General features: G+C 60.2%; 11 protein-coding genes and 1 pseudogene across 28 annotated transcripts in view; 5 read left to right on the plus strand and 7 right to left on the minus strand.

Moving 5' to 3' along the window:
• The window catches only part of LOC129082596 (patr class I histocompatibility antigen, A-126 alpha chain-like), a 2,085-nt gene extending 895 nt beyond the window's left edge, over nucleotides 1-1,190 (plus strand). The window contains exons 3-5 of the mRNA XM_054588306.1: nucleotides 1-92; nucleotides 639-914; nucleotides 1,012-1,190. The exon at nucleotides 1-92 is cut by the window's left edge and continues 184 nt beyond it. Of these exons, the coding sequence (XP_054444281.1) occupies nucleotides 1-92; nucleotides 639-914; nucleotides 1,012-1,190 (547 nt within the window). The remainder of the gene's footprint in view (nucleotides 93-638; nucleotides 915-1,011) is intronic.
• Nucleotides 1,191-26,393: 25,203 nt separating this feature from the next.
• Nucleotides 26,394-28,999, plus strand: LOC129082595 (patr class I histocompatibility antigen, A-126 alpha chain-like; annotated as a pseudogene).
• Nucleotides 29,000-33,940: 4,941 nt separating this feature from the next.
• Nucleotides 33,941-36,459, plus strand: LOC129082598 (patr class I histocompatibility antigen, A-2 alpha chain-like). 2 transcript variants are annotated; one of them, XM_054588309.1, is made up of 6 exons: nucleotides 33,941-34,004; nucleotides 34,211-34,495; nucleotides 34,635-34,910; nucleotides 35,448-35,723; nucleotides 35,782-35,928; nucleotides 36,365-36,459. In XM_054588309.1, exons 1-6 carry the CDS (start codon nucleotides 33,941-33,943, stop codon nucleotides 36,457-36,459), a joined length of 1,143 nt encoding a protein of 380 aa, XP_054444284.1. The 2 variants fall into 2 exon arrangements, with proteins under 2 accessions (XP_054444284.1, XP_054444285.1); XM_054588310.1 differs by having other exon boundaries at nucleotides 35,821-35,928.
• Nucleotides 36,460-44,013: 7,554 nt separating this feature from the next.
• EPN1 (epsin 1) lies at nucleotides 44,014-57,178 on the minus strand. 2 transcript variants are annotated; one of them, XM_054588311.1, is made up of 11 exons: nucleotides 56,925-57,178; nucleotides 53,992-54,318; nucleotides 50,261-50,510; nucleotides 48,522-48,646; nucleotides 48,062-48,136; nucleotides 47,509-47,592; nucleotides 46,471-46,774; nucleotides 46,043-46,153; nucleotides 45,818-45,904; nucleotides 44,665-44,922; nucleotides 44,014-44,564 (listed from the first exon to the last, which is right to left on the minus strand). In XM_054588311.1, exons 2-11 carry the CDS (start codon nucleotides 54,217-54,219, stop codon nucleotides 44,356-44,358), a joined length of 1,731 nt encoding a protein of 576 aa, XP_054444286.1. In that variant the 5' UTR covers nucleotides 54,220-54,318; nucleotides 56,925-57,178; the 3' UTR covers nucleotides 44,014-44,355. The 2 variants fall into 2 exon arrangements, with proteins under 2 accessions (XP_054444286.1, XP_054444287.1); XM_054588312.1 differs by lacking the exon at nucleotides 48,062-48,136.
• A 450-nt stretch (nucleotides 57,179-57,628) lies between these two features.
• U2AF2 (U2 small nuclear RNA auxiliary factor 2) lies at nucleotides 57,629-73,078 on the minus strand. 2 transcript variants are annotated; one of them, XM_054588313.1, is made up of 12 exons: nucleotides 72,907-73,078; nucleotides 69,067-69,202; nucleotides 68,297-68,341; nucleotides 67,934-68,037; nucleotides 67,529-67,680; nucleotides 66,235-66,351; nucleotides 65,941-66,079; nucleotides 60,997-61,076; nucleotides 60,783-60,905; nucleotides 60,425-60,523; nucleotides 59,994-60,242; nucleotides 57,629-58,303 (listed from the first exon to the last, which is right to left on the minus strand). In XM_054588313.1, the coding sequence occupies exons 1-12, from the start codon at nucleotides 72,953-72,955 to the stop codon at nucleotides 58,169-58,171; spliced, it is 1,428 nt and encodes a 475-aa protein (XP_054444288.1). In that variant the 5' UTR covers nucleotides 72,956-73,078; the 3' UTR covers nucleotides 57,629-58,168. The 2 variants fall into 2 exon arrangements, with proteins under 2 accessions (XP_054444288.1, XP_054444289.1); XM_054588314.1 differs by having other exon boundaries at nucleotides 57,632-58,303; nucleotides 60,437-60,523.
• Nucleotides 73,079-74,560: 1,482 nt separating this feature from the next.
• Nucleotides 74,561-79,621, minus strand: CCDC106 (coiled-coil domain containing 106). 6 transcript variants are annotated; one of them, XM_054588319.1, is made up of 6 exons: nucleotides 79,602-79,621; nucleotides 77,449-77,524; nucleotides 77,200-77,307; nucleotides 76,928-77,104; nucleotides 75,906-76,118; nucleotides 74,561-75,379 (listed from the first exon to the last, which is right to left on the minus strand). In XM_054588319.1, the coding sequence occupies exons 2-6, from the start codon at nucleotides 77,477-77,479 to the stop codon at nucleotides 75,063-75,065; spliced, it is 846 nt and encodes a 281-aa protein (XP_054444294.1). In that variant the 5' UTR covers nucleotides 77,480-77,524; nucleotides 79,602-79,621; the 3' UTR covers nucleotides 74,561-75,062. The 6 variants fall into 6 exon arrangements, with proteins under 6 accessions (XP_054444294.1, XP_054444293.1, XP_054444290.1 ...); XM_054588318.1 differs by lacking the exon at nucleotides 79,602-79,621 and adding an exon at nucleotides 78,216-78,362; XM_054588315.1 differs by lacking the exon at nucleotides 79,602-79,621 and adding an exon at nucleotides 78,108-78,362.
• A 247-nt stretch (nucleotides 79,622-79,868) lies between these two features.
• Nucleotides 79,869-81,176, minus strand: ZNF581 (zinc finger protein 581). Of its 3 annotated transcripts, none has more exons than XM_054588187.1 (2): nucleotides 81,173-81,176; nucleotides 79,869-80,487 (listed from the first exon to the last, which is right to left on the minus strand). In XM_054588187.1, the coding sequence occupies exon 2, from the start codon at nucleotides 80,467-80,469 to the stop codon at nucleotides 79,876-79,878; it is 594 nt and encodes a 197-aa protein (XP_054444162.1). In that variant the 5' UTR covers nucleotides 80,470-80,487; nucleotides 81,173-81,176; the 3' UTR covers nucleotides 79,869-79,875. The 3 variants fall into 3 exon arrangements, with proteins under 3 accessions (XP_054444162.1, XP_054444163.1, XP_054444164.1); XM_054588188.1 differs by lacking the exon at nucleotides 81,173-81,176 and adding an exon at nucleotides 81,024-81,067; XM_054588189.1 differs by lacking the exon at nucleotides 81,173-81,176 and adding an exon at nucleotides 80,956-81,014.
• A 316-nt stretch (nucleotides 81,177-81,492) lies between these two features.
• ZNF580 (zinc finger protein 580) lies at nucleotides 81,493-89,004 on the minus strand. Of its 2 annotated transcripts, XM_054588323.1 has the most exons (3): nucleotides 88,916-89,004; nucleotides 85,236-86,306; nucleotides 81,493-82,432 (listed from the first exon to the last, which is right to left on the minus strand). In XM_054588323.1, exon 3 carries the CDS (start codon nucleotides 82,418-82,420, stop codon nucleotides 81,899-81,901), a length of 522 nt encoding a protein of 173 aa, XP_054444298.1. In that variant the 5' UTR covers nucleotides 82,421-82,432; nucleotides 85,236-86,306; nucleotides 88,916-89,004; the 3' UTR covers nucleotides 81,493-81,898. The 2 variants fall into 2 exon arrangements, with proteins under 2 accessions (XP_054444298.1, XP_054444297.1); XM_054588322.1 differs by lacking the exons at nucleotides 85,236-86,306; nucleotides 88,916-89,004 and adding an exon at nucleotides 83,509-83,677.
• A 5,350-nt stretch (nucleotides 89,005-94,354) lies between these two features.
• ZNF784 (zinc finger protein 784) lies at nucleotides 94,355-96,534 on the plus strand. The gene is made up of 2 exons (XM_054588190.1): nucleotides 94,355-94,435; nucleotides 95,644-96,534. The coding sequence occupies exons 1-2, from the start codon at nucleotides 94,358-94,360 to the stop codon at nucleotides 96,532-96,534; spliced, it is 969 nt and encodes a 322-aa protein (XP_054444165.1). The 5' UTR covers nucleotides 94,355-94,357.
• A 2,979-nt stretch (nucleotides 96,535-99,513) lies between these two features.
• Nucleotides 99,514-109,525, minus strand: ZNF865 (zinc finger protein 865). Of its 2 annotated transcripts, none has more exons than XM_054588325.1 (2): nucleotides 109,425-109,525; nucleotides 99,514-103,165 (listed from the first exon to the last, which is right to left on the minus strand). In XM_054588325.1, exon 2 carries the CDS (start codon nucleotides 103,139-103,141, stop codon nucleotides 99,974-99,976), a length of 3,168 nt encoding a protein of 1,055 aa, XP_054444300.1. In that variant the 5' UTR covers nucleotides 103,142-103,165; nucleotides 109,425-109,525; the 3' UTR covers nucleotides 99,514-99,973. The 2 variants fall into 2 exon arrangements, with proteins under 2 accessions (XP_054444300.1, XP_054444299.1); XM_054588324.1 differs by lacking the exon at nucleotides 109,425-109,525 and adding an exon at nucleotides 109,186-109,321.
• Nucleotides 109,526-111,180: 1,655 nt separating this feature from the next.
• On the minus strand, nucleotides 111,181-115,060 carry ZNF524 (zinc finger protein 524). 5 transcript variants are annotated; one of them, XM_054588333.1, is made up of 2 exons: nucleotides 115,001-115,060; nucleotides 111,181-112,431 (listed from the first exon to the last, which is right to left on the minus strand). In XM_054588333.1, exon 2 carries the CDS (start codon nucleotides 112,390-112,392, stop codon nucleotides 111,610-111,612), a length of 783 nt encoding a protein of 260 aa, XP_054444308.1. In that variant the 5' UTR covers nucleotides 112,393-112,431; nucleotides 115,001-115,060; the 3' UTR covers nucleotides 111,181-111,609. The 5 variants fall into 5 exon arrangements, with proteins under 5 accessions (XP_054444308.1, XP_054444307.1, XP_054444304.1 ...); XM_054588332.1 differs by lacking the exon at nucleotides 115,001-115,060 and adding an exon at nucleotides 114,643-114,757; XM_054588329.1 differs by lacking the exon at nucleotides 115,001-115,060 and adding an exon at nucleotides 113,952-114,050.
• FIZ1 (FLT3 interacting zinc finger 1) lies at nucleotides 114,720-120,973 on the plus strand. Of its 2 annotated transcripts, XM_054588327.1 has the most exons (3): nucleotides 114,720-114,850; nucleotides 116,156-116,517; nucleotides 118,714-120,973. In XM_054588327.1, exons 2-3 carry the CDS (start codon nucleotides 116,194-116,196, stop codon nucleotides 119,902-119,904), a joined length of 1,515 nt encoding a protein of 504 aa, XP_054444302.1. In that variant the 5' UTR covers nucleotides 114,720-114,850; nucleotides 116,156-116,193; the 3' UTR covers nucleotides 119,905-120,973. The 2 variants fall into 2 exon arrangements, with proteins under 2 accessions (XP_054444302.1, XP_054444301.1); XM_054588326.1 differs by lacking the exon at nucleotides 114,720-114,850 and having other exon boundaries at nucleotides 115,145-116,517.
• Nucleotides 120,974-121,896: the final 923 nt, after the last annotated feature.

Consider the following 121,896-nt stretch of genomic DNA (forward strand, 5'->3'; position numbering starts at 1 on the left):
TGCGGACGTCAGGAGGGTCTTCCTGGCAGACACGTGCGTGCAGCGGCTCCGCCTGCTCCTGGAAAAGGGGAGGGAGGCGCTGCTCCGAGCAGGTACCCGACCCGGGCCTCCCCGGGGAGGGGTCTGCGGGCTGGGGCGGCTCCTACAGGGAGAGGAGGGAAGTGGTCAGTGTCGGAATCCACCTCCAGCTCCGGAGAGGGAAGGGCCCCCAGGTTTCCTTCTTCTGTGACTCCCCGCGGGCCCAGCTGTCTCTAAAGGACAATAAGAAACCCAGCCTCTCCCTGAACAGCGGCTCCCTCACACCCTGCAGCCACCTGGTGCCCAGGACGTGCTCCCTGGTTCCCGGGCTGAGCCCGTCTCTGGAGGCCTGACTGAGGCTTTTCTGAGTCATCAGCCTCCACCTGAGTGTGTGTCTCCCATTAGAGACCTGAATATTCCTCCTCTAGGTTCTTCCCCTGATTCCAGAATTTTCCAGGAAATAGGCGATTGTCCCAATGCCTCTGCCCAGGCTGGTGTCTGGCCGGTGCTCCCTGTCCCCCACATGACCTGTCCCCTCCATTCTCAGGGTGTCACATGAGCGCTGCTGGAGTGTCCCCTGAGCATTCAAAGTTCCTGAATGTTCTCACCCCTCCCCTCAGACCCTCCAAAGACACACGTCACCCGCCACCCCACCTCTGACCGTGAGGTGACCCTGAGGTGCTGGGCCCGGGGCTTCTACCCCGCGGACATCACCCTGACCTGGCAGCGTGACGGGGAGGACCTGCCCCAGGACACGGAGACTGTGGAGACCAGGCCTGCGGGGGACGGGACCTTCCAGACGTGGGCGGCCGTGGCCGTGCCCCCTGGACAGGAGCAGAGCTACACGTGCCGCGTGGGGCACGCGGGGCTGCCCGAGCCCCTGACCCTGCGATGGGGTGAGGGGGGGGCGTGGGCACAGAGCCTCTCCTCAGGGCGTCCCTGAGCGGGGTCAGGACTCGGGCCTGAGGGTGGCCTCTCACCTCCCCCTCGCAGACCCCCCTCCTTGGACCACCGTCCCCATCGAGTACATCACTGCTGCCCTGGGTCTCCTTGGTGCTGCGGTCGCTGTGGCTGTGACGTGGAGGAGGAAGCGCTCAGGTGGGCAGGGGTGGGGCCGAGGTCCCTGTCCCCCTGGGGGTCAGGCCCAGGTGGCCGTGTGCTCCGCCTCGTGAGTGGGCATCGTACCCACACGGGTGCTGCCCATCGGGGGCCTGTTTGCCAACACTGACCCTTCAGTGAGGCCCGTGGGAAAGTGAAGGACAAATTCATCACTTGATGACTCTAGCGATGGGGACGGATTCCCAGCTGTCACAGGCCAGAGGGGAAGGTCCCTGCTGAGGACAACTGTCCAGACAGCCGGTTGGCTCCATCCCCTACACATGTACTTTCCCTGTGTTTGCTGATTGTATGGGTGTTCAGTCACTCTTCTGGAACCTTCCCTGGGCTTCAGGAGTGTGGGGTTCCTTTAGGGTCACGGGACCCAGCTTCCCTCCTGACTCCTCACAGAGTGTTTTCTTCCCACAGGCAGAGGCGGGGAGACCTACGCTCAGGCTGCCTGTCAGTCTGGGTGTTGGGAGGGGACGTCTGGGAGCCTTGGGAGCGTGTGGGCTGGTGTCTTCGATCCCACACCCCATGACTGTGCTACTGTGTCCTTCCCCGGGAAGGGCCGGTGCCCAGGGCTCTGATGTGTCTCTCGCAGCTGCTAAGGTTGAGACCCTGAGGGCAGGACGCGGGGGCACTGGGACCGAGGGGCACCGCTGGGTTTGGGGGATCCTCAGAGTGGGACGTGCTGAGCAAGCGGTGGCTGTGGGGGAATGTGACACTTCTGAGCCTGAGCTGATTTTTTCATAACAACTTTCTTTCCAGGGTAACAGAGCTGCTTTCTATGAGATTTGGTGCTAGAATTGTCACTGCAGCCTCCCCTTGGGACCTAAGGACCCCCGACGGCTGTTTCTGCAACTGATCTCAGAACATGTCAGCATCCTCATCGGCCACACGTGAGGAGCTGGTCCCCAGGCCACCCTCCCCACGGCGACCTGCGTCCTCTCCCCTGGGGACTGTCCTGTCCTCTCAGCGTTGGGGTGAGCCTGTCCCCGTCACGATGCTCACTTCCTGTCCCATTGAGTTTTCATGGCCTGTTATCCAGCTGGGAGTCAGACCTGGGTGTGAATCAGTTCTTCACATTCTGGCTGCGAAGGGTCAGCGGGTTGAAGGAGGAGGAGATCCCTGCAGGTCCTACGCGAGCCCCGGCGGGACCCTGAGTGCTGAGTGTTTCGGGTGGGGGGGGCGGGGCTCCGTGCCTTGTGGGCTTGGCACGGTCATTCCTCATTGGGTCACCTCCGTTGCTCCTTTGTCCTTGCTGCTTCAGGAGGACCTTGTCCCACAAGGACGTGGGTTGCCAGGGACTTGAGCGTCACCTGGGCCTTGTCGTGGCTCCAGGACTGTGTTCAGTGAGGACTACACGTGGCCACGTCACCCTGGGCTCGGGCCTCGGTCTGCCCCGTGACCCCTATCTTTTGGGTGTTGGTTGTTTCTTTTTTCTCTCTTTCTTTTCTTTTCTTTTTTTTTTTTTTTTTTTTTTTTTTTTGTAGATGTTGTACCTCTCCTTGGTGGTTTGGTTTTTTTTAATTAAACTATTAGAATGTTTTTAAGTAACTTATTACGATGTGTTTCTTTTTTATTGTTCAATCGCTGTTTCCCATACTTTTGCCCATGGCTCCCCCTGCCCCGTCTAGCACCCTCCTAAATTATTACCGTGTGGTTTTTGTTAAGTTTATTGTGGTTGGAGCATCATCCCCATATGCGAAGGCTGCAGTACTGATCCAGCGTCAGGGGCCCTACAAGGGTCAACCGATGACCATAGAATCAGTGGGACGGCAGAGCGATGTCGCTCCCCTCCCCTCCCCCATCTCCCTCTGTCTCTACAATCAATCAGTAAATTGCTTTTTAGAAAAGAAATTGTACCTCCACTCAGATGGTGGTAGGAGGTGGGGCCATGACAGGTGCTCAGACCAGGAGGGTGGGACTCGGGGGAGGCTGCCGCCCCTGCCCTGGCTGCGGCCTTCTGTCCAGGGCCCCTGCCCCACCCGCGCGACCTCCCCTCCCCCGCACAGGACGAGCCCAGCTGCGGGGACCACCTCGGCCTCCGGGGAGCGGGGAGACCAGCCGGGCAGCTGCGCTCACCCGGGCAGAGTTACCCTGTGCGCCTTGGCCTCGGGGTCCGTCCCTGCTGTCCCCTCATCCTGCGTGTCACGCCGAGTCACAGGGCCGGCAAGTCCGAGGCGGGACGCGGAGGCTCACGGGGCACAAGGGCCCAGACGCGAGGGACGGGCCCTCTGGCTGTGTGGGACGGTGGGGCTGCGGGTCCCGGTGTCCCCTTTTCCCCGGGAACCGTGGACACCGGCGTGTCCCAGTCGCGGGGAGCGGCCTGCCCGGCGGTCTCCGCGCTGCGGGTGGGGGCGGGGCTGGGAGGCGCGGTCCGGGACAGCCCCGGGCCGTCTGCGGGCGGTTCCGACTCGGGCTGTGGCGCTGTCCCCGAGTGGGACCGCGCGAGCCGGGCGGGTGTTCGGGAGGCCCCTCCCCTGCGAGTCGCCCTCCGCGCCCACAGAAGGTGCCGCAGCCGCTGTGGCCGCCCGGTCCGCCGCCCGGACTCTGCGCCCCCCGGGGAGGCGCCTGGGCCGCGCGTGGGGGAGGGGCAGCGAAGGGGCTGCGGGACCGGCGCGCGGGCGTCCCCGGGGCGTGGGATGGAGCGCGCGGGGGCCGTGGAAGGGGGGGCGCGGGCTGCGGGGTTCACGGGGCCACGGGCCAGCCTCCCACACGGAGCCGCGCGGGTCACTTCCCCTGGAAGGGGAAATGGAATGACGGACGTGTAACTGACATTTGCAGTTGGAGGCGGGGACAGGCCAGGTGACGGCGGGGCGTCGGCGGGGGGCCGCGGGCGTGGGTGGGGGGAGACCTAGGTTTCTGGGACGCGAAAGCAGAAGTGAGTCACTGTAACCGGTTCTCAGTAGAGGACATGGGTGATGGGGGAGCAGGGGGCCACGGGACTCATTTCATTCTGTAGATTCTTGAGAGTGTTTTGAATTCTCCTGTATGTGCATGAATGTGTCTTCAGAGAAGAAGTTACACTGAAATCCCTTCGCCAGCCCCGGCGGGTGCGGCTCAGTGGATGAGCGCCGGCCTGTGACCTGAAAGCGCGCCGGTCCCGTGCCCAGTCAGGGCCTGTGCCCGGGTGTGGGCCAGGTCCGCAGCGGGAGGCGTGCGAGAGGCCACCTATCCATGTGTCTCTCGCAAACATGGATGTTTCTCTCCCTCTCTTCCTCCCTCCCTTCCCCTCTTTCTAAAGATAAATAAATAACACCCCGAAAATCCCTACACTTAAAAAACTCTCATGAGTCCATGTGTGAACACATCAGACATTCCACCCCGTTCACCTCTGCAGACGCCCGTCCGCAGCCCCCGGCCCCGCCCCAGGTGGCCCGGCTCCCTGCGCACCTGGGCCTGGCGGACACCTGGGGTCCTTCGCCTCGTCCCGGGCAGCCCCGGGCCCCTCCTGTCCTGGTCCCCTGTCACCTGGATCCCACGTGTTCCTCTTTTTTTGGTTTTCTCCCTGGTTTCTCCCACTTTGCCCGGTAGTGTTTTACAAGAGAGAATGTGAAAATGAACTATAAAACTCTAACCACAAGAAGAACCTGCAGGCTCTCCTAGCCCTTATATGCATCTTGACTTGATATAGAACTCTCTGTTGAAATTTTCTTTTCTTCAGAAAAAACTTTGCTTCAACATCTTGTGGTTTCCAGACCCCTGTTTGCTGCCTCTGGGACGTTCCCAGGTCTCCCCTACCCTCCTTCTGAAGTTCCATTGTGACGTCGCCGTGTGGGTCTGCTTTTATCTGCTGCACTAAGCATTTGATTAGGTCCCTCAAAATAAAAGGTTTTATCTGTATATTTGAGTGAGAGTCTTGGAAACTTTTAAAATCATTTCCTATTCATCGTTATTTTTTTGTTTTTATTTTTCATACTGCTTTTAGACCGGCTTTGTCCCCTTGTTGGCTCCCTTGGCTGACAGGCTCACAGGCCCTTCTCCAGCTCGCCCGCAGGTCTCCGCTCATACGGCTCAGCAGGAGGGCAGCGGGGGTCTTGCAGGTCACCTACGGAATTACTCATTTCTGTGATGAGAGTTTTAATTTCCAAGAGACCTTTCCTGTTCTGTGATTGCGAATAATTGTTGTCTTTCAGATGCCACTGTCTTCCGTGTCTTTCAGAGAATATGGAGAACAGTGGAAGGGGACCCCTAGGCCCCCTGGTTACCTGCTCCGTGACATCAGGATCCTTTCCGTCACAGCAGTTGGCCATGATCACATTTCTCTCTGTCATTCCTGCTGACGGCCCGTCGCCCCCAGGACAGTGCCAGAGTCACAGAGCCGGGGGCCTGCTCTTGCTCTGCGTTCTGTCCCCAGACCCTAACTAACCCTGACACAGCGGAGGCCTTGACATCCACGCGGGACGGTGAACTCGACTGTGGTTTGGAGCTACGTCCTGCTGCCGCTGGGGGTCCTCCTGAGCTGAGCCGAGCAGCCCCCTGTCACAGAACATTCTGGAACATTGCAAAAGTTCGCTTGCATGAAGTGCAGAGTCATAGAGTAAGGAGAGTCAGACGCTAGGAATGTTCCTAGGCAAGTGGAATGGGGAAATGGAGGCAAGAAAGTTAGAGAAGGCCAAACAGTCTGAACCACTTCTACCAGCTAGTGACCTGCAAGACCCGATCCCCCCTAACCGAGGACACTGGAGAGCACATGGTTTGCACCTCCCCTCCCTGATCAGAGAACACAGAGCTTAAATCACCCTGGTTGGGGGGGAAATAAACAACAGAGACCCAGTTAATGCCATTTGTGCCATATGCTCCCAAGGACAGAAGACGTCAGGAGAACAAATACGAAAAAAATAACCCAAACATTAGGGCCCAACAGACCAACGACAGAAGTGACACAGTGGCGCCGACCGGGGTGACCCGCAGCCCCCAACCTGCCATTTTGATGCAGTCGCGTATTAACGCCGCCCCCCACCCCCCGGCGGGGAGCAGGTGGGTATTCAGACAACGGCCTCCCTGAAGATTCGCACCCACGGAAGAGACACAAAAGCCCCCAGACGGAGACCCGGGGCGGCTCGCTCTAGGGCGCACCCCTGGCCCCGATCGGAGGTGAGGTGTTTGCTCCGTAAGGGTCCGCTCAGGTTACCAGCCAGCGGGGCGGCAGGTCCCCGCAGCCCTCAGGCGCGGCCCCCAACCTGTCTGCAAGGCCGCCTTTTCCTCGGACTCCCCGGTGAGCTGCCAGCAGCCTCGTCCTCGGCTCCCCCCACCCACGTGCTGGGACTTCCACTCCCCGCCTCGCTGACCTTGCAGCTTCAGCCATGGGTGACGCATTTCCTGTAACTCGATTAGAGCAGCCTGGCTTACACTCTTTCCAGTTACTTCTTTTACCCAAAGTCTTTTCTTACGTCACTGTCCCCAGCTTTAATACACATAATTCAAAATCCCTTGAACTCTGGGTGTGAATTGCCAGAGGAAGTCACGCACCCCCGCCCCGAAGGCCACGCCCCACAGTCCGGCCAGACGCAGACCCGCTCAGGCCCAGGCCCGTCCCGAGACACCAGCTGCTGTGGACCCCGTGAGACTCAGTCATCAGGGCTCTGCGAGAAAACGCCCTGCGTGCACCGCAGCCGCACCCGAGCCTCCTCTCCCCTGCCCCACAAGGACCCCATACCGACGGCCCAGTGCGTTTGCTCTGAAGGTCACCCCTGACCCTCTATGTGGACCCCATGGCAATACGGCCTGAGACACGGGACGCGGTCCTGTGTCCCTGGTCACCATCAGTGCGTTGATTACAGCATTTAGACACGTTCCATCTTTCCGCTTTGATAAACCATAATACAAGAAACATCCATCCATCCATACATACATGCATGTGTATGTAGGTCTATATATACACGTATATATGTATGTATATATAAAAACAAGTGTGATTATCTTCTTAGGATAAATTCCTGAAAGGAATTTCAGTGTCTAATTGTAAGCACATTTAATTTGTGAGACCTTCTGTAAAGCGTCCTTCAGGGATTTTGTCCGGGTTTTCCAGCCTTCCATCTTGACAACAGCGCGTGTTCCCCACCCCCTGGCTGATGCGCTCACCGTGGTCTTTCCTCTTTGCCAAACACTCAGATTTTCATGTTAATTCCTGCTTATCTTATTCCACGTTCTCATTTTCGTCTACAGGTATTTGTTACTAAAGTAATTGTTTAACGTTTGCATTTCTTCTTTTCCAAGTGTTTTTTAATACTATGTTTTCCCTGGCTTGTAACTATTGTTAAATATTAAATCTAAGAAGGAAGGAAAAGCAGCGCCCACATCGGACCGGGTCTGGCGCTGAGAGCGAGGCCCGTGTCGCCAGGAGCCGGCCTGGCGCTCAGTGCGAGGCCACGTCCCTCTCCGGTTGGACACACGAGGTCTCACAGGACACCGGCGTCAGACGAGGACACCCGAGACTAAGGCGATGACAGACGAAACAGCACCACGTGCCCTGCGTCTCCTCCGCACGGAGGGAAACGGGCGCGGGGCCGCCCGCGCACCGCAGCGCCCCCGGCGGCCGGCGGCGGGGAGGCAGCGTCTGTCCTGTGCCACCGCCTCCGCGCCCCCGGCCGCCGGTCCCCGGGCACATCCTGAGATGCCCAGTCACTGACTTGCCCCCACGTCCTAATGACGCCAATCGAGAGGGGCCCTGCGCGCACAGACCCTCCTGCGCACGCACCCGGCCCCTGTCCCCCTCGAAGGCTTGCGCACGGAGAGGGGAAGGGAGGGAGAAACAGAGGGAGAGAAACATCGCTGCGCGGATGCCTCGGGCTCTCCGCGTCCTGGAGACCTGGCCGGAGCCCAGGAGTGTGCCCTGACTGGCCCTACGCCGCACACAGTCCCCTGAGCCACGCCAGCCACGGCTCTCCGGCAGCACATTGTGCGTCTTGGAGTTTGGTTATGGGCACGAGTTTGCATCCCCGGAGTGTATGGTTGACATAGAGGAGTTTCCTGTTTGCCTTTATCATTTTTCATCTTTGAGTCTTGCTTAGGGGATTTTCATTCCAGAATTGTAAAACCTTCATATATTTTCATCTAGGGGAGAGGGGTCCAAGGGTGAAGGGAAACAGAATTGTTTGGGGGAAATTTGGGGGGAAGGTGAATAGGTGAGGAATTCTAAGGTGAAACTCCAAAGTGTACCTCTTCCCGTTTGCAGTTTTATGTGTATGTATGGGGCCTACACGTATTTGCTACATGTTGCCTTCAGCACGGATGTTCTGTTGAAGTAAAGACTTACGTGCCTCCTCATGTTCACAACAAAACACCAAGGGTCCCGCAGTGACGAGCACAAGGACTAGCTCCAGGGACGAGGGCTTTTGATCGTTTACAACCTTAGGCGTTACATCATCTTTTGGTTAATGTCTCCACACTCCCGTGGTTAAGTGCACATTAAGCACACTTTCTTGGATATGCTGTATCTTGAGGACGTATCCAAGACCCTCACAGACAAAGGAAGACCCCTAGCTTCCAAATGAAGACAATTCCCATGCACATCAATCTATGAGTCACACAGTGTCTTTGGGGGGAGAGTTTAGGCGGAGACTGCAAACTCAATACTTTCTCAACACGCACTGCCTCGTTTGGTAGCTACAAGATACATATGGGTTTTGAATTAAAAGTAAATAAAATTAAAAGTTCAACAGCTCCACACACAGGTCGCCCTTCAAGTGCTCAACAGCCACCTGCAGCCACTGGCTGCTGACTTCGATGTGCGGGGACAGGACAATCCTGCCGGGGTCCAGCCTCGGCGGGTCTCAGGGTCCCGGAAGGAGAGACGGCGTCGGCGAAGAAACGGAGGGAGACACTAGCGGGAGACGCGGGAGGACGGCCAGGCCTGGGAGTCTGGACTGACAGCCTTTCAGCTCAGAAACTTTACTTTTACAGGGATAGAATGAGGCACTGATACAAGGTGTGATTACTTCAAAGGTTATTACAAAAAATACCACAGCATAGTACCGGGAAACTTAAAAACAACCGTTTTTAGTAAATGTTATTGTGATTGGAAAAGTACCATTGTTTGCAGATATAATAGTACTGAGCAAAGGGTATGCTGACCAGGAGGGCTAGTCAGACATTCAAATAGAGCGAGAAGTACAGACTATTACCTCCTACAAAATGTCTATCAATAATTCTCAAACATTAACAAAGGTTAAGAAAAATTCAATAGACAGAGCAGTTATTCTATAAAGGTTATTTTGAAGCCTTCAGGGGCTACCTGTCTGGGGAGGCGATCGACGTCCCATCTGTTTTGTGCAGGTGCAGCCCCAGTGTCACGTGCCGTCCTTAGAGACACCCAAGGTCACACAGGGCTCAGCAGCCCGCGCGGCTGTCCCGTGGGGGGTTAGCTGGAAGCCAGGCACAGAGAGGAGGACTTCTATGTATTCGTTCCCAAGTACTTAACTCGTAACACCTAACTAGCTTCCCTGGCCTTCCCACCCGCCTGTCTCCCTCCCTCCAGGCTCCCGCCCAGGGTGTGGGAGGGGACGGCCTCCATAATTCTGGGAGGGGGCATCCCACCCGAGGGAAGTCTCGATAGAACTTTCCTCCACGTCTCTGGCAGCTGGTCTGCCCAAAGTCTAATATTAACTTTCTCGACAGGGGAAGTGAGAAGCAGTGGGGTGTGTCCTGGGCTTTTGCTCTGCCAGTAATAATTCTTTCTGGGCAGTATCCGAGGAACTGTGCGGGCCTTTAGCAGTAGGGTACGAGCGCCGTAAAACCGCACCACCAACCACCAATAGTAGCAGGCACGCAAGGAGGGGCGACCGCGAGACCCAGCTGTGGCTGCTTCTGCCGTGCAGCCGGCCTCATTCGTGCCGACTGTGTCAAGGGTCGGCTGTGCTGTGGGTCGGCTCTGCTGTTGGTCGGCTCCCGACACAATCCCTTGGTCCGGAATGTTCTGTTGGATGGAACTGCTTTTCATGTTCTCTGGGCCTCGAGTCGCAGCACTAGAGCCATAAAAAAATGAAGGAGACGATATTACTTCTCTGACACGCGACATCAGGTTTCTGTCTGGGACATGGGTACATATTGCGCTGCTGTACAGCAAACAAAACCAGGCCTCAGGCACCCACTGTATTTAGTTCAAACAGGAAACACCTGTCCCCCCGCCTCCCTCCCCAGACCGAGGGCACTCTCTGAAATCTCATTTCCAGGGGGTGACCGTTCTCCTAGAAGAACCCAGGGCAACGCTCTCAGCAGAGTGTGGGAGGCAGGGCCCCCTCGGGGAGAGGGATCCTAGGGAGGGAGGGGGCGCAAAGGTAGGGGGGAGGCTCCCCCGGCTTCTCCAGAGCAGCCGTTCTCACAGTGCGGTCTGTGGAGCCCTGGAAGCTTCTAAGACCCTTTCATGGATCTATGAGGTCAAAACTATTTTTATAGGATCAAGGGCATCATTTGCCTTTTCACGGTGCCCACGTTTGCTCTGAGGAAACGTAGCAGCAACGGGGGCTGGGACACCCGACGGCAGTAGCAGACGCTCCTCTCCACGGCCCAGTCACAGACGGGAAAACTAACCAGTGTCACTGTAGAAAGACACGGATGAAGGATTGAACATTATCACCTTTACTAAGCCATCATCCTTAAATCAACAGTTTTAAATATCGTGCCTTCCAGTCAACGTGGCTGTGCAGGGAAATGTGGTATTCTCATTGCCCGACGACCACATCAACATTACAACTGCTAACACTTACAAACAACCGTCCTTCAGAACCGCCGGAAATCTGGCTGCACAGAAGCCCCACAAACCCGGGGTTAAGAAGCCACAAGGAGAGGCTCGGGGAGGCGGAGTCGCAGAGCGCGCCTGTCCCACAGCCACGTGTGGCCGGTGAAAATCTAAAGAGAGATCTCGGCTGCGAAGGTTCCCGCAAAGAACAGGGGTCCCAGACACGCGCAGGGCCCCCCCAGCCCAGGGCTCCGTGCCCGGAACACAGGGCCCCGCAAACGCTCGTTGTGAAAGGCGGCGCTGACGGTGGCTGAGTGAACGGAGGCCCCGGCAGCGCCTCTTAAAGGGCCGCGCGCACGGACTTGCTCGGAGCTCAAGGGCGCGGACAGCAGCTCCAAAGGCCCCAGGAGCGGACGGGGAGCAACGGAATCGTCCGGCATCAGGGCGCGAGCTGAGGGCAGCGGTGTCCCAGACCCACGTGCCGGCGGGGACAGTGTCCTTTCCTGGGCCCTCCCCTCAGAGCCGGGGGCAGACACCAGGTCGGAGCCTCCACTAACCTGCCTCCCACTATTTCTCCCACCCTGGTGATTCCCTGGAACCGCACCTCCTGCCCCCCCCCACCCCCAAACTGCCGGGCCCCCCGCGGCCCTTTCCGGTGATCCTTCCATACAGGCAGCCTGTCTTGGCTCCTGCTGAAGCCATTCACGCTGGGCTTCCCGGAAACGTCCCAAACAAGCAGCGCCCGGCCTGGGCCTGTCCTGTGTCTCCACCTGGTGGAAGGTTCAGGCCTCAGCAAAGCACCGCCCACCGACTCCCCGGGGGTCGCGGCCCGTCCTCGCAGCCGGTCAGCCTGCGGGTAAATCCCCGCCCCCCCCCGCCCCCCCTCCCGGCAGTAATCACGACGCAGCTGCGGCGGGAGCGCGCGCCCTGCCGGCAGGGGGCGCCCCGGGAGGGTGACCGGGAGGCTGCGCCGCGGGGCCCTCCGGGACACCCGCTGCGTGGGGACGCTCTCGCAGGACCAGGAGGCGGCGCGGCGCCACCTCACACAGAGAGACACACGCAGGAAGCCTGCCGCAGCGCGGAGACAAGGAATCACGTCCCAACTGAAAGAAGAGAACAGAACTCCAGGAAAAAACGAAACGAAACGGAGACGAGCCATCTACCAGACGCAGAGCTCAAAACGCGGGTTGTCAGCGCGCTCAGAGTACTTAGGGGAGAGGAGACGGAGTCCGCGTGAACTTCAGCGAAGAGATAGGACACCTAAAAATAAACTAGGCAATATAAAGAACACATTATAAATGAAAAGCTCCATTACTGAAATGAGGGATACACTACAGGGAATCAGCAGTGGAGTAGCTAAGGCAGAAGACGAAATAAGAGACTGAGAAGAAGCAGGAAACACCCAATCAGAAGAGCAAAAATGAAAAAAACTACACACACAAACAATGAGGATAGCGAAAGGAGGCTCAGGGACAAGTTCAGGTCGATCCACCTTCACATCACGATGGTGCCTCACAGAGAAGAGAGGGAGCAAGGAATTGAAACCCTAGTTTAAAAGAAATGATGGAAAACTCTCCTAATCTGATGAAGGCAGTTGACACAAGTCCAGAAAGCGGAGAGTCCCCAACACGATGAACCGAAAAAGCTCCACCAAGACACGTCATGGCTAAAATACCAAAAGTTAAAGACAAGAAGAGAGTTTTAAAAGCACCAAGATGAAAGCAGCTAGTTACCTAGAAGGCAGCGCCCATACACTGTCAGCTGATTCCTCAGAAGAAACATTTGGGGTCAAAAGAGATGGGCAGAGCTGCCCTGGCTGGTGTGGCTCAGTGGACTGAGTGCCAGTCTGCCAACCAAAGGGTTGCTGGTTCAATTCCAAGTCAAGGCACAGGCCCGAGTAGCAGGCGAGGTCCCCGGGTGGAGGCACGTGAGAGACCACCAAACACTGATGTTTCTCATCCTCTCTTTCTGCCTCCCTTCCCCTCTCTCTAAAACGAAAAGGATCAAATCTTTAAAAAGAAAGAGATTGGGAAAGCTATCATTTTTCATTGAAGGACACAGAAAGAGCTTCCCAGACAAGAAGAGGCTAAACGAGTTTATCTCCACCAACCCAGTCTACAAGAAATGCTAAAGGGTGTTCTTCCAGAAGAAGAGGAAGAAAAATATCAATAATAAAATGGCTATAAATACACATCAAGAATTACTTTAAGTTAAAATAAATTGATCGCTCTAATCAAGACATATGGTGCCTGAATGAATAACAAAACAAGACCCTTATATATGCTGTGCACGAGAGACTCCATTCACTTTGAAAGATAAGCACAGACTGAAAGTAAAGGAGCGGAAAAAGGTATCTCATGAAAAGGGAAGCGAGCAAACCAAAACAAGCTGGGCTATCAATACTTACACCAGACAAAATAGACTTTAAAGAAAAGGCTATATGACAAGGGACAAAGAAGGACCCAGCCATTCCACCTCCTGATACTTATCTGGAGAAACTCAAAACACTAAATCAAAAAGGCGTACACACCCATCCGTTCTGGGCAGCAGTATTTACAAAAGTCGAGCTATGGAAGGAACCTGGCGTCCCTCAACAGATGGACGGATAAAATAGAGGCGGTGCACCCATCCAACAAGATATGACTAAGCCCCACGAAAAGATTGAAATCTTGCCCTCGGCAACAACATGGATGGAAGGGGTTGCGCTGTGTGAAGTAAGTCAGACAGAGAAAGAAAAATGCCAGATGATTGCACTTATATGTGGAATATAAAGCACAAAATTAATGCGCAAGTTGAACAGAAACAGATTCATAGATACAGGGAACAGGCCGAAGGCCGCCAGGTGGGAGGCGGGTAGGGGGCTGGGTGGAAAAGGAGAAGGGGCTGAGAAGGGCAGGTGGGTCGTTACAGAACCGTCACGGGGATGTGAGGTGCAGCGTGGGAATGTAGTCGGGGATACTGTTAACTGCGTGCGGTGTCACACGGGCACTGGGTTTATGGGGGGATGGGTCTGTAATTTATACAAGTGTCTACTCACATGTCCTACACCTGAAACTACTATGATATTGCACATCGACTGTAATTGAGAAATAAAACATGTTTAAAATGGGTCTTGAATTCATTATACAAATGGATTGATTTCTTAACTGTCCTTAATGAAAATAGGGAACAACAAATAAAAGATCTCCCATGAACACGGGGAAGGTGCACAAACCCACTTCTGCCACATTTGCAAGGGTGATGAGCCCAGGAAAACGGCCCGTGTGGGCTGAGCCAGCCTCTGTTTCATGGAGCAGCGTGTCCACTTAAGAGAGTGAGTGACGCAGGAACTGTGGTGACTGAGGGTGGGTGGCCTGGCGAACACTGTCTCAGAAATGAACGTGCGCCTCTCCCTCAAGGAAGGCCGCCGGCCAGCGGGCACCTGACAGCACTTGTCTGGGTAGAAGGGAAGCTCTCAGGGGAAAACCAGGATTTTGGCAAACTTGGGTCTCACCACGGAAGGCAGACATCTTCCCCGAGCTGACAGACGTTTCCCATGGGATCTGCAGTAACGTCAACAAATGTGATTATTTGATGATGTGTAACTAAAGGCATCAACACTGGGAGAGCTGTATCATTTCGTAAGACAATGCATTACTTTCGAATGATTCTGCGTCAGTTCAAGAGCCATCAGGAAACATAAGAGAGCAGGAAATACTCCGTGGTGTTTCAGGTTCCACTTTGCAAAGTGCTTTCCAGGAGCTGCCGCTTGCAAAGCTTTAGTGTGCGATCACAGAGGAATAGCCACGCTTACCTGAAAGCTTATATAAAATGCTGCTCCTACAGATTTCTGTGAGGCTGTATACTTCTCCATCTACTTCAGCCAAAATAACAGATTAAACACAGAAGCACATATGAAAAGCCAGTGGTGGGCTAATGCTACAGACAAGAACTGAGACCTGCAAAGACGTAAAATGTGAGTAGATCCACTCTTATCGCTACCTTGTTAATTTTCAATAGTTATTTTTTCATTTAAAAAACCATTATTTCTGTGAACATGGGACAGGTATTAATATTATTCTGAATGAATTAATATTTTTCCAACTGTTTTATTCCTCGTGTGGTAAATATTCATGGCTGTGACCCCCACAAACGAAATTATTTGGGGATCCGCCCTGTATTGTAAGACTGTGTAGATGTTCTGAATCCAAAAAGTTTGAGAGCCGCTGAATAAAGCAGCCCGTGGGCCGGGCTCAGGGAGACACCGGGACAGCGAGCTCTCCGCGCAGGAGGGGGGCTCCGGGCGGGGTCCCGGGTCCCCGGGCCTGGCTCAGGGTTTCAGGCTCAGCATCGAGTCTGGGGCGGGGTCTCTCCGTGTTGGAGTCTTTCCATTCCCCGGGTTTCACTTTCCTTTTCACAACCTGGGTCAGGTTGTCTCGCCTGGATACTCGTGACGCTCTGCCACTTCTCACGCCCATTGGGTGTCCGGACACGAGACCAGCCAATTAGCGTCACCGTGGTCCCCAGCCTAACGTGCTCAGCGGCTACCGGCACCTGTGCTCCCCGGGCTCAGGTTAGGGCTCTTGGTAACCTGGACGCTGCTCCCGCTGCCCCCGGGCCCAGGCCCTGCCCCAGAGCTGGGCAGGTGCGTGCGGGGTCAGGAGGGAACGGCCTCTGCGGAGCAGGAACGAGGGGACCCGGGGGGCGCACCCGGGGATGTGGCGAGTGGCGAATATCAATAAATGGTCTCATGTCTACGCATCTTCGGTGCATATAGTGCAAGTGTTTCCGAGGATACGGGGTTTGTTCCAATACAAATATGAATTATGCTACTGGAACCACGTGAATCTGCTAGCTCATGAAGTGCTTTTTACCGCCAAATGCAGAAACATAGGAAAATAATGTTAGGGTGTCGCTTAACAATTTTGAATGGAACTGCATTAATATAAGAGTGTTTGATCAAAAGGGGATGTAACCTAGACCCCTTTGACGATGCTCCTGCACAGGCCCGGGCTCCGCGGGGCGCCTCCCGCGGCACAGACAGGGGGCCTCGGGCCCTCGGCGACACCGCAGGCCACTCCTGAGCCGTCCCCGCCCCGAAGCGGCTTTTAGGGTACATAACCCTACATGAAGAAGACACCCTTTGGGCAATACGTTTCCTTATCATTTGATCAATGAACAAGTCCTTAGAAACCCGAATTTACAAGACCACACATTAAGGGCCTGGAGGTGGAGCCCCAGAATTTCACCTGCGCCGCACGGGATGCATAGAAATCACGTGAAGGGAAGCTCGCGGTGCACAGTCTGCGGAGGTGACGCGTTTGTTGCCTGTGCCCCCGGGCGCAGCGCAGGATGCCCCGTAGCATAACCCGTGTTTCTGTTTGTGGTGTAAATGGGCCTCTCCACTGCGCCCGGGCAGTAAACGAGAATTCTGGTTGGTCATTTAATTGATCATTTGAACAGGTTCAACTTGTGCTCAGCCGTCCTGGCCTGAGCCGGAGCCTGCACCCCGGGCATCTCTGAGGCAGGTGGCGCTGCCGCCAAGCGTCGCCTTTTTCAGGCCCAGCGCCACTGGCCCCGGGGAAGGCGGAGTGATTCCTGCCCCGTCATAGGCCGGGGGCAAGGCTGCCAGTTTTCTGCGGAGGGCCCTCGCCTGGTTCCCATCTGCCCTGTCCTACGACCTCCTCTGTTGCCTCGCCAACGGTAGGGGGCGCTGCTCTCCGTGCCCCTGCTGCCCGGGCCCACAGCGGCCGGCGGCGTGGGGTCCTCTCCGCCTGAGCTCCGGCAGCGCTGCACTGACTGCGCTCTGTCCTGGGGGCCCTGAAATGGGGCTCCTTCCCCTTCCTGGGAGCCCTGCGGCGTCAGCTGCTCTATCCCAGGCCACGGCAGCCCGTCCCCGTAGGTCGCGTCCTGTTGTTGGGAATCTGCTCTGGCACCTTGCGATTCCTGCCTGGTGTGTTCTCTTCCTCCCTCTGAGTGCTGTGGGGTCTGCGGCCCGGGCCGAGGACCTACCACTTGCCTTCCTAGCCCTGCTGGGCCCGCGACACCCACATGTCCCCGTGGGTCTTACAGGTGACACCGGCACCAGGAAATAACGGGGAGCCAATGCAGGGGACCGTGCTGTTCCCTCGGCTTGAGGAATGCAGGTTCCCTCCACATCCATACTCACCTGGTAACAATAATACTAGCCTAACGACAACAGCAATGACCCCTGAGATGCATTCAGGGACAGCGTCACCCAAGACGCCTGGGGGATAACGAGCCCGAGTCCCCGAGTCGCCATCTGCAGTCGGGGGACAGCGCCGTGGTCGCCGGGCTGCTCTGGGCGCCCTGCAGGGCAGGCTCTCTGACCAGGGCAGCTGCGGGGCACACAGGGGCCTCGGTCCCACGGGGCAGAGCCTCGGGCAGCACAGCCGTCGGGCCGCGGCCTGGCGCGGGGCAGCCCCTGACTGTGCACCTCAGCGGTCTCCGTGGGGGCTCCGCCGTCCGCCCCAACTCGGCCCCAAGTCTTGGCACCTGACTGAGCCGTGGCTCTGGGCCAAGAGCCCCCAGCGCCAGCTCAGTCGCTGTGCGCCCTCTGCAGACACGGCCTTCATCCGACCTTCATCCGGTCAACAGGGTGACGGGTGCAGGGGGAAGGTGACCGCCCCCAGGGAGAGGGACAGGCGGAGCAGGGAGCAGGAGAGTTCCTAGGAAGCCAATCGAGGGACAGAGACGGGGTGAGTGGGATGAGAGGTCAGGAAAGAGTCCCCGGAGTGAGGAACGTGAGTAGTAAAACGGGAGCCCTGACCTCTCTCTCCTGCCCGTTGGCACAGCCGCCCAGGGCACAGCGCCCACCCGCGCGCGGAGCGCCAGAGTCCTCGGAGCCGGACGAGGACTCGGCGCGGAACCCAGGTCCCCAGGCCTGGATCTTCCTGACGCTTCCCCAGGTCTCCCTCCCATTGCGCCCCAACTCTGGAGCCGCAGGTCGGCGTCCCCTGGGTTCCGGGTCTAAAGCTGCCCCAGAGAAACGATCTCTGTCTCCCAGGCCTTCAAGGTCTGGGCCACGGGACCCGGGGCCCCGAACCCCACTGCTGCTCTCGGCGGCCCTGGCTCTGACCGAGACCTGCGCCGCTGAGTGCGGCGTCGGGAAGGAACGGCTCCTGCGAGGCGAGTGACAGGGGGTCCGGCGTGGGCCCGTACGCGGGGAAGGGGCGTCGGCAGCGCCGCCGGGCCAGACGCCGGACCCTCGATGCCCGCCTCGGCGCCGCCCCTCCGCCCTCCCCGCCCACAACTGTCAGCCTCCGACCCCTTTTCTGTCCCCGGTGCCCCTGCCCCTACCGGCCCCACCTCGGCCGCAGGACGCACGTCCTCCCCGCCCCCAAGACCCCGCGCGCTGAGACACTCCCGCACCGCCGTGTACGGCCCGGGCCGCGGGAAGAACCCCCGCATCGGCGTCGCCTACGTGCACGACGCCGCGATCGTGCGGCTCGACCGCGACGCCCCGAGGCCGAGGCTGGAGCCGCGGGTACTGCGGCTGGAGCAGCCCTGGGAGGAGCAGGAGGGTCCAGGTTTGGGGAGGAGCGAGCGCGGGAAATCGAGCACAGAGAGCAGACTTCCGAGCGACCCTGGGGAAGCTGCGCGCCCGCTCCCGCCAGAGCGAGGACAGACAGCCCCGCGCGCCGGGGTCCGGGCACGGCCCCCATCGCCACGGATGGGCGGAGGAGCCGGGGTCTCCCCGAGTCTCCCTGTGTCGAAGCCTCACCCTCAGCTTCACCAGGAGGCTGAGGTCGGGTGGGGGCGGGGCTTACCTCGGGGCGGGGTCAATGTCGAGCAACCTGAGGGGAAGGACTGGCGCGTTCCTGGGGTCCGCCAGGAGCTTCCTCCGCGGGTACAGTCTCCTTCTCTAACGGTACCGGCTACATCGCCCTGAACGGGGACGTGCGCTCCTGGATCGCGCCACGCACGAATGCCCAGGTCACCTGGCGCCAGTTGGTGCAGGTCCCCGATGCGGACGTCTGGAGGATCTTCCTGGAGGACACGTGCGTGCGCCGGCTCCGCCTGCTCCTGAAGAAGGGGAAGGAGACGCCGCTCCGAGCAGGTACCGGGGCGCGGGCCTCCCCGAAGGGGTCTGCGGGCTGGGGCGGCTCCTACAGGGAGAGGAGGGACGTGGTCAGAGTCGGACTCCGCCTCCTGCTCGGGAGAGGGAAGGGCCCCCAGGTTTCCTTCCTCTGTGACTCCCCGCGGGCCCAGCTGTCTCTAAAAGACAGTAAGGGACCCAGCCTCTCCCTGAGTTTGTACGGAACGTTTGATTCCCACAGGCAGGGGCAGGGAGACCTACCCTCAGGCTGCCTGTCAGTCTGGGTGTTGGTAGGGGACATAAGGGGCCCTTGGGAGCACGTGGGCAGGAGTCTAGGAGGGGGCTCCCCACCCCGCGACTCTGCTGCTGTGTCCTTCCCCAGGCGGCGACAGGTCCCAGGGCTCTGAGGTGTCTCTCGCAGCTGCTGACGGTGAGACCCTCAGGGCAGGAAGTGGCGGCACTGGCACCGGGGGGCGCCGCTGGGTTTGGGGGATTCTCACAGTGGGACATGCTGAGCCTGCGGTGGCTGTGGGGGAATGTGACACTTTTGAGTCGGACCCGAATTTGCTCTGGACCATTTTCTTTCCCAGAGCGACAGGGCTGCCTTGTAGGGGACTTTGTGCTAAAGCGGTCACTGCAGCCTCCCCCTGGGACTTCAGAAATCCCTGCCTGCTGCTGCTGCACCCGGCGTCGGAAGGTGTCTGCACGGTATTAAAATTAGCTATTTATTTCTATATAAAATTCAACAGAAGGGACTGAGATTAAAAGCTCCAAGGGATATGGTTTCCGGAAGGCGTGATTCTAGCTACACTTCACCCCATTTGTTAAGCGGGTCCAAGTCACTTGAAGTTCATAAAGTTACAATGAGGTGTGGAGCCAACCCGGGTGGGACAGAACGTGCGCCATGTGACAAAGGGACCCCATGGCTTCTCAGTGACGTTCCCCGGGGACCACCTGAGCTCCCTGCACAATTCAGGTTTCTTCCGCACATCAAAATGTGACCTTTCGGAGCCTCTGGCCGTGGCTGGGTTTGTCCCCTGATGCCAATCAGGTGCTGCTTGGTGGCCCAGGAGTCCCCTGAGCGTCCAGGCCGCCCTCCTGCAGCCCTCAGGGGTGTCCCTGTGGGGCCCAGAGCGCCGACCCCTCTGAGGGTGGGGACACCTGCCTACAGCAGGAGCTGCTCCGGCGCCCACTGTCCTCCACCCCCCGCAGACCCGGTCCTCAGTCTGCGGGTGCCTGCCTCGTCCGGCGCCGATGTCCTTAGCGGCTTCCCCTGAGGGGCCCTCCCCAAGAAAGAGCCCTCGGGCCACAGGGCCAGCCTGGCTGCTGGGCTGAGCCCAGAATCAGGAGACAAGGGACCCGCGAGGCGGGAGGGTAGAAGCGGGAAGCCTCCCTGCGTTCCCGGCTGCAGCCGCTGGGGGCGCTGCCGGGCTGTGGGCGGTGGGAACAGCGGGAGGGACTGGGTGCTGAAGGCCTGTGGATGAGGCATTTCACAGCGTTTCCTAACGATTAAACCTGGGGGGAGGGAAAGGAGACAAGGAGGGCGCCCCACATGTGTGCTGTGGCCGCAGAAAGATGGGGTTCTCTCGGCAGAGATGGGGGAGACGCTGGCAGGAGCCTGTGTCGCGGAGGGGCGGGCACGTCGTGTTGAACTATAGAGAAGGTCAAGATGAGATGTTTGTTAGAAACCACAGGGAGGTGTCAGGTTGGCGGTTTGACAGATGAGACTGGGGACCTTCAGGAGAAATGTCAGGGCTGAGACACAGATTGGGAGGTGGTGCTACAAAAACGACATGTAAACCCGTGAGTGCGGATGCGGCCCCCAAGGGAGCCGGGGCTGTGGAAGAGGAAAGAACTAGGGCTGGTCACTACACCTCCCTGTCCCGACAGCGGGGACGTTCATCCTGGTGACTCACCAGGTTGGTGGTGGTCAGGTCTCCCCATGACACACTCACCATTTGGTGTCTGTCAATCATTAGTAATTTAAGGGGAGACGTTCTGAGGTTGCCCTACTGTGCGCTTCATCACGTCTGCACTACCCCTCCTCAGCCCCTCTGACACCGTCCACGCAGGTCAGAAATGCATGTATCAGCAGGATGCAATTTACAACTAGAGAATATAATCAATAATATTGTTATGACTATGTATTGTGTGAGATAGGAACCAGGTTTATTGGGGAGATTAAGTTACACAAATGTCTACTTACAGGATTGTACAGCTAAAACTAATATATCAACTGTGATTAAAAAATAAAAAAATTAACCCTGGCTGGATGGATTGCATGACAGACTGTGAACCAAAGGGTCACGGGTTCAGTTCCCAGCCAGGGCACATGCCTGGGTTGTGGGCCAGGTCCCCGGTGGTGGATGCTCTGTGCTTACAGGGTGGCCGGGTACAGGGGGGCATACATGCTGATGGAAAAAATAAACAAATAAGACGAAGAAAGAAAGAATTCTAAGCTGAAAAATAGGTAACTGGGGTGTCATGCCCCAAAATAATCCAGCAGTTTTGGGGAGGAATTTGCCCCTTGTGTAACAAGCCCACAAGCAATCCGAGCGTCAGCCCGGTTCGGACCCACACACACAATTCCGTGAGGTAGGCCCCGGGCTGGGGGAAGGACGTAAGTCCACATTTCAATGTGGTTTCTTTAATCTGGGCAAGAAGTGTAGTTTAAATATTGTCATATGAGAGTGAAAGTGAAGTGCCGTTTTCTCTACCATGTGGTAAACTCAAGCGGAAGATGTAGAAAGTGGCTCTCAGTTCAGCAGAAGGAAAATCTCCAGATGCTCGCTCTCTGCAATCATCCCCCCTGAGTGATTCCTGGAGCGAATAATGGAGCCGACATTTCTCCTTTACCCAGAAAGGGATTTCTGGGGGGGATGTGGAGGGCTCACTCCATGAAAAGCCACAGAAGGGACCTGAGGGGGGGAGCAGCGAGAGCTGTGGGTGGGAACCCACAGCGAGACCAGCCCGGGTCACATGATATGACAGTGTGGCTGCTGTTGGCCTCTGAGGGTGCACGCTGCCACGCAGGCCTCCCCTGAGCTTGTCAGCTTAATAAGCGGCCCGTTGCTTTTCAAACATCCCAGTCGGTCGTAAATCAGTCACAGGAAGCACTGCTGACCGCCCCTTTGCTTGGAGGGCTAGGCCCCGCGGCGCTGGGAGGCCTCAGTCCTCGGAGGCAGCGGCAGCAGCAGCGTCTGTCTTGCTGAGCTGGGCCGAGCGGGGACCGCGGCAGGACCCTAACCCCAGATGGCCTTCGGGGCCAATTGCGGTTACTCGGAACAGGCAGGTGCAGGGGAGGCATCAGACCCAAACCGTCCCTGTTGAAAACATTCTGGGTCATGTCTAACTTTGGAGCTGCCATGGCCCGGGTTTCCCTGCGTGCCGTAACTTTTGTTTTTCTGCATCGAGTGTCGCATTCACACTCAGGGGCAGGAGCAACAGCAGGGAACCCGGACCTCCGAGGAGGGACAGAGAGCATCTGACAGTCAACACAGAGGTGTCTGAGGGGAACGCGCGTCCCAGCCAAACGCGGACCCTCCGCCTGCAGCATCGTGAGCTGTTTTCAGGCTGATGGTAGTTTTCGTCCTTTGTATCTTGTGTTATGTTTGGCCACGTAAGTTTTGATGTTCTACTCTTTCATTGTCCAGAAGCTCTTGCTTTTTCTTCCGGCCACTGAGTTCCCATAGAAATGACCTCATGGAGAGGATGAAGTTCGGCTTCCCAAGATGTTGGACTTTCAGTATCGATATTGCCATAGGTTATTGCCCTCAGACAAACTTATTTTGTGTATAATTTCACTATTGCACCAATTCCAGTGGTATTTAACGTAAACTTGTGTTTCTTAATATAAAAATGATTTAGTTTAACAGAATTTTTCTCTACTCCAACAGGCCCGGATTGGGTGAGTGCAGAATCCCATAGGGACGGGGGCGTGACCATTCACGTTTTCCATTTTCAAATTAGACAGCGAGAGGGTCCCCGCTGTTTCTATTTCACGCAGGGCCCGTCTCCTTTCCATTGGAAGCGTCCAGTGAGGCTGCGGACGCCCCTGTGCCAGCCAGTGGCACTGCTGAGGGTTCGAGCTCAGGACTCACCCACCTGCCTGCGCTGTTAACACTCAGCCTTGTAGCCTGCATTTCCCATCGAAAATTTTCCAAAACCCAGGACTCCCACAAACATCTGGCCTGGGCTTCTGTCCCCGTTCTGGTGGCCACGGTGTCACAGCGGCTTCAGCCTCCATCGGCACCGGCACAGACACTGGGCCCTGCAGAGTCGGGGAAAGGAGGTCCCCGCTGCTGGGCTCGTGCGCGCGTTCCCGTCGTCTGCCGAGCCTGTTCCGCCCACGGAGCTGCGGCCTCATCGCCTTTCCGGGCTGCTTCCCGCCCCCTTCCCGCTTCCTGGGACAGCGTTCCCTCTGGGTGACCGTTTCAGATACAGAGTCTGTGTTTAATGAACGATATTCTTTGTTAACTGTAAGTTCCGCTTGTCCCAGAACACCAGGGCCAGCCCCTAATCCTCCAAGTATTTCTTTTTTTGTTTTCTTTGAAGATTTTATTATTTCTTTTTAGAGAGCAGAACAGATGGAGAAAGAGAGAGAAATATCACTTTGTGGTTGTATTTCGCTCGCCTCCTGCTGGGGACATGGTCGGCAACCCAGGCAAGTGCCCTGCACTGGGAATCGAAACATAGACCCTTGGACCACAGGCCAACGCTCAATCCACTGAGCTACACCAGCCAGGGCCCCTGTTTATTTATTTTACAGGCCCATGTGGTGGGACCCCCCCCCCAAGGGACGGTGTGGCCATTGGGTGGCCATGGCCAGGGAGCAGTTGGGGAGACTGAACGGACCCAGGAATGTTCACTTTCCCATCCGTAGGTGAATGGGTGAGGTCACCCCCGATGGGCTGGGGTCTGAGTGTCCATAGACCTTCCCACCAGCGTCAAGGACGCAAGAGTGGGGGAGTCACAGACATGTCTGCCCACTGAGTAAGAAGTTTTGACATGGGGACCCACTGATTTTTTTCTCATGTGCCACAGACATCCAGCCACAGGCTCATGGATGGTGCGTCCGAGGACTGGACTCGCTGTGACAGACAGGGCAGGTCGCTGCAGGCCTGTCCCCACCACATGCGGGTGTTTTCTTAGCCCTTCATCATCCGTGGCTGCAGCTCCACAGACGCACCTAAGGGTCTACAGAGGTATCTGGCAGGGGATCCTCAGGGACCTGTTCTTGGAGGCATTTCCCCAGGGTGGGTCCTTGATCATAGATATACCATAAATGTGTACCAAAGTGCGTATCGATAGAGGTAGAAGCCCATTGTACATCCAACAAGGAACTGACATCATTATCATAACTGATCATTAGGATATCAGTGTCTAGTAGGTGGGAGAGATTAGCAAGGGCCCACGTAAGCTTTTCTTCTCTAATATAGGAACGTGCCTGGGAGGCAGGTCCTGTTTCCATTGGGAAGCCATGAGGAGGAAATAACAACATAAAAATCACCTTCTGCGCATTCCGTCCGCAGCAGCCTCAGTGTGGGAGCCCGCAGGCCCTGCCGCTGTCCTGGGACGGCCGTCTGCCCTCGCCATCGTCGGCTACTCGTCCCTGAAAAGGCCTTCGTCTCCACTGTAGAGGGAGGTGAGTGTCAGGGACGGGGCAGGTGTCCCTGCACAGTCAGCGCCTCTTCAAAATGAGAACCATGAGCCCAGGAGTTACCTCTTTGAGTTTGGCTACACGTGGGATAGTCAGTCGCACCTGGAGAGGTCCCTCTACTGAGGCTGGAGAGAGTCCTATGTGATGGCTCTTCCAACAGAACAAACCTCCCGGCTGTGAGCCATGACCTTTGGAACCTGCGTCTCCCGGGAGCCCGGTGTCCTGTACCAGTTACTAATGTATCAGTTTGTTTAAGCTGGTTAATGAGCCCCCGACAGTGATGTCGAATGTCCCCTTTCAGCAGGACGGGTTCCCAGGCCCCTTCGCCCACATGCCCGGGGCGGCCAGGGCCTGTTCCTGGAGGAGAGAGTCCGTGGTGCCCACAGGGAGCGGCGCTCGGGCTGCGCTGCAGGGACAGCGCTTGTCCAGGGCAGAGCAAAGGCCCCTGAAGCGTTGCCCAGTTGGCTTTCATTGTCCCCTTGGTGCGTCCCCCTGTCCAGAGGATGGGGGTGAGGGGCACAGTGACGGTGCTGCAGAGGAGGCCCAGGGTTACAGACGGATTTATGACTCGACCCGTGAAATGAGTCCCTCAGTCCCCGACTCAGCGGGAGTTCCCCGTTGGGGAATATCCTCTCTAACAAGAGTTGCCCCCATGAAGGCTGTCGCCCTCCTGCAAGGCAACGCCTCAGCCCAGGGAGGAAACGTGCACATCATCACTGTGTGTGTTTGTGTCCCTGCCGAGGTGGCATTTGGAGGAAATAGACTGGGGGAGCGGGAACTGTCCTTGAGATCCACGGAGCGGTTCCCTGGGCTGTGTTTTGGACAGAGAGGACGTGCGCTGTACACCTCTTGGTCCGAGCCCCATCTGTCTGGGTCAAAGGTTCCCCCTGTTTGTTGCCTTGTTCTCTTTTGTTTCTGCACAGCTGTCTGTTGAAACTGAAAAGATAATCTTTTATTGATTTACTAGGAAGCGGGGAACGTTATCAGGCCTGGATAACCTGCTCATTCCCAACCGCATAGCACACAGTCCGCTAAATGACTTCCTTTCACCTACTTGCAAGCAGCCTTGGAATGCCCTGGAAGCTGGTTAATCACCCGTTGCTTGGGTTCCTGCGTGGCATCTAATCATCCGCCTCCAGTTTCCGTGTCTTCGTGGGTGCCCCGAGGGAGGTAAGAGCCCTCCCTCCCCCGCTTCCATACGTTGCACAGCCCTGAGCTCCACCAGGTGCACAGCGACTCTCAGCAAACATTGGCCGCGCGATCTCGGTCTGACACGTCGACAAGCCCGAGTGAGAGCAGTTCGTTCCGCTGGCCGGGCAGACTTTATTCCCGTGGGCGACAGCTTTCCATTACGTCCACCGTGGAAGTGACTGCACATCCAGCTCGGTCACCTCCCCGTTCGTGGCTCAGATAAGGTCCCTCTGGGAACCCAGTTCAATCCGCATCATCATCGATAGGAGTTTCCTCCAAATCATTCCTAGGAACCAGCAGGTGGTCCGTGAGCAACGCACAGCTGCGGGCGTCCCCGTCCTGTGCGGAGGGAGACAGTGCGGGCTTAAGGCAGCCGCCCCGTGAAAGGACCGTCATGCGGAGAGCAGGCTGCTTCTTACGGAGGCAGCGGACAGACAGAGGCCTGCTGAGCGGGATGCGCGCGCAGCGAAGAGTCACCGGCAGACGGACCAGAAAGAGTGACATGAGCGGCCTCACCTCTCTCTTCAGTCCGCTCCCTGAGCCCGGCTGCCGCCGAAGCCACCGGGGGGCCAGCCTTCCCCGCGCAGGCGCAGGCGGAGCGTCTGGACCTGCTTCCCATCTTAACCCCCCTTCACTCTCGAGAGAAGCCAATCAGCGCCCTCCGGGGTCCCGGGACCGGATCTCCGCCTCCATAGACTCCGAGGTGGAGCATGGCTCCCCAGACTGCGCTCCTGCTGCTCTCGGGGGTCCTGGCGCTGAACGTGACCGGGGCCGGTGAGTGCGGGATCCAGAGGGAACGGCGTCTGCGGGGCACCGGCAAGGGGACCCCCGGACCCCCCACAACACCGCCCAGACCGCAGACCCGCGACTCCCGCCTCCGCCCTGCCCCTTCCCCTCCCCCCGCCTCGCAGCCACCGCCCCGTCCTCCGTCACCCGGGCCCCGCCCCACCCGGCCCTCCGCGGACCCAGGGTGCCCGTCCTCCCCGCCCTCAGGAACCCACACCCTGAGATACTTGAGCGCCGCCCTGTGCGGGCCGGGCCGCGGGAAGTACCGGTACATCAGCGTCCTTTCTGTGGACGACACGGAGATCCTGCGGTTCCAGAGCGACGCCGCAGGTCGGAGGCTGGAGCCGCGGGTGCCGTGGCTGGAGCGCCCGTGGGTGGGGCCGGAGGGTACAGACTTTTGGGAGGAGCAGGCGCGGGAAATGAGGCACGACGAGCAGAGCTCCCGGGCGAACCTGAACACGCTGCTCGCCATCTACAACCAGAGCGAGGACGGTGAGCCGCGCGCCCCCGGGGCTCGGGCACGACCCCCACCCCCACGGACGAGCCTGGGTCGCCCTGAGTCTCGGGGTCTCAGTGTTACCCCGAGGCTGCGACCCAGCTGAGTGCGCGGGGCTGACCCCCGGGGTGGGGGCAGGGTCTCACACCTTCCAGGAATTGACCGGCTGCGTCGTGGGGCCCGTGGGAGACTTCCTTGGCGGATTCAGTCAGTTCGCCTACGACGGCACCGACCTCCTCTTCCTGAACGAGGACCTGCGCTCCTGGACCGGGGTCCATGGCACCTGGCGCAAGATGCTGCTTGTCCCCGATGAGGACGTCAGGAGGTTCTTCCTGGAGGACACGTGCGTGCAGCGGCTCCACCGGCTCCTAGAGAAAGGGAAGGAGACCCTGCTCCGAGCGGGTACCGGGGCGCGGGCCTCCCCGGGGAGGGGTCTGCGGGCTGGGGCGGCTCCTACAGGGAGAGGAAGGAAGTGGTCAGTGTCGGAATCCCCCTCCCGCTCCGAGGTGGAATCAGTCCCCCAGGTTCCCTTCTGTGACTCCCCAGGGACCCAGCTGTCTCTAAGGAGTATAAGGGACCCAGCCTCTCCCTGAAACACCCACAGAGGTTCCCTCACACCCTGAAGACACCTGGTGCTCCAACATGCTCCCTGGTTCCCGGGCTGAGACCTTCTCTGGAGGCCTGACTGCGGCTTTACTGAGAAAAACAGCTTCCACCTGAGTCTGTGTCTCCCCTTAAATCCTGGAGATTCCTCTTCTAGGGTCTCCCCCTGAATCGGGAACTTTCCAAGAAATGGAAGCATATTCCAGACGGCTCTGTCCAGGCTGGAGTCTGGCTTGTACGCTGCTGAGTGTCCCATGAGGAGGCAAAGTTCCTGCATTTTCTCACCCTCCCCTCAGACCCTCCAAAGACACAGGTGACCCGCCACCCCATCTCTGACCGTGAGGTGACCCTGAGGTGCTGGGCCCGGGGCTTCTACCCCGCGGACATCACCCTGACCTGGCAGCGTGACGGGGAGGACCTGTCCCAGGACACGGAGACTGTGGAGACCAGGCCTGCGGGGGACGGGACCTTCCAGACGTGGGCGGCCGTGGCCGTGCCCCCTGGACAGGAGCAGAGCTACACGTGCCGCGTGGGGCACGCGGGGCTGCCTGAGCCCCTGACCCTGCGATGGGGTGAGGGGGGGGGCGTGGGCACAGAGCCTCTCCTCAGGGCGTCCCTGCGCAGGGTCAGGACTCGGGCCTGAGGGTGGCCTCTCACCTCCCCTCGCAGACCTCCCTCCTCGGACCACCGTCCCCATCGTGGGCACCATTGTTGCCCTGGGTCTCCTTGTGGCTGCGGTCGCTGTGGCTGTGATGTGGAGGAGGAAGCGCTCAGGTGGGCAGGGGTGGGGCCGAGGTCCCTGTCCCCCTGGGGGTGAGGCCCAGGTGGCCGTGTGCTCCGCCTCGTGAGTGGGCATCGTACCCACACGGGTGCTGCCCGTCGGGGGCCTGTTTGCCAACACTGACCCTTCAGTGAGGCCCATGGGAAAGTGAGGGACAAATTTCTCACCTGGTGACTCTAGCGATGGGGACAGATTCCCAGCCGTCACAGGTCAGGGTGGAAGGTCCCTGCTCAGGACAAATGTCCAGACGGACAGGTGGTCCAGTTACCACACAATGACTCTCCCCTTATTTCCTGATCCCACCCTGGGTGTTGAGTCACAGTTCTGGAACCTTCCCTGTGTTTCAAGTATGAGCCTCCATTAGGGTCACGGGACCCAGCCTCCCCCCCGACCCCTCACAGAGCGTTTGCTTCCCACAGGCAGAGGCAGGGAGAGCCGCGCTCAGGCTGCCTGTAAGTCTGGGTGTTGGGAGGGGACGCCTGGGACCCTGGGGAGCGTGTGGGCTGGAGTCTAGGAGGGGGCTCCCCACCCCGTGACTCTGCTGCTGTGTCCTTCCCCAGGCGGCGACAGTGCCCAGACGTCTGAGGTGCCTCTCACAGCTGCTCATGGCGAGACCGGGAGGGCAGGTTGGGGGCACTCCGACCGAGGGGCACAGGTAGGTTTTCGTGCATCTCACCGTGGGATGTTCTGAGCGTGCGGTGGCTGTAGGAGAATGCCACTTGTTTTGAGACTGACCTGAATTTGTTCGTGACAACTTTCTTTTCCAGTGTGACACAGCTGCTTTGTAGGGGACTTGCTCCTAAAACGGTCACTGCAGCCTCCCCTTGGGCCTTTAAGGGTCCATTACTGCTGTTTCTGGAATACATTGGAATATCCCTGTGTTCGTAACAGCATCAGTGCGGAGCTGGCCCCCAGGGCACCCTCCCCACCGCGACCTGCGTCCTCTCCCCTGGGGACTGGCCTGTCCTCTCAGTGTTGGGGTGAGCCCGTCTCCACGACGGTGCTCACTTCCTGTTCCATTGAGGCTTCATGTCCTGTATTCCAGTTGGAAACCAGACCTGGGAATGAATGAGTTTTTGCAGTTCTGGCTGCGAAGGGTCAGTGGGTTGAAGGAAGGAGGAGATCCCTGCACTTCCCACGCGAGGTCCTGCCCGAATGCGCGGGCGGGGGGCCGTGCGGGGGGCGCAGAGGGGCAGTGGCATCGCCGGGCTCCCGCCCCGTCAGGCTCCGTGCGTTGTGGGCTTGGACGCGGCCGTTCCTCGGCGGGGTCCCTTGTGTTGCTCCTTGGTCCCTTGTCCTTGCCACTGCAGGAGAACCCTGTCCCACCAGGACCTGGGATCCCAGGGACTTGAGTGACACCCTGGACCTTGTCGTGGGTCCAGGGCTGTGCTCGGTGAGGGCTCTAAGGGTCCCGGACTGCAGCTGGAGCATCGTTTAACTTTTTATTCGTATATATATATTTATATTTATGTACATTGTAATATAGTTATATATATATATAAATAAAACAAACAGGATTTCTATTAAAGGCCCGAAGGTCTATGGTTTCCTATAGGTGTAACTCTACACCGTCACTCCATCTATCAAGCCATTCTAAGAAACTTTAGGTTCCCAAACCTACAAAGAGATGTGGAGCCACCTGAGTGGGATGGAATGTGTGCCATGTGACAAGGGGTCCACATGGCTCCACAGGGATGTCCCCTGTGCCCGCATGTGCTCCTGCGCAGCTCAGGGTTTCTTCCCGCACATCCAAATGCAACGCTTAGGAACCTGTGGCCGTGACTGGTTTAGTCCCGTGATTCTAAACAGTTGCCATTTTGTTCCCCCGGAGTTTCCCCAAGCATTAGGCCCCCCGCCTGCAGCCCTCAGGGGTGTCCCTGTGGGGCTCAGAGCGCCGACCCCTCAGAGGGTGGGGACACCTGCCTACAGCAGGAGCTGCTCCGGCGCCCACTGTCCTCAACCCCCCCCCCCCCGCAGACCCTGTCCTCAGTCTGCGGGTGCCGAGCCCTGGAAGGTCCTGTTCAAGGCGCCGATGTCCTTTAGCAGTTTCCCTTGAGGGGTCCTCCCCAGGAGAGAGCCCTCGGGCCACAGGGCCAGCCTGGCTGCTGGGCTGAGACCAGAATCAGGAGACAAGGGATCCGCGAGGCGGGAGGGTAGAAGCGGGAAGCCTCCCTGCGTTCCCGGCTGCGGCCGCTGGGGGCGCTGCCGGGCTGTGGGCGGTGGGAACAGCGGGAAGGGACTGGGTGCTGAACGCGTGCGGAGGATGGATTTCACAGCGTTTCCTAACGATTAAACCTGGGGTGTGGGAAAGGAGTCAAGGGGGACGCCCCACATATGTGCTGTGGCAGCAGGAAGGTGAGGTTCTCAGCAGAGAGGGGGAGACGCTGGCAGAAGCTAGCGGGGCGGTGGGGCTGGTGAAGCATCCAGCTCAGAAGGTCAAGGTGGGATGTCCGTGAGGTGTCAGATTGAACTGATGAGACTGGAGACCTTCAGAAGAAATGTCTGGGCTGGAGACATAGATTTGGAGGTGATGGCAAGAAAATGACATTTAAAGCCTGGGTCGGGGACCTGGCTGATGTGTCAGTTAATTGAGTGCAGGCCGGTGAGCCAAAGGGTTGCAGTGTTTACCAGTCAGGGCACGAGCCTAGGTTGCAGGCCAGGTTCCCAGTAGGGGGCGCTCGAGAAAACACATTGCTCTTTCTCTTTCTCCCTCCCTTCCCTTCTCTAAAAGTAAAATAAACATTTTTTTTAATGACACAATGCTGTAGCCTGCATTTCCCCTGCATAATTTTCCAAAACCCAGGGGCACCCTGTGAGTCCCACAAACGTCTGGCCTGGGCTTCTGTCCCCGTTCTGGTGACCACCGTGTCACGGCGGCCTCAGGCTCCATCTGCCCCGGCACAGACACTGGGCCCTGCGGAGTCGGGTCCAGGAGGTCCCTGCTGCTGGGCTCGTGCGCGCGTTCCCATCGTCTGCCGAGCCTGTTCCGTCCACGGAGCTGCGGCCTCATCGCCTTTCCGGGCTGCTTCCCACCCCCTTCCCGCTTCCTGGGACAGCGTTCCCTCTGGGTGACCGTTTCAGATACAGAGTCTGTGTCTAATGAACAATGTTCTTCCTTAACTGCAAGCCCAGCTTGTCCCACAACACCAAAGCACCTAGTCCCTCAAATGTCCCCATTTTCTTTCTTACTGAGGCCTGGGTGCTCGGACCCTCCAGGGACGGTGTGGCCATTGCGTGGCTATGGCCAGGGAGCAGTTGGGGCGTACTCAACAGACCCAGGAATGTTCACTTTCCCACCCGCAGGTGAATGGGTGAGGTTACTCCTGATGAGCTAGAGTTTGAGTGTCCCTAGTGCTTCCCACCAGTGTCCACGACGCAAGAGTGGGATAGTCACAGACATATCTGCCCTCCAAGTAATAATTTTTAAATGGAGACCCACTGATTTTTTTCTCATGTGCCACAGACACCCAGCCACAGGCTCGTGGATGGTGCGTCCGAGGACTGGACATGCTGTGACAGACAGGGCAGGTCGCTGCAGGCCTGTCCCCACCACATCCGGGTGTTTCCTTAGCCCTTCATCATCTGTGGCTGCAGCTCCACATACGTACCTAGGGGGGTCCACAGAGGCGTCTGGCAGGGGATCCTCAGGGACCTGTTCTTGGAGGCATTTCCCCAGGGTGGGTCCTGTATAATAGATACCTCCTGATAGAAATGCACCAACGCGTTTAGAGAGAAGGAGAAGCCCATTGAATATCCAACAAAGCACTGACTTCATTATCATAACTGATCATTAAAATAGCATTGTCTAGCAGGTGGGAGAGATTAGCAAGTACCCGTGTAAGCTTTTCTTCTCTAATATAGGAACGGGCCTGGGAGACAGGCAGCGTTTCCAATGGGAAGCCATGAGGAGGAAATAACAATATAAAAGTCACCTTATGCACATTCAGTAGTTCCACATGCACCCCTTGGGGATCCACAGAGGCGTCTGCCAGGGGAATCCTCAGGGACCTGTTCTTGGAGCCATTTCCCCACGAGTGGGTCCTTGATCATAGATATACCATCAAAATGTACCAAAGCGCGTATCGATAGTAGGCGAAGACCAATGTGTAGCCAGCAAAGAATTAATTTTATTATCGAAACTGAGCACTAGAATAACATTGTCTGCTAGATGGGAGAGATTAGCAAGGACCCATGTTAAGTCCTTCTTATCGAATAAGGGAGGGGTCAGGGGAGACAGGTCCCGTTTCCATGGGAAGCCATGAGGAGGAAAGAACAATATAAAAGTCACCCTCTGCGCATTCCGTCCGCAGCAGCCTCAGTGTGGGAGCCCGCAGGCCCTGCCGCTGTCCTGGGACGGCCGTCTGCCCTCGCGGTCGGCGGCTCCTCGTCCCTGAAAAGGCCTTCGTCTCCACTGCAGAGGCAGGCGAGTGTCAGGGACGGGGCAGGTGTCCCTGCACAGTCAGGCGCCTTTTTAAATGAGAAATGCGGTGCCGTGAGTTAAGTTCTTCGAGTTTGGAAGCAGGTGGGTTAGTTAGTCGTACCTGGTGAGGTCCCTCCAACGAGGCTGGAGAGAGTCCTTATTTGATGTCCCTTCCAACGGACCTAATCTCCTGGGTGTGAGCCATGATCTTAAATCTGCATCTCCCTGGAGCTCAGGGTGAAATGAATCGCTTACTAATTCATCCGTGTCTTTAAGCTGTTAATGAGCCCGCGACAGTGATGTCAAATGTCCGCTTTCAGCAAAACGGGTTCCCAGGCCCTTCGCCCACATGCCTGGGGCCGCCAGGGCCTGTTCCCGGAGGAGAGAGTCCGTGGTGCCCACAGGGAGCGGCGCTCGGGCTGCGCTGCAGGGACAGCGCTTGTCCAGGGCAGAGCAAAGGCTCCTGAAGCTTTGCCCAGTTGGCTTTCATTGTCCCCTTGGTGCGTCCCGGTGTCCAGAGGACGGGGGTGAGGGGCCTGATGACAATGCTGCAGAGGAGGCCAAAGGTTACAGACGGTTTATGCCTTGTCCCGAGAAACGAGTCCCTCAGTCACCAACTCAGAGGGAGTTCCCCAATGAGAGGTGTTCTTTCTAATAAGAATTGCCGGCTGTTACGCCTGCCACTCTCCCGCCGGGCAATGCCTCAGCCCAGGGAGAAAACATACACATCATCACTCAGGTACATTTGTGTCCCTGACATGGTGGCATTTGGGTGGAATTCAATGCCATACCTCTCACGTGGACTCGCCGGGAGCAGGAAATGTCCTTGGGATCCACGGAGCGGTATGTTGAGTGGAATGGGAAGCCAGGCAAGAGTCGGAGGAACGAGAAACCCGGGTAGTGAAAGGGGAGCCCGTAGGTGTCCCTCCTGCCCGTTCGCAGAGCCTGGCTGCCGCCGCCTCGGCGCACGGGACGCGGCGGACAGTTCCCCGAGCAGGAGGCGGCGGACAGCAGAGTCCCGGGTCCCCAGGCCCGGATCTTCCTGACGCTCCGCCCACTCCCACTCCCATTGGGTGTCCGCGCTCGAGAGCAGCCAATCAGCGTCTCCGCGGGTAGATTTGAAAAACACTGGGTAATTCATTCTCTGCAAACGCTCTGTGTCTGGGTCATGGGACCCGGACCGCTGCTCCTGCTGCTCTCGGGGGCCCTGGCGGTGACCGCGACCTGGGCCGGTGAGTGCGCGGTCGGGAGGAAACGGCCTCTGCAGGGCAAGATTTTGGGGATGGGGCGGAGGCGCAGGACCCGGTGACGGCGGGAGTGCAGCGCAGGCGCAGACCCCAGACACGCGACTCCTGTCCTCGCCCCCGCCCCCTTTTAGGTCTCCCTGCGCCTACCGGTGCACCTGGGGACCCAGGACCTGCGTCCTCCCCACCCCCAGCCCTTCACACCCTGAGATATTTCACCACCTTCGAGTCCCGACCGGGGCGCAGGAAACCCCGGTACATCGTCGTCATCTACGTGGACGACACGGAAATCTTGGGGTTCGACAGTGACTCTCCGAACCCGAGGCTGGAGCCGCGGGTGCCGTGGCTGGAGCGCCCGTGGGTGGGGCCGGAGGGTACAGACTTTTGGGAGGAGCAGGCGCGGGAAATCAAGCACAACGAGCGGACTTGCCGAGCGAACCTGAACAGGCTGCGCGCCCACTACAACCAGAGCGAGGACGGTGAGCCACGCGCGCCCGGGTCTGGTCATGACCCCCATTGCCACCCACTGGCCCTGGTCCTCCTGCGCTTCGGGGCTTCTGACGGCGCGGGGGCAGGAAAGGGCTAGGGAGGCCGTGCTGACCGCGGGAGGGGGGTCAGTGTCGCACACCTTCCAGGAAATGACGGGCTGCGTCGTGGGGTCCGACGGGCGCTTCCTCCGCGGATACACTCGGTTCGCCGACAACGGCACCGCCTACATCGCCCTGAACGAGGACCTTCGCTCCTGGAGCACGGCCGACACGGCGACACAGGTCACCGGGCACCACTTCGTGCAGGTCCCTGATGCGGACGTCAGGAGGGTCTTCCTCAAGGACACGTGCGTGCTGCGGCTCCGCCTGCTCCTGGAGAAGGGGAGGGAGGCGCTGCTCCGAGCAGGTGCCGGGCGCGGGCCCCCCGAGGAGGGGTCTGCGGGCTGGGGCGGCTCCTACAGGGAGAGGAGGGAGGTGGTCAGTGTCAGACTCCGCCTCCTGCTCTGGAGAGGGAAGAGTCCCCAAGTGTCCTTCTTCTGTGACTCCCCGCGGGCCCCTTTCTCTCAGGACAATAAGGGACCCAGCCTCTCCCTGAAATAGCCACAGCGGCTCCCTCACACCCGGCAGCCACCTGGTGCCCAGGGCGCGCTCCCTGGTTCCCGGGCTGAGCCCGTCTCCAGAGGCCTGACTGTGGCTTTTCTGAGTCATCAGCCTCCGACTGAGTCTGTGTCTCCACTTAGAGACCTGGACACTCCTACCCTTGATTCTCAGCCTAATTCTAGAACTTTACACAAAACAGAAGATTACCCCAGGTGCCTCTGTCCAGGCTGGTGCCTGGGTGGTGCACCCCCTTCCCCACCCCCCCTGTCCTGTCCACTCTCAGGATGGTCACATGAGCCCAGTGACCATGCAAAGTTCCTGAATGTTCTCACCCTCCCCTCAGACCCTCCAAAGACACATGTGACCCGCCACCCCGTCTCTGACCACGAGGTCACCCTGAGGTGCTGGGCCCTGGGCTTCTACCCCGCGGACATCACCCTGACCTGGCAGCGTGACGGGGAGGACCTGCCCCAGGACACGGAGACTGTGGAGACCAGGCCTGCGGGGGACGGGACCTTCCAGACGTGGGCGGCCGTGGCCATGCCCCCTGGACAGGAGCAGAGCTACACGTGCCGCGTGGGGCACGCGGGGCTGCCCGAGCCCCTGACCCTGCGATGGGGTGAGCGGGGGGGCGTGGGCACAGAGCCTCTCCTCAGGGCGTCCCTGAGTGGGGTCAGGACTCAGGCCTGAGGGTGGCCTCTCACCTCCCCTCGTAGACCCCCCTCCTCGGACCACCGTCCCCATCGTGAGCATCGCTGCTGCCGCCCTGTGTCTCCTTGTTGCTGCCGTCACTGTGGCTGTGACGTGGAGGAGGAAGCGCTCAGGTGGGCAGGGGTGGGGACGAGGTCCCTGTCCCCCTGGGGGTCAGGCCCAGGTGGCCGTGTGCTCCGCCTCGTGAGTGGGCATCGTACCCACACGGGTGCTGCCCATCGGGGGCCTGTTTGCCAACACTGACCCTTCAGTGAGGCCCATGAGAAGATAAAGGACAAATTCATCACCTGATGATTCTCGCAATGGGGACGGATTCCCAGCTGTCACGGGTCAGGGGGCAAGTTCCTGTTGAGGACAGATGTCCAGAGTGCAATTAGCCCTTTCCCGGCGTATGTCCTTTCCCCATGTTTCCCGATCCCACCCTGGGCGTTCAGTCACAGTTCTGGAAACTTCCCTGTCCTTCAGGAGTATGGGGCTCCTTTAGGGTCACGGGACCCAGCCTCCCGCCCCCCCCACCCCAACTCCTCACAGAACATTTGCTTCCCACAGGCAGAGGCGGGGAGAGCCACGCTCAGGCTGCCTGTAAGTCTGGGTGTTGGGAGGGGACGTCTGGGACCCTGGGGAGCGTGTGGGCTGGAGTCTAGGAGGGGGCTCCCCACCCCGTGACTCCTCTGCTGTGTCCTTCCCCAGGCGGTGACCGTGCCCAGGGCTCTGAGGTCCCTCTCGCAGCTGCTGACGGTGAGACCCTGAGGGCAGGATGTGTGGGCACTGGGCCCGAGGGGCACCGCTGGGTTTTGGGGAGTCTCAGAGTGGGACGTTCTGCGCATGCGGTGGCTGTGGGAGAATGTGACACTTCTGAGACTGAGCTGACTTTCTTCATGACAACTTTCTTTCCCAGCGTGACAGAGCTGCTTTCTCCGGGACGTGGTCCGAAAATAGTCACTGCAGCCTCCCCGTGGGCTTTTAAGGATCCCTGGCGGATGTGTCTGCACCCGGCACCTGAATGTGTCTGCGTCCGCATCAGCGACAGTGAGGAGCTGGTCACCAGGCTCCCTTCCTACAGGGACCTGTGTCCTCTCCCCTGGGGACTGTCCTTAGAAGAGTTGGGGTTTGCCCATTCCCATCACAGCGCTCACTTCCTGCTGTGCTCAGTCACTTTTTAAAGCTTTTATTTGTTCCTTTTTAGAGAGGGGAAGGGAGAAAAAGGGAAGCGAAACGTCAGTGTGCGGTTGCCTCTCATGCCCCCACCCCTGACCGGGGTCCTGGCGACAGCCCAGGCCTGTGCCCTGACCAGGAATCAAACCAGCGACCCTTTGGTTCTCAGGCCACACACTCAATCCACTGAGCCAGGCCTGTTCTGTTGCGTTTTAATGTCCTGCTTCTCAGTTGGAAATCAGAATCTGGGAATGAATTAGTTTTCCAATTCTGACTCTGCAGGGCTAGTGGGTAGAAGAAAGGAGGAGATTCCTACAGTTCCCGCCCGAGAACCTGCCGGAACCTGCGAGCTGAGTGTGTTGCAGGACAGACAGGGCGGTTGTGAGGGGTGTGGCCGAGCTCACACCCGTCAGGGTCCGTGCGTTGTGGGCTTCAGCGTGGTCGTTCCTCAGCTGGGTCACCTCCGTTGTTCCTTTGTCCTTGCTGCTTCAGGAGAACCTTGTCCCACGAGAACGTGGGATTCCAGAGACTTGAGTGTCACCCAGGATTTGCTGTGGCTCCAGGGCTGTGCTCAGTGGGGACTTCATGTGGCCGCGTCAGCCTGGGCTCAGGCCTGGGTCTGGCCCACAGCCCCTCTTTTGGGGGGTTGGTGTTTGTTTTTGTAGACTTTGTACCTATCCTTGGTCATTTTTATTAAATTATTGGGGTGATTTTAATTAAATTATTAGTGTGTTTTTTTATTACTGTTGTCCCACAATTTTCCCTGTTGCTCTCTCCGGCACCCCCAGCCCTCCTAAATTATTACAGTGCGACTATTTATTAAGTTTATAACGCTTGGAGGGTCATCCCAATAAGCCATATAACAGGTTTGATCTTGGGTTCTGGGCCGTACCAAAGTCAACCAATGGAAGGTACGAATCTGTGGACCACAAATCAATGCCTCTCTCTCTTCCCCTGCCACTGTCTCCCTCTGTCTCTCTCCCTAAAATTAATCAATAAGTTGCTCTTTAAAAAAGAAACGGTAACCCCACACAGGACGGTGGTAGGAGGCGGGCCCTGGCAGGTGCCCTGACCGGGGGCGGGGCTTGGGGAGCAGGCTGAGCATCTCACAGGAGCGGCTGCGGAGAGCGCCCTGGTCCTTCTCCCAGGGAGGTCCCCGTCCCCCACCCGGTGCCCTCCCTGACTGTGTCCCTCTGGCCAGGGCCCCATCCCACCCCCATGTCCCTCCGCACAGGATGAGTTCAGCTGGAGGGACCATCTTGTCGTCGCCCCCGCCCCCGGGAGCTGTGATCGGAGCCCACGGGGGCTGTGGAAGGGGGTGCGCGGTCTGCAGGGTTCACGGGGCCAGAGGCCGATGTCCCACGGGGAGCCGCGCAGGTCGCTGCCCGGCAGGAGAGATGGAGTAAGCGACGTGTGCGGTTAGAGTGTCGGACGGGGCGGGTCCGTGCGGGGCGCCAGAGGGGCCCGCCGCGAGGGACGGCTATGGATCCATCCGGGTGGAGGGGGGACACGTATATACACAAACGCCCATCGCTAAAATGAAGAGAAGTATTTCCACTCTCACTCGCTCCTTTTTCTGCTGTGTTTTCTTGAATCTTCACCTGAGGATTGTTTTCCTTCCCTTGACTTTAGAGGCAGAGGGAGGGAGGGAGAAACGCCGAGGGGAGAGACCGGCGCCTCCTGCGCGGGCCCAGCCAGGGCCCGGCCGCGACCTGGGTGCCTCGGGATGGAGCGCCAACCGGCGGGGCTGCTGGCCGGCGCCGCACTCCCACGGGGGCCGCGGCGCGGACCCCACGCGCGCTGGGGGCGGCCCGCGGCGCTCTCTTCCGTGTCCCTGTCACCCAGTCAGAGGCTCTGTCCCTGGTTTATAGCCCCCACTGTGGGTCAAGCACGTTGTTGCCCACGACAGACGTGGTCCTGATTTCAAGGCCCTGACCCTCGGGTGGGGAGTCAGAATATAAAATAGATAAACACACAATAACAATGGGGAGGGTGTACCTGGTCAATGGCGTGTTCTCCAGGTAAAGCTGTTGCCGTGGAGCACGGCAGTGTTTCCTTTCCCAGCAGAAGAGCGGGCCCCGTCCCCAGTGGGCCACGTGGGAAGCCTGCTGACCTCACCGCATGGCCTCCTCTTGGCTCTGGGTCACTGAGAGACCCTGTCCATGGCTCTCAGGACAGTGTTCTTCCCAGAGCCCTGGGCAGGTGGCTCTGAAAACCCCCTTCCTTTGCACATGGGGGCTGGGGCTGCGGCCACCGTCACTCTCTTCTTCCGCACCGTCTGCCACTCCCGCGTGGACGCAGGCAGAGGCCGACACCCGGTCCGCACCCACGCGGCCACGGCCCGTCTCCTGGTCCTTCTCCCCCCGGGGTTCCCCCCACGACGGCAGCCTTGGTTCTGAGGCGCCCCCACCCCGTCCAGTGTAGGGGTGTCTGTTATGTACGGAGAGCGGCCCCCAGCACCACCCTGGGCGCCACCCGCGTCCCGGGCGCCCGCGGTTCTGCACACGCAGCCCCGGGAGAGCGGAGAGGACGGTGCTCGGGGGAGCGGCCCCAAGCCTGTGGGTTCTTTCTGTTGCATTTTTTAAATTTCTTTTTCTTTTTAGAGAGGGAAGGGAAGGAGAGAGGGAAAGAAACATCATTGTCTGGTTGTCTCGCGCGCGCCCCCTACTGGGGACCTGGCCCACAACCCAGGCGTGTGCCCCAGAACTGGACATCTAACCGCGCGACCCTTTGGTTCACAGTCCAGCATTCAGTCCTCTGAGCCACTCCAGTCAGGGCACATGTTCAGTTTCTTACCGAATATCTGCGTACCTGTGACAGTCACGGCCCCACAGAACAGGAAAAATGACATAGCAATAGGAACTGTTTCATATCACTGTCTAAATTTAGTGCAGGCATGCCATCTTGTGGCCGTGTCCTGATGTCACATCCCTTGGTCTGGTCCAGGTACGTCTCCTGGGCAGACACCACCTGAGGCTGCGGCACATCCACGGTGCACCACGTATAACATTTCACTCCTTTTGGGGGCTGGAATCTCTTCCATTCTACATATATACGACATCTTGTGTATTCTTTCATCTGTTGACGGACGCTTGGGTCATTTCCACCTTGTGGCTTTTGTGAATAATGCTGCCGGGACCACGGGTATGCAAGTATCGGTCGCCTGCTCCCCATTCTTTGGGACATAGACCCAAAACTGCTGCGCTGGGGAGGTCCCGCGTTGGGCCCTTTGAGCTACCGCCACGGTCCCCACGGCGGCTGCACCGTTGTCCACGCCCAGCGGCCCTGGCCAAGGGGCCCAGTCTCGTCACGTGTGCTCTGACGCCGCTGATTTTCCTTTTTGTGCATCATGCTCCTCGTAGCCGCGTGACGTGGCATCTCACGGTGGTTTGGATTTGCATTTCCCCAGTGACACACACGGTTGAGCGTCTTCTCACAAGCAAATTGACAGTTTGTATACTTTGGAGAAATGCTACTAGAGTCCTTTGCTGCGTTCTGTATTGGATTGCTTTTTTTTGGTTAATTTTAGCAGTACTTTATAGACGCAGGATATTGACCTCTTATCAGTATAACGCCCACAAACATTTTCTCCCACCCCGCAGTGCGCCCCATGCAGCGGGCGGCGGGCGGCGGCTCTTGAGACGAGTGAGTCCGCCCCGGCAGGGGAGGCTGCGTGCCCTGCTGGTACAAGGGACCGCAGGGGAAATCCGACCCGTTCCCCCGCAGCGCCACTTTTAACATCGGTTTCAATTTGAGCATGTGCTGCGCAAATAATCATCATTTTCTAACAACTTTTTAAATCGATTTTAAGGGGGAGAGACAGGGAGAAAAATATCGGTGCTGTTCCTCTGACTGATGCACTCATTGGTTGATTCTTGTCCATGCCCTGACTGGGGATGGAACCGGCCACCGTGGCACATCGCGATGATGCTCTAAGCGGCTGAGCCACCCGGCCAGGGCAAGCACGATTTTCGTTATGACACTTGGAATGAATGACAGCTCATTAGGGTTAGCTGTGCGATCGCGGGGAGGAACTGGTCCACTGGGGCCGTGCCCAGGGCAGCGCGGAAGTGACGTGTGATACTCACTCCCCTCTGAACGCAGGGGTCGGGCGGCAGGGCTTCCTCCAGGCACGCGCGCGCCACGCTGGCTGTCTCCACAGGGACGGCCTCCCCCGTGCGAGGGCCCGCAAGGCGGACCCAGAACCCGGAGTGGCTCCCCATAAATGACGGTTGTTAAGTAGACCAGGCTGTCCCCAAGGTGTGGGTGGGTAATGATCCTGCCCGTAATTTTCTGTGCTTGAAATTAAGAGCACATTAAAATTTCTATTTTAAGGTCCCAATGTTCAATGGTGCTCTTTGAAATTAGGAATATTTAGCCCTGGCTGGTGTGTCTCAGTGAACTGAGTGCCAGCCTATGAATGGAAGGGTCAACCAGTTCAATTCCCAGTCAGGGCGCGTGCCTGGGTTGTGGGCTGTGCCCTGTTCGGGACGTGCGGAAGGCAACGGATCAATGTTTCTCACACATCAATGTTTCTCTCCCTCTTCCTCCCTCTCTTCCCCTCTCTCTAAAAGTAAATAAATCTTTTAAAAAATGAAACTACAAATATTTAAATTCATATCATGAAATAGTGTGGCTCTGGCCGGTGGCTCAGTTGGCTGCAGCCTCACCCCGTGCACCAAAGGTTGCAGGTTTGATCCCTGGTCAGGGCGCATATGGAAGACAACCGATCAATGTTTCTCTGTCTCTCCTCTCTAAAAATCAATAAACATACCCTTGGGTGAGGACTTAAAAATGACAACATAAAAAAAATCATGTGGATGAAATATAGAGCTAAAGAATTAGCACTGCAAGTAGGATAAAAACGCGCAGACACACCCTCTAGGAAACGAGAGCAGAAAGAACAATTCCGAGTGCAAAGCGCATTGGAAACGCCCAGGGCGCGTGCGTGGTGGTCTTGGGGGTCGGGGTACACGGGGCTATCAAGTGAGTGGGCACTGGGCAGAGTTCCTGTTCAGGGAGCAAACTTTGCCTTTTTTTCTTTTTCTTTTTTTAAACCCTCACCCATACTTACTGATGTGAGAGAAACATCCACCAGTTGCTTCCGGTCCGGGGATTGACCCCGCCAACTTTTGGTGCAGGGGACAGGTCTCCAATCAACGGAGATGCCCAGTCAAGGCCAAACTGTCTTAAAAAGCCACACAGTCAACATGTCAGGTGCTCGGGGCCACATCGTCTGTGCCACCTGCTCAGCGCTGCCTCTGTAGCCACGGGTGTGGATGAGTCCCAAGCTGCTTTATTCAGAAAACCCAGCAGCCTGCCCACAGGCCAGCACGCGGCCCCAGGTGGGGACGTCTGTTCCGCGACCTGCCGTGGCTTGTCCTCAGCACCAGGAAGGGCGAGTTGCAGACTGGAAGCATGAAAGGGGTGCCCGTCCCACGTGGTGGGAAGGAGGGTGACACTAAGGGACCAACCAGATACAGACAGCCCTCTGCAGAGCGCAGCGGGCCTGCAGAGAGGCCGAGAGGGGCGTCGTGCGTCTGAGTGTTTTTGCGGCAAGAGCCTGCGGCCGTGCGCAGCCCGGCGTCATTGCCACAACGCACGCCACGCGGGCTGGCGCGGGCCCCGTCCGATGCCGGCCTGGCCCCTGCTGCAGCGCCCCAGCCAGGGCCGGGGCCTCTGGTGCCCCCGGCTGGCGCAGACCGCACCCGCCTCCCCGCTGGGGACCCGGCGCCCGCAGCCGGGCCCACTGGCAGCGCAGCCCTGGGGGGTGCCCGTCCGCTCCAGCCCTCCCGACGCACAGCGCCTGGTCAGAATCGCACCCGCACACCCCTCCCTGGCACCCGCAAAGGGCCCAGGCCCGACCTCTGACCCGTGGGGACACGAAGGCTACTTGGAAGAACACAAGGCACATATAATGGGAGTCGACCAAGGTGACAATGGCCCTTCCGTCAACATCCAGTGACATCCAATGGCCCCTGCCCCCCAGGTGCTCAGGCCTCAGGGGTCGGAGGGACTATTAAACAGCAGCTCCCGGTGAGAAGGGGTAGCTCGTAGCTCGAACATTCAGCCAAGACTGCAGGGGACAGGAGACCTTTGGAGCGGAGGAGCCCAGGACAGAATGCAAGTCAAGCCCTACACGAGCCCCCTGCCGCTGGGGTCCTGCTCGTCCCTTCTCCACCGTGACAAACGCAGAGATTGAGAGAAGTCTCTGACCTTGAACCTTGCACTAGAGTAAACCAACATGTATTTTATTTTACTGCCTTCACTGCCTAATTTTTTTAAATTGATTTTGGAGGCAGAGACATTGACTTGTTGGTCCACTTACGCCTGCACTGGGTGACCCCTGTATGTGCTGTGACTGGGGACTGAACCGCCACCGTGGGGTATGGCGGTGACGCTCCAACCAAGGTGGGCTGGAGGCACGAACAAGGAGCAAGCACGGCCGGTACAGGGCCCCCCGCCCCCCACCACCGTCTCTTGCCCATGCTGAGCCCTCCCCCGACCTCCCCCACTCGCACCCTGGTTCCCGGATTTCCCCGGGGACCTCACCCTCCAGGCAGGCCAGGAGCGCTGTCCCAGCCCCCGAGGCCTGGACCAGCCGGCCCCCCACTGGCCCACCCCGTCGAGCCAGCCCGAACCACCTTCCAACCACCCTGGTCTGCCGTGGGGGGTCCACCTCCCTCACCCGCGGCCGCGACCCCACAGCTGTCCTGAGGGTGACACGCCACCCCCTCGTGTTGGCCAGCACGGCCCCCCCAGGGCACGATGGCTGCCCACGCCCCCGACTGCGACTCGCTGGTCTGCACCTGCCCGCCGCCTCGCCTGCGCCTAGAGTGTCTTCTGGGCAAGGACAGCCACTGGCTGACCACGCGGCACCGGCCACCACCCTGCCCGCGTTGGGGCGGCCTCCGCCCTGCACGGCTCGCCCTACGGCTCCAGAGGGCCAGGACACCAGGGCCTCTGAGAAGGGGGTGCTGCCCCCGTGCCCCAGGGTGAAGGGCCACACGCCTCGCGGAGGGGAACTCCGGGAACCTCGCCCATGAGAATTGCCATTTATTCCCGAAGTTGCCAAAATCATCACCAAGGACTCACCGAGGGAGTGAGGGGAGGAGGCTCAAACACTGATTGAGGGCCAGTCGGGAGAGGGAGGGGGCGGGGCGCAGCTGTCCCTCCCTTTCTAATGCCACGGGAAGAGGCCCTCCTCTGGCCGGCACCCTCCCCGCCCCGCGTCCAGTTTCTCAGGGAGGCGGGGGCGGCGGGAAGAGGTGTAGTGTGAGTGGCCCCGGGAGGGCGGGCGCGGGGGCCGCTTCACATGCGCTCACAACACTGGTGTCCCAGGCGGCAGCGGGGGCCGCGCGGGCCAAGCCCCCTCCCGCCCTGGCTTATAGGAGGAAGGGGTTAGTGTTGGGGGCCGGGGGTCCCGGGGGCATCATCGGGGGCAGGCCCGGGCCCCCACCCAGGGGAGAGATGTATGTCGGTGGTGCCCCCGGGACCGGGGGCCCGGGGCTGAGCCGGAGCTGGTTCAGGGTGAGCGTCGCAGGGGGCGCTGGCTGGAAGGGGTTGGTGACGGAGGGGCCGGTGGCCGGGGCTCCTGCAAGGAAGAGGACAGAGGCGCAGAGTCAAGGGTCTGTCCAGCGGGGGGGCCAGTGGTGGGACCAGCGTCCCCGTTCTGCTCGGAAGGCTGCACTCACCGCTCGGCAGGAAGGGGTTGGAGGCCTTGGCTCCCGGCAGCGTGGGGCCCGGCCGGGTCACCAGTGAGTCCAGGTCAACGAGGGCCGCGTTGGGCCCCAGGAATGACTCCGGCGTCTTCCGTGTGGGCGGCGTGGGGGTCGGGGTGGCCGCGGGCGGGGGGCTCCCCACAGCCTCAGCCAGAGAGCCCCCGACCCCGCTCATGTCGAAGGCCCCAGGGCTGCGGGCAGGCACCTCCCCAGCCAGCAGCTGCAGCTCCCCTGGAAGGAGCAAAGGGGCCCAGGGTGGAGGGGCGGAGCCCGAGGGGCGACGGTGGAAGGACACCAGGTGACCCCCTCCACAGCGGTGACTGCTGGGCCCCAGCCTCCCCGCCCACAGACCACACAGAAGCACACAGTGGGGAGATCAGCAGAGGACGTCAGTTTGAGCTGAGTTCTTTTTTTTAAAGCTGATTTCAGAATCCTACCTAGCCCTGGCTCGTGGGGCTCAGTGGACTGAGCGCCAGCCTGTGAACCAAAGGGTGGCCAGTTCGATTCCCAGTCAGAGCACAGGCCTGGGTTGCAGGCCAGGTCCCCGGTTGGGAATGTATGAGAGGCAACCAATCCATGTTTCTCTCCCTCTATGAAAATAAATAAAAATCTTTAAAAAAAAAATTCCTATCTAATGCTGAAAAACCGCACACACGGGCATGAACAAAGGGCCCAGAAGCAGGCTGGCTGCAAACGGGCAGACCCGAGGGCTTCCCAGAGGAGGGCGCCACCCCCGCCCGGGAGGGGCAGTCGACCCCAGGGGACGTCTCAAGCAGACAAACCCCTGAGCCTCCTGGTTTAGAGGCTCCGATGAGAGCCTGACACGGCACATCAGCAGCTGACTCCTCATGGAGCCTCGGGGGCGTCCAGGGGCCGGGGAAGTCAGAGGTCAGCGTCTGGGAGAGCTCCAGGAAGGAACTTCCTTATGCTACGTTTGCAACGTTTTCTCTAAGTCTGCCATGATTTCAAAGCAGCTAAAATTCCTTTTTGAAGATGATCAAAAGACCCGTTACATCTCAATACAGTTGTTTTTGAGACGGGCGCTGGGCCCAACCCAGGGCCACATCGCGCCGCGGGTCTCCAGGGAGGGGACACAGTGGGCAGCGGGCACAGGGCGGGCGCTCACCTGTGCTGCTCCCCGAGGTCGGCAGCGCTGTGCGCAGTCGGTCGAAGTCAGAGAACTCGTCAGTCTCCGTGTCAAACCCCCCGACCACTGTGGGGGTCACGAGGGTCAGGATGCACGCTCGGCTCCCCCAGGGCCGGCCTCCCGCCCCGCCCCGCCCTCCGCAGGAATCAGGGGACCAGACCCTTCCCCGGCAGCTCTGCCCCTCGCCTGGCACCCACCCTGTACCTGCAGTGCCATTAGTGCTGGGCTTGGCCGGTGACCCCCCCCAGGGGTCCGAGAAGGCTGGGGCCGGGGCCCAGGGATCAGAAGCCGGGGGTCCGCCGACCAGGGGCCCACCTGGATGAGGAAGGCCGTGAGGAGCTGGGGCCCCACCTCTGGCAGGTGGGGCTTTGTCTCCGCTGAACAAGCGCCCTCCAGGCCTCTGCCCCTCATTACTCCTCTACCCTCAGGCGCCCACCCCCATCAAGTCCGCACTGCCCCGCCAGGGTGAGACCCTCAGCAGTGGTCGCCAGGTCTGCCCTCCCACCGGCGTCCAGCCCCTTCCCAGCTCCTTCCCAGCTCCCCGCCGCTGTCTCCCTCCGCCACCGCCCGGCCCTCACCCCAGGCAGCGTTACCGTGTCCCGACCGCACCCAGACGCGCGGCTGCCACTCACCATCTGAGCTCCCCCAGGGGTCAGGGGCGGGCCCCTCTCCAGCTGCGGGGGCCTGGGTCCCACCCCAAGGGTCAACCGAGGGCCCCGCAGGGGCAGCAGGCCTCCAAGGGTCCCCGGAGGCTGGTGTAGGGGCCGGAGCACCCCAAGGATCAGCAGCTGGAGGAACAGCGGGTCCCCCCCAAGGGTCCGAGGCGGAGGTAGCCGTGGGGATGGCAGCGGCCATGGGAGCCGGGCCCCCCCAGGGGTCCGAGGTTGTCGGAGGAGCCGGGGCCGTGAAGACATCAGCGAGGTCCATGAGGGATGACTGCAGAGAGAGGGTGTGACAGGTGAGACGGGCGGAGAGGACAGAGAGAAAGGAGACAGCGCGGGAGGTGGGGCGGGAGCCCTGGGGGAGGCAGGGCGCGGCCAGCGGGCTGTTCGGACACCCCAGAGCCCGGCCCCTGGCCCTCCCTGCACTCTCGCCCCTCCACCCACTCCCCCATGCCCACCACAGCCCCCAAAGCAGGGCAGAGGCCAGACACCCATGCAGGACCACCCCCATGCCCTCCAAGAAGCCCCACTGATCGGCTCCCCAAGCCGGCTGGGGGCCCGGCCCCCATCGCTACGCGCCCCAGGCTTCCCGGTGCCGCACGTGCACACACACGCACACACAACGTCCCTGCGTCCTGGACGGACCCGGCTGACAAGAGCCCCCCTTCTTTGTGGGGGTGGAGAGGAGCCCCCAACCCCCTTAGGATAAACAAGCAGTGGGGGGACCAGGTGCCACCTTCCTCCAGGGTCCTGCTGAGCCACGTGGGGCACCCTTTGGCTGTGAGCTCTCTGCTGCTCTCCCCCCGGCATGGGGTCCGGTCCCCACCCCGGGCACGCAGGCCAGCCTCAGGACCCGCAGCCCCGTGTGGGAGGACGGCCCTTCTAGGGAGACGCTCTGGACGCCCACAGAGACCAGCGCGAGGCTGCGGGGACGGAGGTTGGCTTGGACGCCCGCCCCGCGCCCCGAGGGCAGGGGCGCAGAGGGAGCCCCACGCGCACCGCCCTCACCTCCTCCTGGCCTGCAGTCTCCCTCTTGCTCTCCTCGATGGCCATCTGCAGCCTCAGGTCGTCCCCGCGGCGGATGCGCTCCTCCTGTGTGGGCCGCGAGACAGGCCGCAGGGGGCGTCAGGGTCTGAGAGCCAGCGCGGCCCAAGAACCCTCTCCCACCCAGACAAAGGCCACTGAAAATTAAAATGGGATGCGGACGATGTGTGGGATGCAGTGGGACACAGGGTCGCAGGCCAGGGGACGAGGACGCTGCTGGAACAGGTTGGGAAGCACAGGTCTGCACCACGGCGGGGGGACACGGACGGATGGACGGACACGGATGGGGAGGCCCTCGCCCCCGGAGGAGCAGCCAGCAGGCAGCTGCTTCACGCAGCGGCTGTCCCCTGGACGTCCGGCTGAAGGCCTGCAGCTGCAAACGCTGCAGGGTGAACATGTCAGCTTCACGTGGGAGGGGGACCGTGGGGTGGGGGTGGGGGCCCTTCCAGAAGATTCAAGGAGGAGGGACCTGGGGAAGAGTCCCAGGGAGCCTGCAGGGCGGGGAGACTGCTCTGACCTTGTCATGCTCCTCACGGCTCAAACTAAGGGCCAGCTGGAGCTGGACGTCGTCCTCGGGGCCGCAGGACGGGGGCTGGGGGAGAGAGCGTGTGAAGGGCCAAGGTGGGGGCGGCAGGCCGGGAGGAGGGGAGCGAGGGGCAGAGACAGAGACAGACAGACGGACGGAGACAGAGAACCAGCGTCAGATGAAGCCACAAGCAAAGAAACGGTCGGTCCCCAAACTGGTTAAGAGCGGGCAAAGACAGAAGAGGACAAGCCTCCAGGGAGCCAGGGAGGAGAGGGCATTCCCAGGACAGGACAGCACAGAGACAGACGACAGCATCAGAGGGTGAGCAGACAGGGACAGAGCAGGCCTCCGAGAGCTGGCAGGTGCTGGGCTGAGGGGCAGAGTGGAGATGGGACGGCAGAACAAAAGCAAACCGGCTGCACCCACCCCCACGCCCGCCAGGCCCCGGTACCTGGTCGGCCTCCTCCTTGCTCATGGCCAAGGCCAGCTGGAGCTGCAGCTCCTCCTCCCCGCTGCTCTGCGGCCACGCCTGCTCGGCCTCCGGCGGGGCCCCCGAGCCCACTGCTGCCGAGGAGGCTGGGCAGGGAGGGAGGGGCAGTGAGACGCAGACAGGACAGGGGAGCCCCAGCGCCCAACCTGCCTGCTTCCAGCAAGACCCAGCCTGGGACCGACACCAGGTTCCGCAGGCGTGGGGGAGGGGACTGTGCCCTGAACTTGTTCGGCCCCACCAGGAAGGACAGGTCAGGGAAGGACGGAGGGGAATTGGGGACTGCCTGGGACCAGGGCTCTGGCACCACGTAGGACCTATCACAGGGCTTCCTCTCGGGCCTCAGCTGGGACAGCACCCAGCATGCCCCGGGGGGAGGCTGGTGTCTTTGTGTCCAGGGCTGGTTGACAACTGTGGCCCCGGCAGGACAGTGGGCATTAGGGGGGCACAGCACCGGCATCCCGGCGCCCCTCTTCCCAGGGCACCCCACCCCATCCTGAGTGACCAGCCGAGTCATGAACGAAGAAAGGATGAAGAGCTGGGGAAAGAATGGGCCAACCTCACAGTGGCCCAGCAGGCACAGCCTGCGCCGACTGGCCTGGCCCGGCCCGCCCCGCCCCGCCCCGCCCCTGAGCCCGAGGCCGAACCTCCACGGGGGAGCAGCAGAGGCACCAGGGCAGAGACGCCCCACCTCAGAGCGCAGCGCGCGGGGCCCAGGGCCGAGGTGCACCCCTGGCCTGCCCACACGGTGCCCCTGGCTAGGGCCGGCACCCTGGGCCGCAGCTCCACGCGCTGGGCCCCGCTCAGCCCATGAGCCGAGGCAGGCTTTCAGGTCTTTAAGAGGTTGGGAGAAAAAAATAAAAAAATAAAAAGAATCTCAAGATGCGAGAAAAAAACCATGGAAGTGGACCTTCAGGATGAGACCATGGCCGGGGACACGGAGCCCGCCTCAGACGGGGGCCTGTCGGGGGGCAGGGGAGGCGGGGCGGCCGTGAGGACACAGTCGCAACACGGGCCCCGTCTGTCTCACCCCAGAGAGGGCGCCGAGAGTGCGCCCTTCTACACCCCGTCCCTCTGCCGGGACCACTGTCTCCCGTGGCCTGGGCATGGCCCTGACAGCCGCGTGGACGCCGGACAATGAGCGGATCCGAGCAGAACGCCCAGCCCCCCAACGTGCCGGGCCCCTGCGGGGCAGGGGTGGTCGCCCCGCGGCCCGAGGCAGAGCCAGTGGCCTTGCGATGGGCGACACGAGAACTTCCCAGTGCCTCTGCTGCAAATGCTGGTCACACCTCCCACCGAGCTCACCCACCCCGCCACCTTCTGAAACCCTCACAGGCCCCAGCCCTGCCCCAGCCCGGCCCCGCCCACCGGGGCCCCTCTGACCCTGCGCAGCTCTGGGGCCTCCGCCCAGCCGAGGGGCTGGCCTTAGCCACGGGGCTTGGGGAGCCCCCCTTGTGGCGTCTCCTGTCCTGGGCCCTGACCCCCGCAGGCAGGGCCCGAGGGCGCTGATCGGGCCGCTCCAGGCCCCGGCTGAGGGCAGGGCCCCCAGGCCTTCGGGGACGCTCACAAGCATTTGCGGGTGAACCGAAGGAGCCCGCGTCCGGGCGAGGAGACAGTGGGGAGGGCGCCGGGCTCCCGAGCCGCGGGCCGCAGGGCAGGGTGCGGTGGGAGGGCCGGCGGAAGGCGTGCGGCCGGCGTCTCACCGGTGGCCGTCTGCGCCAGCTTCTCCTTGGTCTTGAGCGCGTGGGCTCGCTCCTCCCGCAGCCGGTCCTCGTCGCGCAGCAGGGCCACCAGCTGCTTGGCCTTCTCACGCACGTTCACACCCTGATCCTTGCCGTCGCGATCCACGTACTGGAAGTCCTTGAGCGTCTGCACGGCGTACATGTTCTCCTTGCACTGCTGGGACACACGCTCCGAGCCCGTCTTGATGAGGTACTCCATCAGCGTCATGGCCTGGCAGGAGGGGACGCACAGCGGTCACTCCCGTCCTCACACGCAGAGCCTGTGCCGCAGAGCCCCAAGGGGAGGGTAGCGCCGGCAGGGGCTGCCACTCGAAGGACCCAGCGCCCAGGCCCCGAGCGAAAGCAGCCCCAAGGAGCACAGCGCAGGGCCCGGTCGGGCAGAGCGCGGGACAGGCGGCCCCACAGAGCAGCAGTCGTGGTGGCCAGGCCTGCGGGCTTCGGGGGGGCTCCATGGGCACAGCGTTTCTGCCTGGGGTGATGAAAACACTCCGGAACTGGACAGCGAACACGCTTCAATGCCCCCCACTCCAGATTTCAAAAAGGTCCATGGCGTGGCCTGGGACGCCCGTGCATCTCCCTAAAAGGATCTGTGACGGGGCCAGGCGGCTGCAGTCACCCCACCCCCAGGCATCCAGCTGCCCCCGCACAGCGTGCACCTCCAGGAGCTGGGCAGAGGTAGCCCGCGGCCCAGCCTGCACCAGCCGCTGCCTCCGCGCCCTCTTCCGGTCCGCGGGGTGAGCCATACGCTGACGGGCTGGGACGGAGGCCTAGGCTCTCCGGTGGCTCAGAGAAGGCAGGCGGGAGGACAGGGAGGAGGGACAGCCTTTGGCACTGTCTGCATTTTATGAGATGACAACCAACCGTCCTCAGCAAGTTAAAATTAAATGCAGGGCAGGGGCAGTGGGCACGGCCAGGTGAGGCCTTTGTAGCCCCAGTCCCGAGGCCTGCGGGTCTGGGGAGCAAGGCACAGGTGGCGGCCCTTTCTAACTGAAAGGCCAGGGCCACCAGCCTTGGGAAAGGGCGCACCTTAGAATTCGCAGGTGATTCCAGGGGCTTCCCGGAGCCCCCGAAACCTGTCCTGGAAACAGCAGAAGGAGGGGCTGGAATTTGGGGCAAGCCCTCTGAACCACTGTGACACCTGCCAGGGAGCCCTGCTCTGGGCTCCTGACATGTCCCCAACCTTCAGGGAGCTGGACCTGGACCTGGACCTGGCACGGCTTCCCCAAGGTGCGCCCACAGTATTTACCTCTGTAATCGGAGGTTAGTCTTTAACTGGCCCTCAAGGTATTTGCACGTTCAAGGAGAAAGGAAAGAAAAAGCCACACCCCCATGGGAGGCCAGCTCCAGACCCCGGCCAGCCCTGCTCCACGCCACACGCCACACAGCTGCCCTGGGGGAGGACCCGCCTGTCACCCAACGTGGGACCCACAAACGCCAGACAAACAGCCTCACCTCGGTTCAGATTTGGCCCTGTGCTAAACGAATCCTGAAAAATTTCGTTTTCAGAGCTCTTGGGACTTTCGAATGATAGTAAAGATGGTGAACCCGGAAACAATCCACTCGCCCACCAAGGGTGAGACACCGTGTGCTCACATGAGCGGCTGCCACACCTCCCCGACAGGACGGGGAGCAACGAGGCCAACGCAAGGGACCCTGGGCCGCACAAGTTGCTGTAACAAAGTTTGAGAACCATCTGGCACACAGAAGGCAGGGCCTGGTGCCTCGGGGGTGGGAAGCGTCCTCCACTCCCCCAGGCGGCGGCCACCCCAGGTGCGCACACCTGTAGGAGCGAAGGCCTCAATGGAAGTGTAAAATGTGGTAGCCCACTAGATAGCCCAACTGTCCCTGTTCGTTCCGAACGCAGCGTGGTCAAGGGCGCCCGCCTCCCCGGAATGGGAGCGTTAGTTTGAAGCATCTTCTGTGAGGGGGAGGGGCCCAACACGCCAGCTCTTCAGGCCGTGCGGCCCCGTCCCGGCCCCTTGGCTCTGCCACGGACCCAACGCCACAGATGCAGGGGCCCGGCCGCGGGCCGAGAAAGCTTTACTCACAAAAACAGGTGGGGGGCCAGGTCTGGCCTTTGGGCCACAGTCTGCTGCCCAGACCCCGCATTCCTGGGACAAAGAAGGTGACACAAACAAGTCAAGAGGGGGCCCTGGGCCTCCCTCCCAGCGTCATGGCATCCTGGGGGCCCGGAGACTCTTTGTGCCTGGGTTTCCCTGCCTGGAAAACGGAGACAGGGAAAGTACCTCCGCTGCTCTCTGCCCGCACCCCCGTTTCCCCAGGCGCTGGTCAGCACCTGCCACCCAGGGCTCCTCAGGACTCACCACCCCTCGCACACCCGCCCCTCCAGACCCCCAGGCCCTGTCCCTCTCCGACCCCTGCGTGCAAAAGCTCGCCCGCAACGATCAAACCGTTGACTCAACAATGAGTCAATCCAACTGCTGACTCAGCCTTGGTTTGTCAAGGTGGACAAGGAACGGAGCAAACGGCTCTAAATGTGAGCCGTGAGTCCCCCGGGCCTGTCTCGTCTCAGGAACGGGGGGGCCAGCCCTGCCTCCACATACCCCAGGCCACGTCCACGAAGCCAGGGCTCGCCCGCCCTGTCCACCGCCACACGTGGAGCAGAACCACAACTGACGGTCACTGAAGAAACGGTGACAGCAGGCCCTACTGACACTCCTGGGCCAGACTCGGTGGCCACAGCCCTGGGTGCTGCGTCGGACCCTCACTCGGAGGGAGGCCCAGGGGCAGGCCTGAGGCCACACCACTGGGACTGGGGCCTGGCCACCCACCCCAGCCCTTGGCCACTTCTTTACCGGGGGCGGGAAGTGGGGCACGACACCAGGCCCCCAGAGCAGCAGTCGAGGGGGGGCGCAGCCACTGAGCGCTGCCGGCAGATGGGCTCCCTGTGCCCAAAGCTCGCGATCTGTCCGTGCGGCCATGGGGCAAGGGTGTGCACAGGCGTCGCTAGCGGCGAAGCAACGGGCCACTTCTGTGGGCAGTACTTTGGTCACATTTACCAAAATGACACACGCACATGTCCTTCGACCCAGCACCCCATTTTCAAAAAATGGCAAACACAAAGATACGTGTGACAGTCATGTTTGTAACAGCTGGTCACAGTAATTATGACCAGCCCATACACTAGACTGTTGTTCACTTGTTTAAAAAAAAAAAGAAAAGAAAAGAAAAGAAAAAAAAGGGCAAAGCTTTTGCACCCTGACGGGGACTCGGGGACTCAGCCTCGTTCTTGCACACAACACAGTGCAGTGTAAATGACGTGCAGCCAAGTTCACTCTTTTCAGCGCAGAGCCGTGAGCTCCGACAACAGCACGGGGCCCTGGGGCCGCTCAGCCGTGGAGTTCCGCGGCCCTCCACGCCCCCAGCAGAAGCCACAGGTGGATGCAGCTGCCCCGCACGGAGGGACGGACTCTGTGCGTCTGCTCACGGGCCTTCCCGCGCGTGATCCGGTGAGTGTGCCACTCCTCCAAAGCGAGCTCAAGCCATCAGGATCAAACCCCGGAGACGTTACGTTTGTAGCCCCCACTCAACGAGAGTTTACAGAAACATGCAAAACTCTGGCTCCTCGGGGCCACCAGGGAGGTCTGCCGCAGCCCGTCCAGAGCGCCGGCCCTGAGCCCCGCGCCCGCCCGCAGGGGTCTGTGTGTGACGCCCGGCCCACGGGCACCAACCTTGTAGACGTGCCGCCAGTTCTTGCCGTGGTCGTTGAGCCGCTTCCAGATCATGCTCATGATCTCCGAGAAGGCGACGACATTGTAGGTGAGGTCCGCGATCTCCGACATGAGCGAGCTAGACGGGCCCCAGGGGTCGTTACTTGTGGCCTCGCGGACCTTGATCTCCGCTTCTGAGTAGTTGTGAACGATGTTTTTCATCTGGCGCCGGAGCGACGAGGTCGACATGGTGGCTGGTGGTGATGCAAGGGGCGGGCCCTCCCGGCCGTGGATGGAGGGAGCGACTCAAGGAGGGAGGCCAGGGCAGGGGCTAGCAGGTCACCGCATCTGAGGAGAGAAGTGGATCTCAGAGACACAAGCAGGACCTGGGGCCGCCAGCCTGAACACCCACCCCTGGGTCCCCGCCACCCTCCTCCCAGCCAGGTAAAGGACATGGTCCCAACAGTGACCTAGGAGGCTCTGACTCTTGTCACCCTCCATCTCAGTCACCCTGTCCATTTCAGTTCCTCAAATGTGCCCAGCTCCTTCCTGCTTGAGTCTCCTGCTCAGCCAGGAGTGACACACCATGGCCCCGGGGGACACAGCCCAGCTCAGCACTTCCTGGCCCAGCCACCTGGGTGGGCCGAGAACTCCTGCACCTCAGTTTTCTCCTCTGTAAGATGAGGCCCCACTGCGTAACCTGGGAAGCTGAGGACCAGAGAGCAGGAAGCAGGCTACCTATGTGGGCGGTGCCACAAACTGGTCCCCCTGCCCTACCTCTCCCTAGTCAGCAGGTCACTCCCACTTGCCCTGACGGCGCCACTTAAGCTTCCCAGATCTTAAACAGCCAAGCACCAAGGTCTCCTTTGGGGTTGGGGGCCTCAAGGGCGCACCTTTGGCCTGGTGGTTCTACTCTCATTTGTCTGACTCTGTGGCTAAGTCCGACCCGGCATCCCCACGGGGGCAGAGACCATGTCTGTGTGGACTCAGCCTTTCCCTTGGGGAGCTGGCCCGGAAGAGCCATTCAATAACCTGGAAGGAAGGGAAGGGGGGAGGGCAGGAAACACCTCTGGGGCAGGGCGGAGGAGGCAGAATCCAGGCAGAAGCAAGAACACACCCCGAGAGGAGGGAGTGAGGACCAGACGGGGGCAGGGAGGCTCAGAGGAGGAGAGATAAGGATTAGCACAGCCCTGGGCCGCGCCCTCCGGGCCAGGCATCCATTATCTCACTTAACATGTCCGGCCTCTGCCTTCTCACAGGTGCCTGGGCCTGCGGAGGTTAAATATTTCAGCCAAGGTCGCCCGCTAGGCCTGGCAGCACAGATTTGACCCCAAGCCAGCATGGGCTCCAAAACTTACACTTTTAAGTTGAGATGAAAGTGACAGAAAGAACCAGAAGAGTGAGAACCTGGCAAACAGCGACAATCCCAGCAAGCATGCCCCAGCTCGGACCCTGCCAGGCACGTGGTAACTCAGTTAACCCTCCCGAGTCGGTGATTCACAGGCACCTCACCGGGGAGGAAACTGAGGCACAGAGAGGGACTGAAAAGCCTGACCCAGAGCAGGCACTGACCACTGCGGTCCACAGCCTCGCCAGCCCACCGCCTGCTGAGGGCCCCCAGGGCCCGAGTCCCTTGACCGGGGTCCCAGGCACTCGGGAACAGATGGGAACAGTTTGAAGAGAGGTGGCCCCAGCGCCATATCCAGACACACTCGGACAAGAGATGATGCGGGAAGACTGAGGGAAAAGGGAAGGAGAGGGACAAGAAGAGAGAGACACAGAAAAAGAGGACAAAACCCCCGAGATGCATGTACAGAGCCATGGAGAGACAGACAGCAAGGCAGGAGGACAGGGAAAAACAGAAAAACACAAACAGAGGCAGTACCCTGGGGCTGAGACACGCGAGACAAGGAAAACAGGATCTAACAGAAAGAAGAGTGAATTAATTTGGGTCTCAAACCTGGCCATCAGCGCCCAGCAACCTCCGCTGCGAAACGGAGGAGGAGAATCCCCCTCCCTGGCAGGCCTGCTGATGCAGTAAGACAGGCACAGAAGGCGCTCGGCGCCGGGCCCCACGGAGAGCGGCCTTCGGTAACACCGGCTGCTACTACCACAGAAAACCCTGTACAACACTTCCCCAGGAGAGGCATCCAAAGACGCACCATCCCGGTCCCGTGTGTTTTCACTGAAGCGCGTTAGGAAAATACACAACTAGTGCATCGCGGTCGCTGAAATCCCACAGACACCGCCTTAGCAGGAGAGTGAGCTTTTCAAGATAAGTTTAAGAGAATGACTCGATTCAATAGCAGCCAGAGGGCAACGCAAAATTTTTCAGGGGGCACTCAAATGACTGACATCAAACACTGCGGGACAGAGAACCGGTAACAGTGGGAAGCCAGGGTTCCCGGTGGTGAAGCGCACACTTTCCCCCAGTGGGACAGCATCCCCTCCGTCACCAGCATCCCCTCCGTCAAAACGCACAGCGGCCCTACGAGGAGCAACGACAAACGCCACAATGTAACAGGCTCGGCGCTGAGATGCGGAGGTAAGAGAAGTCACCACAGACATCCCAGGCGAGCAGGCAGGGGGCCTGATTCCAGAGCCCGGATCTTCAGCCCCGGACTAAGGAGTCTGGGGGAGGGGCGCGTCCGAGCCCCAGGCACAGACCCGCGGTGCGAAAGGAGGGAACAGGGAGAGAGACACCTGGTTAACAGAGGACACACGGACGACCACAGCGAGACGCGAACGTGGATCGTGACCGCCAGACACCAAAAGACGCACGGGGACAGTGCTTTGTAAAAACAGCGACACGGGCACAAGCAAGGCCGAGGCCCTGACAGAGAAAGACACTGAAGACGGAGACGCGAGTAGCGCAGGCCTACCCGGCGCAGAGACGCGAAAGCCGCGGAGGCAGCCGGGGGCTGGCAGACGCCCGAACCCTGGCCCGCGCTCACCTCAGCCTCCTCACGCCGGGCTCCGGGGGGTCATGGCGGGCAGCCCCCTGCCCCCGCTTGGCCTCAGTGTCGCGGGGCGCGCGCCGAGCCACGGGCGGCGGACGTGGAGACGCGCTCGGGCGCAGGCGCGGACGCACGGAAGGCCGCACGACGACGGCCCCGCCGCCCCGGCGCCCGGGAGGGGCGCGGAGAGCCGGGCAGGGAAGGGGAGCCGCCAAGCGGACGGGAAGCAACCGAAAGAGGCGACGGACCGGAAGCGGAAGTACCCGCTCGTCCCGCCCACCCCAACTGCGGCGAGGCTGCGCAGCAGCCGCTTCCGCGGCAGCGTCACTTCCGGCGCGCGAGGTCCCGTCCACAGGTGTCACTGCCTCACTTCCGCCTGCTGTCTCCAGGTACGGAGGACGTGCCAGGGGAGGCACAGGCCCCGCCACGTCCTCCTTGTCCCGACCCCAAGCTGGCGTGGGCGTCCCCGTACGAGTTAGGCTGTCGCCCCCTCCTCTCCAAGGCCACGCCCCAAGCCCGGCCCGAAAAGGCCGTGGCCGCCCCTGAAACTGGCTAAGGGCACCAGGGTGACCGTGGCGGGGCCAGCCGGGCTCCTTGGAGCAGAGGCGTTGACTGGGACCAAGGGGATCCCACACACCAGACAGAGCAGCTCCACCAAGTATAATACAACAAAATGTTTAATGAGCAAATTCGTCTTAGCAAATATGAAACCGCCACAGAGAGGAAGAGGGGGGCAGGGGCTATGGGGGCCAGGGGAGACTAGAGGAAAGAACCAACTACGTTAAGAAACCGAGGGAAAGGCTAGAGGCCAAAGGGCAGGAGCTGCGGTCCTGGAAAGAGGGCAGGGCAAAGGGCCGGACAACAAAATTCAAAATAGTTTGGCCATAAAATATAAACACGCTATGTTTCTACGGTGGGGAAGGGAGGAGAAATGGGGTATCAGGGCCGAGAGGCTGTTTTGGGGAGGGGCTGTGGGGTCCCACCCCGCCCTGCTGTGCACCCCTCCCCGACCCCGACCCCTTCCCTCTGTGTCTGCGGGTATGTGTCTGTGTGGGCCGTGTGCACACTTCCCCATCCCCTCCCCACCCAATCCCCACCCCCCACCCTTAATTGCTGCCATTCCAGTTGCTGCCGGCTGTCATTCGGCTGTCACTCCTCTGCCCATCGTCTTCGGAGGGGGAAAAGGAAGGGGTGGGAGGGGGAGAAGCCCCCAGCCCGGCCCCTGCCTGCCCCCGCCGCCTCTACCAGAAGTCCCGGCGGTGGTAAGAGTCGGGGTCACAGTATTTTGTGACAACCACTCTGTTGGCGAACTTGCGACCCGTCAGGCCTTGCATGGCTTTCTGGCAGTCAAACACAGAGGTGAACTCCACGAAGATCTGCAGAACAGGAGGTGGGGTATGAGGCCCGGTTGGCCCCTCTGACCCCAACCAGACAGCATCCACCCCCACCCCAAACTCCAGGAGTGAGAGGGAGGGGCGAAGAGGCTCACTGCAGGTCTGTGGACATTTACCCGTCATCCAGACCCCCAGGATCAAAGAACAGGAGAGCAGGGGGCAGAGGTGTGCAGAGGCATGGCGAGCGAGATAAAGAGCAGAGAAGCAAGCTCCCCTGGGGACCGGGACACTTGTGTTGCCGCCTCCGTACCCGGTGGCCCCCAGCCACCCCAGGGGCAGATACCGGGCAATTCCAGAATGCCCCAATGGCTGCAACAACAAAAACGGCTTGCAAAAAAGTGGGGAAGGGCTAATGCAGAACCGATAAATTATAAGCAAGTTTACAACCAAGATGCACGATTCCTGGTTTGGACCCTGAAACCAACCGTAGAGGACGTTTTTGTGACAATAACGGAAGCCGAAACACGGACTGGGTAGGTATTAAGGATAATTTTGTTAACAATGGTATTGTAGTTTTTAAAAAGTTATGTTTCAAGCAGTTCTCAACCAGGGCAAACACGTCCCCAGGTAACACAGGACAGTATGTGGAGCCAGTTTTCGCTGTCACAAAGCCGGCGGGGGGCGGCCGCGGGGGTGGGGGGGTGGGGGGCGTGTGTGTTGCTCCTGGCATTTGGTGAGAGGAGACTGGGCACGGGGCTAAGCATCTAACTACGCACAGCACAGACCCCAAAACAAGAGCTACCAGGCCCAAAACAGCAGTAGCTGGGACACTACTGTAGACAAATACACCTAGGTGTCTCAGGTGAAACACACCTGCTTTAAATTACTTCAGCAGAAAAAGAGGGTGGGATGGAAAGCTGAATATAGAATTTACCAGTGACAAGCATTGGTAGCTTGGAGCTACACTCTCAGGTACTGCCACATGCACTATAACACGGCCTCAATACTGTATCACCGTATCACTGACACTTCCTCTCTATTTTTATGTTTTAAAAGAATGGAAATCAAGTTTAAAAACAAAACACTGAATGAAACTACTCAACCCCTCACTAACCCAAGTACACCAAGCACGCTCCTTCCCCAGCGACTCTGCGCCCCCTGCCCAGGACGCCACTGCCTGCTTAATGCCATCTCTTGACCTTGACCATCCCATGTGAAAACAGTACCCACGGCCTGCTCTGTGCCCCCACACAGGCCGTTACCATGGTGAGTGGAAGGCTGAACCAAGTCGCGTGTGCACCCTGCCTCCCAGGGCACAGTGCCAGAGGCAACATGGCTCGGTGGCTTGGCGATCAGGCTGCCCAGAATCTGAGGCCTGACCATGCGGCCCGTGTCCTCTGACGAAGGGGCCCAAGGAGGTGCTCTGACAGGTCAGGGGTTACACAGGTGAGCTTCTAGCAGGGATGTGTGGCAGGGCACCTGGCACCGGGAAGGTTAAGTGGGTTTGTGATCGTTGTAACTATTTTTAGATCTTTTCCCCACTCCAGACAAGACCAAACCACACAAGGTCACATAACAGCCAATTTCTGAACCAAAATTCTGAGCCACCGCAGCACTGCACCCCTGCCGCCCCGCACAGGCTCTGGTCCCTGGAAGGCCACAGCGGCGGGCGGGATGTGTGTATGAGGGCTGCAGCAGGGGAGGGGCCTGCGGGAGACACCCACGCACGCACCTTCCCACAGCCGGGCACCTCGACGCCATCCACGGGCCGGGGGATCTCGATGGACTTGACCAGCCCGTACTTGCTGCACTCGTCCCTCACGTCCTCCACAATCTCCTCATACTCCTCGTCGTCCAGCAGCTCCTCGGGCAGCACCATGTTCATGAGGCACAGGACCTCCGTCGGGTGGCCGCCCATCTGCACCTGGGAGCTCATCAGGCCCGGCACTTGCAGGGTCACGGGGGTCTGGTTGATGGTGCTCTGTGGGGCAAACGGGCAGGGACGTCACGGGTTGCCCTCCCTCAAGTGCCGTCCCAGGAACACCGAGCCCTGCCCTGGACGCCCTGGACGCCCAGGAAAGCCGAGGGCAGAGCCGAGGAGGACATGCCCCACCCCACCCTTTCCCGCCCCCAAGTCCCCCTAGCCAATGGAAGATGACGTGCCGGGGGGCTCACCAGCGTGGCATTCTTGGCGCCCACACTCGCCCTCTGGACCAGCAGTTTCTTGTCCCCCAGCTGCATCCCATTCAGCCCCGCAATGGCCTGTGTTTGGAGGAGGGGTGGGGGGTGCAGGGAAGAGGTGCAGGGTCAGGGGCCAGAAGCCCACCACCTCCCCCCAATACCACAGAGCCAGGCATTGGTGGGAAGAGGGGACGGCAAAGGGCTGAGAGCTTGGAAAGCCGCAGGCAGGGCCCCCGAGGCTGGCCAGCCTCCTCCCGCCCATCCCAAAAAGGGAAGGCCTCAGCAAGAACAGAGCGGGGTGCAGGCGCAAGGGTGGATTCGGCAGGGGCCCGGGGCTCACCTGATCTGTGACGTTGATGTCCACGTACTCACAGAAGGCGTAGCCCTTGGAGAGCCCAGTGGCACTGTCCTTGACCAGGTTGAAGGCCTTCAGAGGCCCAAATGATGTCAGCAGCTCTTTTACCTGCAGGGCCAGCCACCATGCCATCAAGGTTTACTTGGGCAAAGCCAGCGGTGAGGGTGGGGCAGGAGGGGTGGGGTGACAAGGGGCCTACCTGGTCATCATTCAGGTAGTTGGGCAGGCCCCCGATGAACAGCTTGTGGGCAGAGTCTGGGACCACAGTGGACACAACTCCTGAGGGGAGAAGAAAGGGACGGACTTGGATGCCCACCAAGAGGTTGTCACCGAACCCTGGGGGAGTGCAGGGAGAGGCCCGCCTTCCTCCCGGCCCGGTGACGACTGACAGAGAAAACACCACGTCTCCCCCGCCTGCCCGGCCTCCCCAGCTACCTGGGCCTCCCCGTGACAAGACACCTCGGCACAGCAGCACAGCCCTGCCCGGGGGCCGCAGAGGCCCGCCCCCAGGCCCCCAGGCCCCACCCTGCTGCCTGCAGCTACGCAACCTCCCCCAGCTGGCAAGGGGGCTTCCTCACCCTCAGCCCCTTCCTGGCCGCCCGTTGCTTAAACGGGACCTCCGGGCTGCCCTCAGGGCTCCTGCACGCGCTGCCACCAGGCAGCCCCCAGTTGCACTCTGACCTCAGCCAAGTGTGACGCCGGAGTCCGCTGTGTCCCTGAGGTGGCCGGCTTACTCAGCAGAGTCGCCCTGGCACCCAGTGAGGACTGACACAGCGGGGCCACGCTGCCTGAGGGGGTTGGGTGACCACCGTGTGTCCGCCCCAACCCCTTCCTGTGCACTGAACTCCGGGCTCAAAGACGAGTGCCGACAGACAGCCGGCCCCACACCCCACGGGCTTCCTTGCCAACATGCCACTTCGTTCCCGTGAGGCACAAGGAGACCCCACGCCCTGTCTGGACAGAGCCACCGCCCACCCAGCCTGACCCGCTCCTGCCCGCGCCCCCTTCTGCAGTCCCACACCAAACGGCTGCCCACCTTCTGCCAACCCCGGGGACAGGTGAGCCTGGGAGGGACCGCGCCCGGACGTGGAGTCCCCGCACCCCCGGGAGGGCGCCGTCCTCCCGCCGGCCCCCAGCGCACACGTCGCCCTGCAGAAGGGCTGGCGCTAACCCAGCCACTGCAAGCACCACAACCGAGCCCCACCAACCACGAGACCCTCCAGTCCAAGGCGAGGAGCAGAAGCACCCTGGGAGCACGGGCCTTGGACCGGGCAGTCCCCACAGGCCAGGCACCTAGGTCACACACAGTCCACGCCTCAGTGCTCTCCAAAGCCCTACCTGCAGTACGACGGGGGGAAACCAAGGCACCCAGAGGCAGTGCTAGCCTGAGGTCCCACAGGCGGGAAGAAGTGGTCTCCAGGGTGAGTGGCCTTCACTCACCCCACTCCACAGCCAACTCAGGGCTTTCCAGGGGGCTCCCACTGCCCCCTTCCCGACAGCAGACGAAAGCAGAGGCGACGTCAACCCGGCAGGTGAGTGGCAGGGCTCGGAAAGCCCAGCGGCCAGGCCCAGGCTGGGATGCGCTGTGCCACACATCGCAGGGAAGCGGAGGTCGAGGGCACCCGAGACAAGCTCCCTGGGTTCAGGCCAGGGGCGCAGCACCAAGTGAGGCCTGCTGCGCCTCGTGGGGAGCACACGGCGCCGACCACAGGACGGGTGGGTGAGACAGTCTGCTCAGCGCGTCCTTCGCACAGGGCCCAAGGGCAGGCCCAGAGGACTGGCCCTGGGAGCAGCTGGTGCCGCGGCCACTGCACATCCTTCGTGGGCACTGGTCTCTGAACCTCCGACCTCTGACATAAGGACCAAGCCCCCAAACATGCCCATGTGGGCTGCTCCCTGCTCCGCACATCTGCTCTCAACCACTGCCCCCGTAAAGGCCACCCTGGACCCCAGCCACCATGCAGCCTTGCCTGTGCCCAAAGTGTCACCTCTGCACCGCTGGACCTCCTGGCATGGAACACCCTGTCGAGGGAGGAAGTGGGTGGAGCCCGCAGGTAGGAGCCTCCTGAGACAGAGCCGGACCCTGAACCTTGGGGCGAGCCTGGCTCCAGGCAGGTGCTCAGGGCCAAGCTGAATTCACTAACTCAAAGGTCGCTGTGCCTCCTGGCGTCCACACCCAGCTCTGGCCTCCTGGCCCCTATCTTGCCTCACAGACTCTGCGAGGACCCGCGTCAGCGCTGGCCGGACAAACCGGGCCTCAGCGGGAGCGCGTTCGCGGCGTCAGCGCCATGAGGACGCGTATCTGCGTTCCAGTCCGTGCCCTTCTGCCACGATGAGGAAGCTGACTCGCAGGTTCCTGAATTTTTCCCAACCAAGAACGGCTAAATTCTATAAAAAGCTTTCCCCTCTACTCATCACAGTGACGGGCTCTCTGTGGGGAAGGGAAAATAAACCACTGGCTTTACTCGGGACGCTTCGCCTGCAGGCAGAGCCCTGCTTCCCGCCGCCCCTGCCGGCCCCGCAACGGGCCCGCAGCGCCAATGCCCACACCGCCCAGGCAGAGCGCCATCATGAGCACCGTGCCGCTCAGCTCGGTGATGGCCACGTCTAGGCGTGGGCTTGGGACCAAAGGAAGATGACCTATGTCAGCTGTCCCACACCATGTCTCCGTCCACACAGGACACAGGGCACAGGCAGGTGACAGCGCACGGAACCTGCAGAGCCCCGCCCCACCTTGCGCGAGTTAGCAGTGCCCAAGCCTTGCTTCCCTCCCGCGAGCTGGGACCACAGCGTCCGCACAGTGGACACCAGGTGGCGTGCCCAGTCCCTGCTTGGCGTGGCCATTGCAGCACGAGCAGCATAAACCGCGGCAACAAGCGGGCATGGCTGAGTGCCAACGAACAGTCCACAGACAGGCAGGGTCCTGCCCTGGCTGGTGTGGCTCAGCCAGCTGGCGTGTCATCCTGTGAACCACAGGTCACGGGTTCAACTCCCGGGCTGCAGGTTTGATCCCTGGTCAGAGCACATATGATCCCCACATGTGCAAGGCAACTAATCAATGCATCTTTCTCACATTGACGTTTCTCTCTCCCCTTCTCCAAGTATGTCCTCAGATGAGGATTTAAAAAAGAAAACCCAAAAAACATTTAGCCCTGAATAATGTGGCTCAGCGGATTGAGTATCGGCCTGCAAACCAAAAGGTCGCCGGTTCGATTCCCAGTCAGGGCACAGGCCTGGGTTGTGGCCCAGGTGCACAGTAGGGGAAGTGCAAGAGGCAGCCAAACATCGATGTTTCTCTCCTTCTCTTTCTCCCTCCTTCTCTTTCTCCCTCCCTTCTCTCTCTAATAAAGTATTTAAAAATAAGTAAATAAATAATAAATAGAATTTCAGGGGCGGGGGGAGATCTAAAAAGCAGGCGGGGTCCACATGGCCCGAGATAGTCACTGACCAACGCTTACCCTATAGGACTGTCAGGAAGACCAACGAGAGACCCCGAGCCCACCTAGAACAGTGCCTGACAGCAGCGTCACTGGGGGCGGGGGGCGCGGGGGAGTGGGGCGGCAGGGGCTCCTCACATAACTGAAGTAAGCTGGGTGCACAGGACTTCCTGGGGACGGCACAAAGGACGTTGCAGCTGGTCGACGTGTGACCCAGGGAGCTGGCACCACAGACGTATGGCGTGTGGAAACTCCTCCTGCCGCATGCTCGGAGAGGGTCGGTGTGCATTACACCTTGGTTTCTCGAAGAGTTAAGAGGTGCATGGATTTACCCCCTTTTTTTGTGGGGACAGCACCAGAGACAAGCTGGTGCCCAGGCACGGTCGCAAGATGCTGCCCTCTCTGGAACCCTAGGTCCCCGCCACTTTGCAAAAGGAAGAGCTGACTCAGTTTCTGACAGGTGTTCCCCAGGTGAAGAACTCCACGTTCCCAAGGCTTAAGGGCCTGGCGGACCCCCGCCCAGAGCACAGCAGTGCTCGCCCCGCCTCAGCAGCACCCACCGCAGGGGCCCAAGGCCCCTGCTCCCCGAGCAGCCTCAGCGGCACAGGCTCCTGCCTGCCCCAGGGCTCCCCACACAGGGCCTCCCACAGGCCTGGACCCTAACTCACAGCCCATGTGTCAACCACAGGGCTCAAGGCCAGCCCGCTGCCTAGTTCCAGAGGCCTGCAGGCTGTCTGAAAAGTTACTTAAGGCATGTGAACGTCGCCCGGGGACCTAGGTGTCCCTGTGCATAAACAGGAGGATAGACAGGACGGAGCTCCTGCGGCTGCTCCACGGGGTGACTGCAGGGCCGTTTCCCGGGGCCACGTGGCCGGAGAAGCCCCAGAATGTCTACTATCTGGCCCTCAACAGACAAAAGGGTGCCGACCCCAGGCCCGCTGTGATTTACCAGCCAGGGATGGATGACAGCAGACACCCTGGTGGGCAGAGCCCAGAGTCCCGGAGTCCATGGGGACAGAGACAAAAACGAGGAACCACCAGGTGTCAGGCCCCAGGACCCACACAGGGAGCTTCACCTGAAAGCGAGGAACCAGTTCAAACTGGCCCAATCCTGTTTCAAACAAGCTACCAAGTTGTTTTTTTAAGTCACGTGCATCTCATAGGCAAAGCAAGCGCAGAGAGAACTCTGACCCCCAGAGACACCCGGAACCAGAGACGGGACACGATGGAGCTCGGTCACCGTGAGAACCCTTTCCGAAGGCCTGCTGCGCAGGAAGGGCCGGTGCTGAGGCCCCCCAGCCAAAGCGCCGCCCGCCCCGCCATTCCATCCCACCCAAACCCCAGCAGGGAGGCGGATCTGAGCCCTGGCTGCTGCCCTCCCGCCAGCGGACCTCGCAATGCGTCCTTTCCTCCTCTCCGAAGCCAAGGCTGAGGAGCGGTGCCCGTGGGCAGCGGGCCCGCACACCAAATGCACAGCTGACCTGCACACGCACTTACACTGTTCCCCCCGGGGCCCCTGGCTTCCCACAGCACCTGGGCTCTCCGGTCCTGGCTCGGCCACTTACAAGCGGTGCGTCCTCAAACAGACCGTTCACCCTCTCTGGCCCCAGATGCCACCTCCATCCAGCGAGGTTGGGCGAACCAGAGCAGAAGACACATCCAGCACACCCGCACGGCTTCCCCAGGTGGGACAGGCCCCCACTCACCAGGCACGTAGACGGACGGGTTCTCCGACATGCCAGGCAGGGGCTGGTAGTCGTGGGGCCTGCGGATCTTCAGCGACTGGCCCTGGAAGATGATGCCATCGAAGGCCATGGCCTGGGTGGTCTCGTCCACTGAGCGGAACTAAAAGAAAGAGAACGGGCGGTGAGGGGTTGGGCTGCAGGCCAGCCTGGCCCCTGGGGGCTTTGGGACGGCAGGAGGCCCCATGACAATGAGGCTACTGCACCGGTGCCGACGCCGGGGTAGCACGCCGCCTGACCCCGCAGGTGCCCGCTCACCTCCAAGAAGGCAAAGTTCTTGTCCTGGTTAATCTGCACAGCCAGGACGGGGTTGCCAGGGGCCTGCGTCAGCCCCCCGAGGCGCATCTGGGCGTTGAAGAAGTCCATCATGGCCTCCTGCAGAGGGGACAGGAGACGGGGAGGGCGGGGAGGGGCGGAGAGAGGAGGGGAAGGGTGAGAGAGGGAGACACGGAGGGTGTGGGGGCGAGGGGCAGGGTCAGGGAGGGAAGAGGTTGGGGGAGGGACCAGTAGAATAGGGTGGGAGTAGAGGTCAATAGCCGGGAAAGCAGAAGAGAAACAAGAAAGAACAGGGAGGGGGCGGCAGAGGCGGCCAAGGGCCAGGAGGTGTGGGGCGAGCCCCAGGGACCCAACGGGGAGAGGAGAAAGGCAGTTCGAGGAAAAACGCAGGAAATGACAAGCACAGGGACAGGAACAAAAACACAAAGAGAAAACAAGGAGACAGGCCACGTAAGAAAAAGCAGCAGCCAGTGGGCAACAGGGACGACGACAGGAGTAGGAAAGCGGCAGCACGCAGGACAGAGGGACGGAGGAGGGGAGAGAGGACAGAGAGGGGTGGGGGCGGGGGGAGGGGAAAGGGGAGGAGAGAAGAGTGATGTGGAGGGATCTGGCCCTGGAGTCGGGGGCTGGTTCATCAAATGTAGCAAAGTGCAGGTTGAGAAAGTCAGAATGGACCTTACTTGCCTTCGCCGACGGTAGCAAACTTTTTGTTGCTACGAGGGATCTCAGCCCCACAATATTTCACTTTAAAGAGAAATGGAAACAACTCTTTGATCTCGGGATTCTCAGGGGTGGCACGGGAAGGGGTGGGGAGGGGGGAGAGGAGCGTGGGGAAGGTGGGGAGGTCAGGGCCATCAATAATAATAGAGCAGCGACGGGAGGCTGCGGGAGAGGATGGGACAGGCGGCAGAGAGCAGAGGCGTGTCAGAAACCGCGGGGCGTGCGTCTGTGTGTGTGTGTATGTCGAGTCTCCCTCTCTGTCTCTCTCCACACGGATTCGGATGCGTGCACTCGTGGTTCGTAGGTAAGTTATGTGTGTGCTTGATCCCTGGGTTTGAGGAGGTTGGGGAGGGGAGACGGGAGAGGATAGAGGAGGGAGGGAGGGCCACCCCCAGCCCGGCCCCTGGCTGGCTCAACTCCATCGTCCGTCTGGGAGGGGGCCGGGGGGTCTTGCAGGAGCAGAGTCTGACCCGTGCAGGTGGGGGAGGGAACGAAGGGAAGGGGAGGAACAGGGGGAGGGGGAGGGGAGGGGCAGGGCGAGGGGGGAGGGCAGTACCTCAGTGATGCCGAAAGGGATGTTGCCCACGTAGAGGCGCCGGGCCTGCCTAGTCATCTGGCTCCCGACCACGGGCACCGGCGTCGGGGTCACAGCCAGGCCATCCGGGGTCATGGTGGGAAGGAGGGCGGTAGCTGGGATCTGACCCGCAGCTTCAAGAAGGGCAGAAAGGATGAGCGGGGCTCAAGACAACCCTGGGCCTCTGCTCCTCAACCGACCCCAACCCCCATGGCCTCCGCCCCGGGGAGGAGGGTCCCCGATGGCCCCGCCGCAGGCCTGGTCCCCACTGTACCACAGGGGCTCCCAAAGGGCAGAGACCCGAACACCCAGGGCGCAGACCTCGCCCCCTCCCCAAGAACGGGGGCCGCCTCCTCGGGCACCCCGCGCTCGCGCTGCAGAGCCCACCTTGCATGGCCTTGTACTGCATGGGAGTGATGTGCTCAAAGCCGGGCGGCGGCACGTCCCAGTATTTGCGGACCTTCTTCTTCTTCTCATGGCGGGGGGAGCGACTGGTGAGGGCGGAGGGGAGAGCGGGCAGGGCCGCCTCAGTGCAGCCCATGGTGGGCCTGCCAGCCCCCCAGGCTCCCCACCAGTAGCTCCGCTCTCTCCAGGAGGGAGAGGGTCTGGGTTGGGCTGCGCCCAGGCCTGGGGATGGGCCAGTTTCAAGGCAGGTGCTCGGGCCAGGGCTGGACGGGGCTGGGCAGGTGCACAGGGACGGGAGGGGAAGGGGTGGACGTCAGGGTGGAAGGGGCAGGAAGAGAAGCTCACATCAATCCACCGTGCTCCTCTTTAGCGCCTCTGGTCAAAGGTTTGCTGGGGGCGGGAGGGAAAGGTATGGGGAGGGGTGACTGGGGACCCTTGTCTTCCCCACACACCCCCCCCCAGGGCAGAGCGCCCCAGGGCTGGGGCAGGGCCGAGGTGAACAAGCGCAAGCAGGCCCCCTCGGCCCTGCCGTTCCCCCCAAACCCCCACGCCAGGAAAGAGGAAGTGAGGTCAGGAGGAAGGACCGGACAGACCACTTTCTAGTTGGAGAAACTGAGTTGGAAGGAGGCAGGACTTGACCTACCCCCCCACCCAAAGGGGCAGAGAGAACGGAAGTGCACCTAGGGAGGGAAGAGGCATTAGAGAGCCGACCAACAAGGCCCCAAGCCAGAAGGTGGCCCAGGGGGAGATGCTGGGCCTCTGAGGTCTCCGCCATCCCAGGAGGCAGAGCACAGCTACCGGGCTGCCCCAGGAGGTCAGAAAGAGGGCGGCGAGGAGAGGGGCCCTAGTGTCAGGGGAGGCGTGGGGGCAGCCCCTCACGGAGGATGCGACAGAGTCAGCTCTCGTCTCCACCCTCGCCTCCAAGATTAAGACCCTGCTGTCCCTACAAACCCACCAGGAACTGCAGGAAACCCCGAAACAGGAAAGATGGAAGTCCAGACACACAAGCCACATATCCCACCCCGATAGAGAGCAGCCAGAGGCCACGACACCCCACGGCCCCCGCCCGGGCTGGCCCACCCCATCCACCTAGCCGGGGGTCCCTGGCTTGGTACCTTCGCCGCCGCCTGTCCCGGGAGGCGCTCCGCTGGTCCCGGTTGCGCCTATCCCGGCTCCGACTCCGGCGCTTGCGGTCCCGGCTGCGGGAGCGGCTGTGGCTGCGCTTCCGGTGGCGGTTCTCCTTGTCTCGCTCTGGGCAAGGTGGGGGAGGATGAGCTGAGGTAGGACGGCCCAGCCCACCCACACACTGGGGGCCATGCCCCAGCCCCAGGAAGGCCACCCCCAAGGGGACAGGATCTGATGGAGGAGGGGAGACAGCAGGCTGCCTGGGTCCACAAGCCAGTCCAGGGACCCTGGGGGACCCTGGGGACGGGAGCTGGTTACCTGAGGGGACAGGGCCTGGAGATGCCCCCGGGGTGTAAGATACCTGAGGCTGCTCAGGAGGAGCTGGGGAGCCAGAGAAGACAGAGGAGGCTGGCTCCTGGTCCCCCTCCAGGGCTGAGGGGCCTGACCCCAGGGTCGTCCCTGAGAGGGGCAGGGCTAGAGGCTGGGGAACCAAGAGACCCAATGATGTTTTCCTGAAGGGACCTGCGGCCCCTCAGGAAAGACGTCCTCAATCACCAGATGCACCCACAGCCCCACCATCGGGCCCGGGGTGAGGCCCCAACCCGGACGCCCTCCCCAAGGTCCCTCCTTCTGCCCCACGCAGACGTGACGCCCAAACCACCCCATTCTGCCTCAAAGCCAAGTCCATAGCGCTCAAGGGACCAGGCTGCTTTCTCCAAAGGCCCAGGGGGCAGCACAGGGCTCTGCCCTCCCAGCAAGGCCACAGAAACCTCTGCTCCCTACAGACTTCTCGGCCTCGGAGAAGGTGCAGACTGAGCTGGGAGTGCAGGGAGTTCGAGCACAGCGCTCCACCTGAGTTCCTGGGTTCAGGGACACTGATTCCTCAGCTACCCAGCAGGCCCCTGCCCATGGGCTCATACGCTTCACCATGCTCCTGGGGACAGGTGGGCGCAAGAGGCAGTAAGAAAAGGGTCTCAAAGTGAACGTCAGCCTCATCCACACTGTTGTTTTATTTTCCTGAAATAATTACAGTAACCATAAACTTTTTATAGATGCACCTCAACTCCAGTCACTAAAACTCATAAAAATATGCACCTAAGACAGGAAAAAGACACAGAAGCAAACACCAGGATGCTTTGTAAATCCAAAAGCTGTGCTAAATATCTCACTTGCACTTAATCCTCACTACTGCTTTGGGGAAATGCTCACTTGCACTTAATCCTCACTACTGCTTTGGGAGCTCACAGAACAGAGCAACTGAAGCACGCGGCACTCATGCGTCTGGCCCAGAGGCCAAAAAGCAAGGAAGTGCATAAGCCTGAATGTGAACTCTGCCACGTCAGCGAGGTCGGTTAAGCAGCAGGCCACACTCCAGAACTCAGGCAGAACACTCCAGGGTCTGGATGGAACCACTAACAACAAACAACAGTGGGATTACGTCCTTGGAGGCGAAAAAATAAAGATGGGAAGCTCCAGGCGAGGGTCAAATGGACAGCCAGGCAAGCACAAAGGAGCTCTGGCTCTGCCAAGCAGGCGCCCCCTGGTCTCTCCCGCCGAGGCTCCCAAACACGCAGGAGGCAGTGCTCCCTGCTGGGTGTCGGGCGCAGGCTGGGCAATCAATTCCCTGGAGATACAGGTGCACTAGGTGGGGCAGAGTCAGGAGCGGCTGGCGTGCAGACAAAGACCCACAGAGCGCCTAAGGGGTGACCCGCAGGCAGCGTCCCCTGAAGCGGCATCCCCCTGCCCCACGCCAATCCTCAACACAGACGGAGCACCGCATGTTCAAAACGCCGTGGCCTGCCACACTGTGGGAACAGCGCCAACCCGGGGGACGGGGGAGAACTGAGGGCTGCGTACAGAGGCAGCACGTGGCCAAGAGCCTCCAGGAAGGGCTCACCCAGCTCTGCAGGCAGCCGACACAGTGGAGTGGGCCCCACAGCCAGCCAGAGCCCGGCAGGGCCCCTCTCCTGCTTACCAACCAGGTGAAACCAGCAGCAACTAACCCTTCAGAGCTCGGTTTTCTCTCCTCCAAATGAGGGTCACTTCCACCCCCCACCCACAGTGTAAGGTGCGAAGACTCGGCAGCAGGATGTTTGTAAAGCACCTTCCTCACCTGTGCCACCACCTCGGAGTGAGTGAGCTTAAGACCTGCCTCTATTCCCCTCAGCATGACATTACTATGCTAGGAGTGATTTCACAATAAAAAAAATACTACCTAAGAGGCACCCGGTGTATGCCACCCCATAGGGCACATGCTTTGCCCACATCACCCCATTTTAATCTCAGCTCTGCTTCTGACCAGGCCTGGGAAAGTTTTTAAACTTTCTGAGCCTGTTTCCTCCTTTGCAAAAGGAAGAAAGTCATTTCAGCCTCATGGGGCAGTTGCCAGGGTCCACTTAGAAGACCTGTGCAAAGAGCTCAGCACAGTGCCTGGCACTGGCAGGCACTCGGTCTAACTGTAACTCTCGTTACTACCAGCATTATCAACTCCAGAAATCCCCTGATGAGAAAAGGCAGGCCAATTCCCACATGAAAATAAACAGACACAAAAATATTAAGGTAACACAGGTAAGCAACAAAGCAGCTATGTGAACCCAGGTAGCTCTACCTCATGCACAAAAAGATGGCCCGGGCACTCGGCAAACAGGCCTTCTCCCCACCAGGCGCTGCCCCCTCATCCAGCCACCGCGTCCCCAACTCCGACCTGGGTTCGAGAGAGAACTCTGGCGCCCCTCATTACGCCCTTCAAACACACGGGCAATGGAGGCCTCAAGCCCTCCCCATCCTCCCTAGTTCTAAGTTTCTTCGCCCCCAAACTAAAATACCGAGACAAGAGTAAATTTTTAAACGTCTAACGGCTCTCCCAAGCCCAAAATTCTCGGAGTCTCTAAGCTGATGGGCACCCGCACGGCCCCTGTGGGGAGCCCTTGCTGCCCACCCTTCTCTACGGTACCCAGCTGGACCAGGGCCCCTAATCTTTCACAGACTCCGTCTTCCCATCTCTACGTCGAGATAATTTTCGCGTCTAAGGACTCCAAGCTTGGGATCGGACAAGACGTGGAGCTTGTCTCTAGCGGCGGAAAAGTGGGGGACAGGCTCCCCATTGCCATCATCGCCGCTGCTGCCATCGCCCGTGTGTATGCAGAACGTACGCGCGGGGCAGGGTCACCCGAAGAACACACTGAGCGCCCCTTTCATGAATGATCCCACGTCATATGCGGTGACCCAAGGTCCCTCAGGACCAAAAAGGGCCTCCGCGCGCGCGAGTCCGCAGGACACGGCGCACGTGGCGGCCGCGGGAGGGCTCGGCCACGCGACAGCCGTACCCACGCCCACGTGAAGTGGGGGGTGCTCGCAACCGCCATTTTGGAACAAAGGGGGCGTGGAGACCCGGGCCGCGGACCCGGCCGGAAGCGGAAGTGCCTAAGCAGCGGGAGAAAAAGAGGGATGGCGGGACCCGATATACGCCTATACATAAATATATGTGTAGATATATTCTTCCCAGGTTAATAATAAGAGTTCGCGAGGGGACACGCAGCGGGCCCTACCGGGCCCTTTCTGCCGCGCCGCCTCCGCCAAGGACCAAGGAGGTGGGGAAGCAGAACGAAGCACGGCGCGCATGCGTGCCGGCCCGCGCCTGCCGCCCCCTCCCCTCCCGCGCGCAGAGGCACGCCAGGCGGTCACGTGAGCGAGGCGCGCGCCGCGAGACGGTGGGGGAGGGCGGCCGCGCGGCCCCGAGAGGAGGGGAAGCGAGGGGGAAAATGGCGGGGGGCCACGGAGGAAAGCCAGGAGCCGCCCCGCTCGCCGCCCCGAGTCCCCGGCGTCCTCACCTTGTTTATTCTCGTTGAGCTGCCGCTCGAACTCGTCGAAGTCCGACATGCTGAGGCGGCCGCGTAGGGCCCTGTGCAGCTCTCACCTCGCCTTGCCGCCCGCCCGCTCCGGCCGCTTCGGCTACTTCCGCCGCTCGCTTCGGCTACTTCCGGCCGCCTCCGGCGCGCCACCGCCCCCTGTCTAATAGAGCACGGGCCGCCCGCCCCGCCCCGGCTCCGCCCCTCTCCCCTCCCGCCCGCCCGCGAGGTGCCCCTTCCCCAGAGCCTGGTCCCGAAGCACGTCAGCTATTTCCGGACCGCAGAGGAAGGAGTCGGGCGCAGTGGCACTGGCTTATTCCGAAAACACCCGAAGCGAGGGCTTTGCCGGGTTCCCAGGTTGTCGTAACTTTTCGGAAACAAGCTCTTCAACGTTCGGGTGTTTCCGTAGGTCCTCGCCTTCCTCTGCGCCCCGCGGCAACGCCGCCAAGGGTTCTGTTTCTTCCGACGATTCAAACTGTCCGTCTTTGGCCGCTCCTCAGGGGTTCCCCGCTTCTATTCCACCGGCCCTGCCCGAAAAACCAGCTACTTCCGACAAGCCTAACCGTCCCGGGATTCAAGCACTTCCCGAAGGTTTCTGGAGCTCGCCGTCGGGACCAGCCAGAGATTAAGCTCGAATCCAAGCTTCGGCTCTGTCCGGAGATTCCACTCGCTCACTCCTTCCCTCTCGCAACTTCGGCTCCTTCCGCCCCAGCTTCGGGAAGGACTCGCTCACGGAGAAGCCTTCGGCTTTTTCCGTCGCTGCTTCGGCTCCTTCCGGCGTCGGGAACCGAAAAGGGAGGGAGGACGGAGACGAGGTGGGTCAAGGGACGGGACACGGGAAGAGGGGCGGGGGTCCTGGCTCCCACCTGATTCTCCCGGTGGGAAGAGTGGAGAAAAAGGACCGATCTCGCGGAAGGCCTAAGAAGGTTGCGCGAGACAAAAGCAGCCAGCGGAATGAAGGGTGCGCGCGGCCGCTGCGGAGGTTGGCAGCGCGGCTATGTGCGCCTGCGCAGGGTGGAAGCGTTGGGGCGCGAGATGGCCTCTTGCGCCTGCGTAGAGGTTGGTGTGCGGCGAGGCTTCTCAGTGTTAGGGGAAGAGGACGGGTTCTAGAGCGCCCAGTGCGCGTGCGCTAGCGAAACTGTCCCTTCCTCCAACCAAAGTACTGAATTCCTGATGGTTAAGCAAGACCACCGTTTTCTGGTTGCCTTAGCAACCGCGTAAGCGCTCCTCTTTCCTCCCGCCGCGCAAGCGCATCAGGCAGCGTAGATGTCACTTCCAGGAGACCGAAAGTTTCGCATTACCGCCTCCTGGCGGGCGGGCGGGCGGAAGCTGCCCGGCTACTCCCTATTTTCCCGGTGGCCTCCTCCGCTGTAGGTCATTGAATCCCCCTCCTGCTGCCGCGCCTCGTGTCCAAACAGCGCAGCGGGTAGTGTTCACGCCTCTTTTCCAGAGCTCTGCCCCTGAGAGTTTCCGGGATACAGCTTCTTCTCCCCCTCCCTCCGGGGAGCTAATTACAACCTGTCTCCCCAACCTCCTCGTTTCCCGCCTGACCGCCCGCTCCCTGGAGCCTTTCAAGGTCCCGCCACCGTCGCCGTGGCAACGGCCACCCCCTTCCCAGGAAGAGGCTGGGGCCTAGTTTATTCCAAATTTTATCATTTTTAATTTAAATTCTCTGAATAATTAATTCTCTGTCTCACATGGACTTGGGGGAGGTCCAGAATGCGGGTCCTCGGGACCGGGGGCAGAGACCGGGTATGTACAGCGCCCCCGCCACGCAGAGTCCCGCTCTTTTCCCAGGAGGAAAGGCCCAGTGAGGGCAGGAGGGGCGCCAGTGTTTACCAGGCCCCTGGGAGCCTGGTTAAGTGAGACCCTCCCAACCGTGGGAATGGGGAAAGTGCTGGGAAAGTGGGAAGGAAGGAGGGCAGAACTATTGTATATACACGGCACCTTGGGGCGGGAGCGGGCGTCTGCAGGATGGGGAGAAGAGAGGCACGCCCAGAAGCACGCCGCCCACCCCCAGGCCCTGGCGAGGAGCACCCCACTCGTGCACACGCTCGCCGCCTGCCAGGCGGGGCAGAGGAAGGGAGGGGAGTGGAGCAGGGGGCCAGAGGGCCTGTTCCGGGCCAGGTAGGGCAGGATCACCGCTTGAAGCGGTAGGTGATGGGAAGCAGCAGCTTGCTCTTCTTGAGGGCCTGCACCTTCTTGAGGGTCTCGTCGTCCAGGGCCAGGAAACAGCGGCGGGAGTACTCGAGCAGACGCTCCTTGGAGGGGTCAAACTCGCCCACCTCCGCCAGCTTCTCCGGGGCGACGATGAGCAGCTCCGCTATGGGCGTGGTCAGCGCCACCGTGTTGCGGTCCACGCGGTGGTGCTCGAAGGCCCTCGACATGCTCTTCAGCTTTTGGAAGGTGCCCAGGATTTTCTTGTAGCGGCAGAGGACACCGTCTGCGTCCTTCACTGCAGGGCCAAGTGGGGGAGGGGAGAATAGAGAGACAATCATGAAGCGGGCAGCAGAGAGGCATGGGGCATAAGTGGGACAAACGGGATGCAGACATGGGGACAAGAGACAGACGGTAGGCAAGGGCCCACCAGAGCGAAGGAACGGAGGGGGAAGATACGCGCGAGAAGCCCAGCACAGGGACGGCCAATAAAATGGGAAAGGAAAAGCAGATGAAAAGAGTGCAGCTGGAAGAATTAGAGACTGAACTTGGAGCGGGAAAATCGGAGGAAGGCCGCAGGAGAGGATGAGGAGGGAAAAGGAACTACAACAGGTCAGAGGGCAGAGTTCCCAGCAGGCCCGAGCCATCGCCCTTTGTTACTGAGGCGCAGGCAGCTTGGGGAGGGCGGACCAAAATGTAAAAACTAAACCGAGACCAGACTTGGAGGCTGGGAGCCACCAGGAGGTCTGATCAGTTACAGATGGTGAGGGCAGGTGACACAGCAAGTACCCACCCGGACCCCTTTCATTGCACCTTCCCCTCACCCCGCTGCCTCTCCCGGGCCTTGGGCTTCCCGAAGCGCCTGCGGCCAGCGCCTCCCTTCTGCTTCTGCCTCTTCCTCTCCAAGTTACTGCCTTCTTCAGACACCCCGCTGAGCGAGGAGGCAGCCGACTCGGGGTCCGAGGCCTCGCCTGCAGCCCCACCCCGGCTGTCGCCCTCAGCTCGCCGGGGCCCGGGCTTCACCCGGCAGTGGTCCTCTGGAGGGGGTGGGGAGAAAGAAACACACATGAACTGCGGGGACATGAGGGAAGAGGAAAGAGGTCTGTCTGCAAAGTGGGGACAGCTGTCATATCATACAGGTCCCCGTGAGAGACCAGAAATGCTGTAGAGATGCTGAGGTCCCTACCTAGATGGCTGAATGCAGGCCAATCAGCTGGGACTTTGGAACAGAAGTGGTGGGTGGGGCTTGGTGAGGACACTCATCTGACTCCTCAACTTCGTGGCAAAAGGTCTGGGGGGGCGTCCAACACTGAACTGGGGACCTTGAAAAAGTCTAACTGGGGTTCCCACAGTGGAGGAGGGTTTTTTTTCCTTCGGACCTAGTTGGACCTCCAGAATAGTGCACTCGGGACATCTGGAGGTGGTTCCAGGGCCCAGGGGTCCCCAGTAAATACCCATCTGGGAAAAAAGTGGGCCACTTGGCCCACTTTTTGGTGGAATTCACAGAGGAATGTGGGGGTTTGGAAGGGAATGGGGCGGTGGGGGATGCTGAGCACCAAGGGATGGAGCATGCAGGTGGGGTTCACCAAAGCACCGCGAAAGATTTGGCAAAGGAAAGCCCTGACTCACTGGGGAAGGAACAGGGCACAGGGTCCTGCTGAGCAGCAGAGGCAGGAGGGAAGCTGGGCTTGGGTTCCGGGAGAGGCCATGGGACTAGGCAGAAGGTAAGACTGCCCGGCCCCCACTGGGCCACCAAAGCACCAGTGTGCGGATGAGAAAGGCTGGAGCTGGGTGCCGGGGCCCAGGAGTGGGTCAGGGAGGGGACTGGCTCGCCGGGCACCCTCACCAGCATCCATGCGCGCAGAAGAGATGAACTTGTCTAGCTGACACCGCAAGAAGTCCCTCTCCTCCTCCAGGTCCTCGATGCGCTTCTGCAGCCAGGAGTTCCTCTCCAGGGCCATGTGCAGCTGGGCCCTGACGCCATTCATCAGGGCCACGGTTGGGGAGGCAGCCTCCGGAGGCTCTAGGGCAGCCCAGGGCCCCGGTCACACCCAGGCCTCAAGGGCTCTGCACCCCAGCTGACGCAAGAGCCTCCATGCCCCCCCGCCCCCAGCTCACCGTCGAAGTTTCCCCGAGAGGGACTCAGGCTGTAAAAAAGCTGTGGGTCTAGGTGGGGCGTCTCCTCGAAGGGAATAGAAATCTCGAAGGCTTCATCGTCCTTCTTCACTAGAGAGATGAGATGAAGCAGGGGGTCAACCCAGGGAACTCCTCTCGTCCCTGGGACCAGCCTCAACCCTGGGGAGGAAAGGGCAGGGACGGCAGAATAGCGGTGGGACCAAAGGTGGGGCAGGGTCCCAGCATCCTCACGTGTCCTCCTCCGGCTGTTTCGGTCACTCATGGCGCGGCCTCCCGCGGACCCCAGCAGCTGAGCACCTCAGAAGCACTGGACAGAAAGAGCAGCCACAGATGGGAGGACATCCCAAGAGGTGGGGCACAGACTCCTCAGGACTGGGGGGGCGGGGGGCGGGGGGGAGTGCTGAAGACAGGGCTTCTGGGTCTGATGGGAGGACACTTTGGGGGTCCAAACTCCTGGCCTGCTGCACAGATACCCAGGGACGAAGAAGCGGGTCCCGGTGGTATCCCGGCCAGAATGAGTCACTTCGGCGCCAAAAGGATGCGAGAGGGGTATGGGGAGCCTGCCCTAACTTCCAGGCTTGGGGTGGGGGTCCAGCCCACGCGCGGCGCCTCCCCCACCCATGGGCACCCACACGCCTCCCCCGCACTCGCGTGAGCGAGCATGACCCCTTCCCCGCGGTGGGAGGCTGGGCGCGTGCGCACTGCGGGGGAAGGTCACGCGTGGGTTGCGCCCCCCCGCCCCCGCCCTTTGTCCTACGGGTGGGAGGGGGAGCGAAGGTAGCGACGGGTCCTAGCGGGGTGTACGCCAGGCCGTGGGTGTAGGTTAGGCCGCCCCCATGCCATTCGCAGGTGCCCGAGGTCGGACGGGCCGGGGCCCCGCGCTCACCCACCCGCGAGCGGAATCCGACCCGGGAACCGACCGCTGCGGCGGCGCCCATGCCCGGCGCAGGGGAGCGTCTGCAAAGCGTCGCGGGGAGCGGAGGGAAGTGCCCACCCACCGGCGGGCGGGCCGTCAGGGACGGCGAGTCAAGGGGCGGCGGGGCGGACAGGGATGCTCCCCTGGTCTTCGGGTCAGCATGCTTCCTCCGGTAGCCCCGGCCCCAGGTGAGGCCCGCTATGTGCGGCGGAGGCCGGGGCCGCACTTGCGCGATGGCCCCTTGCAGCCCGCCCTCCCTCCCCCACCCGCGAAGCCCGAGCAGGGAACGTCTTGAAATTCCCAATTCCTGGAGAGCCGGTGGCTCCAGGGGTCCCCCGAGTGGCTGGTTGCGCACCAAGTCGGGCCCGGAAGGAGGCGAGGTGGGGGGCGTGTAGGGGACGGCCAGGAAAGTTAAAGCACGGGGAGGGTCCCCTTAAATGATCCCCTGAGATCCACGGTTCCCAGGATCTTGAGGGAGTGAGTTACCCCTCCCTGAAAATAGGGGCCTACCCCATCACCAGCCCACGAGCGTGTTTAAGGACTGGCTTTGGTACATTCAGACCACGATCCCGGTCCCGGCCGCTGCTTCTTCCCAGCCTCAGTTTATTCGCCTGTAAAGTGGGGAGGGTGCAATGACGTGACACACCCACGCCCAGCGCCTGGCCATAGAGTTCCATTTCGTGTCTCTGGAGGCCTCGCAGCGGGAGGCTGCATGCCCTGGGACTTTTGCCAGCGCTCATGCGGGCACCGCTTGAACCCCGCAGCGTCGGGGCCTAGATGTCTGCAGTACTGAGAGCTGGGACCACACTCTGACCCGCTCTCGTGACACATGACTGGCAGCACAGGTCAAAACGTCCGAGGGGAGGCACCTGCCCTAGATAGTTGTTTTTCATACTACAGGTTCATGGGCGGAGAGTTCAGTGTGACAGGATGGAATCGGCAATATAAAAAAATCATAGATCAAAAAAATATATCAGAGTGACCGGCACAGGGAAAAGGTGACTTGTTATTTCACATATATTTGGTATATCCATACACTGGGTTGCCATATAAAATGTGTTTCTTACAACGAAGCGTGGCTTTAAAAAAGTTTAAAAACACACTGCCTAGAAGACACAGGTCCTGAGGAACCAAGGGAGGACTAGCTAGCCCTGTCCCTAGCCAGGCAAGCTAAGGCCCACCAGGCCAGGCACTTACCAAGTCTCCCTGCTAGGCAGCCAGCAGGTGAGCCAAGCCACTGTTCTCGAAAAGATGCCTCAAGTGCTGGAAGAGGAAAACGGGTTTATTGGCTGTCTGCGCTCAGGCCCTGGCTGGAACTGAGAGGCAGGTCTGGAGCCCCTGCCCCCCGACACCGGCATGGAGGCCCTGGGAAGACGATGCAGGTTCCTGATGGCACCCAACCATATTTTTGGGCCAGAGAACTTCCACACCCAGCAGTCTCCCCCATACCCCCCAGTCAGGGCTCAACCTGGAATAATTCTGATATCGCTGAGGCTAGAGGACTCCACTTTGTGAATGTGAGGTCTTGTTCCCATCTGGCCTCCAAAACACAGGCACCTGAAGATTACTCCTGGGCTCCTCCTTCCGCAGGGCTCAGCTCCCAGAGCAGGTGGGTCTGTTTGTGTCCGGGGCCCTGCAACCCAGCCTCATCCTCAGATGCTCTCTGGCTGTCTGAGGACGGCGGGAGTCCAGGGTCCCCTAGGTCCATGGTACCAGGGGTCCCCCCCGCCCCCGCAGCCAGCTCATGGATGCTTCCATCGGGTGTGCTTCTGCAGCGTGTTCTGCTCCATAAATCGGCGTGGGCAGTGCGGGCACTGAAACGGGCGCTCCCCGGAGTGAACCCGGCTGTGCTGGGCCAGCTCACCCGCCTCTCGGAATCGGCGAGGGCAGAGCGGGCAGCCATGGGGCCGCCCGCCGCCAGCCCGGTGAATGGAGTGGTGCCGTGCCAAATGGCTGGCCCGCTTGAATGCCTTCCCGCAGGTGTCGCACTCGAAGGGCTTCACCTCCGAGTGGGTGATACTGTGTCGCTGCAGGTAAGACATGTACTCAAAGACCCGGGAACACACTGGGCAGCTGTAGTACTTTTTCTGAGCCGAAGCCCCATTAGTCCCAGGCTGCCTCTGAACCTCCTCGTCCACCAGCACGGTGTACGGGATGCCCTGGGTGTCAATGAGCAGGTAGTGGTTGGGCCTCGGAGGAGACGAGGCCTGGGGAGATCCTGTGGAGGAGGAAGGTCCAGGTTCTGGGGACCCGCCTGTCCGAGGCGGAGGGTCCTCCATGGCCTCAGCGGAGGGCAGCGTTGGGGACTGGGGACAGGGGGCAGACAGCACCAGCATCCGGATGGTGGCTGAGGCCTGGTGGGTGGGAAAGAGGGGCAGGTCACACAGAGGAGGGAAGCTTGGGCCCACGGCTGCACTCACCCCCCTCTGTAGGCCTGCCCAGAACGTCTGCATCCTCCACCTCTCCTCCAGTCCTTGAGCCCTGGACTCTGCAATCCTCTGTAAGGCTCCTACAGCCTCCCTCCCTGAGACACCCCTTCTGTCCTCGGTTCCGCCACCCACTGTAGGCACAACCGGGACCTCGCCGTCTCTCCTTCTGTGCCCTCCCCAGGCCACTGCTTGTCCCTCTGCTCCGGCTACCCCATCCAAAATACTGCCAGGCCTCTCTGTCCCTTCTCTACTGCCCCCTCACCCTACACACTCCACCCACAAGACTGTCTACCCCTCTCTACACATCCCAGCCTCATACGAGCTGCCACCTTGGGGCCCCGTCCCACCCCGCGATACCTCCCTGCACACTTCTGCCCGCCCCTGGCCGGCTACCTCCAGGGTCTCCAGTGCACGCCCATCCACCCCAGATCTTTCTAGGTCCTAGCTCTCCCGAGGTGCACCCGCGCCTGGCCTCCGGCCTCTTCGCGAGTTGTGGGCAGCGCCCACCCGGAGCCCGCGGAGCAGCCCTCCCCGCTCCGCCCCGCCCCGCCCCGCGCGCAGGTCCCGGCTGGCTCGACCCCGCCCCTCCGCTGCCTCCCGGCCCCCGTACCCGGTGCGGCAGCCTCTCAGGTCCGGGCGACTCCGGACCGGCCCCAGACTACCCCGTGGTGGCCAGCGGCGACGGGGAGAGGGCCTCCGCTGGTCCCCCAAGAGCCTGCGGCGCCGGTAAGGGAGGTACAGGCCCAGGGACAGACAAGCGTGTACAAGGGAGGAAAAGAAGCGGGGAGCTTGGGCCTTCGGCGAAACGGCTCCGGCCAGAAACACACACCGACATAAAGGTTCCCAGGTGCTTATGGCCCACGCCCCACCTTCAACCCCGCTGCCTCCCACCCCACGCGCAAAAAAATAAAGCCCCGAAGTGAAGTGTGGAATGTTTATTGAACAAAAGGTGAGGGGCGTGGGTGTAAGGGGAAGATAGAGAAAGGAGTCGTGCCCGTGCTTATTTGTCAAATCTCCCACACGGACCACCTTTCACCACTTCAGAGCAGAAAGCCAGGGCTCAGAGAGGTTAAGTCACTTGCAAAGGCTCACACAGCACAGCTGGGCTGGAACCCAGTTGCGACTGGTTCCCAGGCCCAGGAAAGGTCAACGACTTGATCTACATCACACCACTAGGGAGAAAGGGAGGGAATGAATGAAGGAATGACATTTCTCCCTTTGGATAGATAGGGAAACTGAGGCCTGGGGTAAGGCAGTAGCCTCAGCAGAGCCGGGGAGTGTGTGTGGTTGTGCCGCTGTGTGGGCCCGACGTCGAGGCCCAGGGCCGGGTCTGAACTTAGTGGAGGCGCATGTGCTGCGCCAGCTCCGCCGCGTCCTGAAAGCGGCGCGGGCAGAGTGGGCAGGTGTGCGGTGGGCCTGCGCGAGCACGGTGCGTGGCGCGGTGCCGGGACAGGTGGCTGGAGCGCTTGAAGGCCTTGCCACAGGCACCGCACGTGAAGGGCTTGAGGTCCGAGTGCGACACGCGGTGGCTCTGCAGCCGCAGAGGGCTGGCAAAGACACGGGCGCACTCCGGGCAACTGTAGCCCTTTCGAGGGCTGGGCTCCGGTGGGGGTGCCTCTCGCTGGGGCGGGGGCCGGGGCTCCTCTTCCGGCGGCGGCACCGTGTACGTGTAGGGGACCCCGTTGGCGTCGATGAGCAGGTGTCGGTCCAGCAGTGGGGGTCGCGGCCCGGCCACCGAGGAAGGAGTGGAGGAAGGCCCTTCCGTCTTGGGGAAAGGGGGAGCCTTAGGGGACGGTGGGTCCATGGGCTCCGGAGAGGAGGACCGAGGGTGGGGTGGCCGCGGGGGCAGCAGCAGCATCTGGAGCGGCAACTGGGAGAGGCGGGAAGGGAGAGAAGTTAACATCGCCGCTTCTGGGGAAAGTGTGCCCTTCTCAATGCTACTCCTCTCCACCACCGACCTATGTCCCTACAAAAAAAGAACCTCTGACTCCAGGCCAGATCGCTCAGATTACAAGACGCTTTGGGACGCCTCCAACTTAAGAGTATACCGGGGCTCCAACCTGCCTTTCTTGCTGGGTCCTCCTCTCAGCCCCAGACCCCACCAGAAGGCATCATCCCGCCACTTCCCCACCACAGCCAATCAATGTCCACGTCTATTTCCCTATCTTTACATCTTTTTTTGCCTTTTATCTCGGGCCCCAGACCCTTCGGAATTTTTGTAAAGGGTCGCTTGCTTCCTCTGCTTCCCAGCCCCAGCTCAGGTTGCATCCCGCCCCCCACTGACCCCCCGGGGAACAAGCAACGTCCCTTTCTCTGCTTCCCAGGCCCTCCTGGATCTTTACCCCAACCAGGTGCGCCCTAAGTCCTCCCCATTCACAGGGACATCCTGTCCTCCCAATTTCCTTTCCAGGTACATCCCCAGAGCCCCACTAACCCAATTCCCCACTTTTCACTCCGGCTCCTCTAGCCTGTTCCTACCCTTAGCACCTCATGGTCGCCACATCCTCGCCCCCTCCCCATCCGCCGTCTGCATTTTGTCTGCGTCCCCAGGACCCTCCGCTGCCTGCTTTCTAAATATCCTGCGGCTCCTGAATCTCCCATCCCCCACTTAAGGGTGCCTCACACATTAGCCACTGCCATCTTCACTTTTTCCCCTCCCCCTCCCGGTCCCACACACTAGGGCCTCCGGAGTCCCTTCCCCAAACTACCTTTCCCAAGCCCCCTTGGCCCTCTCTTCTGTGTGAAGCTGACATCTTTATTTCTCCGCTCCACGCCCCACTATACTCAACAAGGCCTTCCATCCCCTTCCTCACTGCACCCTGGGGTCTCCTTACCCCGCGCCCCCTCCCCGCCCCACCCCCACCCGGGAGCTCCAGCCCCTCCCCCGCTCTGCCCAGCCTCGCGCCGTCCTGAAGCCAGCCTCCTTCCTCTGTCCCGACCCCGTACCCGGTGCGGCGGCCTCTCGGGTCCGGAGGAGCGGGCCGAGGTCCCGGGCGGCCAGGGCTTCCCCTCGCTAGTGCCGGCAGTGGCAGGAGCGGGACTTCCGGGAGCTCCGGGCCGGCGGAGCCGGGGACGCGAGCGCAGGGGGTGCGGGCGCGGGGGCGCGAAGGACGGCGGCGTCCCTGGGAAAAGGCGCCGGCCGGAAACGCGCGCGCTGCTACAAAGGTTCCGCCGCTCCTGGACCGGCCGCTCCCACCACCCGCTTTTATTGAGTACCCAGGGTAGGAGTGAGGGGCAGGGAAGATGAGTGCGCGGGAACCACAGTAGCCCGCCCCCTGCGCCCCTTTCAGACCGACGGGAGCTGTTCCGTTGCTGTGACAGTGATCGGTTTATAAACAGGCTAGGCGCCGTAAGTCTGCTCGAGGTCCCCCAAGAAATGGGAGCACCCAGATTGTTTCCACTGGTGGTCCCGCCTGCGTCCTCTGGCCCACAGTGCCCAGGGCGGAAGGGACGTGTCTGCCGGTGGAGCAAGTGACGAGACCGAGATCCAGAGGCCGGCCATGAGTTCTGATGTGACACAGCCAGGATTCCCCCGCCTGGCACGTAGGGAAACCGAGGCCCACATAAGGTGAGACGTAGTCGGATAGAGAGGAGGGGGACGTGTGACACTTCCTACTAGGCAGGGAAGCTTGAGGCCCAAGTAGCAGCAGCTGCCCTGTCTTGCTGGCACCGGCCAAAGCGCAGTGGGTAGAGGGAGAAAGACAGAGAAGAGGCGCCCGCGAAGGGCTTGAGTGTGGAGTGCGATCTTGGTGGCGCTGTAGGTGCACGCGAGGACCGCACTTGGGGCATCCGCAGTTGGTCCTTTTTTTTTGTTTCTTTTGTTAGTGTTTCCTTTATTATAAAGCACTGAAATAAGTTAAATAAACAGGTGGGAGGCTGGGCAGTCCCTCAGCCAGTTTCTCCACAGTCCCTGGGAGCAGTGGAGGTGAATGCAGGGCCCTTCCTGCTGAGCTCATGAAATGCATCAGTCAAGAGGAGGCCCCCCTGGCCCATATGGGCCCCCAGGTTATGGAGTTTGGGCTGGTCCATATAGTGCCTAGATTAGTCTGTGTGGAGCCCCTCGCCAGCGGGTGAACTTGAAACGCACGTTCATGAGCCGGTTGGCAGAGGCGGGAGCGCGCTGCAGACAGCGGCCTGGCCTTTGGGGACCACCATGCCGGGGAGGGACGGCGCCGCAGTATTTGGGGAGAGGGGCAGCTGGGAGCGCTGAGGGAGAAGAAGCCTTATTGTCGGGTGCAGTTCCGGTCCTCAAAGGGCAGCCAGAGCTGCGTCCTGGAGAGCTGTCCACGATGATGGAAATAGTCTGTGACCTGCACGCTGTCCAATGGGATAGCCACTAGCCATGTGACTTTTTTTTTTTTTTACACTCGATAGTGGCTAGTGAGGCTGAGAATCAGTATTTTAAATTTATCTTAATTTAAATCTAAAAAGCCTCACGTGGCTCTTGACTGCCTACCTTTTGGGACTGCAGCAATTCACCTCCGAGGGCCATAAAAGGCATCCAACAGATTCCCAAAACTTTGTAGTAAGAGAAGAGTGTAACTAATCTCATGAATAACTTTTATATTGACTTACTATTACAACAACAGGACTTTGGGCAGGTTGGATTAAGTAAAGAATGTTATCAAAATCAATGTCACGTGGTCCTTTCCACGGGTTTTAGTGTGGCTCACCTTCTGTTTCTACGGGACAGCATCCTTGTAGAGGTGGGGACAGTGGAGACTGAGGGGGCATGCCTGGTTTAAAGGGACAACGACATCTTCTGTCCACACCAGGGCTTCGCCACTTTGGCAGCACTGACACTCTTTGTGGTGGGGGCTGTCACGTGCATCGTAGGCTGTTGAGCAGCATCCCTGGCATGTACGCTCCAGACACGAGTAGCCCCCTCCCGACTCCCCGTCCTGTCGTGACAACAGAGAGTGCCAAGTGTGCCCCAGGGGTTCACTTCGCTCCTGGTCTACAAATGTAGACAACCACCCAATCTTAGTCTCCCGCTCAGGTCCCTTTCTTGAGCTTCAGACCCATACACCCACCTCATCCCCAGAAATAATGACAATGACTAACTTACTGAGCCCTCACTATTGCTAAATGCAGCACGTCCTCAGAGCAGATCCAGGAGGTAGGTGCTTACAGATGAGGGCGCGGCTTGGAGAGATCACGTGACCGCTATCTCCAAGCTCCTCACCCTTCTCCCAACCATAGCTGCCACCACCCAACTGCAAACCGTGATTTACAGTGACAGCCACCCCCCTCAGACTCCTCCCACCTCTTTCTCTATGGCAATACTGCAGCGTTTTTTTTAAAACTGTCATTATCTGATTTAAAACCCTCCTCCCTGCACTTAGAGTAAAGCCCGGGAGCCCTGAGGCCCGGTGTGGGCCGGCCCCTGTCACCACCTTGCTGCCCCCGAAACCTCTCCCGCCTCCAGGGCCTTCATGTCTGCGGCTCCCTTCCCAAGGACAGATCCTTTCTGGCCACTCATTCTCAGCTCAAATGCCACTTCATCACTCAAGCTTCGCGGATGGTGTTAGAGGTCTGGCAGGCGATGCTCTGTCACGTCAGTTGGTTTCCTCCGCATCCTGTGTCGCCGTCCATGGTTGTCTTGCTCATTTAGGGATCTGCTGTCTTCTTGTCCGTGTCCCCAGCTCTCCACGAAGGCAGGGCCCGGCTCTGTCCCGTCAACACTGTATCCTCAGGATCTGACAAAGGTCTTGGGAGAGGGTAGGGGCTCAATGCAGTATTGGCTGCATGATGAAGGAATGAGGGAGTGAGTCAATGAATGAACGCAACCGCTCTCTCCAGAAATGTAGCATTCTCTCCTCTCCCCGCCAAAAAAAAAATAACCTTCCTTCCTGGGACATGATCATGAGGAGGCCCCACCATCCCTGCAAGTCTGGAACATCAAACGTCCTCACACCCCACGCACACTCCCTCCTCCCCAAGGCCAAGCGGGCACCAGGTCCTGTCCACTCCCTCGTGCTGAAATGTTCGGAGCTCCATGCTCCCCTTCATTACCAAGCCCCAGCTCTGGCCCCTTCCCCTTGGGCCTGGGCCCCTGTCCCCGCCTCTCCCAGGTCTCTGGCCTCCAGCTCCCCTCCCACGCCGGCCCGACACTTTCTCGCAGCCTGTGTCAGATGGAACTTCTGCACCATCCGAAACCTTGTTATGGCCCCTGGCACCCTCAGGACCAAGTCCCCAGGCTGCCTCGCCTGAGATGCGGCAGCCCAGCCTCTTTCCCTTACGTCTCGCTCCTGTGTGCCGCCGACAGCCGGCATCTCACAGTCTGGACTAGACCTTGAACTCGGGCTCTAGGTGCAAAGGCCCGTGTGACTCCCCTGCCTGGGATCTCTTCCCCTGGCTCTGTGGGCAGACTCCTCCTCAGCCTTCCGGCGGCCTGTGTGCCCTGACTCCCAAGCTGGCTAGGCATCTCCTCTGTGCCACACTCACCAATCCAGCAGTTCCAGAGGGATCGAACACCCCCTCTTGCTTAGGATCCCACCACAGCTCTGCCTACAGGTAGAACCCCTGGGCCTGGCATCCGAGACCTTGCCTCATCGGCCCCGGCCGCCTTCCCTGCCCCTCGCCTCAGCCACCCGAGCACTCAGCCACAGGGAGCCACTCTGACGTCTCGGCTCACCCTTTGGAACACTGTGCCTCTGTTCACACTGTCAGGACTCCCACCGGGGCCTCCTTCACTGTCAGATAAGCACCGTGCCCTTCAGCAGTCTCTTTCCAGAGTCACCTGAGACTGACTGGCTGGTTACTCAAGTCCCCCAAACTTCAGTTCAGACAGCACGTTCGACTCCAGTAAGGCGGGCACTACACTGAGCCTCGGGGTGCAAGAGGCTCGGCAGGGACTGTACTCAGGCCCGCTGCCCCCGCCCCAGCTCCCTCACTCCCCTCTGGCTGCCCAACCCTCCCCAGCCTGCAGTCTGAGCCCTGCCTCCTTCAGGAGCCTTCCCTGGACCGCCCTCTACTCCACGTCCACCGTTCAGCGCACACTGTCTCATGTTCCAACAATCCCTGCGCCTCCGGGTCAATGTGGGCCCAAGTAATCCACTTGCCAGGCTGCCTGCCCTCCTCTCTGTACCCAGCCCGGGTCTCCTCAGCCCTCCTTCACTGGACTTCTCGGTCTCCAAGGCCCGCTGCCCCTGGAGCCACTACATCCCACACCCCAAGTCCCTCACATCACGCCCAGTCCTCTCTGCTCAGCGAGGCGAGACTCTAAAAATGCCGCCTGTGCTACACCTACCCACTCCCCTGAGCCCTGGCTCCACCTCCAGACCTGGGTGCTGCCAACTTTCGGGTCCGGGAGTGGTTGCAGGGATGAGATTCCAGCTGGCTCCAACCTCCCAAGCAAAGGAAGGTGCCCCTAGGAAAGCCCTTTGGACAATAACACACCCACAAAACAGAGGGTCCTACGTCGTCTGGGTTCCAGCCCTACCCCAGCAATTTAAAAAGAATCAAAACTGACGATCATTTATTTGAGTCCATCTCAGCAGGCACCATGAGCTGCTACAACGTGATGGAGCAATAGAGCCAGACATTAGTAGCTCACCTGTAATACCTATGTCTCCGTTCATTCTGTGCATGGGAATGGAAGCTCCACCCCCCTTGACAGGCTGGGAAATTGTGTGCCACAGTGGCGGGACAGTGACTGATCCCAGGCTATAAACAGAGACTGCGGCAGTCAAAGGGGCCTCTCCTGCCCTTCACCCAGGCCAAAGTAGCTGGGGACCACAAGACATCCCCTCTTTCCCGAATGAGGAACCTGAGGCCCAGAAGAGGGAGGCCCTTGTAAGAGACAATAAGCAGTGAGGGGCCGGCCTCTACTCTTGGTGCAAGAAACAAGATTCTGTGGAGCCCCCGGGGCCTCTCCAACGCCCAAGAAATTCCTTCCGGCCTAGTGGTCCGGGACGTGCCAGGCGAGCTCCGTGCCTCCTGCAAACGCCAGGACACAGCGGGCAGGCGTGAGCTCGACCCAGCCGGGCTGGTGTAGGAAGGGATGCCTGCAGACGGCTGGGGCGCTCCGAGGCCTGGCCGCCGTCGGTGAGCAGGAGCTAGCTCTGAGTGGGAGACGCAAGGGGTCCCCGGGGCCAGGCCACTCTCGAAGTCCTGCAGATACTGAAGACAAGTGAGGGTTTTGGGGAGCCCGGGCTCCGGCCAGGGGTGCCTTCTCCATGTACACAGACAGGAAACACCAGTAAGGTCGGTAGGCAGAGGTGGAGGAAGAGGGGGGAGCCAGTTCAGGGGCAAGCGCCCCAAGGAGGGCGGGCGGGGGGGCGGTCCAGGGCCTCCAAAAGTATCAGGGGCAAGGTCAACTCTGGGACCCCGAGCTCTTCCCCAAACTCACCAGCTCAGGGCTTCTTCACCCCGCATCCCGAGACACGTGCGCCCCACTTGTCAAACTGGGCGACCCGGACCCACCGCTTAGGGTCTCTCTACCCGCCTCAAAATGTCTCTACGGCACTGGCCCCTCTACCCCGCGTCTCTATGGTCCAAGCACCTCCCTCCCGGCGTTGCTCGGAGCCCGCTCTTCGCCCTGACCTCCCGGCAGCCGTTTGCTGTGTGGTGGCCTCTCGTGTACGAACGCGAGGGACCAACTCAAGGGGCGGCCTGCGGTGGTGATGCACCCGGACAGCCCACAGCCAGGTTCCCACTCCCCCGCCATTGTGTCCAAATGGGGCCCCAGAAAGCCACCCAGGCGGGAAACAAACACCAGAAATAGTGGTTCCGGGCTGCAACGGGAAAAACCAAAGCAAAACCAGTGTGTAAAATCACTGTTCGGAGGCGTGATAGATGCAGAGGGAGGGAAATCAAAAGGGCTGACTTTTCTCCGAAAAGTGGCTTTTTATCCTTCCAGGCTCCAGGAGCCAATCTTTCTACCATAAATACGACTACACACAAGGAAGACTTTTTTACAAAAGAAAGTAAGGTAGCTTCAAATAGGAACCGAAACCACAAAGGGCTAGTGAGTTGTCTGTTGCTACACAGCAAAAACTTAGGGCTAGAATTATGAAGTCCATGGGACAACTGAGGAAACCCAGCCCTTGAGACGTAATGCATCACTGGGCAAGAGAACTGAGTAAAGTGTCATTCTCATACAACAAGGCCAGAGAGGGGTGGTCACTGGCCCTGGGTCACACAGCTAGTCAAGGCCAGTGAATATGACACCAATTCCTCGTCAGGGCTGGAATGCCAGAGGGGAATTATAACTGGATCAAGGATGCACCGGAACCTCTGACCTGGGCCTCCACAGCCAGCCAGGAAGCCCTTCCCTGCTTCCACTTACCAGGGTAAGTGGGCCAACTCCTGGGAAGATCAGGAGTGGGCAGAGGTGGCAGGGTTGCTGGAGCACCTTATCGGCTTTCCACAGGGGCCACACACTTAGGCCCAGAGTTCCGAGCGTGAGATGCAATGCTGACTGCGTGAAGCTCTTGCAGATTTGTCAGGCGGCCTGGTGCAGGCTGGCCCGCCTGCTTTTGCGCCATCCTGAGCTACCTCTCCGGCCACAGGATATGTGTAGAGCACCCCATGGCCGTCAATACGTATGTGACCGCTTGAACTTGGGGGCATAGTGAAGACAAAAGGGGTGACCTTTTGACAGGGGAGAAACAAAGAACAGGCACGAAAGTAGACGTCTTCGTAGCTTGGCCAGCCGCACTGCCATTGGGCTGCTGACAAGGAGGAGACAATCCATTCCTGCTTCACAGACGGGTTACTGAGGCGAGACAGTGAACAGGTACAAAGTTCGCCCAGTGCCGAGTTAGAACCTCGGGCCCTTGCCTCTTGGGAGAGACTGAAGGGGACAAGGAGACAGGTGACCACCCTGGGAAGTGAGACCTGCCACCTGTAGACTTCCAGCACTCTCTACAGTTGGAGACCACTCTGTCCTGGGTAGAACAGCCCAGAAACGAGTGCGGCCTTGTCCATGAGAGAACCAGAGCCTAGTTCTGCAACTGACGTTTCCCTAGCGGGATGTGGGAGACCTGGGGAAAATTCCCAGATTGCTTGCTAAAGCTGTCAGCTTTGTGCCCACCTCAGTAACAGACACAATCTCCCCTGAGCACCAGGACGTGCTAAGCCAGCTCCCCCATGACCCCAAACCACCAGGGCAGAGGACCAGCTATAGGAAGCCCGTGAGTGAGCCAGTGCTGGCCAACACTGCTGGGCTGCTTGAAGGCCTTGTCACAAAGCTCACAGACGGAGCACCGGATGTCTGCGTGAGAGAGGCCAAGGGCCTTGAGACGGAATGCACTCTGGAAGACCTGCAGGCACTCAGGGCAGCCATAAGCCGGTGGGGCCAGCGCCACTGGCGTCCTGGTTGTCCTCTCCACTCCCAACAGTGTGTGCACCTGGACCATACGCTCTTGAGCTCAGTGAGCAGGTCCTGGCCCTGACTCGGGGCAGGAGATGAGCCTAAGGCCCAGAGGGAAGAGGAGGGGCTAACTCAGGAGAGGGTAGTTGCTGGGGGTAGGAAAACCCGCAGTTCTTGAGGATGAACTCATCGTTATCCTTGAAACCAGAGCAGTAATGAAGGGAAGGAAATTTGCATTGACCGAAGGAAGAGGGAAGCTAAGGGTTGAGGGGACCACAGGACCTGCCTGCATTCCCGCGTCTTGTCATCCTCAATCCTCTACTCCTTAAACTCCTCATCTCTCCAGGCAACTGAGGGATCTTCCCCGGCCCTGCCTGTGCCCAAACTCTAGACTTTCTAATTCACTACAGCCCCGTGCTCCCAGGATTTGCGCAGGCATCTTGCATCTATCATTCAATTCTTACGGGGTGTGCTGAGGGTCTTCTTACCCGGCCCCAGCATCTGTGTGACCCGTAATTTCTTTACTATATTGCCGCCCACCTCCTCTTTCAAACCCCTAGCGCGTTTTCTCTTCCCTGCATCTCTATTCCATCCATCAGGGTAACCCCTCCTCTCTTCTAAGGTCTCCCCAGAGTACCCGAGTGTCTTCATCAACCCAACACTGAGATCTCTTCCTTTCAGGCTCGTCCTGTGACACCAATTAAGTGTCTTCATTCCGCCAGAAGTCAGTCATCTCAGAAAGCCTGTATTCGTCTCACTCTAACACCTCCCGCCTCCCACTGCGCGTCTTCACGACCCACCAAGGCCTCCCTCATTTAGCCCTTTCTACGTTCCCAAGGGCTCCTCCGATGCGAACATCCTCGGTCCTCCCCATGGTCCCCGCCCCCCGCCCCGGGTCAGTTGGCTCCTGTCTATCCCAACCCCCAGGATGTCCACGGGAGCATTGCCCCAAACTCTCCGGGAGACCCTCCACCTCACGCTCTGCAACCCCTGTCCCGGGCATGACCCCTTCCGTCCTTGCGGAATACGGAGCGGCCACCCAGACTGCGCTCAGGGATGCGGGAGGCGCTGGAACGGGACCTTTTGGGCCATGGGGTTCTGATCCACAAGAAAACGGAAGGTGTTCATGTGAAAGCCGTTCGGCCGGAAGCACACTCTCGAAGGAACGGTTCCAAGAGCGTCTAGTTCCTCTGACCAGAATCTCAGTCATTCTAAACTTAACAGATACTTGTTAAGCGTCTCCCATATGCCAGCTTCTGGGGCTACAAGGGGAAGCGAATGAGGTCGAGGTCGTCCCTGCCTTCCTTCCCTTTAGAGGCGACAAATCGTATTTTCATTGGATACATGCTGCAACAAGGAACTCTCCTAGACCTCATGGTGGCGACAAAGACCAATATATATATGGAAATATCTCACCCTTCTGAGCACCTGGGACGAGAAGGTAGGGAAAACACAATTAGAAGACTGAAACTTAGAGGCGGGCATGGACACTTTTAGCACCACTAAAAGAATGTTGCGTAGATTGAGACTAGATTTCGAAGGAGAACTTCCTATTAGCTTTTAAATTCAACTGAGGCCCATGAAGCTAATGAAGCTTAAGCTTCTGAGGCTCCTCACTTGCACAAGTCCTTCCCTGGGTGATGGGTCAGCTCAGAGCAGTTAAGATGAGCAAGTGCTCCAAAAAATTTTGCAATGCCTACATCAGATACATACAGGGCCAATTACATTTTTAGGGGTCCTCAAAAAAAAATGTAATTTTGAATTTAGAAGGAAAAAAAAAGAATGTAATCCAGCCTAGCTTAGGTTCATCATTATACCAACTCAGCCATAAAATATTACTTTAAATATATCTTTTGGAAATAAGAGGCCCACAAAGGCAGAACTCCCAGGGCCCATGAAAGCACTGGAGACTGTGACCAATGTCATTTCATTTCATATATGTAGCAAAATAAAGACATGCAAGGCAGGGGGGACATTTGACTTGGGGTGGTGAACACACAATACAATATACAGATGATGTATTATCGAATTGTACACCTGAAAACTATATAATTTTATTAACCAATGTCACCGCAACAAATGCAATTTAAAAAGGGGGGAAAAAAAACAAAGACATACATGGGAAAGAGAAACAGAAAACGCAAACTCAACTTCAGGTGAAGGAGGGAGAATGGGTGGAGGTACACAGAGTTTAGATTGCTTCGGAAATGCTGTATATTCTAAGTTTATTAGTGAGTATGGGGAGTTGTTTATATTATTATGAATACTTTTCATATACAAAAATAGGTCATAATAAGATAAATATAAATAAAAGACTCTTCCTGTGTATTAGTCAAGATAGAATAGATTATGCTGCAAACAAGCAACCCCAAAACTCAGTGGTTTGACACAATAAACGTGTACTTTAAATGATACATCATCAAGAAAGATGTTGTGTTTGCTGCAGAAAGTCTGGACCTCAGGCTGAGTGCAAACTTAACTTCAACCAGCACATTCCCAAGCATAGAATGGCAGGAGGAATGGAACGTGGTGACTGCTTCCCTGGCCTTAACTCGGGGCAGGAGATGAACCTAAGACCCAGAGGGAGGAGGAGGGGCTCACTCAGGGGAGGGTAAACTGTAAGCTGAAGTTAATACACATCGCTTTCGCAGATTGTTCATTGGAAAACAAAAACACGAACGACCAAGTCTAACTGCAAAGGAAAGTGGAAATCTTACCATGTTCCAAGGAGGAGAAAGGGAATTTAGGAATTATCATAATTTTTAGGCATGTCCTACACTGTCCTTCCACAAAAACTATTTAAGGGTGCTCCAAAGGTCTTCCAAGCCTCCTTTCCCACTGGGTTTCCACAGCACCTCTGCAGTTTTACACATGAGAAAATATATACGTGGTCCAGAGGACTGTGGTGACTTCACGCAGCCAGGCCACGGAAGGAATGAGTGGGTGACTAGGAAGAGCCTAGCCCAGTCTTTTGTGCTGCAGAAAACGCCTGTCTTTTCCCAAACATCACACCAACCTGCGGATCTGAGCTACATACCAGCACTACCACTGTTGCTGTTCGCAGAACATCTTTCTGTAAACGTACTTAAAAAATCTTTCCGTTCGTAAACTTTGCTGTACTGCGTTATCCAGAGCCACGCACAGCAGGCGACGACAAAAACATGTAGTGTGAACACAGAACAAAGGTTATTAAATTCTGGCGAGGGTATATTGACAGCCAGAGCCTATTAATGCGAGTTAAAAAGAGAAATTCGAGTTGGCTCTCAGCCCCCAGAGCCCCAGGCAAGCTGTCTCCTTGTAGGGGGACAGGTGACAGGTGATTAGGAAAGGCATCTTTCTCCCGGGGTTGGTTGGGCAGCTCAGGCTCCAGGGAAGCCCGCCCACCCCCCAGAGCGCCTGCGCAGTGGCTCTGACGCACCTCTAGCCCCGCCCCTCCCAGAGCGACCAAGGGCTTTGGGGGCGGGGCCTGGGCACAAGATGGCCGCCGAGCGCCGGGAGCCCCGGAGTCCGAGCTCAACGGCCTCGGAGCCGCGCTCCCCGGAGCCGCCGGACCTGGTGCGAGCGAGGAAGGGACCTGGGCCGGGGACCCGAGACGGGAGAAGGCCGTAGGGCAGGTGGCGGGGCTGGGGCGTGGCCTATGAGGGTTGGGCGGGGGAGGCATTTAGAGCTCTGGCCTGAAGGCGGGGTCCGGGGGGGGTGAGCGAGGGGCGTGTTCTAAAAAGGAGCCTACGGGGTTGAAGGGCGGGGCTTAGTGGGGCGGGGTCTGAGGAGCGGTGGTGCAGACCACCTGGACAGCGGATGGGATTGAGTTTGTCTAATTAGGGGGCGGGGCCTTCAAAGGGGCGGGGCCTCCGAGAGACAGTGGAGGGGCTAGTGAAGTTGGCTGGAAGGATGGGAAGGTGATCTTGAAAGACAAAGAGTTGGTGGCGGGGGGGACTCTGAGGCCCCCGCATTGGGGTGGGGGGTATGATTCTGTAAGGGTCAGAGCCATGAGTCTTGAATGCCCAAGGGAGGATTTTTGGGGGGAGAAACAATTACTCCAGGTGACTTTGGGACCACTCCCAGTTTCTCCAGCTCCAGACCGAGGAGTGAGGACTTTCATTCATTCAACAAACATTTACCGAGTTCTGTTTACTTATGCTAAATAGATGAGTAGGCGAACGAGGCAGATAAGGACTGTGCTCCCCTGACGCTTGAGTCTGGTAGGGGAGAGAGGCGTTAAGGAGATTTATTGCGTTGTGTTCTAAAAAGGAAAGAGACAGAGTGCTGGAGTGGGGGTGGGGGAGCTAAATTTAGACGAGAGCAGGCAGCTGTGGGCCGGCTTATATTTACACTGGGGTCAGGGAGATAAGCAGAGCCAGTCGCGATGGACATCACTATGACGGTTTTGGATTTTTTTTTTTAAGTGCAGTTGGAGCCGCGGGAGCGTTTTGAGTGGGAAAATGACGTGATCTGATTTCCATTTTCAAAAGGCCATTCGGGCTACTTTGGCGAGGTGGGTTATAAGGACCAGGCTAAGAACAGAGGTTCCTTTCAGGAGGCTTTTCCAGTTGTCAAGGCAAGAAATGACTGGCTTGTAACTGGATCGTGATATAGATCCTGCACGGGAGGGGACGTCTTGATGGGGGTAGAGCAGGTCCTAGAATTGGGGGGGCCCAGTATGCTACAAAGAAGAGGGAGGTTTTACATAAGTGGGAGTGTGCTGTGGAGGCCGTGAGGCAGGGTCCACAGGTTCCTCTTTTCTCCCCCGCCCCCTTCCCCAGGTGCTGGTGCCTGATGACAGCAGCCCCGCCACACCCCCGACCGACCTCATTGAGATCCAGGTGGTGAAGGTGACAGACACCACGCTGGTGCCCGAGCCCCCGGAGCCAGGCTCTCTTCACTGTGCCTTGTGCCCAGCCGCCTTCCGGCTGGTCTCGGAGCTGCTGTTCCATGAACATGGCCACCTGGCGGGGGCCGAGGGCGGCGGGCAGGGTGCGGACCCAAGCCGGTGCCATGTGTGTGGCCACAGCTGCCCGGGCCCCGCCAGCCTCCGCGCCCACTACAGCCTGCACACTGGAGAGCGCCCTTACCGCTGCCCCCTCTGCCCCCGGGCCTTCAAGGCTCTGGCGCCCCTGCTGCGGCACCAGCACCGACACGGGGTGGAGCCGGCGGCCTCTCAGAGGTCCTCCGAGGTGGCGGCGGCCCGGGGACAGGGGCCTGGGGTGCCCCCTGAGCGGTCAGAGGTGGTGATGGCGGCGGCGGCGGCGGGCGCCGCTGTGGGGAAGCCCTTCGCCTGCAGGTTCTGCGCCAAGCCGTTCCGCCGCTCCTCGGACATGCGCGACCACGAGCGAGTGCACACGGGCGAGCGGCCCTACCACTGCGGCGTCTGCGGCAAGGGCTTCACGCAGTCCTCGGTGCTGAGCGGCCACGTCCGCATCCACACCGGCGAGCGCCCCTTCCGCTGCGCGCTCTGCGACCGCACTTTCAACAACTCCTCCAACTTCCGCAAGCACCAGCGCACCCACTTCCACGGCCCAGGGCCTGGGCTCAGGGATTCCGGGAGCCAGCAGGCGGCGGGGGCGGAGGGGCCAGGGAGTGGGTGTGGGGCGGGAAACACTCGAGAAGAGGGGTGTGGAGAGACGGCGACTGTGAAGCGGAGGGTCGACCAGTAGACCGGTCAACAGGGGTGGTAAACGGCAGGTTTCAGGGGAGGGGTTGGGTGGGACAAGGAGGCAGATGAGAGAAGAGGGGAGACTGGGGGAGAGATGGCACGCACCTTGAGCAGCTAGTGTGGGGGAGCAGCGGGGTAGCCAGGGCCGGGGCTCCCACAAACCCAGTCAGCAGCTCAGAGGCTCGGAGAGAGGCACAGGCGCAGCCCAGTGATGCCCGGCTAAACGGAAGGAACACGGGCTGGATGCCATTTCCGTCTGCGTGCCCTAGGTCGTCCTTGTGCAAGATGCAGCATGTGACAGCAGAGCCTGTGTCCTACACAGGGCAGATCTGGGGTCTGCCCCGTTGCCCCTGGCCAGCTCTTCGCTGCTGAACCCTGAACTGTCCTGGGGCCTGGGGTGGGCTGGGATGGGATCTTCTGCCTACCTCACTGGGTTGCCCTAAACTTGGGAGACCCACCCCCCCACCCCCCTCAGGCAGAAGTCACCCGCCAGGTCCTCCACAGAGACTGGAGTCCCACCACCTCCAAGCCATAGGTTCCCCAAGTCAGAGCCCAGAGCACTTAAGCCTCAACAGTGAAAGGATCTTCATCCCAAGACCTGCTACCTGTTCCCATGACGGTCCCTCCCTAACCCACCAGACCTGACTCCTGTTTCTGAGGCAACCGAAAACCCAGGCAGCAAACAGCCACCTAACATCCCATCCTCAAGGTTTAGTCTCAGAGCCCAGGCCCCACCCCGCAGGTCTACAAAAATAGCCTCAGGTTTCTCTAATCTCCACTCTAATTTGAAGCAAACAGCTCCCCGCCTGGCCCCAGGTCACCCCAAGGAAGGGCCAGGGGGTGGCAGCTGTGTGGATGGCCAGGTGGGGCGGGTGTGCCCCGAGAGTGGGGTGAAGGGGGGCTTGGGAGCTGGAGGTGGGAAGCCTCCAGCTCTACTATTAAAGGACTTTCTGAAGGGCTTCTCTATGTTGGCCTTGTGTTTGGGTGGTCTGCTCTGCGGGGTGGGGTTTCGGGGCCACGCCAGAGTATTGCCACCACAATGAGTGGCAGCATACCTTTCTGCAAGCCTCGACAGAACGGGGTGCACAGCACCTGGCTATTCAGAGATGGGGTGTGGCCCAGCGGCGGGAGTGGGGACCAGGAGTGGTTGGCAAAACGCAGGAACCCCTGCCGTCAGTATGCTTATGAAGGGGGAAGGACCCAGACTGGCACACGTTCCCGTTCACCCAACAGTCCCCGTGAGATACCCCAAAGGCAAGTCATAACGTGGACAGAACCCTTTCCCCCGAAGAAGCGCCAGTGCTTCGCATCTCCTGGTACCTGAGCTAAATTCACCCTCCACTTTCTAATCGCTTATCGGTTTCCTGCTCCTGAGCCAGCGAAATATCTTTGGAACCTGTACACGCCTGTTCTACAAGCCAACAAGGCCTCCTGCGTTGTGAAGACCATGCAGCAGCCCAGCCTCCAGGGCTGCCCTTCCTCCGTCCCGCAGCCACGCGCCTCCTTCCGAAAAACGGATCCCAGCCTCATCACCAACCCGCAGCTCCTTGTGGCTTTGAGCAGGACTCACAAACGTGAGTGCCTGGAGGAGCTGGGTGGCAGTGCAAAGTAAATGAAGGTGGCGAGTTCAAGGGGGAATACAGCAAGTTCACAGCGAAATCTGGAGACCGACACTTGGGCTCAGGGTTGGGACCTGGGGCAATTGTGGGGACTGGTGACAGGATAGAGAACATGCGCCCCATTTGAATGGCCACTTTGCTCGGAAAGAGCCAGACGGGTGCTAGTGTCCAAGTTACTGAAGTTGCAATAGTTTGTTTTATGTGAAGTGTTTTGATTGTCAAATGTGGGCAACTATGTCAAAAAATTTTTTTAAAAAATGGCATGGGCTACTCAAAATGTGTCAGGGGCTTGGATCCAGCTTCCGTCAGGGTCACCCAAGCTCCACCGTCTGTAATCCAAAACCCTTCGGGATCCAGCCTCCCACACCTCAGCCTCTGCACTCTCCACAACTGCTAGGTTTAGCCCGACACACTGAACCCTCCACCTGGAACCCTCTGCCCACGTCACCTGGGTTTACGTCACCACTCAGGAATCGCTTTCTCCTTCAGGAAGCTGGTTCGGCCACCAGTCTGATGACTCTTCGGTGCTCCATCAGCCCACGTTTTTTACAGTGGCGCTCCACATCCATGGGACTTTTGAGCCCTGGGACACTGGCGCCCTGGGCCTTCAGCGTTAGAGCACAGGGGCCACAGTGAGCGGCCACCTTCGTGTGGCAAGTCAAGCTGGGCTCGCCCAGGCGGTGCCCTGAGCCGGCGTGGTGGGCAAGTTTCACATGGGGCAGGCGGCACTGCAGCCCCAGCCCAGCCTGGATCCTCCGGGTGTCTTTGGGGACTGTTCTCCAGGACCTGAGCCTCTTCCTCTGACAAATGCGCTAACAACACACGTTACAGGGCATACACCTCACTGTTCTGAGAACACAAACAAGGGCTGTGCGTGGGCTTTCGGAACGCCCCCAAGTTATCCTGGAGGGACAGGCGCCGTGAGCAGTCCATACCAGAACCATGAGCCCACACGGGGCCAGAATACACAATGGCCAACCAGGATTTCTCTTCCATCTCACTTGGGGGCCAGGAGTGTGTCCAGTTTGTGTTTCCCAGTGTCCAGCGAAGGGGTCAGCAGATAGGGGGCTTCAGGAAATGTTGGCTGTGAACAAACACAGAGAGCACCTTAAAGGGGAGGGAGTCTGGGCACGTTGTCAGTTCCCGAGAGCAGTGACCTATCTGTCTCAGATGCAGTGATCACTCAGTAAGTGCAGGGGAGTGTGGGGGCGGGCTGGGCATGAGGAAAGGCAGAGCCCTGGGGTGAGGTGGAGGGCGTGGAGAAGTTGAAATCCCAGGGAAACAAGCGCCCTCACCCTTCCGGTTGCCAGCACCTAATCCCCTCTCCCCAGGATGTGAGCAAGGACTCCGTTGCCCTGGTGATAGGTTTATTATCTCTGCTCTGTACAAGCCGCGTCTGCCTCCCGCCCCCCACCCCACAATCCAAAAGAGCACCCAGGCCCCCTTGTGCCCTCCCAACTCCAGTCGTTGCCCACTGTCCAGCCGGATCCCACAGGAGAAGGGCAGTTCTCGCCCTCCTCCACCGAAGCTTGTCCGAGACAGAACGCTGCTGGGGCGGGGGGCTGATGGGGGTTACAAAAAAGGTTTGAACGGAGGATCAAGTTCAGTGTTCGATGGGATGAGAGGAGGGCCACAGACGTCCAGCTGGGAGTGACTCAGCCTTGAGTTTGTACAGCATGGGCCTCAAAGAAGGCTAGTCTGTCTGCAGTTCTGAAGGATAGAGGAGCAACAGCGAGGAGGGGGCGGAGCCTGACCTGCGGCCTGGAGGGGCAAGCCTGGAAGGGGACAGCTCAGCGGAGCGGTGCACGGGAAGACCCCTGGTCAGGCCTCCTTCCCAGCTAACGTGCCGGCCCCTGCTCCTGCACCCCCGAGGCCTTCGGCCTTGTGCGCCAGGCGGTGTTTCTTGAGGCCGTAGGTGTTGGCAAAACCCTCGCCGCAGGACGAGCAGCGGAAAGGCCGACCGCCCTGGTGAGCCGCCAGGTGCTTTCGGAAGTAGCCAGGGTCCTTGAAGGCCTTGAGGCAGGCAGGGCAGCGGAGCTCAGGCCGCGGCGGCTCGTGCGCACGCTGGTGGCGCAGCACAGAGCTCAGGTAGAAGAAGCCCTTGCCGCAGTGCTCGCAGCGGTAGGCGCGCTCACCCAGGTGCAGCCGCTGGTGCTCCAGCAGGTTGGAGCGGTAGCGGAAGGTCTTGCCGCAGGCGCCGCAGCGCTGGGGCCGGGCCACTGCGTGTAGCCGCCGATGCTCCGCCAGGCTGGACGACTGTGCGAAGCGCTTGGCGCACACACCACACTTGAAGGCCCGCTCTCCCGTGTGCACCACGCGGTGCTGCCTCAAGTACCAGGAGCGCAGGAAGCCCCGGCCGCACACGCCACACCGGTAGGGCCGCTGCTCCGTGTGGCAGCGCTGGTGGCGCATCAGCAGGGCCGCCTCCCAGAAGCGCTTGCCACACACCGGGCAGCGGAAGCCCCGCTTCTGCCGGTGGCTGCGCCGGTGCAGAAGAAGGTCGTAGGCGCCAGCGAAGCTCTGGCCGCAGAGGCCGCAACCGAGGGTCCGCCGTACCAGGTGCACGTACTTGTGAGTGACCAGGCCCAGGAAGTGCTTGAAGCTCTGGCCGCAGGTGGCACAGCTGAAGCGCTCGGGGCCTGAGCTGGCGCCCCCCCCGCCCCCCGCCCCTGCCGCGCTGCCGGCATCATCGCCCCCAGACACCCCTGCTAATGCTGCCACGGCCGCCCCCACCTCCCCCGCCAGCCCGTTGTCCAGCACGCTGGCTGCCTCAGCGCCGCCAGAGCCATCCGCGGACTGCTGCCCGCTGGGCGCGGGTGGGAGCAGGCGCTCGGGGGCGGCTTGGTGGACCAGCTTGTGCCACATGAGGTTCTCAATGAAGCCGAAGGTCTTGCCGCAGGCATCGCAACCGTAGGGCTTCTCTGACATGTGCGCCTCTTTGTGGCTCATGACGTGGAAGAGATCCGGGAAGTGCTCGCCGCAGTCCGAGCAAGGGTAGCTCAGCCCCTCGGCGGCCCCCGCGGCCGTGGCTGAGGCGCCTGGGCCACAGGCCCCAGGCGCACCCTGGGCGGTGGGGAGGCCGGCGGCCCCGGCCAGGGCGCAAGGGAGCTGCAGCCTGTGCACCTGGCGGTGGCGCGTCAGGCTCTGCGGGTAGCCGAAGACCTTGCCGCAGAGCTCGCACTTGTAGGGGCGCTCGCGGGTGTGCACCACATGGTGCTTGCTCAGGTGGAAGGACTCACGGAAGCGCTTCCCGCACACCGGGCACTGGTGTGGCTTCTCCCCTGTGTGGATGCGCTCGTGGCGCTTCAGGGTCTCCCGACGCCCGAAGCCACGCCCACAGATGCCGCAGCAGAACGTCTTTCCGGGGCCGCTGGCACCCCCGCTGCCTGTCCCGCTGGTCCCTGCGCCGAGCAGCAGCGGGTGTGCGCCCAGGAGCGGCACTGGCACGGCCCCGTACACCACAGCCGCTGCGGCTGCTGCCGCCTTCTCACTGTCGGTGGCAGGGGCGTCGGGCGGCAGCAAGTAGGGGCCGGGAGGAAAGGTTGGCGCTGGCTGTGAAACGGCAGCCACCGTATCCTTGGGCGCATCAGGGGCTGCGGGGGGCGCATGCGCGGCCTTGTGGCGGAGCAGGCTCTGAGGTGCTGAATAAGACTTGCCACACAGGTCGCAGGGGTACACGGGCCTGGGCCCCGCTGCGCCCGCGTGCGCCGCCTGGTGCTTGAGCAGGTAAGCGGCGTCACGGAAGGCCTTGCCACAGACCCCGCATGGCAGGCGCAGCAGGTCAGCCGAGTGCGTCTTCACGTGGCGCTTGAGGCTCTCCCTGCGGTTGAAGCTCTTGCTGCAGACGGAACAGGAGAAGGGCTTCTCACCCGTGTGGATGATCTGGTGCTGGTGCAGGTGGCTGGGCTTCTTGAAGACTTTCCAGCAGAGTGGACAGGCGAAGGGGCCCTCGCCACCGCCACCGCCCGCTGGTGGAGGGGGTGCCCCCACGCTTGCCGGTGCGCCCGGGGCCGTGTTCCCTTCTGCGGAGGCTGCAGGGGCGGCAGGCGCGGACGGTGGGCCAGCAGGGACAGGAGTGGGGGCACCGGGGGTGGGGACACCGGCGGCGGGGGGAGCGGGCAGGCCCAACGGCGGGAGGGTCGCACCTGGTTGCGGTAGGACGCCCGTGGCCGGCGGAGCGTCCTTGTGGCAGCGGCGGTGGCGGATGAGGCTGGAGACATGGTTGTAGGTGCGGCCACAGACGCCGCACTCGTAGGGCCTCTCCCCCGAGTGCACCAGCATGTGCTGGACCAGGTGTGAGGACTGCTTGAAGGACTTCTGGCACACGCCGCACGGGAAGCGCCGCTCCATCAGATACTTCAGCCTCCGGAAGTAGCCCTTGTCGTCCTTGGTGGGGTCGCAGGCCACCCCGGCGGTGGGTCCCGGCGGGGTCTGCGAGGGGGCGGGGAGCGGCCCGGGGGCCCCGGCCGCAGTGGCCAGCCCTGGGGTCACCCCTGGCCCAGATGCGGGCCCTCCACGTTTCAGGTTCCCAAACAGGTGCTGGTGTCCTGAGAGGTCCACGATGCCCCACTGTGGGGCGGGGAAGGCAGCGTCAAAGAGGGGGGGCGGGGGGGCCCCGAAAGCGGGTGGCAGGGGTGGGTCGGGCTTCTTGGCTTGGGAGGACGAGGAGGACGACGACGAGGACGAGGTGGACGAAGAGGACGACGAGGAGGAGGAGGGTGTCTCGGCCTTAGGCTTGAAGGTGGCCTGGGGCGGGTAGTCGTACTGGGGCGGCGGGGGCTGCGGCGGGGGCTGCGGCGGGGGCCCGGGGGTGCAGGGCAGGGCCGCCACCGCCTTGGCATGCTCCCCGTACAGCTCCATGGGCTCGAAGCGCTGGTGGTTGAGGAACTCCAGGAAATCAAAGGGGTAGCTCTGGAAGTGCACCCCATCCTCGCCCCCGAGGCCGCCGCCGCCGCCCCCGCCGCCGCTGCCCGCTGCGTTGGCCTCCATCTCCGCCGGGCGGGGTTGTGGGACCTTGTGGAGAAAAGGATGCAGCTGAGCAAGCTCCTAGGCGGGGCGCCAGCTGTCCCCGGCCGCGGAGAGGGCTGTGTGCACTGGAGACTCACCCCCACCCCGCAACGCGCTTCTCCAGTCCTCACGCATTTCTCTGCATGCCCAGACCCCGTGTCCCAGACCTGTCTGCAGGCCTCTGCTTTCTCTCCTTCTCGGACCCCGGTTCTCCCAGCGGCCCTGGCCTCGGGGCTCAATCTCCTTCGCACACACGCAGGCTTCTGCTCCCTGCCCCGCCCCGCCAGCCATCAGCCCTCCGTCAGGTCAGTGGTCCCCTCTGATTCTGTCCAGTCATGATAATCCTTTCTGCCAGAGTGGTTCAAGGGCGGCTTCTGGAGGCAGAATGCCAGAAGGGAATCGAGGCTGTGTGACCACTCGCAAGTCCCTGAACCTCTCTGTGCCTGCGCTTCCCTGCCCACAAATCAAGGCAACAGAGCACACCCCTGCTTCACTGCTCTTAGGGTCTGAACTGAGATGACCCCAGGCCCCCGCGTGGCTGGCCCTGGCACTCTGTGAGCACGTGGTGACTGGAAGGTGCTATGCTGTTACCGCTGTCGCTCCTTGTAGGGACCGAGGGTCCGCACGGATGGAGAGGACCAGACGGAAACAGCGTTGGGAGGGGTGGGAAGCAGGATCTCCTGGCCTGGGACAAACGGGCCACAGCAGGCAGCCCGGCCCGGCAGGAGACCGTGGCCCTGGGCGCGCCTGGGTTCAGGTCCCATCTCCTTCCCACAGCCTCCATTTCTAAAGGGGTGGTAAGCCCTAGACGGCGGGGGGACGTACGGGGGCTGCACAGGATGTCAAAGCGCGCTGGCGGGTGGGGCTCACGAGGCCCCAGAGCTCCCTGGGCCTCAGTGATGTCACTCGCTTGGGCAGAGCCTGACAGCTGCCGCTCAGGGAACCTTTCCCTGTCCCCCCTGAGATGGCGGTCATTCTCTGGGTACCTCTTTTAAAGATTTTATTTATTTGAGAGACAGGGGAAGAGAGAGAGAAAGAGACAGAGGGAAACATCGATGTGCGAGAGATACATTGGTCTGTTGCCTCTCGCATGCCCCCCAGCCGGGGACCTGGCCCGCAACCCAGGTGTGTGTCCTGACTGGGAATAGAACTGACGACTTTTCAGTTTGCAAGGCTGGCACTCAGTCCACTGAGCACCGGCCTGTGAACAGAAGGGCTGCCGGTTCGATTCCCAGTCAGAACACAGGCCTGGGTTGTGGGCCAGGTCCCCAGTTGGAGGCGTACAAGAGGCAACCACATATTGATGTTTCCCTCCCTCTCTTTCTCCCTCCCTCCCCCTCTCTCTATAAATAAATAAAGGCTTTTCGTTTCTGACCACAGCTGTCTGTGTCTGCCCACCTCACCCCGTCAGCTCCTGCAAATGACCCCTGGGCCTTGGACCAACGCTGCGGCCGTGGCGAACACTCCCGTTGGCGACAGGCAGTGGGAGAGCGCCCCCAGAGTCTGGCGTGCTTCTCGGCCACCACGCCTGCCCCGGGGGCCTGGCTCTGCACCCAGCCGGCAGCAGGGGTCAGGGGTGCCCACCACGGCTGGGGCCCCTCTGCCCCCAATCTTCCGGCTGACTCCCTGCCCTCAGGTGAAAGGTGAGTGTCTCCGCCACCCCTGCCCGGAGGTGATATTTTTAGCTACCAGCTCTGGGTGTCCTTGGAGGAGACCCAACATCCCATGTCCTTCACACCCTCTAGTACATCTCATCTCCAGAAGGAGCAAAGGCGTGGCTGGCAAGGGAGCAGAAGCCTAGGGTGGAACCTCTGTGGGGACACAGGGCTGGAGTAGCAGGTGCACGCGGAGAAAGCAGGTGGCAAAAGGGTGCGGTGCGGGGGCGGGGGAGGTGTCTTGGGGGAGAAGCCACTGCCAGGCTCACCTCCATCAGAGCGCACAGAGCTAACAGCTACCCCTGACTGGGCGCTACCTACAGGCCGCCGGCCTGAGCACGTCATGCCTGTTAACTCACTGAATCCCCACCACAACTCTACGAGACGATGCCAGAGGGACGGGGGTTATGCCTACTTGACAAAAGAGAGGACAAGGCACAGAGAGGTCAAACGACTTGTCCGAGGTCACAGAATAAGTCTGTGACTCCAGCCACTCCCTCTCCCCACCGATTGTTTCCTGAAGTGGAGGAAGTCAGGGGTGGAACCAAGGGGATAGGGCCCTTATTTGGGGGCGCTCCCTGGATTATGTGGGGCCCCGGGGAAGAGGAGGGCAGTCACCGTCCTGAGCAGACAGGATAGCGACGCGGTGAGACTGCGCCCTCCGCCGGGAACGTGCTTCCCCGCACCTGCCTCCTGCCGCCTTCAGGGCTCTGCTCTGATGGCACCTCCAAGAGGACACCCCTCACCTCATCGCCTGCCCGCCCCTTGCCTGCTGCGTTTTTTCCATCATGGTCAGTGCCCCCAGTTCACTGTGTCTGCTCCGTTCGCTGTGTGTTTCCTGTCTGGCCTCTGCACCTGACAGCGAGGACGTGCCTGCCTTGTCAGCCGCCGTACCCCGGCACCGAGCACAGCGGCCGGCAGAGTGTGGGTGCTCTGTGAGTATCTGCTGCTGCGTGGGAATGCAACGGCACCCTCCTACATCACCAGGGGGCCCGTGAAGAGAGCACCAGGAAAATGAGGTGCATGGAAATGCAAATGCGGCATAGCAGGGAGGTGCAGCCAAAGCAGCGCACAGAGGTAAATTTATAGCTGTAAATGCCTATATTGGCCAATATTTGGTGAACGAGTAAAAGGATAAGACTAAGGTGACTAGAACTCCCCCCGGAAGGGAGGGGGACAATCAGCGGCCTCTGAGCCGACACTGAAGAGGGTACCCAGGCGGAGGAGTCAGGGGATGCCGATGCTATGAGGGCAGGTGGGCAGAGGCTGAAGGGCTGCGCGCGGGTCAGAGGGGAGCGGGGCTGTTCCTGGGGGACAGGACTGACCAGGCTCATGATGATTCCACTGGGAAATCAGGGACACGCCCACTCTCAGGGGACCCAAGCCTTCCACTGGCGTCTCTCTAAGGGCAGATGGCCACAGGAGGGTTTCCTGCAGAGCGTGACGGGGAACGGTCTCCGGGGGCAGGAGGACCACGGCAACCACAGGACAGTCCCAACAGCTCATGTTTACTGTTTGACCGGATTGATAGGAACCATCACCTTGCTACACCCCAACAGCCCTGTGCCGTTATTGGTCCCATCTTGTCAGTGGGGAAACTGAGGAAAGGAGTCGGGGGTTGTTTCCCCAAGGTCACAGAGCCAGTAAAGGGGAAAGCGGGTATTGGATTCCAGGTCCCTTTGATGCCAGGACCTATGGGCCATTCCCCGGCATCAAGCGGCCTCGTGATAAAATTCTAGTCTGTTAATAACAATAACGGTAACATCTAGTAGCATGTAACACTGAATGAGTGCTTTCTACATATTAAGCACATGTCTACATCCTTTAGTGTCCACTCAGTGAACCCTCCCTAAATCCTAGAAGGTGGTTACAATTATTAACTGTTTCACAGAGGAAGAGACTGAGGGCCAGAGAGGTCAATCAGTCTTCTGAAGTCACACCATGACAAGCGGCAGGGCCAGGGGCCGGGGCCAGGCCGTGGGGCTCCGACGTGCCCCCTCTACCCCTCCGTGCTGCCTTTCAATGTTTCCTCAGAACGAAGGAAGGTCCCCGCTCCACCTTATACTGCAAACCCACGTGGTCTCACCCGTTCCCCGCCACCCCTCCCCAGGACTAGCCACCGGCCCTTACTGAATGCGAACAAGCGCTGCACTGCACTAGGTCCGTTATGCGGCACGTCTCCATCAAATTTCAAAACAGACTCATTAGATGATTTATAGGCAGGGACACTTAGACCAAACCACGTCCCTCCTCCGCTCAAACCTTGTAGTGACCCCATCTCACTCAAAGTGCCTCTGATGACCTGGGCAGCCCCCGTGGCCTCCCGGCTGCCCCTCCAACGTACCAACCACATCCCTGCCCCGGGCCTTTGCACTGGCTGTTGCTTCTGCCCAGAGGTTCTGCCTCACATCCTAACCTCCTTCCTGGCTCTGATCAAAGTCCTCTTCTCAGCAGGGCTCTCACGTCCCCTGAAACCTGTCCCCAAGACCAACACTCCAGCACGCCCCAGGCAGCTTCATCTCTCTCCCTGGCAGGCAGCACCGCCTAATAAACTGCACACAGCACTTGTCTGTCTTGCTGGAGGTGGTCTCTCCCTCTAGAAGCTGGGCACCGAGCACGCCAGGATCTTTGTTTGTTTGGATCACTGCTCCATCCCCAGGACCCAGCACAGTGCCTGCCTCCAAAAATACTTGTTAAGTGAGTGTGAATGAAGCTAGGAAAACAGGGAATGGTTCCCTCAGTGATATGAACACCAGTGGCATTCAAGGTTCATCCTCTTAACCATTTCATAACAGCTCATGTTTATTGTTTGACCAGATTGACACAAACCATCGCCTTGATACACCCCAACAGCCCCGTGCCATTATTGGTCCCATCTTATAAATGGGGAAACTGAGGAAAAGGTCAGGGGAGGGGCACTAAGAGCAGCCCCGGGGGTGGGCCACAACTGTCCCGGAGGAGGGGGTAACTTTTCGGGGCATGGCTTTTTGGAAAGACAAGAGACAACAGGAAATTCTTGAAAGAGGCTTCCTGCCACCCTCTAACACAGCAGTCTTTGTAACATTATACCCTTATCCGGCTGTATTTTCTTCACACACATGTATTTTCTTTCTTAACTGTCTGACCCATGAACTAGCACATGCACTCCACAAGGACAAGGGGTGCTGTCTGCTTTGTTCTCTGTTGCATGCCCAGTGCGTAGTAGGCGCTCATTAAACAGCTGTTGAACAAACGAATGAACAAACGGGAAGTGCATTCTGGGCTTGGTAGAGCGGACAAAGGCCAGATAACTGACCGCAATGCTCCAGCCTCGAGAGCCCTCTAAGATCACACCTTTGCTCCCCTGGCTCCAACCTCAGAGGCCTCCCAGGGGTCTCCTCCACTCGCCACGCCCACGCCCATGCCCATGCCCACTTCAGGGCATTTGCACTGCTCTGCCCTCGGGCTGCACCGGTCTGCCCAGATCTCTGCACAGCCAAGTAAGCTCTGCTAACTCAGGCTGCACCTCTGAAGTAGCTACTAGGCTCTTGGAAAACAGCACTGATCACATTTGATTACGTGTTTTTGATCTGTCTGCTCAACTACACGGCTGAACCCACAAAAAGAAAGACTGTGTGCAACTCTCTCCCTCACAGCTCTATGTCCTGGACCTAGAAGAGTGCGTGTCCGCTTTATGAAGATCGAAAGAAAGGATGCCTGGGCAGAAAATGCGCCTGCCCTAGTGAAACTAGGGGTCTTGTGCAGGGAGTCCAGGAGGATGCAGTGAGAGGTGAGTGAGGACGGGCAGGTTAGAACGAGTCCCTAGTGCCCAGAAGAGGCGCATTCTGAGAGCGAGGCCTCAGGGAGGGGCGCTGCCCTGTGGGACGAGGACGGAGGACAGTTCCTGACCCGAAGAGGTGTAGCCCCTGACCCAGCCGGGGCTCCACGAGCAGCCAGCTATTCCTACCTGAAGAGGGAAAGGATGTGGGTGTGAGAACGCACCTCTAGAGGGAGCTGTTCTACGCGGGGAGGGTCTGGGGGGTGGAAAGGGTGTATTTTCAACGGTAATTACTGGGGAGGAGGGCGATGCAGAAGGGAAAAAAGGGCATTCTTCGCTGCTGACCAGAAGTGAAAGTATTTTTAAACCCAGGAAGGGGGGCGTTGGGGAGGGAGTGGTTAGGAGTTTTGGGGGGCTATGTGTGTGTGGACAGAGGTAATGGGGGGCATTACGCTCTAAAGCATAAATGCAACACTGTTTGGTGGCAACCTATAGGGGCTACTAAAGGAGGGTTCGGGGGTAGCTGCTCTGCGTGGGGGAGGGCAGTGTTGGTGGCATTTGGGGGGCTGTTCTGGAGGAAGCAATAACGGGGGGCTACGTAGAAGAGAGCCTACCAGAAAGCGGCAGTTTAGGAGAGCTCCGCGAGAGAGAGCGCTTTGGCCGCCGTCCTGCGTGGGGGCGTTAATGGAGCACATATCTGGGTGCTCTTACGGGGGAGCAGTGATGGGGGCCCCTGGCGAGGGCCCGACGCGAGCAGCACTGATGAGGACGTTCTGAGCAGCAGAGCGGGCCTGGGCGGGACCCCCCGCCCTCGCAGCCCCCGGGCCCCCGGGCCACGCGCCCCGTCACTCACCGGCGCCGGGGTCTCCGCCGGGAGGAGGCCGAGGAGGCGGAGGAGGCGCCGCCGCTCAGGGGAGACCCGAGGGCCTGACCGGAAGTGCCGCCCCCTCCCCCTCCCCGGCCGCCCCGCACCGCCCGCTTGCCCGCCCGCCCGGAAGCGGAAGTTGCGCTCGTCTCCGAGGCGCCGGCGTGGAGAAGCGGAAAAAGGCGGCGGCGGCGGCGGCGGCGGCGGCGGCGACCGGGAGAGGGAAGTGCGCCTGCGCGCTGGCTCGCGGGAGCAGGCGGGGAAAGCCTAGGCGACTTCCGGCGGGCGAGGTGCGCAAGTGCGCCTGCGCTCTGAGCGCCCGCTTCTTAGGGCACCGCCCACACGCTCCGGTCATCCAGTAAAATCACGCCCCTCGCACAAATCTCACGCTTAAGCCCCGCCCCCTGCCTGAATTTTTATTTGAGCTTAATTATCATAAACCCTGGCCAACGTCTCAAAATACGACCCCCTCGCGTTGGGCCCACGAATTTTCTCCTGTTCATTCCCACCTGCAAGACCTCATTCTCTAGAACCCCATCGCTCCCACATAAGCCCTGCCCTCAACCACGCCTCTTTCCTCTAGACCCCGCCTTTCGGCCCACTTACACCAGGCCACGCCCCTTAGTTAAGCCCCGCCCCCAGCTTTTAAGCTCCTCCTCTCTCAATTTTAATGTGATCTTGTGCCTGGAACCTCTAAACTTTCTAAAGCATTCCCTTAAAGCAGTGGTTCTTACACTATGGTCCAAACACCAGCAGCAGCAGCACCACCCTGGAAATTGTTATAGAAATGGAAATTCTCAGGTCCCCTGATCCAGACGTTCCGAATCAGAAACCCTGGGGGTACAAACTTCCAGTCACAAAATACGTAAGTCACAGTGACGTCACGTAAAACATAGGGAATATAGTCAATAATATCGTAAAAACTTTGTATGGTGACAGATGTTAACTAGATGGTGGTTATTCTGTAGTGTATAGAAACACCGGATCACTCACTGTTGCAGACCGAATATGCCAGCTATGTTTAAAAAAAAAAAAACTCTTCAGGTGATTCTAATGCAGGTTGAAGTCAGGACCACAGCTTTACCGCACACTTGACACTGTCCCTTTCCTGTATCTCTGCAAACCTCGCCCCTGACTCAGCCCCATCCTAAGCAGCAAAGCCCAGTTCTACTTCGCCCATCCTGCTAAGCTCCTCCTCTCTCAGGGATTTCTCTCTTAGGTACCCCTTCTCTCCCCTTGGCCTGAATAAGTCATGCCCACTCCTTAGCATCTTAACAGTTCACTCCCACCCCTCCTGACACCTTGCTCTCCTAGTTTCCCCTTGAAGCCCTTTCCCTCAGATAAACAGTATCCACTCCTCTAAATCGCTCTCATTTTCTGCCGCCAGCCCCTAGGACAATATAAGCGCCACCACAGTTCATACAGCCCTTCTCTAAGCCCCGCCCATAGTTTTCACCTATTTGCCCAATAAGCCTCCTGGCTCAGTTCCAGCCCCACCTCCTACTCCCTTAGCCCATCCCTCCAGACCACACCTCTTACCTACCTAAGCCCTGGCAAAGCTGTCAATTCTGCCAGGGACTATCAATTCAGTTTTTCCTTCCTACCAGTGTCAGGACAAAGAGATGGGGCAAAGCGGTGGCTGCAGAATTTCTAGGAATCTGGCGGGATATGGGGGAGGGGGTCGAGTCACATCTACACAGAAGGTTCAATGTTTTACTTAGGTTAGAGTGGATATTTAGGGGAGTGCTTTGGGGTCTTCCAGATGTGCGAGAGGGGACAAACACTTCCCCCAAGCCACTTCTTTAGCGCCAAGTTAATGAGGCACATGCCATGGGTCCTCCCAAATTCCATGCACTCCCAAGGGTGGTATAGCGGCCGAAGGGCATTTGAAAAGAGCAGAGGAGCGCCAGCCCTGGTACCGTCACTGAGCACACACAGGAAGCCAGAAGGCAGTGATTTATTTCCGTGGCTCTTTGCCTCCGAGGGCCTGTCAGTCCAGGAGAGGGTGGCAGAAGGCGACAGGGCCCAGCAGTTTAGGTCCTTACCCGCCACCCCCTCCCATAACAGGAAGACCACCAGACCTGAGGGTGTCCCAGCCTCCCTGCCCAGGTGCAGCACCAGCTGAACCCCCAGCTCTAAACCTGGCCTGGGGAGGGGTGGCTGGGGGTATGGGTCAGGCCAGCTCTTTCCCTTCCAGCTCCTCTTCCTCTTCCTCCGCCCCTGCCGTGGCCGGGATGCCCTCATCGTCCCACGGTGGCTCAGACCCTGGGTCCAGGGGACACACGGGTGCCCCCACGGCTTCGGGGTGCTTGCGTTTGGCATGTCGCCGGAGCGAGTTGGCCTCTGTGAAGCGCAGTCGGCAGATAGGGCACTGGTAGGGGCGCTCCCCAGAGTGGACGCGGTGGTGGTGGGCCAGCTCACCCGCCTCCCGGAAGCGGCGGGGGCAGAGTGGGCAGCGGAAGGGCCGCAGACCAGCATGGATGTTGCAGTGCCTCCGCAGGTGGCTGGACCGCTTGAAGGTCTTGCCGCAGTCCTTGCACTCGTGCGGCTTCAGCTCCGAATGCGAGATGCTATGGCGCTCCAGGTCCGAGAGGTAGGGGAAGGCCCGCAGGCACACTGGGCAGAAGTGCGGGGCCTTCTTAGGGCCGGAGCCCTCAGGCCCGCCTGCTGCTGACCCTTCAGAGACTGTATAGGGCACACCCTGATCATCGATCAGCAGGAGGTCGCTGCCACTGTCGCTGCCCACAGGGACTGTCACCCCCTGTGCCAGCGGGGACTCCTGCCCTGACTTGGGGGGGCGGCCCCGCTTGCGAGGGAGGCAGGCCTTGAGCGTCTGATTGGAACCCCCAGGACGTCCGCCTCGGCGGCCCCGGGACACAGAAGGAGGTAGGGCCAGAGGTTTCTCTTCTTCCTCGGGCAAAGATGAAGGCAACGGGTCTGGGCTAGGGGTGTCCATTGAGCAGTGGGGACCTTGGGTTTGGGCACCGGAGCTGGGCTAAGAGGAGAGAAAGAGCAGCTGTCAGCGCAGGGAGGGTCTGGAGCACCCACTGTCCCCCAAGACCTCACCCATTCCTTTGTCTGAGTCTCACGAGCTGGGCATGGCTGACATTCGCCTGGATGCACATTATAACGACGCTCGTAAGTAAACGAGCAAGATAATTCCGTGCCAGCTGGTAAACAGGCACTGCCCTGAGCCTCACAAGTGTTCTCCAGGCCTCCCTAACCCCTGCCATGGATCTCGAAGTTCAAGGTCAATATGAGCCAAAATAAAAACCTTGAAGGGAGTCCAACCGAGGGTACAGGCCAGTATCGTGATCTTTAAAGCAGACAGTCCATCAGACCCCAGAGCCATAGAGCCCTCATACATGTTTTTGTCCACTCTTGATTGGCAGAAGCGGGAGGGCGTGGGGTCCAGGCCCGGAAGAAGAAAGGGACTGGTCCCAGGTGATGTCTGATCCTGAGTCGTGGGTGAGGAAATATATTGGAGTCTGGTCTCCGGAGTCAGATGTTCTGGGTTCGATTCCTGAGTCTGTTACTTACTCTCTATGTGGCTTTGGGCAAGGTGCTCATTTTTCTAAGCTTGAGTTAAGCTTTCTGCAAATAGGACGAATAGCCCCACCTACTTGCAGGAACATGCCAGGAGGATCATATACATAAAATGCTCAGTACACAGAGCACTTAGGAAACATTAGCCCTCTGAGAAAGGTCACAGTCACCCTCATTTTCCAAATGGGAAAACCGAGGCACAGAAAAGCCAAGTCAGTTGCCCAAGCTCCCTCTGCCAGGAAGTAGCAGGGTTAAGATTCGAAACAGATCTCACGCAGACACAATAGCCCAGGGAACCAGAAGGAACTCAGGGGGACAAGCGGACATCATTGGGTCCGTTGGTCCTGTGTTTGAACACAGCTCTGCGAAATGGAAATGCCAGAGTTGTCCGCTGGCTCATACTAAGGACTCAATAAACTACCACCACCGCCGCCATCATCAGAGTTCCGACCAAGGGACTGGGGTGTCACAAAGGGGAGGGGGAGCTAGCATAGGTGCAGTTAGGCGCAGGGGCCGCAGGGGCCGCAGGGGCCGCTTCGCCCCCTTGGAACAGGCACACAGGCGGAAGCCCAGAGGCGGGGCGAACGCTTTTCCAGGATCGCAAGGTTCACTCCGGTGGGGGAACCTGGACTACAACCGGGGCCTCCGGAGACGTGTTCCGACCCTCGCCCTCAGCCCGAACACTAGCAGACGCGCGCCCGGCGGCCCCCGAGCGCGTAGGGCGGGCCCTGCGGGGGCGGCGGCCAATGAGCGGCGCCGGGCCGCGGACGGCGGGGGCCGCCAGGAAGGGGGTCTGCGCGAACGCGCGCGCCCGGGCCGGCTCCGCGGGGCGCGAGGTCGGCGAGCGCACGCCGCCGCGAGCGCGAGAGCAGGAGCAGGTGTTGGGGGGCGCGCTCCGGGAGCGCGCGGCCCCGGGCCTTCCCTCCCTCGGCTCCCCTTCCCCCGCCCGGACCCCCGCCTCTCGGGTACCTCATTTGCATGTCGCCAGGGCTCGAGAGTGTGCGCGCGCGGGGGGCTACGGGGCCGACGCATAGGAAGGGGCGGGGGAGAGGGGGCCCTGCCCCGCGGTGGCGCGCACGACGGACGGCCCCGCCCCTTGGAGCGGACGCCGCAGGCCCCGCCCCCTACCCCCCGAGTTGGACCTGCGCCCGCTGGGAACAAAGGGACGCGCCGGGTCCTAAGGGCCGCTAACATCAGCGCCTGCGCTCCCGGCGCACTCGCTCGCCCCGAGCGGGAAGTAACCCACCGACACATCCCAACAGGTAGAAATGCCTTTCCTTCCACAAAGTACCCAGTCGGAAACCCAATCAAACACAGGTACCGAAAGGATGAGAAATGGGAAAATGGCTGCTCCTTCCCGTAATTAACATGGCGCCTGATAAGCTTCAAAGCCTTCTGGAGGGCTGAGGACAAGATGGAGACTGCTGTTTCCTCCTATCTATCGCAGTAGGAGGACTTTGATTTGTTTTCTCCTGGTGCAACTCTAACATCCTACTCAGAAGGAGCCTGAGGCTGCGAAAATGGACTCAGATCTGCCCTCATCTGCGCTACCACCCGCCAGCGTCGACACCGCTGGGAGGAGGCGGCATGCTGATCTTGGTGCCCTTAGTCTGTATGGCGCCGGGGTCACCCTGAACCCCGCCCCTCTTCCTGCCCTTACCTAAGATGGCGCCGATCTGGCTTCTCTCACAGTGCTGGGAAAGAGACGGGAAAGAGGGAGAAGGGCGGGCGACTGGGAGGAGGGAGGCCAAGAAGGCGGGAGAAAGGGGGAGTGCGGGGGAAAGGTAGCCGAGGCGGAAGTCGAGGGGCCCCCCGGGTGGAAGTGACGCTGCCCCCGCTGCCCAAAATGTCGGCGCCCAGAGGGAGGTGTAAGTAATTAAAGAGGAAAGCCGACTGACTTTCCTGGCCTCCCGGGGCCGCCCCAGGGCTCCAGAACCCCCGCGCCGTACGAGCGAGGTGGACTCGCCTGGCCGCGATCCCGCTTAGCCTGCCCCCGCCCCGGGCGCCCGGGGCCGCACCTTTTAGGAACGGGGGGGAGGGGCACAAAAGGCCAGCTCTGGGCGCCTGGGTCCTCGAGCGGCTAGGGGAGGGGGGCCAGCCCCGCAGGCTACTGGGTGGGGAGGAGGCGGGGCCTAGCGGAGGCTGGGGGCGGAGCAGTGATTGGGAGGAGCGTGTGGGTGTGGTTTATGGTGAAGATGGGCGGGGCCTGGTGGAGGGAGCAGGCCCACGGGTGGAAATGGGAGGAGCTTAAGCAAAGGGGTGGGGTTGATAAAGGGGCGTGGCTCAAAACGGTAGAAGGACCCGAGTTTGAAGGGTCCTAATCAGTGCTGAGTGGGGAAATGGGGCTCAGCGTGAAGGTGGGAGGAGCTTAGACTAGAAGGGGTGGAGTTTGTACCGGGGTGTGGCTTACAGAAACTGGTGGGCATAGTGAGGGGTGGGGTTTGGGCGTGTGATCTGGGAAGTCTTCGTGGAAATAGCAACTCTTTATAATGCAGGTGAAATGACTTCGGAGGCCTGGAACGAGACTCCGAAGGGCTGAGAATGTGGGAAGCGTTGGGTAGACTGGGTCTTGGAAAGGACAGGGCTGACTTCAAGGCTGGGTTTGAAGACAAATTAAGTGGGGTTTGGAGGCAGATCTTAGTGGAGAAGAGACGTAGGACTTAAAGAGAGCACTCAGAGGAACTTAGTAGATAGTAGTAACCGCCACAGGTGAGCTAGGTCCTTCTATTATCCGTATTTTGCAAGTGAAGAGTTTCAGTTGGTTTTATCCGAGGTTCCAGGACTTTCATCTTCAAAGAAGCGTGGGAGCAGCTTCCAGTGGGGTTGGAGGGGCTTGTCAAGGAATAAAAGAGGCTCCTGGAACAGTGTTGAGGGACTTTGGAAAGAGTAGGCGGGGCTTAGAGGAGCAGGAGTCTGTTCACAAAGGGGGTGAGACAAAACACTGGGGTAGAGGCGACTGGGTGTGAGTAGGCAGATTGGCAGATAAGTGGGAGAAGGGTTTGTAGGGGAATGGACTTAAAGACAGTGGGCGCGGTCCTGGGGAGTGGCTTTAAAGAGTAGCGGTCAGAGCTCCCGGGGGATACGTGGTGGGTCTATGAGTCCCAAGAGCCTGATGGGGGAGGACTAAGGGGAGGTGACTCCCTCACCTTCCCTCACTGTCTCCCCTGCTCCAGAGAGCCCCCACCCACAACTGCCCTCACGCCACGCCACCATGGATGACGCCCCACTGCCAGCGCCCCCTGTCCCTGCCCCGGCCCCGACCCCGGCCCCGGCCCCAGCACCGCCCGCCGCCGCCCCCCGCGTCCCGTTTCACTGCAGTGAGTGTGGCAAGAGCTTCCGCTACCGCTCGGACCTGCGGCGCCACTTCGCGCGTCACACTGCTCTCAAGCCCCACGCGTGTCCGCGCTGTGGCAAGGGCTTCAAGCACAGCTTCAACCTGGCCAACCACCTGCGCTCGCACACGGGTGAGCGGCCCTACCGCTGCTCCGCCTGCCCCAAGGGGTTCCGAGACTCCACTGGCCTGTTGCACCACCAGGTGAGTCCTGCAGGCCCACGCAGCTGCGTCCCTGGGCTGGATGCGCCCTTGGAGCCCCAGCCCCACTCTGGGCAGCAGAGAAAACCGTCCTCTTCCTCCCTCCCGGCCAAAGTGCCCTGAGCAGTCGAAACACCAGGGGTTTCTCTTTCAACCACCACCTACTTTAGGGATCATAGTACATGCACCCCACCCATAGGCTCCTCCCCCCTCCCATCCCCCTGTGCACACGCCCCCTTCCCCCGCACACCAGCACCTGCAGTTTTGTGTTACTTGTTCCCTTACCAGTTTTAAAAACATTTACCACGTATGTACTTAATTCTTTTATTCAGAGATGACCTATTGAGAGCTTTCCTTGCTCTCAGCACTGAGGTCGCCAAAGGGAAATCAATAAAGTCCAAGCGTCTGGAGAACTTACATTCCACTGAAAGTAGACAATCAGCAAAAAAGCAAATATGCAGGCAAGAATGCTCTGGAAAGGGAGACGTGTTAGGAAGGAAATTAACAACAAGCCAACGTGCAGGAGTAAAGTGGGGTGAGCCAGGGTGGGGAAGGGCAGGGCAGGGTGATATCTGAGCTGAGACCTGAAGTGTGAGCAGGCATCCACCGCGGGAACAGCATTTCAGGCAGAGGGAATAGCAAGTGCAAAGGCCCAGGGATGGGAGGGGCTTGGTATGTACAAGAAAGGGGTGGGAAGCCGTGTGGCTTGCGGTGGGGTGGTGAGCCTGGGGCAGAGCAGAAGGAGGCGACTTAGAGGGTGGGCAGGGGCTGAGCCACGTGCACCGTCCTGGCTGTGGTGAGGAGTGGGATTGTATTCCAGGGGTCAGACGTTCTGCTACAAGGTTAAGTAAAACCAGACGCATCACTGGCCTTTCACACTTGTCCCCTCCTCTGTCTCATGGTATCTGCGTTGGGTCAGGACCTCACGTCCTGGATGTTGGCCCCAGCTTTCTAAGTGGTCTTCCTACTTCCTGTCTCTCCCCATCATATCCAGCCTCTGTGACCTGGAACCCTCCCCTCCCCCATTGGAACCCCTGATCCTTACATCGATGTGGCATTCGCAGCCCTCTGAGGTCTCACCCCTGGCCAGTAGTAGGTTTTAATTCAACTGAGAATTTAATGAGTATCTAAGGTCTACAGAGTCCTTGGGGGGAAGGAGAGAGACAAAACACGCAGTCTACTGCCTCCATGGCCTCCCAGAGCCATGGAGTCTAGTCGGGGCGACAGTTCCTGAACAGCCAGGTTAACAAATGTCGACCTGAGACATGAGGACCGGGTTACCGGATTCTGAGGCTAACACAGGAGAGCTCTGACGCGGTCCGGGTCGGGGACGGGGTCGGGCACGGTGCTCCCGGGGCCGCCATCTCGCTGCTTCGGGTCCCACGCCCCGTCAGGCATGGCCATGCTAGCGCCACGCGCGCTCGCCCAGCCTCCGAGCCCCGCCCGCAGCCCTCCAAGCAGACCGCCATCCATGGAACTCCACACTCACAACCTGTGTCTGTTATTCCAGGCCACCCCGACCACCAGGGCCAACATCAGTAGAGACCCGTGTAAGGCACGGTCTCGCTCAGCCACCCAGCCACGTTTCAGGGGCTCAGCAGCCACACGGGGCTAGTGGTCACCATTTGGAAAGCACAGAAGTGGGACGTCTCCATCACTGGAGAAAGTTCTACCGGATGTTCCTTCTCTGAAAGGTCCCACGGCATTTGCAGGAAGACCCACCTCCTACCCCAGGCGATCACAAAAGCCCCTCTCCCTTCCCCCCAACATCCACTGGTTTAGAGGATATAAGTAGGACATGGAGAAGTCTGTTGAAAGGCCATTAGTTGTCCAAGTTTCACAGAAAGTGGAAGGCAGCGCTGGGATTTGAACCCAGGCCGGTCACTGCTCAGATCCTCAGTACTTCGCCACTCTCCCAGGAAGCCCCAGTCTCCCCGGTGGGCTTGTTGGACTTGAGTTAGTCAGGAGCAATGGGAGGAAGGGTTCCCGGCCTCGGGAACAGCACGTGCAAAGGTCCTGAGGCTGTAGGGACTAAGCCTGCCAGCGTGGCCCAAAGCATAGAAGGAGAAGGAACCGTGGAGGCTAGATCATGGTCTTGTAGACGTGACAGGGGGCTTGGGCCACCTCCCTCTGAGAGTCCAGGAATCTGCCCTGCGGGCTAGGCCCTCGGCCCTGATGCTCTGCTCTCCCGCCTTCCAGGTCGTCCACACTGGTGAGAAGCCCTACTGCTGCCTGGTCTGCGAGCTCCGCTTTTCCTCGCGCTCCAGCCTGGGCCGCCACCTCAAGCGCCAGCACCGCGGCGTTCTCCCGTCCCCTCTGCAGCCCGGCCCTGGCCTGCCAGCCCTGAGCGCGCCCTGCTCTGTCTGCTGCAACGTGGGGCCCTGCTCGGTGTGTGGGGGCGCAGGTGCTGGCAGTGGAGAGGGCCCGGAGGGGGCGGGCCCGGGCAGCTGGGGGCTGGCGGAGGCCGCTGCTGCTGCAGCAGCCTCGCTGCCCCCATTCGCATGTGGTGCCTGCGCTCGGCGCTTCGACCATGGCCGCGAGCTGGCGGCCCACTGGGCCGCGCACACTGATGTAAAGCCCTTTAAGTGCCCGCGCTGCGAGCGCGACTTCAATGCCCCCGCGCTGCTGGAGCGGCACAAGCTGACCCACGACCTGCAGGGCCCGGGCGCACCCCCAGCGCAGGCCTGGGCCGCGGGGGCAAGTGCTGGGCCTGAGACCCCGGGAGAGGGTGGTGCTGCGGAGGCGGGTGACGCCAGGCCGGCCTGGGACGGCGGGCTGCTCCTGGGCCGCGTTGGGGGCGGTGTTCCCGAGCTGGGAGGATTGCTCCCCGAGGGCGGCGGGGAGGCCCCTGCGCCTGCGGCCGCAGCGGAGCCATCGGAAGACACTCTGTACCAGTGCGACTGCGGGACCTTCTTCGCTTCGGCGGCGGCGCTGGCCAGCCACCTGGAGGCGCACTCGGGGCCGGCCACCTACGGCTGCGGCCACTGTGGGGCGCTGTACGCGGCCCTGGCAGCTCTGGAGGAGCACAGGCGAGCCAGCCACGGGGAGGGTGGCGGGGCGGAGGCGTCCACAGCAGCCCCCGAGGGGGAGCCCGCATCCGGGGAGCCCGCGTCGAGCTCGGGCCGCGGCAAGAAGATCTTTGGCTGCTCCGAGTGCGAGAAGCTGTTCCGCTCCCCGCGGGACCTGGAGAGGCACGTGCTGGTGCACACGGGCGAGAAGCCCTTCCCGTGCCTCGAGTGCGGCAAGTTCTTCCGCCACGAGTGCTACCTCAAGCGCCACCGGCTGCTGCACGGCACCGAGCGGCCCTTCCCCTGCCACATCTGTGGCAAGGGCTTCATCACGCTCAGCAACCTCTCCAGGCACCTGAAGCTGCACCGGGGCATGGACTGACCGTGCGGCCACCCGGCCCGGGGCTGGACTCATGGTCACGGCGCCGGGGGAACCGCCAAAATCCACACGCGGGCCCTGAGATGAGGGACCCTGAGGCTGGAGAGATGGGACTCAGAGCCCCCAGGGGACAGCCCAAATCCAGGCTCAGACCCTGAGTTGAGGGGACCCTGGCTGGAGAGGTGGGGCCACCAGAAACCTACATTGGCCCCTGAGCTGGGGGACAGCGAATACACCGAGCGACTCCTCAGCTGGGGGTCCCGGATCTATGAAGACTCCTGAGCTTGAGGCCTCCCTGGAATCTGTGCCGGGCGCCCTCTAATCAACGGGCCCCTAGGCTGGGGGACCTAGGGACGAGACATGGTCTCCACAGGTACTTCTCACATTCAGGGCCCTCGTGAAAGACGGGCGCCCTCCCCCAAGGGGAGTCTGCATCTCCCTGAGAGCCATCATTCCCAAGGACCTTGACCTGGAGAATGTGGGGCGGCCATGTCCCTAAATTTCCCCGGGTCCCCTCCAAATGCGACCCACCAGAGTCACTGGTGCCCTTAGGTAACGGATAGAGCCGGAATCTGCCTTTCCCCCACCTCATTCCCGATGCTGAGAGGGGACCAGGGTAGAGCCCCCCGCCCTCAACCCACTCCCCAAGTCGGCCTCCCTCCCCTACTGCGGAATGGATCAACCCTATCGACCTCCCCGTCCCCAAGCACTAGAATAGGCTGGTTGGAAACCCCCTGCCCAGTAGGATGGACTGACCCGGACACACACCCTCCTGCCCAGTGGAAAAGGCTGGGCCGGCGGTGGCCTGCCCCACACCCTCCTTGCGGTGGACCGGCAGACACACCGCGCCTTCCCCGCCCTGTGGCCCCACCTGAGTGGGAGCTGGTGGGCCCTGGAGTCTCCCTCCTGCTCTGCTGTAGAACCTGTCGGTCTTTCCATTCCTGTCAGTCTGTCTGTCTCTGTGTCCCTCCCAACACCAAGGGAAAGGAGGGTTGGCCAGGGGGTCCTCCCCATGAGCCTCGACCTCACCCTCCCTTCCCAGTCCCCAATGTCTCCAGGACCCCAATAAACCTCGTCCTGTCAGTCAATGCTGCCTCATTGTCTGAACTTTGGCTGCGGCGGGAGGGGGGGGACAGATTTCTCCCTCCCTGCCTTGGGACAGGCCCCCTAAATAGAGACAGAGCCGTCCTCCACCCCTCCGGAGAGCTTGGAGTCCCTGAGATGGTGCACGCCCTTCAAAAACCAAGATGGTTTAAGTGTCATCCGAAAGGAGCCCTGTCCTTCAAACACAAGATCCACCTTCACGGATGGACATGCCCCCTCCACCAAGAACCAGACAGGTCCTTTCAAAACCATCAATCCTATAGGACATGTCCTCCCAAGAAAACCAAACTGTCAACTTTCAGACAAGTTCCTACTTTAGACTCTGCTTCCTGGGTCACTGGGTTAGTTCCTTAGAGGTACCTCAACCCCAGACTGGGATCCACCGGTCTGAGGACAGGCGGGCCTTCAAGTTGCCTCCTGGGCGTCAGACTATGTTCTTGTACGAGTGCTCACCGCCTGCCAGGCACTGTAATGCCACTGGTGACCCAGCGGCGAACAAATCCTCTTGTGGAGTTGCTGAAAGTCTGGTGTGGGGCCGAGGGGATGCAGAAAAGAGTAATAAGCGAAGGAGGCAATTTCAGAGGGTTGGGGGTGCTGCGGAGGAAATGAGGTAGGGCGTCAGGGAATTGAGTGGCTGGACTCTGCCACCGTAGGCGGGATGGCGTGGATAGGCTTCCCCTGGAGGTGGCGAGGAGGGAGAGGCCAGGGGGATCCTGGTTGGGCCCCGGGAGGGGTATGAGCCTCGAGGAGGGAGGGGTGAGACAGACGGGGAGGTAAGCTGGGGTCAGGTCACGCAGGGCCTAAGTAAGCCTATGAGTGTGTTTCCCGGGCGAGCGAGATGCTAAGTGTGACTTTACCCAGATCCCTCTGGCTGCTGAGTGAAGGAGGAAC

This window comes from Pteronotus mesoamericanus, unplaced genomic scaffold (genome assembly GCF_021234165.1).
Source record: "Pteronotus mesoamericanus isolate MK-2021 breed Mesoamerican mustached bat unplaced genomic scaffold, CSHL_Meso_final scaffold_128, whole genome shotgun sequence".
NCBI classification, from domain to species: domain Eukaryota; kingdom Metazoa; phylum Chordata; class Mammalia; order Chiroptera; family Mormoopidae; genus Pteronotus; species Pteronotus mesoamericanus.

Bases quoted from the DNA above. Each gene is read 5' to 3' on its own strand.
- EPN1 (XM_054588311.1), bottom strand. From the start codon at position 54,219: ATGTCGACCTCGTCGCTCCGGCGCCAGATGAAAAACATCGTTCACAAC. The intron at 47,593-48,061 runs GTCAGAGCAGTC...CGGCCCACACAG, and splicing joins GCCGTGAGGAGCATGACAAG to GAGGAGCGCATCCGCCGCGG. The intron at 45,905-46,042 runs GTACAGGGTGGG...TGACCCCCACAG, and splicing joins CAGCACTAATGGCACTGCAG to TGGTCGGGGGGTTTGACACG.
- CCDC106 (XM_054588319.1), bottom strand. From the start codon at position 77,479: ATGAGTGACCGAAACAGCCGGAGGAGGACAC. The intron at 77,308-77,448 runs GTGAGGATGCTG...TCATCTCTCTAG, and splicing joins AAACAGCCGGAGGAGGACAC to TGAAGAAGGACGATGAAGCC. The intron at 77,105-77,199 runs GTGAGCTGGGGG...GGGCTGCCCTAG, and splicing joins CTCTCGGGGAAACTTCGACG to AGCCTCCGGAGGCTGCCTCC.
- ZNF784 (XM_054588190.1), top strand. From the start codon at position 94,358: ATGGCCGCCGAGCGCCGGGAGCCCCGGAGTCCGAGCTCAACGGCCTCG. The intron at 94,436-95,643 runs GTGCGAGCGAGG...CCCCTTCCCCAG, and splicing joins CCCCGGAGCCGCCGGACCTG to GTGCTGGTGCCTGATGACAG.
- LOC129082598 (XM_054588309.1), top strand. From the start codon at position 33,941: ATGGGACCCGGACCGCTGCTCCTGCTGCTCTCGGGGGCCCTGGCGGTG. The intron at 34,005-34,210 runs GTGAGTGCGCGG...CCCCACCCCCAG, and splicing joins GGTGACCGCGACCTGGGCCG to CCCTTCACACCCTGAGATAT. The intron at 34,911-35,447 runs GTGCCGGGCGCG...CCCTCCCCTCAG, and splicing joins GGAGGCGCTGCTCCGAGCAG to ACCCTCCAAAGACACATGTG.
- ZNF865 (XM_054588324.1), bottom strand. From the start codon at position 109,266: ATGTGCTCCATTAACGCCCCCACGCAGGACGGCGGCCAAAGCGCTCTC. The intron at 103,166-109,185 runs GTAGGCTCTCTT...TTTCTCCACAAG, and splicing joins TCCTAAACTGCCGCTTTCTG to GTCCCACAACCCCGCCCGGC.
- ZNF581 (XM_054588187.1), bottom strand. From the start codon at position 80,469: ATGCTGGTGCTGTCTGCCCCCTGTCCCCAGTCCCCAACGCTGCCCTCC.
- ZNF580 (XM_054588323.1), bottom strand. From the start codon at position 82,420: ATGCTGCTGCTGCCCCCGCGGCCACCCCACCCTCGGTCCTCCTCTCCG.
- FIZ1 (XM_054588327.1), top strand. From the start codon at position 116,194: ATGGATGACGCCCCACTGCCAGCGCCCCCTGTCCCTGCCCCGGCCCCG. The intron at 116,518-118,713 runs GTGAGTCCTGCA...CCCGCCTTCCAG, and splicing joins CTGGCCTGTTGCACCACCAG to GTCGTCCACACTGGTGAGAA.
- ZNF524 (XM_054588328.1), bottom strand. From the start codon at position 112,803: ATGTATGAGGGCTCTATGGCTCTGGGGTCTGATGGACTGTCTGCTTTA. The intron at 112,432-112,710 runs GTTTTTATTTTG...CTCTCCTCTTAG, and splicing joins TCGGTTGGACTCCCTTCAAG to CCCAGCTCCGGTGCCCAAAC.
- U2AF2 (XM_054588313.1), bottom strand. From the start codon at position 72,955: ATGTCGGACTTCGACGAGTTCGAGCGGCAGCTCAACGAGAATAAACAA. The intron at 67,681-67,933 runs GTGGGCTCTGCA...CCCTTCTTGAAG, and splicing joins GCAGTACAAGGCCATGCAAG to CTGCGGGTCAGATCCCAGCT. The intron at 66,352-67,528 runs GTACTGCCCTCC...TCCCCTCTGCAG, and splicing joins TCCCTTTCGGCATCACTGAG to GAGGCCATGATGGACTTCTT.